Below are 124318 nucleotides of genomic sequence, written 5' to 3' on the forward strand. Positions count from 1 at the left end.
TCGTATGGTTGGTCAGATGGTCATAACTCAACTTGTGAAGGAAGCCTTGGATCTCTTGTCACCATGCTGGGCATACAATGGTTTGGATAGAGTTAAAGGGGGAAAAATTCTCAAAGCATAAGAGCTGGAGAATTTGACTCTCATGTAGGGATGGGTTTGAGAAGTGTGACTGGTTAGCCTATGATATGCAAGATGGCAAAAGAGTCACAGACACCATCCCAGAGATGGTGAGCACTGGGACAGAAATGGGGTAGGAGGGCAGGCTGCCATCAGAGAGGAATCTGCCACAAACGAAGCCCACCAGACTCTACTCTCAGTGAGAAATGGGAAACTTGAGTCTCTTGAGGCAGAGCTGCCATGCTTCCTCCCAGCCACAGGGGTTGCTGTAGGAAAATCTCACTCCACTATCCCCTGCGGGGCCAGGCGGGACCCTCACAAGAACACAGCCTCTGCCATGAGCCCCTTCCAGGCTCCCAATGCCTTGGCTCTTGGTTCCAGGTTTTTTTAGGCATTCATGCAGCCCTTCCCATTCCAAGAGGGATGTGGCTTGAGCAGCTGCCTCTCATTGCAAAGCAACCCTGCCCCACCTTCCGGTCCCTGAGAACCACCCCCAGGGCCTGCTTTTCCAACTCCAGCTCTCCCAAAGGATTTGTTCAGTCATTTCCTCCGTATTAGAGGTCTGTAGGGAGGAGCACAGATCTCAAAAACCTACAGGCTTATTTGCCCACAGCCCCACCCCAAAAGGAATAGGGACCCCTCACACTACATAACAAAAAGATAAAACATAAGTTCTCAGTGATATACCTGGAAGCCTTGCAGTTCAGGTAAAAGGTTCTGGACTTCAGAGTCCAACATGTATATGTCACAAGGGGGTCTCCATACTACCAGCAAGCAATTCTCCAATACCAGCTGGGTGCCTTACAGATGGACTCAGTTCTGACCTTATCTACTCAGAGTCTACAGGTAAAGGGCTGTCCTATAAGACCACCCTCCACTGCAGATGCCAATCACAAGTCCAGATTGTTACCTGTACTTCTGACTGACTGACTCTGGTGTAGAGGTTCTCAAGACCTTCTCCCTGGGTTCCATTTGCTTGCTAGAGCAGGTCACAGCACTCAGGAGTGAACCCGGTTACCGCTAGGTTATTGATTTATTACAATGGATATTAAAAGATATGAGTCAACAGCCAGATGAAGAAATACTTAGAGTGAGGTCCCAAACAAAGGAGCTTCTGTCCCTGTGGAGTTAGGGGTCTAGCATGGTTGCCCATGGAAGCATTCTGATTCCTCAACCTGGAAGTTCTCTGAATCCCCTCATTTTGGGTTTTTAGGGAGGCTTCATTAGCTACCATGATGGAGTAAATCATTGGCCACTGGCGATTGAACTCAACCTGCAGCCCTTATGCCCTCCCCAGAGATTGGAGAATGGAACCATAAGTTCCAACTCTCTAATGACATGGTTGGCTCCCCTGGAAACCAGCCCCCACCCTTAGGTGCTTCCCAAAGTCACCTCATTAACACACACAAAAGATACTTTGACTTCTTTCATTTCTTAGGAAATTCCAATGATTTTAGAAGCTTTGTGCCAGAACCATGGAGGAAGACCAAATATATGTTTCATATTATAAATCACAATAGCACACTAGGATACCAAGTTTAAGTGTAATTTAATTATTTTTTTCTTCTACATGTGAGAAGTCTTTGGGGGCTTTTTCCTTCAGATTATAAAAATTACTTGTACTCACATAGAACACTTGAAAACGATAAGTATAAAGACAAATGGTGGGGAAAGATTCTATAATCTCACTACCCAGAGGCAAATTATCAATATTTTGATATATTTCGTTCCTATTTTTGCTCTCTGCCTTTTTAAATTTCACTTGAAATCACACCAGGGGCACCTGGGTGGCTCAGTCGGTTAAAGGTCTGCCTTCGGCTCAGGTCACGATCCCAGGGTCCTGGGAGTGAGCCCCGCATCGGGCTCCCTGCTCCACGGGGAGCCTGCTTCTCCCTCTCCCTCTGCCTGCCGCTCTGCCTGCTTGTGCTCTCGCTCTCTCTCTCTGTCAAATAAATAAATAAAATCTTTAAAGGAAAAAAAGAAATCATACAAAATGCATAATTTTGATCAAGGTATTTTTCCATGATGTTAATAATACTTTGCAAATATATTCATGGCTGCACAAATGTCCATAATTTTCCTAATGCCTTAATTTGCCTGATCAATTCCCTGCTCTTGGACATCTAAGTCGCTTCTATTGTTTTGCTGATTTAAGTGATCTGGTTCATATTTCTGCATAAATCCTTGTCCATCAGGTTCATTTCCGAAGGAAGTATTCCTGGAAATGAAATTAGAAGGTCAGCGTCTCAAAGGCGATGAACATTTGCAGGGCCTTCTTGCATATTGTCAAATGGTTGTTTTGGAAGGTTTTACTCACCAGCTGAGTAAACGGCAGTCTCTGCAAGACCTAAGTCTAAGCCCCACCAGGTATTAAGGCCAAAGCCACACCAGCAAGGAGTGACTGCGGCACAGCTCAGCTTGGGGAGCAAGAACAGGCAGAACTCTCAAGGTCGAGGCTCACAGAGATCCCCGAAGCCTGCACTTTTAAGACATGAATTCTGGAGGATAAAGCACACAAATAGGAAGAGAGAAGTCCTTTGGACCCCAGGGCTGAAAGGAAAGTGGAGACCGTACTGAGGTCCAAGAAAAAGCAGTTACAAGGAAAGGTGTTTAGGGGCTCCGGTGTTGTGGCTCCTTCAGATTGGGCATGATGGGCACCAGAGGTAAGTCTGGAGGAGGTCAAGGAATTGATTTTCTTAAAAAGCCATTTGGGAATGGACTCCGGCCGGTGGTTGGTTCTCAGGCTGGCAAGAAGAGAACGGGGTCATTTCCGAAGATGTTGGATCGTAAGATGGGCATGCATACGTCAAAGGAGCGATCTAAGGCTGGCCCGTGTCACCTTTATTGATTTCTACTGCTTTCTGGATGAGTCACTTTGATTGGAGAATAATTTCCTTTTAATTTTTTTATCTTGTTCATTTGATTATGTCAATCACAATGCTTCTTGATAGAACATGGGATCCCATAAATAAAATCTTTAAAAAAAAAAAAAAAAGGAGGCGCCTGGGTGGCTCAGTCGTTAAGCGTCTGCCTTTGGCTCAGGTCATGATCCCAGGGTCCTGGGATCGAGCCCCGCATCGGGCTCCCAGCTCCGCGGGAAGCCTGCTTCTCCCTCTTCCGCTCCCCCTGCTGTGTTCCCTCTCTTGCTCTCTCTCTGTCAAATAAATAAATAAAATCTTTAAAAAAATAAAAAAAAGAACATGGGATCCCTTTCTTTTTAAAGATTTATGTATGTATGTATGTATGTGTATATGTATGTATGTATTTATTGAGAGCAAGTGGGGGTGGGGGCAGAGGGAGAGAATCTTCAGGCAGACTCCCCACTGAGCACAGAGCCTGACTCGGGGCTTGATCTCCCGACCCTGAGATCATGACCTGAGCTGAAATCAAGAGTCAGATGCCTAACTGACTGCGCCACCCAGACATCACCCCCCCCTTTTCTTTTTAAATCAAGTATATTTTTTGCTGATTACACAGTAAAACTCACTCATAGCCAAAAACTGTAATATATAGAAAAACATGAAGTATAAGGAAGAAAATAAAGATCATTTGTAACCTGAACACCAAACACCAAAATATAACGACTGTGGACATGTTGATATAAATCCTGCCAGATTTTTTCCTGTACATTCTCTCTCTCTGTCCCTCACACACACAGAGGGAAGGAGGAAGGAAATCATATTATGCATATAGCTGTTTTTTATTGTGGCAAAATAGACAAAACAGAAAATTGACGATTTTGACCATTTTAAATGTACAGTTCAGTGACCTTAAACACATTTACACTGTGGTGCAACCACCACCGTCATCCACCTCCAGAACTTTTTCATCTTCCCAAACTGAAGCTCCGTCCCCATGAAACACTAACTCCCCGGTCCTCTCTTGGTGATGAACAATCTTTACAGATTTTTGTTGAGAGATATATCATATATGAGAGGATATAATGGATATATAAAGTTTGAAGGATAATAATAAAACGGACACCTCTGTACCCCCACTGCCTGCTTAAAAAATAGAACATTATCAGAACCATAGGAGCCCCCTGGAGGCCCTGCCCCATCTTACTGGTCTCTCAACCCCCAGTGGTTCCACTATCCTGAAGTTTGTGTTCACCATTCCCATGCTTTTCTCCATAATTTTATCATATGAGCATATATCCTCTGCCTCAAAAGACTAGATTCTAATATGCACTTACAGGATAAAAGAACAAGAGTGCTATGGGCATCTTGGTTCCCGGCCTTCCTTTCCAGACTTAAAATATCTAATTCTTGGGGCACCTGGCTCACTCAGTTGATAGGATATGCAACTATTGATCTCGGAGTCGTGAGTTCGAGCCACATGTTGAGTGTAGAGTTTACTAAAAAATGTACGTATAATTCTTTCTATCTGAAGAGAACCTCTCCTCCATCATCGGTGTGATTTTCCACCTCCTTCAAGGAAGCCCCCCCCCCAACTAGGTTGGTTTCACCTTAGAATCCCTCCACCTTCCACCCCCATTCCCGTTAGGGCAAATCCATAGGAACAATAATTTCCCAGAGTATATTTTCCTGAGATCTGAATGATGGGTCTAGAACAACACTGTGCTGGAGGGCTTCAGCAGAATTGGCCAGGGTGGACTCTGGCATCCCCTAACTCATCACTTTGGAGACCCCTCCTCTTGGGTAGGACAGCCCTCCTCCTTCCTGCTGAGGTCCTCCTGATTCTTTTCCTGACAACCTGTAGATAACTCTAGGGTAAAATGAATACACAAACACTCCTAAGAATAGTATCCCAGACACTATATTTTTTAATGCACATTGAGGAGATATTTAATTAAAAACAACACAACATGGGGCACCTGGGGAGCTCTGTCGGTTAAGCATCTGCCTTCGGCTCAGGTCATGATCTCAGGGTCCTAGGATCGAGTCCCACATCGGGCTCCCTGCTCAGCAGGGATTCTGCTGCTCCCTCTCCCTCTCCCTCTGTGCTCTCTCTCCCTCTCTCATTCTCTCCCAAGTAAATAAATAAAATCTTAAAAAAAAAACCCAAAACACAACAGCTTACAATTTCTGCTATCCCAAATGAATATAGGCTTTTTCATGATTATTCAGATAAGTTTTAGGTCCCCCCTTTATCTCACTCTCCTGTCCAGACTATAGTTTTCGTTATCCTCAGACATCTGCAAATCCCTTCTTTCTTGCTTCTGTCCTATTGTAAGACCCTGTGAAAAAGGAAAGCTTCCTTGGTGATCACAGAGAATGGAGTCTGGGCTAGCATGCTAGTGTTAGCTACTAGCTAATTAGTTAGAACACAGTCATGCGGGCGCCTGGGTGGCTCAGTTGGTTAAGCGACTGCCTTCGGCTCAGGTCATGATCCTGGAGTCCCAGGATCGAGTCCCGCATCGGGCTCCGGAGTCTGCTTCTCCCTCTGACCCTCTTCCCTCTCGTGCTCTCCATCTCTCATTGTCTCTCTCTCAAATAAATAAATAAAATCTTCAAAAAAAAAAAAAATAGAACGTGGTCATGCTGGCCATGTTCCTGGCAGTTTACACAGATTATCTGAAAACTGCATTTCACTAGTTTTTGCATTTAAGGAACCTCAGGTTCAGTCATGCATCCAAAGACGCTGGCTGGTGGGTGATCAGTTTGGAATTCGGATCTGGTCGTGTGTAACCACTATGCTCTATGTTCTTTCTTTGGGAAGGGTTAAAGTCATGCAACAGCCAACATTTTCCCCCCTGGGTGTTATTAGTTAACAACAGCTGCTGTAACAAAGTACCAAAAACCTGGCGGCTTACAACAACAGAATTTTATTCTCCCACAGTCCTGGCAGCTGAACTCCAGGTTTGGGCAGGATTGGTCCCCTCCGAGGGCTGTGAGGGACAATCTCTTCCCCACCTCCTAACTTCTAGCAGTTGCTGGCCATCCTTAGTGTTGCTCACAGTGCATCACTCCAACCCCCGCCTCTGTCGTCCCAGGGCCTGTTTCCCTATGCCTCCCTGTGTCTCTCTATCTAAAATTTCCTTTCCTTTCTCGTTTTTTTAAGTTTTTTTTTTTTTTTTTTTTTTTTAGTAATCTCCACACCCAACACACCTGTCATTGGATCGAGGGTCCACCCTAACCCAGTGTGATCTCATCTTAACTTGATTGTATCTACAAAGACCCTACTTCCAAATAAAGTAGGGTTGAGTATCTGAACATATCTTTTTGGAGGACACAATACTTTTTTTTTTTTAAAGATTTTATTTATTTATTTATTTGTTTGTTTGTTTGAGAGAGAGCGTGCACACGAGCAGGGGGAGGGGCAGAGGGACAAGCAGACTCCCCTCTGAGCAGGGAGCTCCATGCGGGGCTCAATCCCAGAACCCTCAGATCATGACCTGAGCCTGAGGCCGACACTTAACCGACTGGGCCACCCAGGCGCCCTCCTCTGGGCATTCTTCTCAGCAAGACATCCTGCTGCCCTATATCCTTTCCAGGGGGTGCCAGACCCCTTTCCGGAGCCAAATCCACAACAGGAGTGCTGGATACACACATGTGCTGAGCCACTGAGTGAGACCTCTCTGTTGCAGTCCAAGAGAGCCAGCAGGCCAGCAGAGAGACTGAGCAAAACCCGGGGTGAAGTGTTTCCCCCTGGTGTCCGCAGCCGAGCTCCTGAGGATGCGGTGATGGTGACACGCCCGACTGTGGTAGTCATCCCTCCTCCAGATGCCTTGGCCTCCGGGAAATGCGGCTGGGCCCCTGTGAGGTCACAGGACTCAGGGAGTTTGGGCTCTGAATAATAAAGAGGCCAAAGTTCTTGAGAGTCACAACTCTTCCCCCTCCGGATTCTGGAGGGCCAAGGAGGGAGGTTTGTTTTGCTTTGTTTTATTAGAGAAGTCTGTTTTGTTAGCCCAGCAGGCGACTCGAGGGGGGGTGAGGCGGGAGGAGTGAAGGGGGCTCCCACGCCAGGGACACCCGGTGCTTCACGGGTTTGTAGGTGATGGAGAACTCACCTAGGTCGTGGCCCCCTGGCTCTCAGGGTCCAGACCACCAAGGTAAGCCAAACCACCCGTGGCTCCCTGGGCTCTGCACTCTGGGTGACCTGCAATTGTTTGGTGAATGAATTAATTTGTAAATGAGTAAGCAAGGGAGTGCCAGAATCGCAGTTCAGGGCAACTCTCTGGTCACATCTACTAAATAAGCTTCCACCTCCTTCACCACAGAATAAGGGAGAATTTCCTTCTCAAAGACCCTGGCCCTAGACTTCGTGGTCTGTTTTGTCTTCTTCCCCTGCAGGGCATTCTGTGGGCAGCCTGGCGCCTTACATACACAAACTCACTTTAGGAGGGCCCAGGGAGAGATATTTATAGTATGGAATTGAAACAGTTTTCAAAATGTGTGTGCGTGTTTTAGCTGTGTCAATTATCAATGGCTCCATGACAAACTGTCTCAAAACTTAGTGGCATAAAACAACCATTTTATTGTGCATTCTGCATGTCAGCAGTTAAGACGGGGCCTAGCAGAGGTGGCTTGGCTCCCTGTCTGGGGGAGTCTGGGGGCTCCGCTGGGAAGACTGGAAGGATGGAGGGTGTCTCAGTGGTTGGGGCCGGAGTCACCTGGAGGTGTCTTCAACTCACATGTCGGCCATTTGATGCTGGCTGTTGGCGGGAACCTCAGCTGGGCTGTCAGCCAGAGAACACCTACGCGTGGTCTCTCCATATGGGCTAGTTTGGGCTTCCTCGAACTAGCCGGTCATTGGATCCAAGAGAAAGTGTCCAGGAAAGCAAAGCAGAAGTGCATGGCATTTTCATGATCTGGTTTCAGGAGGCACAGAGCATCACTCCTGCCATAGTGTATTGATGGAGGCAGTCATATAGTTGCCCAGGGCCAAGGCGTGGGAGAGTGGCAAGTTTCTAAAAGCACACGTCGTCGACAGGAGTTACTGTGTCCATCTTTTGGCAAACACAATCTGCCGTGCTTTTGCTTTCTTTTTCTTTAGGTTGTATAATTCACACACAAAGGAGAAAATATAACAGGAATAGTTTAGAACTCTATAATTTTACGTCTCCCTGACCCCCAACCAAAAGCAAGCACTCCCCTAAATTTTGCGTTAATCATGCTCTTGTTTTCTTTATAATTTTGCCACCCCAGGTTTATTCCTAAATAATATACTCTTCGGCTTTGCCTGTTTGCAAACTTGGCAAAAACAGAATCATACAGAGGTATTCTTGGGTGATATTGCTCATTTGCTTTTGTACCTGGCAGGATGGGCTTAGTTATGCTTATGGTTACAAACATCACCAGCATCTCAGCGGCTTTACATCTACAAGCACTTACTTCTCACTCATACTACATATTTGGTATGGAGTGGCAGCTATTCTGCGCTGGGATCCAGGCTGAAGGAGCAAGCTCTGTCTGGAACATGGCTAATCTCAGGGCAGAAGGAAAAGAGAAGATGGTGGGCCAGGTGCTGGCTCTTCAAACTCTGGCTCAGAAGTGACCTGTGTCAGTTCTACTTACATTCTGTTGGCTGAAGCAAGTCACACGGCTAAGCCTAAAGTCAGTGGGGTTGCAAATATAATCCTCATATAGGTAGGGATCCCAAAGGAAGTAGCCCTGGAGAAGCAACAAACATTTTGGATAATAACACAATCTACCCTAGTATTCCCCATTGTTTGCAAATATTTGTGTCCCTCTTTTCTGGAAAATAAACTCACTCCTCTCGGGAGACAACTTAAATTCTCATCTAAACATGGCACCAGACTTTGAGCCCAGCATTTCATGATACATCAGGTCTGGATGTGGTTCCTCTAGATCTGGAGATCTAGAACTAAAACGACGTCATCCATTCCTTTCGATGAACAAAGGAACAACAGGGATGGACTAATCCCAATCCATTTAGAAAGGAAAGAATGGGGAACATAGTAGTCACTGATCTATGGAAATCTTGAAATTCCCCGGGCTGTCACCGATCCTGCGTGTGAGGAGTGTTTCTTGATTAGGTCTTAGTCCTGCTCCCAGGGAGAGGGGAGATCCTTAGGCTGTTGTCCTTCATGGCCCTTGGCTCTGACATCTTGGAGGTCCTTCCTGTTCTATATTCTTCCTAAAGAGGGGACTGTGAAGTTTCCCCAACCTGCTTTTTGGTGGAAGATTGTATTAGTACTAAAAACATTAATTGCCCCTCTCTGTGGGTCCCTCACTACTGGAGGCTTTTAAGTGCTTGTCCCATCGATGACAAAGTTGGTGATGTGACTCTCTTGGCCAATGGACTGTGAGCACAAGTGACCAGAGTCACTTCCAAGTAGAAGCTTTATTAGGATAGCTAACCATCTTGACCTGCCCAGGACTACTCTAGTTTTAGCGCTGATGTCTTAGGTCCCAGGAACCCCTTAGTCCTGGACAAAATGGGACATTTGGTCATCCTAGCTTTAAGAATCATTCTTAAAGAATGATGAGACAAAGATAAGAATCAACCATTCTCTTTTATCCTTTTCCATGAGGCCAGAAACGTTCTGGGTTAGGAGCCTCCCATGAGCCTTAGTCACAGAATGAAGAGGAGATGCAGCTGACCTTTACGGACATGTAATGTGAGCAAGAAGTAACCCTTTGGGGTTGTGAGCCACTGAGATGTCGGAGTCATTTTTCTGCAGCCTTAGGCGTAACTTAGCTGAAGCCGACTGAGATAGCACGACGCAGTGTTCTTTGTAGTCACCCATCCATCCATCCATTCCTTGTTGAGGTCCTGGCAAGCTCTGCCTCATCTTCCCTTCCCTAAGTTTATGCCGAATTTCTCCTTGAAATTCCGGGACTGTTGTGAGTAGGGTTGCCAGAAAAAATTCAGAACACCCAGTTCAATTTGAACTTAAATTGAATTTAAATAATAAGCAATATTTTTTAGCAATTTTTACCAAATTTAAATTGACCAAATTTACTAAATTTTGTGTTTTTTTACCAGCAAATACTCTAAATTTAAAATTTTTACTCCTTAAAATAATTCTAACTAGTATATTCCAAGCAATATTTGGGATATTCTTACACAAAAAATTTATTTCCTGTTTATCTGAGATTCAAATTGTACTGGATGTTCTGTATTTTCACTTGTCAAATCTGGCCAACTTAGGCAACCTTCCGAGGTGACTTGGAAAAGAATACTCAGAAAATTCCTTCTACAGAGAGGCAACATTATGGAGTGGAATAGCCCCTAAAATTAACTGATCATCAGATTTACCAGGGGGTTTCACTTTTTTTTTTAATTTTTTGAAAAAAATTTTAAAGATTTTATTTATTCATTTCAGAGAGAGAGAGAGAGAGAGAGAGAAAGAGAAAGATAGTGAGAGAGAGCACAAGCAGGGGGAGAGGGAGAGGTAGGGTCCCCCCCCCAGCAGGGAGCCTGACACAGGGCTCCATCCCAGGACCCCAGACCCATGACCACCCAGGGGCCCCTACTGGGGGTTTTTAAAGAAGGAACTAAGCATGACCTTAAGCCTAATGAATTTGAAACCTTGGTAGGATACCTAGAGAATTTGTACTTTGTGTGTGTGGTTTTGTTTTTTTTTTAATTTATTTAATTATTTATTTTTAAAGATTTTATTTTTTTTAAACTAATTTCTACACCCAATGTGGGGCTTGAACTCATGACCCCAAGATCAAGAGTTACATGCTCTACCGACTGAGCCAGCCAGGCGCCCCCCCCTTTTTTTAAGAGGCTTTAATTCACTTGAATTTTTCTTGGATAAAACTGTGTGGTGGCCACAGGTGGAGCCTGGGTCCTCTGCACGGAGACTCCAGTGTGGCTCTTTACAAGATGTCGGTGAATTCCTGATAGGGAGACTTTGTGAACATTGTCTCTTTCCAGAGGTCAGGGGCGAGAGAGCTGTAGGTCTGGGGAGTGGCACCAGAAGGGGCCTTGGCAAAGCTACCCAGCGTGGCAGGGCAGCCCGTGGCTGAGGGGTAGCCATCGTCAATACTGGCCATCATCAGTAGCTTCTTGGGCACAGAGACAATGCCAGTGCCCCTGGTGTCAGGGATGAGGCACACCAGCACAGAGCCACAGCGGCTGGTCACCTTGCATGAGCCACTGTGGGCCTTGCCCATCTTGTTCCCCCAGGAGCCTTGCCCACCACACAGGGATGATGACAAGCTTGGCCACGACGATGACAGCAGCTACCTCCTTGGAGCACTGAACACCCAGACCGACATAATCTCCAATGGCAACAAACGCCTTGAACCTGGGTTGCTGACCAGCACAGGTCTACTTCTGCACAGGTAGAGTCTTCGAGACCTCATCCCTGAGGGATGTCCCCAGGAAAGAGTCAGTGATCTCAGATTCCTTGATGGGCAGGAAGAGATCAATCTCCTCCCGGGACCTGATCTTGTCCTTCTCGTCGTTGACCCAGCTTGCTGATGGGCATCCGCTCCTGGTCCTCAGCCTTGCCTCTCCCAGCTCTGGGCCGAGCTCCACCCCCCAGCCAGGGCGTCCCCTGCCAGGGCCCAACCACAGCACCAGCGCCATTGGCCATTTGGTATTTTCTCGGAGGCAAAGCCGGAATCTGTACCTTTTTTTTTTTTTTTAAAGTAAGCTCTACACCCAATGTGGGGCTTGAACTCATGACCCCAAGACCAAGAGTTGCACGCTCTTCCGACTGAGCCAGGCGCCTTGAGTGTTTGTACTTCAAAACCAAAAGCTCCAGAGTTAATGCTATCTGTCTGCCACATTTGGGAACTAGTGGTTTAAGGCAGTGCTTCTCAAACTCTAATGCGCGGGTGAAGCACACAGGGGTCTTGCCAAACACAGATTCTGATTCAGGAGGTGTGGGGTGAGGCCTGAGGTTCTGCATTTCTAACAGGCTCCCAGCTGATGCTGATGCTGCATGCCAGTGGAGCCAGGCTTCTGGGCAGGGGTTCTCAAACTTGAGTGCGCATCAGAGCTACGTGCAGGGCTTGTCCAACCAGATTGCTGGGCTCCACCCAGAGTTGCTGATTTAGTAAGTTCACAGGTAAGTGGGTCTCTGCTTGCTAGAAACGGTCCAGAGACCATACCTTGAGAAGCACAGCTCTAGGGGGAGATGTGTAGGCTTCAGAATCAGGCCCACAGGAGTTAAATTCCATCCCAGCAAGTGGGCTGACAGATTCCTTATGTTTGCTCTACCTCTGACTGTATAATAGAATCACCAGAAGGACTTTAAAAATTCAGATGCCCGTGATCAGATTAAACCAGAAAAGCTGGGAGACCCAGAACCACATTTTTACAAGTTCCTCAGGCGATTCCGATGTGTAGCCAGGGTGGAGAGTCACTGACACGCTTTGAACCATCTCCTCATTCCAACACGAACACTGTGAGAATTAAGTAAAATAAAGATGTAGGGATGCCTGGCTGGCTCGGGTGGAGGAGCACGTCACTCTTGATCTCAGGGTTATGAGTTTGAGTCCCACGTTGGGTGTAGAGATCACTTAAAAATACATAAAAATAAACAACAACCAAAAAACAAGATGCAAAGGATCTGGCCTGATAGAGCCACTCCAGGGGGCTGTGACGACTACTCCCCCTTTCTATCGCTGCTCTCTCTGGGCCTGTCCCAGGCCCACCCTCCCATCCCACCACCACCAAAAATGGCAAACCTATCTTCTTTGTCATTTTGCTTCTGGATGGTTGCCTCCTCTCACTAGCATCTTTTTTTTTTTAACCTTGTTTTTAAGTAATCTCTACACCCAACATGGGGCTCGAACTCACGATCCCAAGATCAAGAGTCACAGGCTCCACCCACTGAGCCAGCCAAGTGCCCCTCACTAGCATCTGAAGTCTGTTTCCTACTGGCTCTTCCCAATGCCTTTTAAAATACTCTGAACACGCCCATCACTCAATCTTGCTGCCATCATGTTTCCACGGGGGAGAGGGCTTATTCTGTCTACCCTTGATCCTGAACTTTACCACATGGACACCCAAAGATAATCAAGAGTGTTTGAATAGTCAAACCCAAAGGGCTTTTCTCAGTGACTGTTCTCCTTTAGTTCAACCGAGCAAACATCTTTAATGCCTACTATCACTGGGGTATAAAGATGAGTAAGTCACTATCTTTGACCTCAAGAGGTGGGGTGTAGGGGTGGCAGTGGCTAGTGCCTATTATATAAGTAAGTCAATCCTATTGGTGAGATAAGAGCCATGACATCAAGTGTGAGCTACATGGGTTCTTGACCTCAGCACCCATAACCTTAGCACAGGGCCCTGAGGATAAATATTTTTTGAATGAATTAATGAATGATTGACTGAATGAATGAACTCCACAGGAAGATGAGGAAAGGCTTTACCCATGAAATGACCCTGTAGCAGAGTCCCAAAGGATGAGTCGAGTTTTCCAGGTGAGGTAGTCTATAGGTAGGTATTCCAGATGGAGTCAAAGGTATGGGAGCAAGAAATAGCATGGCACATTCCAGAAGTGTCAGTGATGTAACTGGTGGACATGGAAGGTGTGAAGCCGAATGGGAGGCGGAAGGCTGGGAGGTAGTTGGAAAGGAGGTAGAGGAGCAGAGAGATGCTGAAAGCCCTCCTGTGCCTCTACGAAGAGTTAGAACGTGGTCACTGGGGAATGGGAAGCCGCTCCTGGGTTTTAGTGAGGGAATCAGGTGAGCAAAGTAGCATTTCAGAAAGACAGCCTGGCAGCAACTGAAGCTACTAGGAGGGGTTGAAACCACTTGGGAGGAGTGTACGGGGGAGAAGAGTAGAGGCCTGAGGACAGAACGCATGGCTGAGTCAGCTGCGGGAAGAAGGGTCTGTAGTGCAGCCTGACGGGGAGGCAGGGGAAAGCAGGGGTGCCTGCCACTAGTCCCAGGCTACCCAGAAGTCAAGTAGGGGGGCTGGAAACCAACTGCTAGGTGTGGCAGTGACTGGGGGTCATGGTGACCTGGGCCAGAACTGTGACAGTGGTGCAGTGGGGGGAGAAGCAGAACCTCAGCCATGGGCACCACAAGAACATTCCCTCCTCCCTTGGTATCCAGGACCATGCACCTGAGCTCTCCTCTCTCCATCTTAGTGCAAATACAAACTTAAAAATATGGAGCCATGGACATCAATTACTTTACGGGCACACTGAATGTAAGTTTTCTTCTTTTTAAAAAAAAAAATTCTTATTTACAGAGTGCCTGGGCGGCTCAGTCGGTGAAGCGTCTGCCTTTGGCTCAGGTCATGATCTTGGGGCCCTGGGATCAAGCCCTGCGTCAGACTCCCTGCTCGGGGGGGGGCCTGCTTCTCCCCTCTCCCTCTGCCTGCCTCTCCCCCTGCTTGTGCTCTCTCTCTCTCTCTCTGTCAAATAGGTGAATAAAATCTTTATTTAAAAAAATGTTCAAACATATACCCAAGTAGAGAGAATAATACAGTGACACCCGGGTAACCACCTCCCACCTTCAACAGTGATCAACTTCTGGCCAGTCTGGTTTCATCTCTACACTCACACCCACATTATTTTGAAGCAAATCCCAAATGTCACGTCATTTCACTCATAAACATGTCAATATGTACCTCTGAAATATACAGCCATTTAAAAATCATCACAATACAATTAATATGCCTAAAATCAACAATACCTTAATGTCATCTGAGATGCAATGTGTTCAAAGTCTCTGATGGTTTCATTTTTATTTTTTGAGCAGTCTGTCTTAATAAGGATGCTAACAAGTCCCATATGTTGCATTTGGTCAATTTGCCTCTTAAATTTCTTTTAAATGTATAATTTTATGGAATCCCCTCTGCATTTTTCTCTGCATTTTACTCGTTGAAGAAGAAAAGTGCAGCTGCTATCTTGACAGTTCTGTGGTTAAAAGGGTATGTCCTCAAATCATATGGCCTCATTTCCTTCTGCTTTCTTTTGTCTTAGACCTTAATGTCATCTGAGATGCAATGTGTTCAAAGTCTCTGATGGTTTCATTTTTATTTTTTGAGCAGTCTGTCTTAATAAGGATGCTAACAAGTCCCATATGTTGCATTTGGTCAATTTGCCTCTTAAATTTCTTTTAAATGTATAATTTTATGGAATCCCCTCTGCATTTTTCTCTGCATTTTACTCGTTGAAGAAGAAAAGTGCAGCTGCTATCTTGACAGTTCTGTGGTTAAAAGGGTATGTCCTCAAATCATATGGCCTCATTTCCTTCTGCTTTCTTTTGTCTTAGACCTTGTAGTGAAGTATTACCTATCCACAGAAAAGTACATGATCTGTAAGTGTGCGGCTTGGTGAGATTTCATAAGTGAACACACTTGTGTAACCACCACCCAGATCAGGAAACAGAACATTACTGGACCCCCTCCTCATGCCCTCTCCCAGTCTCTACTGTCCCACAGAGGTGACCTGACTTATTCACACTATAGATTCGTTTTGCCTCAATAGAAGTAGAATCATGCAACACGGTCTCTGTTGTGACTGGCTTCTTTTGCCCAACATTATGTCCGTGTTGCTGCTTCTAGCAATGGGTTTTTCGTTTTCACCGTCGTAAAATATTCCACTGAATATGAAGATGCCACAATTTGTGTATCCGTTCTAGTGTTAATGGACATGAGGGCTATTTACAGTCTTAGGCGATTACCACGAACCACCACCACCACGAACATTGCCATATGCACGTTTCTTCGGGTGCACACTTGGGAATGAATGTTATGTATGTCCATGACTGCTTAGGTTTTAATCTGGGCTCTATTGCATACCACCTGTGTGAGCCCCTTGGTTCAACTCTCTGGTCTCAGTTTTCTGATCTGTAAAATGAGGGTAATTATCATTAACACTGTGGTGTTACTTCGAGGATTAAAAATAAGAAAACATACAAAGTTTTTAAAACCGGGCTCGGCTTTTAGTCAGGGTTAATAGGCATTAGGTCTCATGAGTTCTACCTTTCCAGCGGTAACTTCTCAATCTCCCTCACTCCTGCCTGCTAAGAGTTCTGTTCTCCCACATTTAAGGTGACCTGGTCTGTTTTTCTCTCTCTCTGGAACTTATCTATTCTCATGACTTCTGCTAGCTTGTGTGTGGGCACCATTGCCAAGTGTTACACGAAATGTGTGATGGCAAAATTCCTTGTCTACAAATACAAAGCTCGACCTTTCGCCTGCTCTCCAATCCTACTTTCTTGGTCACAATGCACTATTTGCCCTTTCCCTCAAATAGATCTGCTACTGCTGTCTCAAGAGAGCACATCCTCTTACATAATAGAATCACCTTGGAGTCCTCTCTGACCCTTCCCTCCCCTCCAGGCACCCCAGATTTAATCTGCAGGGAGATCTTGATGAATCTGGCTGTACCCACACCCGCTCTTGTCCTTTTTACTCTGTCACATTCAGATCTTTATCACTTTACGTCTGAGCCCGTGCAGTGCCCGCCACTTCTTCCACCTGGCGTCAGTCTCTCCTACGTCTATATTACCCTGAACACTACCTCCAGACTAATTAGAGTACTGCCTCATGATAAATCATCACAACAGGGCGCCTGACTTCTGGAATGGTGGCATGAGTTGCTCCATGAACCCTCTCCATAGGGAAACAACAGTAACCGGTGAAAATTAAAAAAAAAAATCAAAACCCAAACCATAACAATTCACAGTCTCTGAAAACCATCTTCAGAGCACAGAGCAAATTAAGAAATTTTATTCAAGAAAATTCACTAAATCTCGGTGAGAACAGTGAGAGTCAGCGACATTTGAGCCTCAAACCTCTTCTTGCCTCTCTCCTGTCCCAGCTTGGCGTGGTGGAAGCTCCACTCTGGGCAGGTGAAGCCAAGAACACAGAGCTCCCTCCTCCCTCGGCTCTCAGTAGTGTCCCCCAGAGGGGGCAGGCTGCCAGCGTTTCTCATCCCCTCCAGCTTCATGTTGCAAAAGCTCTATTCCAAGCAAGACTGGGGGAGAGGACTGGTGCTCATCGCCTCTACCTTGCTCCCACTCTTAGGGCATAATCTCTACCCCAGGCATCACAGGCTGAAAATACTGGGGCCTCAATCACCTTTCGCCCCAGCTTGCTCACAGGGTAGATATTCGGTGGTGGGGCAGGGAGGCAAGCCGACAACCGTAGAGCCTATCGCCCTTGTCCAGCACTCTGTTCATAAAGCATTGTTGTCACTCCAAGAGAAGAAGGCCATTGTCCCTGCCCACGCTCCCCATGTTCTGGAGCAGTGGTTTTGCCTAGGAGGAGAAGCAGGCCATAAGAACGGAGAGCTCCAAAGCTCACCCCAAGGAAACTGAATTTATTTGGAATACAGTGTGGGGAACTTCAAGCATGGGGTAGTCTCAAAAACAATGGAAATGTTGTTGCTAAACAGCTAAGAGGAGTCTGGGAGCTCCGTTTGAGCAAGAGGTTAAACTGTCGACTAGCTAGATGTATACTAGAGAGAACCAGGGAAAGAGACAGTTATGGAGAGCCCTCTTGGCTGGAATTAGCCTCGAAGACTACCCCCGGAAAGGGGCTCAGATTTAGCTGGACAAGATTGTGAAGGAGTTTATGCCCCAGGACAATTTTAAACCCAGTAGAGCAACCAGCCAGCATCTGGGGAAGCTAACAGCTGGATGTGATACCACAGGAGGCAGATGGCTTAACAGAGAAATCAGGTAAAGAGACAAAGTCTTGTTGGGTTTTGTTTTTTTTTAGATTTTATTTATTTGTTTGAGAGAGAAAGAGCACAAGCAGGGGGCGGGGCAAAAGAAGGAGAAGCAGGCTCCCCACTGAGCTGGGCACCTGACATGGGGATTGATCCCAGGACCCTGAGATCATGACCCAAGCCAAAGTTGGACACTTAACCGGCTGAGCCACCCAGGCACCCCAAGAGACAAAGTCTTGTTAAGACCACTGTCATCCCAGAGACTGGGCACATATCCAAGGCTGTGCCTTCTGAGGAGTGACATCAGAGTGCACCTTATGAGGGAACTGATTTCACTAGTCAAGCCAAGTCACTGAACAAGTAAGCAAACAAACAACAACAACAAGCCCCAGAGTAGGGAGGAATCTTTATCCAAAGTTACTTAAAATATCCAGTTTTCAAAGAATGCTATGATACATGCCAGGACACAGGAATGTATGACCTATATACAAGAAAAAAATCAGGTATCAGAAACTGCCTTTGTGAGGGTTCGGATGTCAGACTTAGCAGACGAAGACTTCAAAGCAATTGTTATAAATATGGTCAAAGAAATAGAGGAAACCATGTTCAAAGAAGTAAAGAAAGCTCTAATGACAGTGTCTCATTAAGGAGAGAATCTCAGTAGAGAATTTATAAAAGAACCAATGGAAATTCTGGAGTCAGAAAGTTCAATAACTGAAATGAAAAATTCTTTAGAGGACCCAAAGGGGCAACACAACCTTGAAAAAAAAGAGAACAAAATTGGAGGACTCACACTTACCAATTTTTAAAATCTTACCACAAAAGCTACAGCAATCATGACAGTGTAATACTGACCTAACGAGAGACATATAGATCAGAGAACTAGAACTGAGAGCCCAGAAGCAAACCCATACATCTCTGGCCAACTGATTTTTGACAAGTGTGACATTCAATAGGAAAAGAAGTGTTTTTCAGTAAATGGTGCTGGACAACTGGACACTCGCATGCACAAGAATGAAGTTGGGTGTCTTTCTCACATGACACAAAAATTAAGTCAAAATAGGTCATAGACCTAAACGTAAGAGCTAAAACTAGAAAACCCTTAGAAGAAAATATAGGAGTAAATCCTCATGGATCTTGGATTAGGACAAGCTTTCTTCAATATGACAACAGAAGCACAAAGAGAAATAGGTAAACTGAACTTCATCAAAATTAAAAACTTCAGTGTTTCCAAGGATACCATTAAGAATATGAAAAGACACCACACAGAATGGGAGCAAGTATCTGCAAATCATGTATCTGATAAAGGACTTGTACCTAGAAGATATAGAGAACACTTACAACTCAATTAAAAAGAAAGGAATAAAATATGGATACATGTTACAATCTGGATGAACCTTGAAAACATTATTTTAAGGGAAAGGAGCCAGTCATAAAAAGACCACATACTGTATGAGTCCATCTACATGACATGTCCAGAATAGGCAAGCCCATCAAGACAGAAAGTAGATGACTGAGTTGTCTAGAGCTGGAGGGGTTGTGTTTGGGGGAAATGGGGAGTGACTTCTAGTGGACAAGGGGACTCTTTTTGGGGTGATAAAAATGTTCTAAAATCGATTGTGGTGATAGTTGCACACTCTGTAAATATATGAAAACCTGTTGAATTGTATACTTTAAATAGGTAAATTGTATACTTTAAATAGGTAAATAATATGTGAACTATATCCCAATAAAACTGTTAAAAAATAATAATGATAATAGCAATAGTCATCACTCATAGAGTACAAACAATATACTGGATACTGTAATTAAGCATTTCATGCACATTACGTCATGTTCCAACATTATGAGATGGGCATTATTTTCTTTATACTATAAATGAAGAAATCGAGACTCATAAAGTCTTAGTTCACTTCCTTGAGAGAACACAACCAATAAATGCCACAGGCTGAATTTAAATTCGGATATTTCCACTTCTAAAGCACAGGTTCTTCAACTCCTTCTTATGGCTTAGAAGAAGATAAATCTAACTCCTTTCCATTTCATTCAACAAATGTTACCATCTACTGTGAGCTAGGCCTCATGTTTTTCAAAGCAGGTTGAGATATATCACAGGTGGTCTTGAGAAAAAGCTTAACGTTTCTTATTGTGGTAGAATATACAAAATATAAAGTTGACCCTCTCACCCACTTTTAAATGTACAATCAGTGATACTAAGCACATTCATATCATTGTGTAGCCATCAGCACTCTCCAACGCCAGAACTTTTTCATCCTGCAAAACAGAAACTCTGTACCCTTTACATAACGACCCATTACCCCCCGTCCAGTCCCTGGTAGCCACTATTCTATTTTCTGTCCCCATGAATGTGACTCCCCTACGTTCCTCCTATAAGTGGAATCATGCAACATTTGTCCTTTTGTGACTGGCTTATTTCACTTAGCGTAATGTCTTCAAGGTTCACTCATGGTAGAGCATGGGTCAGAATTTTCTTCCTTTTGAAGGTTGGACAATATTCCATAGTATGCATATGTTACATTTTGTTTATCCATTCATCCGTCAAAGGACAGTTGGGTTGTTTGCACATTTTGGCTATTGTGGATAGTGCTGCAGTGAATGTGGGTGTACAAATATCTGTTTGAATCAAGTAGCACAGGGAAGAACATTTTAAAGTTTAATAGTTGTGACATTATTTCCATGTAAAGTAGAACCAAATATAACCAGCACATCAAGCCTGTAATATCACAGACATTATTGCTCAGGTGTGCAGGGTTTCTCACCTCAGCGCTACTGGCATTTGGGGCCAGATGATTCTTCATTGTGGGGGCTGTCCTGTCCAGCAACACCCCTGGCCTCTACCCACTAAATGCTAACAGCACTCTCTTCAGTTGTGACAACCAAAAAACAACTCCAGATATTGTCAATGTCCCGGGTTGGGGTGAACTTGCCCCCAGTTGAGAACCACTGATTTAGTATGAGGCGGAAGAAGGTATTTAATTTATTTTTTTAAAGATTTTATTTATTTATTTGAGAGAGAATGAGAGATAGAGAGCATGAGAGGGAAGAGGGTCAGAGGGAGAAGCAGACTCCCTGCCCGGATGTGGGACTCGATCCCGGGACTCCAGGATCATGACCTGAGCCGAAGGCAGTCGCTTAACCAACTGAGCCACCCAGGCGCCCGAAGGTATTTAATTTAAAAAGTGGGTGAGTTTAATGAAACTATTAATAATAACCAGGTAATAAAGAGATAAGTTCAAAATTATGAAGGTGAGATGCAGATGCCTGGAGCATGCTATAGACCGTGCTAGGAAGTCCAAATACTCAGGCAGCTGAGATGAAGCCATGAACTCAGATGGAGGCATTAACTGCCATCTATCACGAGCCCTATCTACTTTTTCATCTTCTCTCCTGCTGATTCTCCACTTGGACTCTTCTCCAGACAAAACAACTTGTATTTTTCCACTTAGAGGCCTCTGTTTCTGTTGTCCTCACCTGCTGGGAATGCCATCTCATCCCCACCCCAATTTCAAGGTCCAGTTCAAATCTCTAAGAATCTAAATCAGAAGAAGTTGTTCCCTCCTCTGCATAATTGTTCACAATGTTGATTATGCTCTATTGCTTACCGCTCAGTCTTTTTGGTATCTCTTCAAGTATTTGTCCTATATTGAGATAGGACTTTGGCTTACTGTTTTGTCTATCTCATTCATATTCTATGTCCTTTGCAGTAAAAATATTTACTCTCTTGTTAATTAATTCCATATATGGAAAAATAAAATAGGGATCTCTGGTAGGATGTAAACAGTTTTAAAATAGCTCAGTAACATGAAATTATGCAGGAAAGAGTGTGTGATGCACTTATTTAATGCGCAAGTTTTATTGACTCCTTTTGAGTTGATAGCATGAGGAACTCAATTTTTATTACTGTAATTAAGGATGACGTCAAGAAGAGGAATGCATGGTGACGAAGAAGTCATCTTTAGCCAAACACCTGTCTGATACTCTGTATCTGATTATAAGGCTGGAACAGCTTTTCACCTGTGTGTGTGTGTGAGTGCGTTTTATGAGCATTTTCAGTGCTAGGTCCTATGTATGTAAGTACTACCGTATCATTTATCATCTAAACTGAGACCATTTGAGATGAAAGGGGGGCACTATTAAAAATTTTCCAGGGCAAGAGGGATAACCCAAGACTCTCCTGGGCATAAAATCACCCTATGCATTTTTTATAGACAACTTCACATGTAGGTTTAAAGAAGCAGCCTAAAACATAAACTTGCTATTCATCACTGTTTTAAATAGCCAGTGGGAAGCTTTTTCCAATAACAAAACAAGCCAAACCCTTGAATTTCATCATAGTTTGTCCTCATGCAATTATTGCATACTGGGACTTAGAACTTCCAAACAAATTTCATCTCCATTATCAATGAGTAGCTAGCCAGGAAGTCTGGCCAGGGAGAACTCTGACCTCCCTTCCTAGACTTTACATAGGCAGCACTGGGTGTGACAAGAATGTAGCAATCTTTGACTCCTGAGAGCGGGTGCTCTCAGGCCCTCTGAAAAATTTCATGAGCGTCCAGGTTAGCACTGTTTTTTCAGCCACATCCTTTCGACTTCCCTCTCACTGATTATGGTGATGAGGTCTAGTCTCAAAAACCTTAACTCAGTCCTGGGAACCCTCTTTTAGTAAGGATATTCTAAAGGAAAAGTTTCACCAGCTGGTAGATATTGCTAGTAAGAAAATCCTGCCTGTGGGGCATCTGGGTGGCTCAGTTGGTTGAGCGTCTGACTCTCGGTTTTGGCTCAGGTCATGATCTTGGGGTTGTGGGATTGAGCCCCATATCTGCTCCACACTCAACGGGGAGTCTGCTTGAGATTCTCTCTCTCCCTCCCTCTCCCCCCACTTGTACGTGCATGCTCACACACTCTCAAATAAGTAAATAAATCTTTAAAAAATAATAATCCTGGGCACCTGGGTGGTTCAGTCGGTTGAGCATCTGACTCTTGATTTCAGCTCAGGTCATGATCTCAGGGTTGTGAGATCGAGCCCCACCTTGGGCTCTGTGTTCAGCTCAGAGTCTGTTAGAGATTCTGTCATTTTCCTTCTGTCCTTCTTCCCACTCACGTGCTCGCTCTCTCTGACATAAATAAAACCTTAAAAAAAAATAATCCTGCCTGTGTTGGGTGGATGGATAAATGGGAACTTTCTGTACTTTCTACCCAATTTTTGCTGTGAATCTGAAACTATTTATTTATTTGTTTATTTATTTAATTTTATTTACTTAATCTCTATACCCAATGTGGGGCTCGAACACACAACCCCAAGATCAAGAATTGCATGCTCTTCCAACTGAGCCAGCCAGGCGCCCCGAATCTAAAACTATTTAAAAAATAAAGTGTATATGAAAACAAACCCTGAATTCTGTGATCTCCACTTCTGAGGGACTTAAAAAACTATCACCTTAGAGAAAGGTTCTTAAGTGGGCTCATTCTGTGCATTTTTGTTTTTTAGACGGGGGCGCATAGGGAGACCAAGAGAGAATTTTAAGCAGGCTCCATGCCCAGCCCAGAGCCAGACCTCATGACCCTGAGATCATGACCTGAGCCGAAATCAGGAATCCGAAGCTTAACTGACTGAGCCGCCCAGGTGCCCCCCACCCGCCTGTGCATCGCCCAAGTACTGTACACACACGCAACTGGCAACAGGTCTAAAGCTCTTTTCTGGTAGCCCAAGCTGTGTTAATGCAAGAGCCAGAACCCTGGGGGTCCTACTGAAGCCTGGGTTTTTCTTTTCCAAGCTGGAAGACAATATAGAGGAATAAATTAGTACTGACGTGTGACTTTTTTTTTTTTTTTTTTTAGGTAAGGTGGCAACTGACTGAAAAATACAGCATTGGCAAAGGATTCTTTCTTCTCCTTCACCCTGGAACACCGTGGGTGTGGGTTCTCTCAAAGGCAGACCCAAAGGGTCTGAGGCTAAATTCAGGCCAAAGAGGCTAGCTCTGTGCACACTCTAGGACTTCCATGCCTTCAGAATGGGGACTGGACTTCAGGAGTCCCTGAAAGATTTTATGCAGTGGTTTCTGCCTCAGTGCTGATCACCCTTCTATGGGCTATTTGGTCATCCTCCATGAAACTTGAGCCACTGGACACTTGGAAGGCTGAAGAGGAGGAGGAAAGTTCCATTTTTCCTTGTCATAGTCCTGACATGTTCTGGAAAAAATGTAACATTGCTACAAATACCACTTCCCTTCTCTCACTTAAAGGCTCCTCTCCCACCTCATCCCCTGCTCTCTCTCTTCCAGCCCTACGGTGCTCTGGCAGGGTGGCCTCGTCCACCCTTAAAAGGGGTTGCATTTCAAGCCATCAAGTGTTCTATTCTTGGTAAAGCACATGCCACTGCAAAAGCAGTTTCAGGCTCATAGAATAGAATTTTAGAACTGGGCCAAGTTCCACGGACTCATGGAGGTGAATGGGTGGGGAACCGGTCTTGATTACATGCCTGCTGAGTGCTTACCAGGTTTATTTAAATCTCCTTGTCAACTACTATTCTTCCCAGTTGCCAAAGAAATCAGGGTGCATGCAGAAAGCTTAAGTGACTTCCTCAGACCACGCAACCAGTCTTGAGTCAACAGGTCTGACTCTAAAGGCTCCTTTCCTCCAGCTGCCTCCCACGGGGCTAGGGTCATCTTGAGAGCTGGAAGGGCAGTGGGACAGTGACAGGTGGTCCACACTGCCCGGCATGTCCCCATCACCCTAACCCAGCTGGAAGGATACAGAGGCTGCTGTCTCCACATCCTTTCCTCTCCAGGCGGCTCGGTGACTCACTATCCCCCCCTCCTCTCTCCCGGTCACGACCGGTGTTGTGCGCTGTATTCTGGGCTACGGGTGTTAGTGGGTCGCCCTGGAGCCGGCAGCCTCCGCAGCTGAGCTACCTAATCGGCCTCCCTTCTCTCAACTTCACAAGACACCTGACCTTACCCAGCCCCCAAAACAAGCTCGCAGTCACAATTGCCTCCCTCTCCGCACCCCGCCCCCATCAACATCAAACACGACCCAACCTTTAGCCCCCCTCCCTTTTCCCCGCCCCCTCCGGGCCGGCCTTATCCAATAGCGTCTCAGCCCACGGGCTAAAGACGTCAAAGCTAACCAATTGTGGAGGGCTTCTTCGCCGACGGTTCCGCCTCCACTCTGAGGAGCAGCTCCACTGACCAATGAGCAACCAGCCGGGTGCAACGAGCTCGCGGGGCTCGTAGAGCAACGGCTGGGCCGCCCAATGAGCGGGCGGGTTCCGTGTCAGGGGCGTGGCAGAAACGGTCGTCAGGGGCGTGGCGGCAGTTGCTTGGGCGGGGCCGGTAGCGGCGGGAGCTGCACTGGCCAGGGGTTCCGGCTGCATTTCCATGAGCGCCGCCGGCAGCCGCGGAGCTGCAGGAACCGGGCTGGGGGCAAAGCCGGGCCGCGGTAGTCAACCACGCGCAGGTAAAGCCACGGCCGAGCGAACTCCGCTAAGCCGGGATCGCGCCCGGTATCCGTCGGGCCAAACCCCTGAGCCCCGAGGTCCCCGTGGTGGCTCGGCCCATCGCGCCGCCTGCCTGCGCCTCTGATCCTCCCGGGCCTGTCACCTGGCGCCGCAGGGGTCCCCAGGGCCGGCTCGCCCAGTGGCGGGGAGGGAGGCAGCCTGGACCGCAGCGGGTGGGGTACGCCTTTCTGAAAGCCCTTTGTCCCCTCCTACCTCGGGTACCGAGGATGGGGACATCCCTGACTGCGGCCTCCCTGCCGGCCATCCCTCCATCGGTGCTCACTCTTGGGACCTCTGGGGTCTGGGGAGGGGGTCTGCCGACCCAGGCCTGGTGATAGAGGTCTGGGATCCGCACCTGGAAGGAGAGGGCCGAGGGGCCTGATTACAGCTCCAGGTATCCGGGGGGCCTACGCGTTTCAGGGCTCCAGGGGAGCACCAAGGACCCATAGGTTCAAGTTGTAAAGGAGGCAGCTTTTGACCCAGTCGGAGGCGCACTTATTCAGCTTGGCCCCCCGCCAAAGACTGTTCTAGGCGCTTCGTGGGCTTTACCCACAGAGAGCTGTCCAGCAGTGCAAGCCGCTGCCTGCCCAGCGAGGCAGCCGGTGCCTCGACCTTGGAAGTGTCCAGGCAGAGGCCAGATGACAGCCACCTGTCAGGGATGCTTAGAAAAGACTCTCAAAAGGAGGGCTGCATGACCCACCTGTAAGGCCCTTCTCCACTCAGATGCACTCTGGGTGACCTTTAATGCCTAGCTTGAGAAGGATATTTCTGGGCGTCTGTTAGTTGGGAACTGGGTGTTGAATTCACCATAATGGATTTTGTGGTCTCAAAATTTTGTGGTCTCAACTCTGAAGAGTGGGTGTCAGCAAAGAGAATGGAGTATACCAAGAAGATAAGGTTTATTTAGCCATCATGAAACTCTGTAATTAGAACAAGCCTGGACTGCATTTCTTGATCTCCCCCCACTTCCTCTCTTTTGGTTCCCCCCCTCCTCCAGTGGGTCAGTTTCACCTGCATTCCAGTAACCACATCCAAGGGCAGGTTCCAAGAACAGGCTCAAGAGAGGGGGCCTTGGAGACTGTAGGTTTGGCACAGTTAATGTGCTCTGCGCCCAGAACTTTTCCAGGGCCGTTTCGTTACAACCGCGTTAAGTCGAGTCCAAAGGAGAAATCATACAGTACCCCTTTCATTACTCCCTGTCATTTGCCTGAATGGAGAGGACATAGTAATCTTCTGAAGGTCAGGAGGCAGAGAAAGAACCTGAACATAACTTGCGGCTTGTTTCAGGATGAATTAATCTTTGAATAACCAGTTAGAAAGCAGACCAGGTCATAGACTGTGGATGGTCAGCACGTGGACTTGGGGGCGTTTTAGAGCTGACGATCCCTTAGTTAGAGCTCACCTAATCTGTCTTTTCAATGCACAGGTGAGGAAACTAAAGCCCACAGAGGTCACAGGGCTGACTGGTCATTGCAGAGCCATGACTAAAGGATGGTCTGTTGACCCTGGAGTTAGCCAGTGCATGACTTGTGTTTTACTTGCACTCTCGGTCTATAAATTCTAGAGGGGTCCAGACAGTTTAGGAGCACAGATTTTGGTGTGAGTGCCCGGATTGGAATCCTAGCCTTACTTCTTACAAGCTGTAACCTTTGGCAAGTTAGCTAACCTCTCCATGCATCTGTTTGCTCATCTATCAAACAGGAATAATGACGGTACTTAGATTGGAAGGTTGTTTTGAGGATTACATGAGTTACTATATCTGAAGCATTTAGAACAGTGCCTGGCACATAGTAACCACTATCGATTTGCGAAATACGATGTTCTGTTGCCTTTTTATGCCTTTTTTTTTTCCCCATATCTACCACGCAGTATTTTCTATCAGGAACTAATTTTTTTTTTCCTGTCTCCTGCCCCCAATTCATTAACCATATTCCAGATTTCATTGTCGCATAAATGTCTGTGGGGTTTTCTAAGTCACCCTGCATTTTAAAAAAGTCGTATCATTCATTTTCTCTGTTAGTCCGCTCCTTCTAATTACACTGCTTTTAGGTGACAAATCTCTCTTATTCTCTTTAAAAAGATGGAAAGAAATCCTTCAAAGTGATAAACAGAGTCCCTGATAATACAATTCTTCACAGCATCCTTCCGAATATCAGTTCCCTCTGTTTGGCCCTCCTGCCCATTTGTCAGTGTGATGCAGCTTGATTATAAATGGATGAACATTTTTAGATTAAGATTTCATGAGCCACTGTATTAAGTGCTTTTTGGAAGTTCAAGGATCGTGTGTCAAATGCATTTAAGCAAGTTACTTAGTCATTCAAGCAGGGGGAGCACCAGCAGCGCTGCGTTGCCTGGCAGGAACACAAGTGTGTGACTGATTTCTGCTGGTAATGTAGCTTCACCGGTTTTTCTGTTCTCTTCTCGAGCTTGAAATAAACGGGATGGCAAGTACAATGGAACAGTTTTTCCTCTCCCTGTAGTTAGAAAAGTTCCCTTTCTTCTCTTTTTTCCGTTCAGCGTCATTTCCTTTATTGTCTTCATGGTTTTGATAAACTTTCTCTTGGTTTGCCAGCCAGTTCCCTTTGAATTGGAAGATACCTGTCACCTTTATTTGCCGGCAGGAATCCGGTCACCTTTGGTTTTCCCGTCTCTGTTTTTATGAGTTTTCTAGGATGTACCAAAGATTATCAGATTCATTGATTGGAATCTTTTTAAGAGTTGATTCTGAGTTTTGGGGTTTTGTTTCCGGACATTCTATAGAGCTCGGCCATCTTAGAATAATTGTTTTAGTTTCTTTGTGTGTTAATATGGGCCCCTTTCTCTCTACCTCGCTTTCTTCTCCATAACATCTTGGCGAAAGGCTTCTCGTTTGCTGGTATTCCTTAATTCTTCCACTTAAACCTTTCTCCTGGTCATCTCCAACAGAGCCCACAAAGAGTCTAGTGGTTCCCCTCTGCCCAGAACACAAGATAGTCTTCTTTGGTCCTATGGGAGACAGGGGTGGAATCTGTCTTATTTTTTGCCTAAATCCCGATTCTTTGAAAAACCCTAGCAGGGAGACTTCCAAAGTAATAGAATTTCGTGTGGCAGAATTTCTGCTATGATCTTCTGCTAGCAGTATTCTGGTGTTTATTGCAGTGTGGGTTTTGAGTACTCCTTGACCAATTCGAGAGTGTGGATGACTCGAGCATGGGGTGTTGAAGCCTTCCTGTTCCATTTTGGACTAAACTGTCCCCAGGAACAGAGCCCTAGGGGTTCAGGCTGCCTCTGGATGTGGTCTGGCTTGAGAATTTTATGTAGCAGCTTTCCGTGTTCCAATCTCTTTGTCCATGCATGGACATTTTTAACCCTTGTGCTGCTATTTTTGTGTCGACACTGTGTGCATGCTGACATCATCTCCCCGAAGGATCATTTTTCATATCTGCATATTTATTTTTGTTGTCTTGGTTCTAAGGCATCATGTTTTTGGGATTAAACATTTTCTTTTTATAAAATGGCTGGTGTGGACAGGTGATCAGGCCTGTCGTTATCCATGAAGCTTGGGCGCTGGACCCCATTTGCAAGGCCTCCTCTTCCCATCGTTTTTTTTTTTAAGATTTTATTTATTTATTCATGAGAGACAGACAGAGAGAGAGAGAGAGAGAGAGGCAAAGGGAGAAGCAGGCTCCCAAGGAGCAGGGAGCCCAATGCGGGACCCAATCCCAGGACTCTGGGATCATGACCTGAGCTGAAGGCAGGCGTTTAACCATCTGAGCCACCCAGGCGCTCCCATCTTTTGTAACAGTGAAGTAGCAGACAGGTGAAGAGCCTACTAGAGAACTGGAACATCGATACCTTGGGTTTGCCCTGTTTCTGATTTTCTTTTGTTGCCTTTAAGTAGAGGTTCATTAAGTTCAACAAACAGAGCATCTGGTTTGCACTAGGAAAACAGCTGTGCGTTCCGTTTGCTGCATAAGGACTGTTTTGTTTTTCCTTTACATTGAACACATTTTTAATATTTTTACTTAAATTTTTAAAAATGGGTAATGCATTTATACAATGAACGAAAACGTTCGAAAGGCACAAAAGGCGAGACGGTAAACACATCTCCATCCACCCCTGACTCCTGCTACCTACTTCTGTTTCCTTAAGAGACGATCAGCGATACTGATTTCTTCTCCTCCAGGGGTGTTCCATGCACAGCCAGGACATTGTATACAGCCATTAGCAAATTCATCACAATTATCCCCTTCCCTTTCACACACATGGTAGCATACTATCCATGCTATTTGGAACCTTGCTTTTTTTTCACTTAATATTTCTTGGCAGTATGGAAAGAGAGCTCCAGTGTCATTTTTTATGAAGGTGGTCTATTTTAGATGTCTCCTTTCCGTTTCTAAGGATGGTAAGAACCAGTCTTACTTAGGCAGCAGCCTCCCGTGGAGATTCTAAGGCATTTTGTGGATATTTATGGGCAACTATGTTTCTTCTCTACATCCCATCGCTCTAAGCCTGAGAAGAGGCCAGGTGAGGTGGAGCGCTTCTCTTAAAGGTCATCCTAGGGAGGGAGAATGGGAGCGTTGGAGAATGAGGAGCAGTGGACCTTGTGCCCTTCACCTTGCCCTCTGCGCAGAATGTGCTGGAATTTCCAGGGAAAGCTTGCTGTGTTTTCTCTGGTCTCCAGAAGGCTTCTGGCCTTCCTGATACACATTTCAGCACCCCTGTCACATCCAACCCTGGCTCCTGTACCACGGCACTGGCTCTGGTGGTCCTCACCCCGGAGCATCCAGAAGGAACCCCACACCTCACCACTGGCCTTCCTGTTTGGGTAGCTTTGTTCAGTGCCCCACCTCTTTTCTCCAGGAAAGACCAGCTCTCCCGCCTGCACCTCTGTGAAGTATCTTTCCTAAACGAGCATTTGGGAATGTAATTTTGGTTGTTCTTAGGAGTGTTTCCCAAATTCTCTAAACCACTTTATCATTTCCAAGGTGTGAACCTGATATGGCCTGGCCAAACTTTCTCTGACGGTGACTTGAAGAAGAGAGTTTTGGGGTTCTTCATACTTGGATTTTCTATGACTGCACTTATGTGTTTTATAACTGCACAGAATTAAACACGGCCTGTGGTCTTCTGTGGCTCCCAGATCTTGCCTGGTGTTCTGTTGCCCTCTTTTCTTCAAATGTGCCTTAATCTTCATCATGCTTTCATTTACCCCCGAGTCTAATTTAGAGTCACCTTGAAATTGAACTGAACCACTAAGGTCTTAGTCCACCAGTCTAATCAGGAGTCATTGCTTTCTGATCTTTGCTCAGTACTGGGCGTCCACATTATCAACCAGTTGCACCGTAGATACTGTGCTATGTGATAGGAGAGGGAGGTGGCCTTATCAGTTATGCCTTTTCCAGTCTCCCGGGGGTAAAAGAGAGAAGCTTTGAAAATCGCCCCATTTGTGCACAATCAGTCCAAACATCTATTCATGTACCGTTCCCTTAGTCATGTCAGAGCATAAAAAACAAGGCAGGAAGTCCAACATAGGATCGCCAAATTTTCATCTTTTCAGAGAAGGAAATAAAAAAGCCCTGTCATCTCCTGTGTTGCCATCTTTTTATTTATCTGTTTGTTTGTTTTTATAAGATCTTATTTATTTTAGAGAGAGAGGAGCAAGAGAGGAGGGACAAGCAGACTCTGTGCTGAGCACGGAGCCCGACGCAGGGCTGGATCTCACAACCCAGAGATCATGGCCTGAGCTGAAATCAAGTCAGATGCTTAGCTGACTGAGCCACCCAGGCGCCCCTTGTTTGTTTATTTTTAAGTAAGTCCTGGGCCCAATGTGGAGCTTGAACTCACGACCTCGAGATCCAGAGTCACACGCTCCACTGACTGAGCTAGCCAGCCGCCCCTGTTGTTGTCATCTGTCGAGAAAAGATATTTTAACACCAAAAATGTGGGAAGGTCAATGTCCCAGGATAAAGAGCAACCTTGTAAACAGAACAGATTTAGATCAATCAAAAGGTTGAGCTGGTGGAGATGGAATCATGGCGTTGTGGGGCGGGGGCGGGGGCGGGGGCGGGGGGCGGGGTGCTGAAGAAGAGGATTCTGTTCAAGAAGGTTTCTACTTGTCCGGGTTCCTTAAGCAGTGCCGGCTGGTCTCTCGCTGGGACCCCAGGCCATTCATGCGGCCCAGCTGGCCTACTTGCAGCATGGTCTGCTGTGGGTTTGTGTCCAGTGTTTTCAGGTGATATGGACCACACAGTGTTGATCCGCAGTTGTAGCACCTTAGAGTGATATGAGCCAATGCACCGGGGGTCTTGATTTGTTCATGTCCAAGGCGTCATGCTGTGGTTCTTAAGGACAAGGAGAGGGGGAGGCTGGGATGGGACCCCAGCCACTCATTGGAATTGAGACCCTCCGGTGTACTTACACGTCGGTATTTTGAAGCATATGCTTAAACTTATTAAATTCTCAATTTACTATGTCAGGTGGTGCCTCATATTATTTCTGAGATAGACTGTGACTTCTCATCTGCATCCCCATGGCACTGTTTGCTCTACTCCAGTAGCACCGTGCCATTCCATCCCAAGTCAAGGATATTTCCTAGAGATCCCTTGGGTTCTCCTTAAATTAAGGACATTCAGACTTTTTGGTTTTCATGTTAACAATAGTTGGAAATATTTTCAAAAGCCTGTCCTAGATCATTGGGATAACCTCATTATATCTGGGTCCAGCCACACAGCCTCCATGCCCCCCAGTTGTGTATGAATTTCTCCTGAGTTGGAGCCAGGTAAACTGCTACAGAGAAAAGTACAGGAGGACTTAGCGTGGAGAAGATGAGTAGCATCAGGGGCGGCCAAGGGATAGCGCAGAGCCCTGTGCCGCTGAAGGGTGCAGCGGGCCTCCCAGCAGAGAGGAAAGGACCCGAGGATGCAGTCGTCACGTGGTGCCTGGTGCTCAGCCACAGGACCTGCCCAGGACGGGGAAGGAACACGGTGCTGTGGTCGCGGGATTTCAGGTCTGAAAAATGGCGTCAGGGTTCCCTGGCTGGTTCAGTGGAAGAGCTTGCACCTCTCGATCTCGGAGTCGTGAGTTTGAGCCCCACATGGGGTGTAGAGATTACTTAAAAATAAAGAAACAAGGGCGCCTGCGTGGCTCAGTCGTTAAGCGTCTGCCTTCGGCTCAGGTCATGATCCCAGGGTCCTGGGATCGAGGCCCACATTGGGTTCCCTGCTCAGCAGGGAGCCTGCTTCTCCCTCTGCCTCTCCCCCTGCTTATGTTCCTTCTCTCGCTGTGTCTCTCTCTGTCAAATAAATAAATAAAATCTTAAAAAATAAATTAAAAAAATAAAGAAACAAAAAGTTTTTAAAAAATGGCATCAGCCTCCTTATATTAATGTAGTTAATCTGACCTTTACTGTTTGAATAATATTATTTGTATTTATTCGTACATTTGTCTTGGTCCCCATCATTGTAAAAGTGCGGAACGAAATTTATACCGAGTTTTATGTTTGTACATTTTAAGAAATAGTATGATAAATCATAATTGAATAGAAGTAACTCAACTTAAATTTAAGAATTGTATAAAAAGCCCTCAGGGGATCTGGAAGGACTATTTTTTTTTCCCCCTCAGAGGGGGCCATCTAGCACCTGAGTTTAAAAAAACCCAGTGTAGGAACCCTACGCTCTGTGGAGCAGAGGTTTCCAGTCAGATTTGTGTCGTGAGCAGCTCCTGTGTGCTGAGCACTTTGGAAATACTGAGTTGAAATGAAGAGTTAGTTTGCGTCATTGGTGTCCTGCCTTAATAAGAGCCTGTTTGTACATGCAGCTGACACTAAGTGTCTACGCTAATAGAAGGGAGCCCTCCAGAAGTAATTTCTTTCATTCTTTTGGCTTGTTTAATTTTGGAGTTAACTTTGGAGTTCATTTTCTATTGAGATTTGCATGACCTGCACGCTGTAGTGGGAGCAACCTGCGACTATTTGCCATGAGTGACTGTTATTTACCATAATCGTCCCAAGGACAAAGGAGTCTTGACTATTGCTGAAGTTGGGTGTGCACTTGAACCTCAGTGACTATGGGAGACTCTCTGTAATGTAGCTAAATAATCATTCATTCATTCATTAGCTTTGGTTATGGGAATTTGAAAGATATACAGAAATAGAATCATATAGTGAACGCCCATGTACCCATCACCTGTTTCAACAGTGATCAGCTCATGACCCCTCCTGACTCCTCTGTTCTCCTAGCCACTCCCTAGCCCACATTAATTTGGAAGTAGATCCCAAACGTCATGTTGTATCTATAAATATTTCCATGATACCACCTAAAAATAAGGATCCCTTTATTAAACATGATTATAATACTATTCTTACACTTTAAAAAGTAACAGTGATTCTTTACTATAACTATCTAATCAAATTTGAACTAGCTGTTCAAATTTCCGATTGTTTTAAAATGTCAGAAATGCTTTTCTTCTTTTTTTAAAGGTTATATTATCATTATTGTTATTATTATTACTTTGAGAGAGAGAGTGCTAGCAGGCAGGGAAGGGGCAGAGGGAGAGAGAGAGAATCCCAAACAGGCTCCACACCCGATGAGAGGCTCGATCTTATGACCCTGAGATCATGACCTGAGCCAAAATCGGGAGTCGGACACTCAACCGACTGAGCCACCCAGGCGCTCCTCTTTCTTTTTTATATGACTGGCAGCATTTTGTGCATGTTGTCTTCATCCTTGCTTTGTTCACTTACTGTGGAGTGATGTGTTTTAGCAAATTTCCACATACGTTGTGCTTCATCCTATTAACACTCTCAGGTATCTAATTATGACATTATTCTCACTAAAAATTGAGGGAAACATAGTTTTCTTAGGAGCGTGTGATTGTACCAGAGGCTTTCATTTGTACAGCAAACATTTATCAAGCCCTCCCTCTGCTGGGCCTCTGCCGTCCAGCCCTTCCGTGGGGACTGCACACCCTCTTCCCCACCACTGGCCCATGCTTGGCCCCGAGGCCACTATCCATCAATGCCTGCTGAGCTTCCAGGTCCTCACAGCTAGCTCCCTGTGTGGCCTGAACTGTGTTCCCACCATGGACTTTAGCTTCTCAGCCTCCAGATAACTTGGCTGCGATGCTCTTCTCTATTCTGATCATGTAAATAAAGCAGTCACCCTCTCTTGTCAATGACATTGAAAAATGTGCCCTTCTAAATAGTAAGATTATGGGAAATGCCACATAGCTTATAGTGAAGGATATTTTCCCCAATTTGGAAAACACAGCCCCTTTCTCAGGTCTATCATTAATATCACTCATCAGTCTTTTTATTGACTCTACATAGAAAGCTGGATGTTGCCAGAGAAATCTTATCTTTGCCACCAAGGAGCTTCTAAGAGGAATGCAGATTTTTTTTTTTAAAGGCTCTCTTTGAATGGGAGAGGCCTCAGAGAGCATCCATCGATGGGGCTGGGTAGTCAGGATCCACCCAGCTCCACGAAGGGCTTCTGAGATGGGTAGGTGCCTCGCCTCTCTCTTTGTATTCCTAGAGCCTTACCCACGGACTGGCACCCACCCTGGGCCTCAGTTTCCTTACATGCATTAATAACTCACAGAACTATTGCGAATACTAAACGAGGTAATGTCTGAGGATGCGCTTTGTAAACAATCGTCTCTACTGTCAACTTCAGGGCATTTCGTGACATGTTTGAGGAATAACTGAGGTAATGTAGTTAAATGACAAGCATTTGATAAACTGTAGGGTTACACAAATAGGCATTTTTCCTATCACCTTGTTCTGCCCCTTCATTTTCAAGATACAGTGACTTAATAGCACCAGCCGGAGCTACTAGTAGGTCCCGAGATGAAGGTCTTCAAATCCTAACCTATGGTTTGCAGATTTAATCTTTTCTCTGGGTGGCTGATGAGAAGCTCATGGTCTGGAATGGGGACAGGAGTGTGTACACGTGGCACTCACTTGTCCCCCCAGAGGAGATGGTTAGATTGGATCGGTCGTGATCACTCACAGGCAAGTCTGGGAGCTGGACTAACCAGGTTGGACGCCCCGAACCTGTGGCTCTGGACTGCAATTCTCCAGCCTTGTTGGATAAAGCCAGCCCCTTCTCTGCCTTCTCTGGTGAGGACACCACTGCCAAGTTATCACTGTGTTTGCGTTTTTAATTTTTATTGTAATAGCAAGACATTCTTGTTACCCCCATTTCATGGGTAAGGAAACTGAGGTGCAGAGAGATTAAGAGGCTTGCCCAAAGTCACACCATCAGTAAATGGGACAGTTGCCCTTCCGGCCAGGTCCGTCTGTCCCCAAAGCCTGTGACTCTCTCTACCCTGTTGTGAGTGGCCTCACTACCCTGACATCATGCACACCCAGAGAAAGCATCTTGATGAAGTAGAAATCTTTGCAACAACATTTGTTCTGACCTATTTACATAGACTTGTTTCAGATACCATAGATATTTGAGGAGGGATTTTTCCATTTTCCTTAGATGCCAGAAAGGATCCCTATGTTACAATTCCACCAACATTTCAGGGCGCCTGGGTGGCTCAGTGGGTTAAGCATCTGCCTTCGGCTCAGGTCATCATCCCACGGTCCTGGGATCGAGTCCCGCATCGAGCTTTCTGCTCAGTGGAGAGACTGCTTCTCTCTCCCTCTTTTGCTCCCCCTGCTTGTGCTCTCTCTCTCTCTCTCGCAAATAAATAAATAAAATCTTAAAAAAAAATTCCACCAACATTTCAATCTAGGTTAACCTAGGATTAATTGTATTCAAATTTATATTTTCTGGATTATGTCATAAGCTCATGTGTGTTGGAAAATACCATAGACACTTTTGTTGCATTGGTTGTTTTGGAGGAAGTTAGCAGAAATTTGAGTCTTCTAGTGGTATTTCAGTATTTAGCTGATTGCCAACAATCAACGGGTAGCTTTCTGTCTACCTTTTCTTTGGGTGCCTTTCCTTCCTTCTGCTACCTAAAACAGCCTGTTTGGGCTTTGAATTCTCTTTCTTTATGTGTGAGCAGTTTTTGAAGTAGATTAATGTATAGCTCTTTGGACCTGCTAAGATATGCTTTAGACAAACAAGGGGAAATGGTAAAAGAAATATGGTATCACACAGTAGCTTCTCTGAGTGATGGAAAGGAGGAAACTTTGATTTAGATGGCTAATTATTTGCCTGAACTCCAAGATGTTCTTTAAAATATCCCAAAGCTGCTGACAGCCCAGGTCGCTTTGAGCTTTTTCTTTTGCTCCACAGTAGTGTGGCAGGTACTCACAAAGACCTGTACCTTTCAGCCTAATGTAATAATCTCCTCGTGAGAAAATTCTGCTCAAGAAATCAGAATGGTGATGCGTTAAGCCTTCCCACGGACTTGGCCAATAAATATGTACAGAGCGCCCCACTGTGTGCTCAACACCATTACATTTAAACTTGTGTAGAATTTACACGAGGATTGAATGAGAAGGGCATGGACCAGAATTCCCAACAGAGACAAAAGGAATATGAATCATTACTTTTATGGAGAGATGAGGCTAGTTATGAAATTTTTTAGTTATGAAAGTGTGTTTGCAAAATGCAAAGATGGGAAATGGTATGATTTTTAGGGCCTTAAGGGGATGGACCCCCAAAATGAAGATTCCTATACAGTTCAGCAGGTCGTACAAAACTATTTGCCTGGTAACATTTTGTGTTAACTATATTTAAAAAAAAAAAGAAAGAAAAACGATTTGGATGCCACTGAGGGCTTGCAGTGATATTCACACGGCAAATGACAACGCTCGTCCAACGTCCCATGGATTGGGTTACAAATAAAGGCTTCTCACACCTCCTGCCACGTGCACGCAGACCCTCAGTGTGCCTGCGCCACACGCACAGCCAGGGCCATATAGGTGTGGTGCTATCTTCTCATCGTAAGTAAAGCCCTAAAGCTTCATTCCACAATGACTCACTCCCTCTGCTCCCAAACCCGTCCCTCCTGCCCTGTCTGCCTGTCTCCTGACTGTCCAGCATTCTTGGGCCTCAGCTAGCTCAGCCTGGGAGCCCAGCCTGATGTCTGCACCCCAGCCCTGCTTCTTACCTTCTCTCGTGTCCCGTCTCTTCCCGTGGCTCCCTAGCTATCTGAGCCCACCTCCTTCCTTCTGCTTCCTTTGTTTGAATTCCTCTAGTATTTGTAGTTGGCACTGTAGGATTCTGTACTTACAATATGCGTGGAGTTGCACTATTTCCCAATTATTTCATAGATACCATGTATTATACTTACTTCATAGTCCTCACTGAGCTTAGAATGAAGCTAATGCTTTTGGTACCCTTGGGGAGCAAGGTGGAAGGTCAGTAGAGGGGTGTGGATTTGCATAACATCCTCCTCAGCCCTGTGGTATTGACACACTTTTTGGGGGAGAGGGGACAGTTCTGTCCTCTTTACTTAAACCGCTTTATCCGAGTGTGCTTCCAATTTATTCAGGTAAATCAATTTTTGAGAAATGGGATCACTCTCTTTCCCAATTATGGAGAAGCAGTTCCCTCATTTCTGATGAAAGAATCTTACTTGATGGCTAGTTCCTCCTCTCAGGAGACATGTGTGCATGGGGGAAGCCCAGGAGAGGAGGAACCCCCCATAAAGTGAGCCAGTGGCTGAGACACACCGGCCTTGTGGTACGCAGTATTGTACAGATTTCTCCTGTGGCGTTGGGTGGAGGTAGACTGAGGTGGACTCCAAGCAGATGCGTGGCTGATACAGGTAAAATACAGGCTGATGCAGACAAAAACCAGAGGGGGAGACCGCTGGGGTAAGGGGTAGCAGTTGGGACTTGCCTTTGGGCCTTAAAAAAGGCTGAGAAAGCTTGCTTCCCAAGAAGGAGGCAAGACTGGGGGAGGCCGGGAACAACAGCGAGATGTTTGTGTTGGATGAACGAGGAGACAGAATATGTGAGGGTGTGAGCCCACTTCTGTCTGTTTACTTCAAAAAGCAATCTATTTAGCAGAGACCTCAAGATATATCAACCCTTTCTGTCTTAGAGCTTTTGAAATTAACTTTTCTAGCTATTTCAGTGTCATCAGTGAAGGATCTGATAAAGCCAAACTCAAGACAGCCTGGGGGACCAATTCCAGCTCTTCATGTGTTTAAAGTCCCTAGCTATTGCTTTAAAACAAACATTTTTATAATCTTGAAATATTTAATAAGGCAGCTTCCCTCTAAAAAGCTCAAGGCATTTTACAAACTTCATCTTGAGTATATCTGTGGGTATTTCATAACCATAAAGCTTTTTTTTTAACCTACATAATTTCATTAATTACTTCCCCTTAATAACCTGTAATTTTGTAAACCCTCACCCCCCTCCCATTTCATGGAAGAAAAAGCAAACTTTCATAAAGCTTAGATAATTCACCTAGGGTCGCCCAAAGTCATTTGGCAGAATCTGAACTCAAACCCAGGTCCTCCGATTCTAAAACCTGTTGTTTGGTTATAGCACATGGGCTCCTAGGGTAAACTCCAAAATCCCGAGAAAGGGCAAGTGATCTGCCCAGAGTTGCACAGCGCAGCGTGTTTAGAGGAGAGAATAACTCCAGATGCCCCTGGAAGCCACTGGTGTGGAGACACAAATGGGATCCCTTCCCCCTTCTCACAGCCGGAATGGTGGTGGTGACCCAGAGGCTGGGGACGAGGCTCCGTTGAGTGCCCGGAAAGAGCAGGACTGATGGCCGGTGCTAGGTAGGGCCTCCATGGAGGCCCAGTGTTGGGGCTGCCTTATTTAGTACCCCCAGGTGGTGATTATCTCACAATATCCTTTCTTTCATTTTTAGCCCAAGGGAAGGGCCTGAGTGTGGTCCTTCATATTAGCATTTAACCAGTGGAGTTTATCTTCTGAGACCTGGGCATTTGTCACGTGGACTCCATGTGACCTTTAAGCCTGCTGCCCTAAGCTGGCAGGAGGTCCTGTTTCTACTCGCAGAGTCCGAGGTACTTATAAGACAGAAAAAAGTAAAGCATGCCTTAAAATGCCATGCACATTGTGTACCCTTGCCTCCCGAACCTTCGTGGTCTTGGAAGGGCAAAGAGCCCAGAACCTTTCCTGCTTTCTAGGCCTGGGTTGAAGGGTCTGGTGGCTGAGCCCGGAGAGGAGCTCTTGCCCCCACAACTGACAGAATTCATCATCAGAGAGCCCCAGATCCCAGAGGAGCTGGAGGGCTGGCGAGCTAGCCCGGCGGGCCAAGTCTCTCTCCCTTGGGGAGGGGCAGAGGCCTTGACCTGCTGGTCTGGTCTTCTCACACGTCTACTTCTTGACACTTGCGTGGTGAAGGGCACATGCCAGAGGTACCGTGGGCTGCATGTGTGATGCTTTCATCGTGGGGTGTGCCCTCTGGATGTCTTAGCCACACAGCCATGCTCTGCTCTGGCCCTGGGGGCCTTAGGAAACCAGACTGGTCAGAAATAGGGATTCCCAGTTACTTTCGTTTTCTCTCTGAGGGTAGCTTGTAAGTGTCCTGTTTTAGCTCTGGGTGAAACTTCCCTCTTCAGCATCAAGGGCTGTGCCAGGCACGAACTAGGTCTTGCCCTCCCGCCATTTCCTCCAGTCTCCTGGTAGTTTGTTTGCAGACCTAGAAGACTGGGCGGGAGCCGTACTGTTCCCAGGACATGCCCAGGAAATTTCTTTTGTGCAGTAAATCTGGAGAGGCTCTTCTCTTCAATTGTACCCTTCTCTTAAAAATTCCAGGAAACTGGGCGCTTAGGTTTCTTGGGTTCTGGCAAACTGAGATTTGCTTTTGATATTACAGAATTTACTTACAGTGTTGTAAGTTTTGTTTTCTTTTGTTTTTTAACTCATGACCCTCAGATCAAGACCTGAGCTGAGATCTAGAGTCAGACACTTAACCCACCAAGCCACCTAGGCGCCCTACAGTATAGGCGTTTTAACACAATGTGTACAGCGATCAAATATCTTCATTAAAGTGCCTGTCCTTTTAGAAAATTCTAGGCTCTCCATAAAGGAAACACCCGGCTTACGATTTTTTTGTTTGTTCTCAGGTAAGGATTGAATGGTTTCTCTGTGGTAGAGAAAACAATTTTGCTGGTGATTTTCCTAAGTGCTTTATTAACCCCTTTGTGTCCAGTGGGAAGCACAGCACTGTTCCAGCAGGGCTGCTCACTAAGGGCAGAGGCCAGCCTCCTTTCTGTGTCTGAGTCAGGGCCTGTAAAAGTGCTAAGTTAAATGTACGTGCTTAACTGTGACTCAATCTCCAGCTATTTTTAGGTTAGTGATTTTCTTTTGGGAAAACTCGTGGGTTAGTAGCCATTCCTGACATTTAAATGTGAGGTCTCCATTTGCTCGCATAGGGTAACTTTCCTCTTACTAGGAACCTGTAGGACATTTTCCGAAATTTCAGCAGGTTGAGTATGCGACCCTATGATTTGGTGGAAGACTATGGTTAAATTAAACAGCTAACACACGAGTGAGCTCCCCCAAAGAGGCGATCTCAAGGCCTGAATTGTGGCCGCAACTGAGAACAAAGTGAGCATACATGTATTTAGTTATCTGTAGATTCCTCCCCTTCTCTTTATCAAATTGTGTGTGACTTCGGACAGTCCCTTCATTTTGTAGCACCTGATTTGTAAGAGCTGTTGTGCCAGATCACCAAGGCGCCTTCTCGCCTCCCTCCCCTCGGCCACTTGCCCGGTGCCATCAGACCGCATGCCGGCGGCCACCCAGTCTGATTTGCTGAAGGAGATCTAGTCGAGGTCCGTAGTGCTCGATATTCAGAAATAAATAAACTTCTCGTGGTGTCTGTTGGAAACAGGATTGGCCGTGTCATTGCCAGGGCCCTCCATCACTTCGGGCTTGAGGCGGTCACCCTGGGGACTCCTCCAACAGAACCCTCCTGGGGAGAACAGGCAGGCCTGGCACAGCCTGCACATGCCGAGGTGGTTCTGTGAGCTGCCAGCAGAAGGGCTCACCCAGGGCACTGAAAGCTCACTGTGAGCGAGAACAGGGCCTGAGGCGGCCCAGCTGTCAGAAGGGCACGGTTCTGGGTAGCCCGGGATGTCCCTTGGCGCCTTCCGGCCATGCCTCTGACGCGTCCCTGCCCTGTGGCAGTGAGGGGTTGGCTGGGCTTTCTCCTAGCATCTGCTCTGCGCTTGTTTCTCTCCTGCTAGGGAGTTGCTTTTCATTTTTATTTTATTTTTTCTTCTCTAACTGCTGTGACTTCTTTAGTGAAATGGCAGATAAAGTGGGGGGAGAGACTGGCCCTCTTCCTCCCGGCTTTCTCCTCAAAGATGTCATGTTGCCTCCATCTAGGGTCAACGGCGTTTTTTTCCTAAGCTGCCACCAACAAAGCTCACGGATTGGGGTGAGGTGAGGTTTTCATCGGCAGTGTGCTGTGGCCTTCCGCTGTCCTTCTGACACTACTCACGGGGCCGTTGGGAGGAGCGGAGCCTGTCCGAGGCTTCCGGTGCTGGCCTAGGGTCTTATTTCAGGGCACTGAAGAGGTGTGTCAGCAGATCCAAGCCAGGCAAGAGTAGGTTTACCTGTTTCAAAAAAAAAAAAAAAAAAAAGAGTAGGTTTACCTGCAGGAAGGGGGTAGGGGTGAGGGGACAGCCCTTTGGTGGGAAAGGACGGACCCCCCCCCGCCGGCAGGAGAGAGAGGGCTCTGGGCTGTGCACTGCTGGAACCCCTTTTAGCACAGAAACAAGAACACGTCTTGGAACTGTTAACAGAACTTGGTGAAGAACACTTACTATCCAGTGATTCACTAAGTTCAACATCGTTCCCCATTAGAAGAATCAGGAAGAGTGTGTTCTGGGGGTAATTGCAGGCTTGTTAGAGGAGGCCCACCCAGTCAGCCAGCCAGTTACTTGTTGTTGGTGAAGTAACCCCTCACAGTACCTCTGTGTCTGGTAGGAAAGAATGTCTTTTGGGGTAACTTCTGCCAGATGGAGGAGTTTACTAAGGAAAACTGGAGGAGAGCTTAGTAGTGGTGATGGTACAGCTAGTATTTGGGGGCACTCACCGTACCTGAGGAGTGTTATAAAATCCCATCTCTGTATCAACACATTCGGATGAGGCCCAAGGACAAGCTCCGTAACTGGTGGGGCCAGGATCTGATACTGGGCCAACTCAGTGCAGGACCTGGACCTAAACGAAATCCCCATCCACACCAGAGTGGAATAGGAAGAGAGAAATTCTTTAGGAGTTTGGTTCGGTTTGGTTTTCCTTAATAGGTATTTACCGTGGGACCCACAGAAGTACTGGAGCTCATTCGTCAGGTCCTCTTGGGTTGCAAGGGAAGGAGACACCCCCTCCCCAGATGTCTCTGTCTCGGGGTTTCCATAAGTCACTGGTACTAGGAGAGGAAAGGGTGGTCTGACAGCTAAATCACAGAGGCAAAGAAGCCAAGCCGATAAATATTTGTGCACAGAATCCCATTTGTATTGTGTTAATAAGTAGCCCGTGAGTGTTCATGTCAGTTAGCTGCTTTGGATCTAAATTGGCTGGAGCTTGTCTGGGTAACAAGGAACCTTCCAAGAGGACATGGCAGAGGGTCTCTTCAGCCTGGAAGGACAGAGGTGGGAAATTACTGAGTCCTGAGAGGCAATTGGGGCGTATTCTCTCACAGCTCTGAGCAAGCCTGAAATCAAGGTGTCGTCAAGGTGGGTTCCTTCCCGAGGGCTTGGAGGGACAGTCTGTTCCGGGCCTTTGTTCCTAATTTCACTTGGTTGCTGGCAATGTTTGGCATTCCTTGTCCCGGCGATGCTCCACTCCAGTCTCCACTTCTACCTTTAAAAGGTCTTCCCTGCATGTCTGTGTCTCTGTGTCTAAACTTCCCGGCCCTTACAAGGACACCAGTCCTGGGGTTAGGGCTGACTCTAAACAGTGTGACCCCATCTTAACTTAATTACATCTGCCAAGGACTGATTTCCAAAGGAGGTCACATTCACAGATCCCAGGCGGACGTGAAGGGCGGGGGGAGGGGGGACACTATGCATCCCACTACACCATGTAATGAATTTTCCATGTTTGAGGTCTCTGCTTGGTTTTTTCTTTCTTTCCTCACTTTAAGTTTTGTGTTGTCAGTGAACACTAATATTCTGAGGCTGAAACGATCGCTCACCCATGCAGGTGGAAGGAATATGACAGAATCATGGGCATAAATGGCACAGCTGAAAATGTATAACTGTTTAACTTACTTGAAGGAAGAACAAAGGTCATGAGGGGTGTCCTTCTTGGGAGTTTTGTTGTTAATGGTCCACAGAGTAAGCTGGGAGGCGGGGGCTGTCTCTTGTTACAGAGCACAGAGAGATTTTCCTGTGCTATTTAGCCAAGGACTGCAATTCTATCCCTAGAATCTCAGAAATTTCAAGCCGTAGGAGACCTTTGGCATCATCTGCTTCTAACCTAATCCTCTCATTTTACGGATGAGGTGCTTAGGGTTAAGTGACTTATTCAAGGTCACTGGCTAGGAAGGAGCAGAGCGGGCGCTAGGACCCAGGTCTCAGAACCCCAAGGTTGGAGCTTCTCCCAGCCCAGGGGCCCCCATCTCTCCCTGCATCTGTGTGTCCATCTCAAAATAACACCCTTAGCCATGGGAGAGCGGTGAGAAGCCTGGGCCCTCGCGGTGGTGGAAAGACTAGTCAAGGGCATCCTAGAGACTGAGGCACTACTGAAAGATCCTACACGGGTGGGCATTTTGTGGCCCCTTGCACCTTAGGTTGCCTTGTTAATGTAGAGCCGACACACAGAATTTTAACTATCAATTACAGCATTTTATGAGTAAATGCACTCATAAAATGCCCGGGGGGAGAAGGGGAGGTGTGTGGCTCTCTGGTGTGCAGTGAGCCCAACCCTAGCCCTTCCTTTCAAGGAGGTGGAAGTGGGGTGGGGGTTGGGCGATGCTGCCTTTCTGTCTTGCACACACCCAGCCCTCCGGCTATTCTGTGTGCCTTCTTTTCCCCACCTGGGCTGCCTGATGTTCCTATTCACCGGATTTTGCCTGCCCAGAAAAGGGTGAGGGGGCACACAAAATAGTACAATGGCAGCTTACTTTGTTATGTCTGGAAGAAGTTCAGAATATTAATATTTTGTGGCAGGTCAAACTTGGAAAGAGAGAACCCCATAAAATCAAATGCTGCAAGATAAATTAAAATGAATGTCAAGGGTTTTGTTCTGAAATTGCCAATTCACTAATGCCTGGTTTTATACACACACACGCGCACACACACACACACACACGTATATATATGGATTTAATATGTGTATTAAATATGTATTTATATATAATTGATATAAACGGTAAGTGCACATGCACATGCACTCTCACACTTACACGTGCTTCTTCTAAATCCTATACTCAAGTCCCAGTTGTAGATCTAGCTTCTCCATGAGTCTTTCCCTGCTTAATTTTTTCCTAGACGAATTTATTCTTGTCCCCAAGTTTCTAAAGTATAGAGAGCCTTAAGATAAACTTCTTTTCGAACCCTCATGCACTATTGGTGGGAATGCAAACTGGTGGAGCCACTATGGAAAACAGTATGGAGGTTCCACAAAAAGTTAAGAATGGAACTACCCTACAATCCAGTAATCGCACTACTGAGTATTTACCCCCAAAATACAAAAATACTAATTCAAAGGGATACATGCACCCCTTTGTTTACTGCAGCATTATTTATAATAGCCAAGATACGGAAACAGCCCAAATGTCCATCAGTAGATGAATGGATAAAGAACCTGTGGTATACACACACACACACACACACACACACACACACACACACACACACACACAATGAAATATTACTCAGCCATCAAAAAGAATGAACTCTGGCCACTTGCAACAACATGGAGGGAGCTAGAGAGTATTATGCTAAGTGAAAGGTCAGTCAGAGAAACACAAATAACATTTGACTTCGCTCATGTGGAATTTAAGAAACAAAACAAATGAACAAAGGAGAAAAAAAGAGAGAGACAAACCAAGAAACAGATTCTTAACTGTAGAGCCCACACTGATGGTGACCAGCAGGGAGGTGGGCGGCTGGATGGGTGAAATAGGGGATGGGGACGAAGGAGGGCACTTGTCGTGATGAGCACCGGGTGTTGTGTGGAAGTGTTGAATCACTATATTGTACACCTGAAACTAATATTACACTGTCTGTTAACTATACTGAAATTAAAATAAAAATTTTTAAAAAGGTCAACTTCTTTTCTCCCTAGGTAGAATGAGAATTCTATTTCATTGTGGTCCAGCGCAATGTTTAGCATAGTGCTAGGCACACAGTAGGTTGCCGGGTCCTTGAGCCACTGAGGTTCAAGGGAGGTAGCCCTGGGGACATGTGGTAGAACTGCCCTGCTTCTTGGGACTTTGGGATCAAGGGTGCATCTTTGGACCATAATAATTACAAATCTCTCATAGGATTGCCTTCACTGAGCTGAATTCCATTCAAAACTCTTGGCATTTTTTGAGGGTTGAGGAAATTAATTTTCTACTGCATTTGCTATTAAAAACGTTGTAGGAGGACCTTGCCTATCACATCACTCAAGGTCCCCTTATATAAAGTCCCACAAGGTTCTTGTTTTTATTTTTGTTTTTTTAGTGATTCTGTGTCAGAAAAGCCCTGCTTCCCCTTCTTATCTGTCTCGCTTTGTGGGATAAGAGCACAGTACACAGTACCTTTCTTTCCACTTTGGAGAACCAGGGGTTTGACTGGGGTTCCCCTCTTTGCTCTTGTAGTCAGAAAGCTCAGGTCCGTTCTAGGCTTACTCACATCCATAATTCTTGTGTGTGTTGACAGAGGTATTTTTCTTGTCTAGATGTTCGTAATACCTTCTTAGATTTTTTTTTTTAAAGATTTTATTTTTTTATTTGACAGAGAGAGAGCGAGAGCACAAGCAGGGGGAGCAGGAGAGGGAGAAGCAGGCTCCCCCCTGAGCAGGGAACCCGATGCGGGGCTCGATCCCAGGACCCTGGGATCATGACCTGAGCCAAAGGCAGCCACTTAACCGACTGAGCCACCCAGGCACCCCCCTTCTTAGATTTTATTAATTGCTATCTTAAGGCTTTTCTCTGAGAATATTATTATTATGAATTTTGGAAAAGAAAAAAAAAAGAAAAATTACCTATACTCTAATGACCCAGTGATTGTAGCATCCAGAAAGATTTGAGTATATAGTATTTGCTTCTGTATTTTTAGAAATTGCAGACGAGGGGCGCCTGGGTGGCTCAGTCAGTTAAGCATCCATCTCTTGGTTTCAGCTTGGGTTGTGATCTCGGGTCAAGCCCCACATTGGGCTCCACACTCAGTGCGGAGTCTGCTTGTCCCTCTTCCTCTGCTCCTCTCCCCACTTGCACGCTCTCTCTCTCTCAAATAAATAAATATCTTTTTAAAAAATTGCAGACTAGAAAAGTCTAGAAGTAACAATGGCTTAAACATGCGAGGGATTATTCTCTCCCATAAAAGAAGCCCAGAGGTAGGCAGTCTAGGTCTGACATGGTGGCCCCATGAAATCATCAGGGACCCCAGGGTTCTGTCTTTCTACTCTGCCGTCCTCTTAAATGTGGCTCCTAGAGCAACCTTAAGGTCACTTCATGGCCCAAGATGGCTGCTGGGGTTGCAGTCACATCGTTTGCATTCCTGGGATACATGAAGGGAAAAGGGTGGAAGAAGAGTTAACCTCCTGCCTTTTAAGGAGGCTTCAGAGAAATCAGACCAGCACCTTCAGAATTGGTTAGAATTTAGTCACATGGACTCACCTGCCTGCAAGGGCAGCTGGGATCTACAGTTTTTTCCAGCAAGGCAGGCTCATTTTACTGGTCTCTGTTACTAGGGAAAAGGAGAGACCTTTGGGAAGCAAAAAAGAAGCCCTCTGCCACATATCTCGGTTGTTCTACATGCATTTCCATTCAGCATTTTGTTGAAACCTCCTCAAATAGTTTGTGGAAAAAGTCAAGATAGATAAACATCCGTGTGAATAACAACAAAATGCATCACTTCTTATGTATCACTCTGTCGTTCCATAAGTTTTTCTGTGAATTTATTATTTATACATATTCCGATGAGTGTACGTTTTGAATATTCAGTGACTTATCCAGGGCCAGAGGGATCTTAACACAGGTTTCTCCAAGGGTCCTGTATTTGGATGGCCACAGGAACCACTCCAGCACCATGGGGGGTGGGGAGGGTGTCAGTGTTGGGGGCCATGATAGGGAGTGGTGGGGACTGTGGCAGTGCGGAGATCGCAGGCCCTGTCTGGAGGGGGCGGCCCCCTCTCAGCTCCATCCCTTGTTCTCAAGTGGGAACACAAGCTCAGTATTGCCATATCTTCTAGTTTTGTTTTTGTTTTGTTTTTTTTTCAAGAGAAACCAGAAATTCAGATTTTTATCTGAAGTCCCCTGGTGTTTATAACTTGGTGGCTAATGAACTTAATTTTTTAAAATGCTAGTCAAACACAATACAATCCCTTGGGCTGCTGATTTAGGATCTTTGGTCTGTTCCATCCGTGTTTTCCCGTTGGCAGCCGAGCCCGGGAAAGGTCAAGTGCCTTGTGATGTGGCTGGAGACTTTGCTTTTTGGTCCCCACCTCAACAAAGCCTGGTCTTCTGTGGCTAATTTGTCTCAGAATATGAAGAAATAATAAAAATTTGAGGTTGAGCAAGACTCCACTGAAGGTTAATTGAGTCTCCCCTTCAACTGGCTTTCATTTCCTTTTGAAGTCATTTTGATGTGATGGAATCAGAGAGCACTGGGCTCGGATCCCAGCTCCGCTCTCACCGCTGTGTGACTTTGGGCAAGCTGCTGGTGTCTCCTCTGTGTCTTCTGTCCTTTCGGTTTTCTTTCTTGCCTGCTTTTGTCTCTTTCTCTCTCTCTCTTTACTTTTCCTCCTTACAAATAGCACAGCGTGGTGGTGAAGGGGAGGGCTTCCGGAGCCAGATAGGAATCCTGGTTTCTCTACCTACTAGCTGGGTGGCCTTGGGCAAGTCACTCAAATTTCCTATGCCTCAGTTTCCTCGTCTGTGAAATGGGAATAGTACCAGTACCAGCTCCACAGGGTGCAGTAAGGATGGCAGAGGTAAAGTAGCACAGACAGGCCTTGGTGCACATAGGTAGCACTATATAAACAACCACTGTCCCCTCCACCCCCACCCCTTTCTGTTTTCTGCTTTGGAAGCCATGCATTTGCAGCACAGTGGGCCCAGCTCTGGGTCCCCACTCACAGAGAGCACTTTCAGTTCCTGCCACCCCCGCCCCCCGCCACCGCCAGCCCCTAGCCCCCAGCCCCCAGCCCCGACCCAGACCCCTGGCAGGTGGTGTGACTTCCCACTCCGTGCCTTCAGCGTCCTTCTGCTCCCAGTGCTGGGCTTCCAAGCCCGTCCATGCTCACAGCCTTCTCTTTCTCAGCTCATATTTTGTCTGTCACTACTCGATGTTTGGGAGACAAGGGATGCATCAACCCACTGCTGTCTTGACCTCAGGCCTTGCTAATAAGAGATGTCCTCGGTCGCCCAGATGATAACTCTCAGGCATTGGTGAAGATGACTTTCTAAGATAAAGCATGAAAGTCGTATGGGTTTGCTTTAGCCAGCGTTCTGAAGGCAGCAGATAACTCGTCCTGGAAACCAGAGAGCCTGTCAATTTGTGGCTCCACAAAGACGTCCCCCAGCAGGTTTGTTCAAACGGCCAAGCGGCCAAGAGTGTGGCACTTGTGTTAATGAAAGAAATGGTCTCTCTCCCCAAAGACTTGAAATGAAGAGCGACTTATACCGTACTTTTAGTTTAATTAAATTGCTTCTTTCTCATCCAATGGAATGTGACCATCCAGTCTTTTCAGCTTTTAGGTTAATTTGAATAGGAGATCTGACCCAAGCGGCCCAGCTTTACAACTCTTCAAGGACAGTCAATATTTGCAGTAGAGAGGAAGAAGGGACATAGGTATGTATGGCCCAGACTTTTGTTTGTTTCTCCTTTTCACTTCCCCTTATGTTAGGAAGTAATGAGAGGAAGTGGGCATGGTGGGAGGAACTTCTTTATTTAATTCCATAAAATTTCAATTCTTGACCAGCAAGGAAACCGGTAAAGCCACCTGCTGCTTTTCTCGGTGTCTTTCCAACAAAGGGGATGGGAAAGAGCGTGTTACCAGCTTCGTGTCAGAAAGACTTTGGAACTCCTTCTGGACCTTGTTTGGGGCCTTGAACATCCATATTAATGAACAGCAGCGTCCTGGGTATTTGTCTGCCTCCGGTTTGACTGGCTTAGGTGGCAGGGCACCCGAGAGGTGGGGGACCAGAGCTGCAGGGGAAACCTGTGGAGCACTTTGGGAGCTGTGTACGTTTTTAGGCCACATGCCCCTTGGAGAACCTGATCAAATCTGCAGGTCGTCGATCTCAGGGTCGTGAGATCGAGCCCCGCGTCGGGCTCTGTGCTCAGCGAGGAGTCTGCTTGAGATTCTCTCTCTTCCTCTGCCCCTCCCCAGAGCACATGCTCTCGTGCGCTCTGTCTCTCAAATAAATAAATCTTGAAATCTGCAGATTCTTGCCACAGAAAACCACACACATACAAACCTTTACATCTAATTTCAGGGGGTACCTGGACCCTGGAATCCTGTAGGGAACCCACAGACCCCAAGTGAAGAATCCTGTTTTAAGGGTTTATAAATAGCCAGCCTTTCGGGGACGTGGCCCCAGGAGCGAGGTGACACGTCTCCAGAAGTTAGGTTTTAAGGCAACTTTCAGATCGTAAAGGTTCAAAGGTTGATACAGCTGAAAGTATATTTTGATTCAAAATCATGTAGGATCCATATTTTAAAATTATTTTCTTGCCCCCATGGTGGAAGGCTAGTTGAGCCCTGATCTTTCATTGCCCTTCCTCACTGAACTGGGACCTCTGCCAGAGGTCATCGGCAGTGTGTTCAGTCCTGTATTTGCCAACGTCACCTTGACCTCAGGAAAGGGTTTCTCGGACCCCTTTGGCTTCATTGCAGGTCTGTAGAGAGTTCATTTGGTCATGCCCCGCACACGTTTTTGGGAGATTGTTTTGTCTTGCCCATTCTGGCTGCACTGTGGGCCACCAGAGTTCTTATGCTGACTGTTTTTAGCAGAGGCTACTTGATACCGTTCGAGGGAAGCTGTTGCCATAGCTACCTTGGCTGTGAGTTACCATTTTCTCCTTTTCGTTAAGCTCGTGGTTTCCCTGATTTTTAAGGTAACAGCTAATGTTCTGCTTTTCTCCTGAGCAGCAAGGAAAAGACTGGATTTTTGTTGCTGTTACTTTTGTTGTTGTTGATGTTTGGAAGGGGTGTGTGTGTGTGTGTGTGTGTGTGTGTGTGTGTGTGTGTGTGTTATAAAAGGTAAAGCTACCTCAAAACATAAAATATCAGGAGAGCTCGGGGGCAAAGCCAGACCTGCATACACGTTTTCTGCACTCCCAATTTTTAATTTTGGTCTGGATTTTGGACTAATGGCTGTCGTCGTCAGGTACCTTCAGTGGGGAAAGAAATTGGCGGAGTTCCATTTCACACTGCCTGAAACCCAGGCTCAAGGATCGCTGCCCCCTCCCCCCAACCCCGGGCCGAGTCTGCACTTGACTCCAGCCCTGGGGCTGCCCCCTCCCCGCCCCCAACCAGGAGCAGATAGGACTGAGTCAGACCCAGCTTGCTTTGTTTCCTCCTGCTCTGGCAGTGGGGGGGTCGGGAGGGGGGCGGTGAGCAGTACCATCACACCTGTGGGCAGTAGTGGTCCCTCCCACATCTCTGTCCTGGGCTGTAAACATGATGCTTCACACACACCTGGTGCAGAGCCACTCAAGGCTACCAGCCCATGGAAATCAGTGGGCCACCTCTAGTCCAGCTGGAGCCTCTTTGGTGGGACTTCTTTCTCCCGCTCCCCAAAGAATGCTATTCTCAACATTTTCTAATTTGCTTCTCTTAGAAGAGCTCATTCGATTTAAAACAAAAAAAACCCTACCCAGTGTATCAGTGCACAAGCCTGTTTGTGATTTGGGTTGTTGCCTGCCCACTGGCGGCCTGAAGGTGCTGATGGCCATCGCCCTGGGTGGCCCGATGGACATATCCGGATTGTGACTTGTCATCAGCTCTGCCTCTTAGTGCGGTGGGCTCCGCCCCTCCTCACTGTGCTTCTAACCCTAGCTGTGTGCTTCTGCTCCCCAGGTCAAGATGAATGCCATGCTAGAGACCCCCGAGCTCCCGGCCGTGTTTGACGGGGTAAAGCTGGCTGCCGTGGCTGCCGTGTTGTATGTGATCGTCCGCTGCTTGAATCTGAAGAGCCCCACAGCCCCGCCTGACCTCTACTTCCAGGACTCGGGGCTCTCACGCTTTCTGCTTAAGTCCTGCCCTCTTCTGACCAAAGAGTGAGTAGACCCCACACCCACCGTATGCCCACCTGCTGGTCTGTTTGGCTGGTGCAGTGTGCAGAGAATCTCTTCACATTGTGTCCTTAAGGCATCCAGGTAAAGTTGTGTCATTGGTGTTAAAATAGCCACAGTCTCAGTGCCAGTCTGGTGTTTGAATCCTGGAAGGTAGGGGACAGGGTGAGCTCTTTGTTGCCTGGAAACATCCCTTCCTCCACACGGTGGTGTCAGCATCCATGACAAGGGCCTTGCAAAAAGCAGTAGTCATTTTTAGGTAGATACAGAAAACTTGGACAGTGTTCTAGCCCTTTATCAAGTGCACTGTTGCCAGTCCTAGGACAGAGGAACCATCCTTACCTAAAATAATTAATAAGCCAAAAAAAGCACAGATTTACCGGTTGGGTACTCTCCATCTGCGTTACTGAAAAATGTATTGAACATCGGCTCAGAGAGTACTTGAATTGTGAGGGCCCCGGGTTTCCCTGTGAAGCCCCAGGACCGTATTTTGGAGGTAGCAAGGGTGAGCACTGCTTCTGAGACAGGAAACGTAGTGGTGAAGTAATGGCAATCTGCATTCCCTGTCACCCCTGTTTTCTAGAGGTGCGTGGCTAAATTTTTCCCTGTTGATGTCCTCCGAATAAATCTGTCTTCTCTCAGGGCTCAGGCCAAGCCTGGGGCATGAAGCATTTCCTGCTCTCCTGGGTCTGAATTCCTTCCACCTTGCTGATTATTGCTGCTTCACTGTTTGTGCCTCTTCAAATGGATGCTGTTCTGCCCGGCGTGCCTTAAGATGGGAGCTCCTTCTAGAACTGTCTTACTAAACAGTGTCCCCTCAGCATGAGGACTAAACTCAGTGGAGTTTCTCATACTCAGTGGCTAGTAGTAGGGGCTTTCCCCCTCTCCTGATATAACTTTTCATCCCCTCTAGGGGGTTGGTGACATTGGGTAAATGATTCTCTTCTAAGAGTGGACAAGTGGGCAGCAGACGCATCTGAGAGGTTGGGTTCTTGCTTTGTCTTGTGCGATTGTCTAGTTGATATTTATGTGCTCTTAGCTAAGGCCAAAGAGCTGCCATCATGGGCTTTGGGTGTTTAGGGTGTTGTGTGGAGTTTTCTTACTTTTAACAGTGGTATCAGGACCCAGAAGCTACTATGAAGTTGAGAGTGACTCATAAGTCACTCATGTTGCCTAATATTTGTGGGGAGTGCTACGTGTGGTATGTGTCATCATGTTGATTTTGGAACTGCCCCTACTGGGGGGGGCGCTTTATATCACCGCGGGGATAGAGTAGCCCCACAACCGGGCATTAGACCAGGCATTCTTATTCAGCAGGGTATGCACTGAAGAAGCTCCTCACCTAATCGGGGTGCACAGAATCTGTATGCTTTCCACTTCGGCTGGCATTTTTCTTCATTACTTAGAGAATTCACTAGTCCTGACTGGCAAGTGACATTTGCACCCATTCTCATATTGAGTGGGACCCAGCTGGACCCAAGTTCCTGGGCTATCTCATTTTTAGAGAAAAAAATGAAAGTATTGGGTCAATATGTAAGTTAATAACGTAGATGAGTGCAAAGTTCTACCCAGCATGGGTTCCTGAGTAGCTAGGGGAAGCCACGGAAAAGCTGCTGATGTCCGGGCTCAGGAAAAACATCATGAATGGTTGATCCCATACTAATTGTTCAAAGTAAAAAAAAAAAAAAAAAGTTGATTATGGCAAGTTTTTACCTCTTCTCATGTTTTCCTTTTAAAAAACAACCCAGAAACATTAAATCCAACAGTTCTCTTTGCTCTCTTTTCCTCCCTGGCACACTCTCTTCCTGAACCTAAGATGCTGGTAGGGCGCCACATGACACTGTTGAGATGGCTGCACCCACTCTCCTGGTGTGGAAGTGTGTCCCTGGCCACCGACCTCCTTGAACCTTGTGGCGGTGTCCACCGCGGCACCACCCCTGTCGTTAACCAGTCACCTGCTCCCTCCTGGTAAAACCCAAATTAGGGAAGGGTAGAGATCAGCCTTAGTTACTTAGCTATGGTTTGAGGGTAGGTGCAAAGGGACAAGTTGCCCGGAAACTGTTCCCTTCCAAGACCCATCCCTTTGAGAATAGGACCAGCCTCCTCTGAGCACGTTGGAACATTACTTAAACAGCTAAATTCTAAACATCCAAGCTCTCTTACTTGAACATGACAAATGATCAGAGGACCAAAGGATCCACTTTTTCCCCTCCATCTTTTAACTAACCTCTTATTTTATTTATTTATTTGTTTAAGTAGCCTCCACGCTGGAGCCCAACACGGGGCTCAAACTCACAACCCCGAGCTCAAGACCTGAGCTGAGGTCGAGTTGGATGCTCAACCAACTGAGCCACCCAGATGCCCCAATTAACCTTTTATTTTTTATTTAGGTTCTAATTTTAGGAATAACTATATCCTCCACTCAGGTAGCTTCTCAGCAGAATATTTTCACGTTACCCTCTTTTGTCCTTCTTCCTGCATTTTAAATTTGTTGCGTATCTCTCGTAGACATTATGCATTTAATCTTAATGACTTTTGAGGTTGGACTGATTTTTCCTCTCATTTTGAGGAAACTTCCCAGGAGCAGAGAGGATAACTGAAACCAGCATTGGTTCCCCCTCTTTTTCTTTTTTTTTTTTTTTTTGTTTTTATTGTTTTTATTTTTTATTGTTATGTTAATCACCATACATTACATCATTAGTTTTGGATGTAGTGTTCCGTGATTCATTGTTTGTGCATAACACCCAGTGCTCCACGCAGAATGTGCCCTCTTTAATACCCATCACCAGGCTAACGCATCCCCCCACCCCCCTCCCCGGTCCCCCCCTTATCCATGGGGAGGTGGACAGACTCCTTAGGGTACGGAGGAGAGAAGTAAGGGGCCAGCCCGAGATGAGAGTCTTCAGCAGGACTGGCCCCAGAGTGGCCTTCTAATTCCCACGTGACCCTCTTTCTATTTTAATCACTCTGTCGGAAGCCACTGTCCTTGATGTTCTTTCTCTGTGTCACATTTCTGAAACAGCCTCCCATATATCTGAAGCTGAGGGCAGGAAACATGTCTGTTATGTGTAAAAGTGCTTCTCCTGAGACTTTGAAGATTTTTTTTCCTAGAGGAAGCCTGTCTGCAGCCTTTGCAAACAATTTTCTGGGCTAGAAAGTTCAGTTAACTGATTTACCGCAAGCTAATGGTGTTACTCAATAACCCTGACTGAAGGCAGCCGGTTATTATGACTTATGTGTGGAATCAGAGCATATCCCCCTGCTGTTCTGGTATAGAAAAAAAAAAAAAGCTGATGAAAGGTGAAGATTGAAAACATGAGAATAAAGTTTTTTCTTCCTCCCTTTCAGCATTAAAGTTAGTTTTTGAATCTGTTTTATGATTATCTATCCAAAGATACATTAGAAATGCATCTTTTAATGTCCAGAGGAAAACTTTGCTTACGTGGGATGATGTTTCTCTTGTTCACTTAGCAACAGATCAATATTTACCTAGTGATTCACTTTTTTTGTTCTCAAGAAATGTTTGCTTTCAGTGGAACAGGCAGACTAAAGCTTGGTTCAGAAATTATGAGAAGATCTAGATGATGCTACAAATCTCCACTTTTTTCTGAATTAAAAATTTAATGTGTATTCATTTTCTAAAACTGAAAAATGAAGCACATGAAAACCATCTATAATTCTCCTACTCGGAGATATATCCCATTATTACCTAGGTGATCATCCCTTTGGGTCTTTTTCTTCTGCAGACTCCCCCTCACCCGCCCAAATCAGGGGTCTGTATAGTGTTGGGTGGCCTGCTTTATGCCATGGACATTTGCCCACAGTGCTGTGTATGTTCTAATATTTGACTTTTAACAGCTGCAAAACTCTGTCAACAATTCAAATTTCCTAATGGCTGTTGGGCAGCAGTGGTGTAGAGAAAAAGCCTTGAATTGAAATTTGGACTAGAATGGAAACCTAGGTCTTCTACTTCTAAACTAGCCACAGAAACCTGGACCAAGTGACCACCCTCCTAGCCCTTGGTTTCCTCCTGTGTGACTTGAAACAGGCAGCACTCCTGTGATGCCCTTTAGCACTAGTAACCTGAGTCTAGTACCTCTGTTGTCACCAAGCATCAGATAAGTCCACTTAGATGAAGGACCCTGGGGGTGGGGGTTGTGGCTACAGAATGAGGACAAGAACCCAAAAATAAGGTTTTCTTGTGTATCTGCCCTCTTCTGTTTCCACCCCCCGTGTTCTAGGAAGGGCTGTCACTAGCCCCCCTGGACTTTTGTTTTTTTAAGGACTTCTTTTCCCCCCAGTCTTTTTTTGTGCATAAAGGTTTATTATTTAACAAAATTGATTGATACTTACACAAACTGTTGGGCAACTTGAAAATTTCAATTAGAAACATATTGTATAAAAAATTCCATTGATAAATTTAATGCCATTTCATTGTATAAAGCATCATAACATATTTAACCAGTTTCCTGTTTTACTGGGCATTTTTTTCCATTTTTACATCTTTGTAATTATAACCATTGCTGTGGTGGATGCATATATAGATCTGATTGCTCCCTAGAGTAAATTCTAGGAAGTTAATACTTAATACACATATATTTGTTAATATATTTGCTATATAAAAAGATGTGCTCAGTTTAAGGAATTTTACATATATTGCCAGACTGTTTTCCAGAGGGATTTTTACAGGTTGTAATCTAAGCAGCATAGTTGGTTTCTCTTTTCTTCATATTTTAGCCTCTGTTTTCTCATCTGCAAAACAGGAATAATGATAGTAATACAGTTCTTTCCCACTTCCTAGGCTCGTTGGGAAAACAGATTGCAATAGTATGTGAAAATGGTTTATATCAAGAATTAGAAGCTTGAAGTTCCAAGGTCCTGGTGGAGTTTTTTCCAATAACCTGCCATTCTGTGTCTTCCTGTGGCTTCCTTCAGCCACTCCTGGGGTTGCCCCCTCCACCATTGGCTTCTTATGTGTTTGACATCGAGCCAATCACTTTACATTCAGTACAAATAAGAGATAGAGTCTGAAAAGGTGATATTGTGACCCACTTAACAAGTCAGCTTATGCAATCACGTCTCTTATTTGTCTACTTTATCCTTAAAGCTCCACATGCCTTATTAGGTTGAAATAACATCTCCCCTCCCAGATTTTCCAGCCTGCTCTGTGTAAGGCCCAGAAAAACCCAAGGGGTTATGTAATCTAAAGGAGGGGGCTGGGTCATTCCCTCTCTTTCTGTGCTCTAAATACAAAGGGTATTTTGAGCTATCGTGTACAAATAGTACAATGCACAAACCTTAAGTGTACAGTTGAGGACCTTTTGCATATGTATTCACTTGTGTGACTACCACTTCCTTGGGCTTTTACAGGAGTGTCCTGAGTCACCTCCTTGCCCCTGCACCACCCCTGTGTCGCAATACCACTTGAATCGACTTCCTCAAGCAGGCCAGCACCTAACACGCTGCAGGGTGACCCCAACCTACCTGTGGCATTCTCCCATTGTCCACTGAGTGTCTGCCTCCTGAGCTCCTGCCCCGGGCTAGTCCCAAATCCCCTCCTTTCTCTCTCTCTACCAAAGTGCCTCTTCTCCTGTAAGAAAACCTTAGCGTCTATTCTGAGAAACTTTTCCTGATTTCTTCCCTGCTCCCCCCTTCAGTCAGAATGAGCCTTTCTTCCTTCTCCCTACCTGTCTGTTTCCCCAGCTTGTACCTTCTGTGTCCATGTAGCACATCCTACCTTGTCTTGGAGGAATTCGTATCTATCTCTTCATCGTCAGTAAAGTAGGTGTATCCCAAATGCAGAGCCACACTCTTGTTGAGACAGAACAAGATCCCTGGCGCTCCCAGATCTTAAGTATAATGCCATTCTGTCTCTTGTTTTCCATCGACAGGCGTAGGTGTGGGATGTTCCCCTTTTGGTGAGTGCCTTGGGTGGCTGGGCAGGAGAAACCACACTGCTGTCTCCTACTCATGCAGCCGGCACCGCCCAGGGGTGCAAGCGCTCCAGGAAATCAGGTGTGCCTTTAGCTCTGATGGAATTTTATTTTGGGGGAAGTCACTTACCCTGTTTCTGAAAGAAGATGGATTGTTGTCTCAGTCTTAAATTAAAGCAGGGCAACCCCAGATAAGCATAAAGGCAGTTTGCAGCCTCCATCCTTCCCTGGGGCCTCGTTGAAGTTTCCATCACCAGGCCCTGGTTAGGAAGTGAAGATAGGAAGCAGGTGCCCCATCGCTGGAAGCCTGCTGTTGAAATTTATAGATTCCCTGTGGGAATCCAGGCTTCTGGTTTTTCACTCATGAGCAAGCCTGTCGGTGTGGGTCGTGGTCTGGCTAAAGATGAAGGCATTCAGGAGGAGCGCGGTAGAGGGCTTGGCTAATAGACCAGCCAAGAAACAGATAGTTGAGGTGCTTTCACTGGGCACAAGAGACATCCAAGAGCCGCTGCAGGGTCTGGACAAGGGAAGCAGTGTGATCAAAACCACAGCCACATGTCTGTGGGCCCTTTCTTTCCTGGAGACTAAAACGTACTAGCTTTCTGCTGCAACCAGCTGCCACCTGTATTCGGAAGAGCTGGGTGTTAATTGTCCTCTGTGGGGGTGAAAGTACCTGAGATGTGGGGATGAGGGCCCTACCCATTCCAAACCGAGCTGAGAGTTGAACATCGTAGCTGCCTCCGCATGCATGGTGCCCTCCCTGCACATTTCCTCTTTGAGGCTGCTTTAGATACTTGGAAGAGAATGGCAGAAACATCATGACCTTTTTCATAGACAGTTCATGGATTTGTGTTCTGTGCTTTTCCCAGTTTCTTCTCACTCACCAGAGTGCAAACTCCAAACAAGAATCCTATTGAACTATTCTGTTCATTATAATTAGTCCCCATGTTTGGTTTCCTGCCCTGAGTCTTGGTTAACCAATGTCTGAGGATCTACTCCTCTGATTCCATTGTTGGTGGTGTTAAAGAAGGATGTGTGGGGTTTTTTGGGTTTTTTGTTTGTTTGTTTGTTTGTTTGTTTTAGAGAGGGTGGAGAGGGGTAGAGGGAGAGAGAGAATCCTAAGCAGGCTCCACGCCCAGTGTGGAGCCCAACACAGGGCTCGATTTCACAACCCTGAGATCATGAGCTGAGCCAAAATCAAGAGTCAGAGGCTTAACCAACTTAGCCACCCAGGTGCCCCAAGGAGGATCATTTTTAAAAATTTTTCACTGTAGAAACTTTCCAGAGGCACTTTTTTTTTTTTACTTGGTTTCTGCACCACTATGCTTCCTAATTATTTCTGAGACAGCAGAGCAGATCAGCTTTTGATTTTTCTCTCAGTATCAATTCCATCCTTATTGCTTCATACGTCTTCTACTTCCTAACAGTAAATATTCATTTTTCTTTTATCTACCCCCAATAAAAGCCTGATTCTGTATATAAAGACACTGTATTTGTCACAGATGTGCAAGATACACGATTTTAATGTACCAAGGACGTATTAAATAATTAGAGGGGAGCCTGGGTGGCTCAGTCGGTTAAGAGTCCAACTCTTGATTTCAATTCAGGTCATGATCTTAGGGTCATGAGACAGAGCCTCGAGTGGGGTTCTGTACTCAGCTGGGAGTCTGCTTGAGATTCTGTCTCTCACTCCAACCCTCCCCCTGCTCGTGCACATTCTCTCTCTCTAAAATAGATAGATAGATAGATAGATAGATAGATAGATAGATAGATAGATAGATAGATAGATAGAAGTACACTCCAGAGAAAAGTACTAATTCGGATGGCTCTGATAGTGTAATATATGGAGTTATTAGAGACCCGCCAGTCCTTGCATTTTCCTTCCTTGCCTCCTCTGATAAGGCTATTTGCAGCGGTGGTCCGGGGAGACGTTAGGGCGAGGGGCTTGGGTACGGACGTCTGACGTTTGCAGTCTTCCATAAAACACTGTGTAAACGCAGCTTCGCACATTCCCTTCCAGTCAGATTGTCGCCCCTAGGCCCCCTCCTGGGTGGAAATTCTGGAGACAGTGCAGCTTACTTACAGTGAGTTCAAGTTGAAAAGAATTTCATTATTTTGGGCTTAAATTCTTCTTAATTCCCTCTTGTTCACAGAGACATTCCAGATTGGATTTAGATCTTTTCCTCCTTGGCCGAACACTAAAGCTTTGTGCTTTTTATAGGATAAACTCCTAATTGCCAAGTGACTTAATTCCATTGACCTGACGTTACCCATTTTAAGAACTGTGCAAATATTTCCTTAGTTGCTTGTGGTGAACCATTAACAATTGATAAGTCGATCTGTAGTGCTCCCGGTGCGCTCTTTCTGTAGGCACCAGACCTTCAGAGCACATTTACAATCTACATTGTAAAAGAGCACCTGAAAGATGAAAGACTGCAAATCATCTTTACCGCGACCGATTATTGACGGTCAGCATCAGTGAGGTCACGTTTTCGGGTGACTTCATCTTAAAATTGCTTGTGTTTCTAATGAAAGGACCCCAACCCAAACTGTCAAGATGAGAATCGCTAAGCCCGGGATACCATCTTCTGTGCCTATGCTGACCGAACATCCCAGTTTTCCCAGAACTGATGGTTTTCCCAGAACATGGGGCTTTCAGTGCTAAAACCAGGGAAGTACCGAACAGGGATGAGTTGGTCCCTCTCCCTGTTACTCACTGTCTTCTGCCATCAGATATTGTGGTTTTGATAAGTGGGTAGGCATTTGGGAGCAGGTGGTTAGTTCACCAGTGGCCAGGTTTAATTTAACTCTTAGGTATTGCCCACCTGCACTGTCTCTGCCCTAGCAGGTCACCTATCCAGGGGGCCAGGAGGAAAGTGCTGTCATCCTGGAGGCTACTTGTATTGAATTAAGATGACCAAGCTAAGGCTATGGAGAAATTCATTCATTTTCTCTAACCTAGGTAGAGACTGCAGCTGCTGCTGCTGCTTTTTTTAAGTAGGCTCCAAACCCAGTGTGGAGCCCAATGTGGGGTTTGAACTCATGACCTGGAGATCAAGACCTGAGCTGAGATCAAGAGTCAGATGTTTACCCGATTGAGTCACCCAGGCGCCCCAAGATTGTAGCTTCTTGTTAGAGACTGTGCCTTCATGCACGAATTGCTAAAAGATCTAAAAGATTCAGAATCCAAACTATTCAAGACTCCCTTGATTTAATTCAGTTGGAAAGAGGCTCATCTTCCATGTGCCTTGCCCTCCTTAAAGCAATCGCTTCCAGTTTCCAAAAATTTATGACCAACCCATTGCCCTATTGTCGGCCGGGGTTTATTCTTCAGGGCTCTATGTCTTTTAAAAAGCAAAAGAGGCATGTGCTACCAACTGATGCCATCACACAGAGTTAGACCCAGCACCTACAGATGGGCAGATGGGCCTCTGCTCCGAGCAAACCTGTCTCATTGCTGAGTCATCCCCCCTTCCAGTCTTTCCCAGACTAGGATCCAGAGTCCATATTTGTCCACCAATCATCCTTAACTTTACTCAAACTACAAAACCAAATTTACTTTATAGGACTTGCCAGGGATCAGATCCATTTTGTGGTCCTTCTCACTTGGGCTGAAAATTGGCCCAGTATCCAGGAGCAGGAAATGAACCTTATTTTCTAGGGGAAAGTCTAACATTTCTAAGAGTGGCCACCTTTTATCAGCTTCTGATGTTCTGTTGACCCGGTAAATTCAGTGGTTATCAATTTTGATCTCAAACTGTTCTTTTTCTCTGCCCGCTGCCTGGCACATCTCCCTTCATTATGACAGATAGTGTACTTCATACTATAGAACAGTTATCTGCTTTTTTTTTTTTAATTTTCTTAAGTGGGCTCTGCGTGGAGCCCAGTGCAAGTTTGAACTCATGATCCCGAGATCAAGACCTAAGCCCAAATCAAGAGTCGGATGCTCAACCGACTGAGCCACCCAGACAGCCCAGAACAGTATCTACTTTATTGGTAAAGTATAATTAAGACAGTAACGTGGACAGTGCTTTCTAGAGGGTGAGCGAGTGTGATCACTGCTTCCATGCAGCGCTGCGGGGCTACCAACTGACTGCAGTTTGCACTTCATCCTCGTCTGAAGCACAAATGCAGGAAGTCCAGTCCTCCTCAACAGCCTGGAGAATAACTTCCCTGCAGATGGATTCTGTGGGGGGCACGGGGCCTTGGGATCACAATCTACCAGGTGGCAGAATATTTACTCAAGGAAGGAATTTTCCAAGGTTTCTAAAGGAGATCTGCCCCTCCACAGGGTCCTAGGACACGAAGCTTTTACTGCTGCAGAAAGCTGTAATCCTTGACGGATTGATGTTTGGTGTGACTGGGTGTGATGCCCCCTGTGGTCACCCCACATGACTGTCCACCAGGGCTATGCGCCCCTCAGAGCTGTTCCGCTGCGCAAGGTGGCTGCCTGCGGTGCAGTGTCACCATGAGCCACGGAAGTGAGTCAGCCCTTGCGGCAGCTTTTGAACTACCCTAAATCTCTGCCCATGCCAGTTTCTAATCATGAAGGGAGGGCTCTCAGTCAGCATGGGTGCACGGCATCAAGCCAGACAGCTTCCCTTCTGAGGCAGCCATTAAAAGAGGCCGTCCCCCAGAGCATTTGGGAAACCATCTCGCCTGGAGGTCAGTGGTTGATCCAGAACCATCTGCGGCCTCCTGGGAGGGGAGAGATCCATGAGAAGCAGCAGGTCACATATTCTCCTCCTTTCCGCTGACTGCTAATGCCACTGCCACAACCAACCTGACATTTCTGTGACTTGTAGCACCAGATTCTCCTGCTGGCAAGACCCTTGAACTGGTGTTTTCGGTCAGATCACAAAAGTTTGAACACTAATTCCTTACTAATAGGAACTGAGAAACTGTATATGTTTCTTTTTAATTTGAAATCTGCCAAGCCATAACAGTTGGGACTTTTCGTTCCTTGGCATTTCAATAAAGGAAGATTCCTCTCAGTGAATAAATAGACATATGTATTTTTTGAGCTTGTCAGTTACTCGTTAGTAACCTGCTCTTCCAGTCTGTTCACCGTGTGGCACTCACACTCGTTCCCTCTCTCACACACATAATGCTTTTTCTCATATTTCCACCTTACGTGTCCATCAAAATCCTGTCCGTGCCTCAAGGCCGCCTCACATGCCGGCTCTTGCGGAACTCTCTAGCCCTTACCCTGTGCCATCCCTGTGGCTCCCACCTGACGACAGGAAGGTAAATGATATCTTTCCATGTGTGTATCTCTCTACAACTCTACTCTGAAAGGCTTAAGGAGAGCAACTATCTTCAAATTTTCTGAATTCTCTATGGCCGTTATGTCGCACACATTGAGCGCACGCTAGTGTTTGGAGATAGTTTTGGTAGGAACCCATGTGAGGAAGTGTCAGAACGAGCAATTCAGTTAAATGCTAAAGGAGCTTAGAGAAAGAGGGAGAGAGTACTGGGGAGGCTTGGGTGTTGAGGTTTTGAGTGACCCTGTGAGATGAGTTGATCTGGAGGAGTGGGGCAATAGGAGAGAAGGCAGAGAGGTCAGCGTGAGCAGGAACCAGCTGAGTTGATCATTTAAGCGAGCACTTCTGGTCAAAAACGGACTTGGCTCTCCAGGCCAGCACTCCTCATCTACCCACTTTCCTTTCTTTGTCCTGTCGGCCTTCCAGCCAGCCTGCTTGGGTGATGATTTAGCACATTTCCCCCTTGTCACTGGTTTGCCCTGACCCCACAGCCACTCTGCTCCTCCCCCACTGCCCCCAGATCCATGGATCATTTGGCTGGACTCGGACCATCTCTCTTGTGATTCCTAAAGATCTTTTTGGTGCTCTTTGTGTGGCCTGTGGACCTGCCACTCTCTCTGCCCTTTGCTTACTGTGCCTTGATTCTGTTTGCTTAGGTGCTCTTGCCCCATCACCAGTTTGGTCTCCGCAGCTGCTTCCTGGCCAGCTCCATGCCAAGTCCCTGTGTCATGGTGTGGCGTGCCAAGAGCTGTCTGATTATAGCTGAGAGCCCCAGGTCTTTGGGGGAGAAAGAGGTCAGATCACATGGGATCTCACATTTCCAGAAAGGAGAAGTTTGGGTTTGAGCCCATGAGCACTTGTGGCATTAGGAAAGAATGGGAATCACTAGGTGTGGTGGGTAATGGAACATCCTTGGGTGTTGGCAGAGAGGGCTGACTCACAGAGAATGTTAAGATTACTGAGCAGCTGAGAGAAGAATAGATTGGGGAACAGAAATAGAGAAGTCACAGGGAAGCTGCCTTCTGAGGGAAAGTGCTTTAGTTTCGGGCGCTCTGTGGGACGTGCAGGCGGGCAGGCGTGAATGTGAGAGCAGAGCTCAGGTGTGAGCTGACGGCCAGACGTGCAGGTCCCAGATCAGCCGCCAGCCCGGGAAGGCAGAGAGTGGAGCAAGACTGAGGATTGGTGGCTACAGCAGGTTAGGCTGAGAGGAAGAGCTGGCGAGGGAGCCAGAAACAGGCAGGAAGACAGGTTCAGAGGGCAGCCAGGAACCTTGGGTGTCACAGAAGCCAGAGAAGGAAGGCATCAAGTGCAAAAAGTCAGGAAGGGCGAGGGCGGACCAGAGGCCTTTGCGCTGGGCCAGAATGATGAAGGGATTTTGAGGCTGACTGTTCCAAAGTAGGGTGAGGAGAGAAGTCAGCTCAGAGCCACCAAAGAAATGGGTGTGGGAACAAAAGCTGAGGAAGGAAGGAGAAAGACAGTCAACTGATTGGCTGAGAAGAAAACCAGACTGGCTGAAGTTGGCACCATGATCACGAAGGGGCGGGCGAGGTGCCAGGGGGAAGTTAGCCACCCAGAACCCCAGCTCTGCCCCCCACTGGCCAGGCCACCCCACCCCGCTGAGTCTCTACTTCTTCACTTGTAAAATGGAGGTCATAGTACTTCATAGGTTTGGTATGAGGATAAGGAGAGACAGCAGGTGAAATGATTTCTAGGATGCTTAGCATGCGTAAGACTTCTGTAAGCGTAGCTATTATCAGAGCTATTTTTATTTACTTTTTAAAGGCTTATTTATTTTAGAGAGAGAGAGTGTGTGAGCATGAACGGGGGGAGGGGCAGAGGGAGAGAGAGAATCTCAAGCAGACTTCCCCCACCCCCGAGCCAGGGAACCCCAGCGCGGAGCTCAATCCCAGGACCCTGATGAGATCTTGACCGGAGCCAAAATCAAGAGTCAGACGCTTAACCAACTGAGCCACCCAGGCACTCCTGGAGCTATTTTTATACTAAGAGTATTAGCTTGAACATTGGTGAGACCGCCATGGATAAGCGGGTACAGGATATGCCTAGGTACTTTTCACAAGAGGAAATACTAGGCGGGTGGGGCGACATGGCAGCAAAAGTCACCACCTCCTAAGCTGAACCTCCTCAGTCTGCCTTTCCTCCCCATTCCATTGCTTCTGCCTCCATCCCTCGTCTGGAATGACGCCATAGCCGCATCTCTGTTCGCTGCCCCTTCTAGTTCACCTCACAGGCCACTAAGCTACCCTTTGATGCACAAATGTGATGGTGTCATAGCCCTGCGTTAAGCTGCCTGTAGGGTGAGGTCCAGCATGGGCCTGGCTTCTTCTCCTCACGCCTTGTGTTCTAAACACATCAGGTCTCCCTACATTTCTCTCCTGGGTCTCACACTCGCCGAGCCTTCCACATGGGATCCTTCCACACCTTTGCACAGCCTCCTTATTTGAGAGCGCACAGATGGCACCTCTTGGACGAAGCCTCCCTGGACATCGTCCTCCACACCCAGAGTGTGTGCTGCTTCTCTCTGTTGCCTTACAGCATCTGGGACTTCCATCACAGAAGCACATTCGTTTGCATTAAGGTTTTCTATTAGTCTGTATCCCATGAGTTGTTGTGAAGTAAGTTACTGTTCACAACAACAAAAATAGCAAATACTGTCATGACTTGGGTGGCTATTATCCTTTAGTCGTGAAGTTCAGGGCGTGAAGTTCAGGGATCTCAGTATGTTTCCTTTCATCTTCAGATTAAACAATGGATGAACGGCTGTCGTTATTCCTCATCCCACCTCCACGCTCCGGTTTTTAACTAATAAGTAAATGTGACTCAACAGAGTGAATTGACTTGCCCAGAGTTGCAAAGTGTCAGAATTGAGACTGGACCCTGGTCTCCCGGACCCTGTCGTCTCTGTTCTTTTCCCTGTACCTTGTGTCCTCACTGCCCAGTGTAGGATCTGGCACATAGCAGGTGCTCCAAAAATGTTTATTGAGTGCATAAATGAATACACAGATCCTAAATAAAGGAGTAAAAATGTTGATTCCATTACTATGAATTTAACCCAAAGGAATCATTTAAACACAGGGAAAGCTAGAAGTCTTGATGAAAAGTGGTAGATCGAACACATGTTGATTTTCACCACTTCCTGAATCCCCACCAAAGTGATACTAAAGGGTAAAAAGGCACAAATTCTCAAGAACATAGAGAACAGGAGAGGAGACAGGAGCAGATGGGTGGAAAGCAGATGAACGAGCAGAAACTAACTTAGAAGGCCAGAGAAAGCAGAAACCCAGACCTGCAGAACGAGAACCCTACAAGAATTGGGCTGAGTTGAAGGCTCAGGAACCAGAAGCTCCAGGTGCCTCTGCGGATGGGGTGTGAAACACATCTGAAAATGTGCAGATTGGAGGAAAGTCCCCTGGTCTCCTCCCCTCTCACACAGCTAGGTGATGACAGGTTAAGAGTGAGAGTGAAGCACCAGGCCATAGAGTCTGAGCGTGGAAGGCCCCAGCCATGACCAGGTTCCCCCAGGAGATGAGAGGCTTCCCCTCTGGGGAAACTGACCGGCCTAGGAGAAAAGTCCCAGAGATACTATTATTTGAGGGTCCTCTAACGGAGAGGCTGGAACCCACAGGTGGACAGGTCTGCCCATGTAGTCAGCGCGCTGTGCATCTGCTTTTTGGCACCTCACCCTGCAGTAGGAGCAGACAACCAGGAGTCGCTGGACAGAGGAGGAAAGCCTTGAACATGAAAGACAGATCGAAAGCAAGCAGAAGAACGGAAGTGGAGGAAACGCAGTGAAATGAGCCAAAGTAAAGAAAACCTGTAATGGGCATACTTGCCATCCGTGTGGCAAGAAGAGACTAAAATTGGAACATTCTGAGAACAGGAAGAGCTTTTGGAGCACAAATGAAGAAGGCCAGTAGAGGGATTCAAAGATAAAATTGAGGATCTCTTCCAGAAAGTAGAATAAATAGACAAAGGATGGAAAGTGAAAGAGAAATCAGAGGATCAGTCCTAAGAAATCTAATATCCAAATAATAGTAGTTCCAGAAAGAGGCTAGAGAAAGTGGAAGGGAAGAAATTATCAAAGAAGCATCCCCTTGCTGGCCCATGAGTGTAGGGCTTGAAACTCCAGATTGAAAGAGCTTCTGAAATCCAGAGAATGAGAAAGACCCAGTAGAGGCACTTGATGACATTTTGGAACCCTGGCAACAAAGCAAGATCGCAAAACTTGCGGAAGGTAGAGGTAGATGGCACATGAGGATCAGGTGTCAGAATGACCCCAGATGTCAATAGCAGACCAGAAACTGGATGACAGTGGAGCAAGGCCTTCAAAATCCTGAGGTAAAAATGGATTCTAACTTAAAATTCTATACCAGCCAGACTCACCCTAGTGTGAGGGTAAAATAAAGGCATTTTCAGACATGGAGAGCTGTTCTCAAAAAAAGGCCTCCCCCCCCCCCCAATTCATTTTTTTCTCAAGAGGCTAGTGAAAGTCAGCCAGCCTCCACCAAAGAAAGGAAGGAAGAGTGGCCATGGGGCCCAAGATGCAGGAAGGAGACGAGGGGCCTCACAGGATGGAGGGAGGGCTCCCCAGATTGATTGCCTCATGCCTTTGTGCAGAAACGCGGTGTCGCTCAGAGTTTGGAAATAAGCTGGTGGTTGGTGCGCTCAGCTAATGAGGGGATGCCAAAAGTGAAAACCTGGGGGAAATAAAGAGCTTCACGAAAAAAAGGATACAATACATGACTTAGTTGTGACTAATATTTACATAATCATATGAACCCTGAAAATTGCTATAACAAGGTTGAAAAGAGCAGAGGAAGAGACACTGTGTGTTCCGGGCGGTGGAAGGGAGCCGACAGCCTCCGCAGCGGCAGATGCAGGAGGTGACCCAGAAACTGGCGTGGAAGAGCCAGCGGGCCAAGCCTGGCCTCCAGAAATACAGAGACAAGGATGGGGTGACAAGGACCCTAAAAGACTTGAAAATAGTTGTCTCTCAGAAGCAGGAATTGGGAGTGCAGAAAGGTGAGGAGGCATCCTGTTGGACTCTGGATGCGGATGTTGGCAGAAATGAAAAAAAAAAAATCTAGAAAGAGAAAAACGAAATATGGGAAGATACCCCTCCCGGCATTGTTTCAGGTCAGGCACACCATGGGGTTCAAAGGCAGGGCCTACTACTTACTAGATCTTTGGACACTCGGTTTCCTAGTCCATAAATGAAGGGGGGGGTGGTTCCCAACGGTAAGATTGCTGTAAGGGGTAAGTCAGATGATGTAATGCACCCATGGAAGGTGCTGCATAGATGTCTGCTCCCTAAACTGTAGCTGATAAGCAGAATAGAATTGTGTGTGGTCATCTAGAACGTAGGGTGATGACCATGTGTATGAGGAAACAGACAAAGGGGGTCCAAGCATAAGACAAAATTACATATCTGTGTATTATTTTTTTTTTAAGATTTATTTATTTATTTATTTGACAGAGAGACACAGCGAGACAGGGACCACAAGCAGGGGGAGTGGGAGAGGGAGAAGCGGGCTTCCCGCCGAGCAGGGAGCCTGATGCGGGGCTCGATCCCAGGACCCCGGGACCATGACCGGAGCTGAAGGCAGACGCTTAACGACTGAGCCCCCCAGGCGCCCCTGTACATTATTATTAAAACTACACTAAATCCTCTGTATTCAAATAGACACGGGTAAAAAGGAAACAAAAAATAGTTTCATAAAGGTTGTGAGGATTTGGGTGAATTTTAATTTTTTTATTTCTTCTAGCTGTTTCAAACTGATACGAAATAAAATCAAGAGGCCTCTGAACATACGTTTCATCTTTCACGGTTTTTGAAAGTCCCGTACAGTTCGTTGCCGGTTATAAGTATAAGCAGTGACATCAGCTGCTTGCTGCCTTTCACGTTTGTCCTTCACGTGCAAAGAGAGATAGACTTTGCTTTAGCAGAACGTTCTAGAACATGCTTATTTGTATGGTCTTGTGGCGCCCCATCTTGTCATGTAGACAAGAATGAAGTTTTGGTGCCTGAGCTGTGGCGAGTCTTCACAAGGGTGGAGTTGTTGACTGTTTGAGGAGATATTTTTCTGCGTTCTCATGCCGTGGGAGAGGGCGGCCATTTTAACCAACAGTGGCTTCTTTCAGCTTCTTTGGAACTGTGTTCTCATTGAAAGCTCCAGAGCAGCTGCACCATTTCCTTCTTTTTACTTTCAGCTCAGGGCTCACCTAGCTCAAAAAGCAGTGGCTGTTTCCCAGAAGTTCCCCAAGCAGCAGAGCTTGTGACCTTGTTCTCTCCTGAGTGGTGTCCTTGCCGTCTGTGGGCTCCCATGCTTATCAGAGGAACTTTATAATCAGCCCGCGTATGCCTTCAACCAGTGTTCCCAGTTTTGTGATTATTCCACGCAAAAACAGCACTCATGTGTACAATACACACATATTTCTTTTCCTTTTATTGCACAGAGTAGCATACCATATACATACTCTTGTGCACCTTGCTTTTCTTCATGAAATATCACCGCAGGACTCTTCCACATGAGTGTATGAAGCATGTCCGCCATGTACGTCTAGGCTGCTTGGTATTCCATAGTGGGGAGCCCTTTGTTTCATCCGTCTGCTGACAGAGGTTTCACTGGTCTCTAGCCTTTTACTTTCACAATGCTGTAACATAATTTTGCATTCATGTTATGACGCACATGTGTCCATATAGGATACAGTAGAAGCATTTCTTTCCCCCCATACCTTGCCAACAGAAGGGGTTCTCCTACTTTTTTCTATTTGCCAATCTGGTAGGTAAAAAATATTTCCCTGCCATTTGTATTTCCTCTTATGAAAGAGGCTGTGCATCTTATTTACATTTAAGAACTATTTTTATTTCCATTTCTATGAATTGCCTATTGGGAGCCACCACCCATTTTCCTGATGGTCATTGGTCTTTTTCCCCATCACCTGGGAGAGTTCTTTATGTGCTGAGGAAATTAGCCTTTTGTGGTATGAGTTGCAAATATCTGTTCTCAATTTGTTCTCTGTCTTTTGATTTTGCCATGCAGATTAAATATATATATATATTTGCATAGTCAAATCTTTTGATTGTTTCTTTTGGCTTCGGGGGTTTCTGTTTTTCTCAGAAAGGACTTCATTGTACGATTTTTTTTTTAATTCCACACTTTTTTCTAGCACATGTATGGTACTATAGTCTCTGTTTTGAAATGCTCGTTCTCTCTGGAACGTATCCTGGCACGAAGTGTGGCTCCAACTTAATTTTTCATCAGTGGCTACCCTTTACCCAACAGCCTTTATTGAACAGTCCAACTTTACCCCATTTGCTGCAATGCCACCTTTTTCTCCTACTACATTTCTTGGATGTATTTAGGCACATTTCCAGTCTGTTCCATTCTGTTGATAATCCTGAATATATACCATTCGCAGATTTGTAGTTTTTAAATATGTTTTACTATAGGCAGTGCGGGTGCTGCTAATCCCCCCTCGCTACTCTGCTTTTTCAGGATTTCCTTGGCAGTTATAGCCCGTTCAATTTTCCATATGAACTTTAGAATGCTTGTTTGATTCCAAATACGATTTTTTTTTTTTTTTTACTGTGTATCTGTTAGACTTATAGATAATTTAGGGAGAATTAACATGTTTGTAGTGCTGGGTTTTCCAGTGCTAGTTGATTTGTTGCAATCTCTCCAGAGCCTGAAGGAGCCTTACACAATTTCCTTCTTAACTTCTCGTGATTGTGAACTCCCTGGGAACAGGGATGGAGTCAGGTTTTGAATGTGGGTTTTTAGTAATGATATCAATAATTACTGACCAAAGAAGCATTTTTTTTAATCTTTTAAGAACCCCTCTTTTTTCTAATGTCACGGCTTGCCATTTTGTGAATTATTTTCTGCACGTGAAAGAAAGCAAGACACGTGCTTGATGTTGCATGCCAACATTTTAACTCTTAGATGCCATCTCTTGATTCAAGGGTTTCTAAAGATTTTTTTTTTTTTTTTTTTTTTTTTTGACAGAGAGAGACACAGCGAGAGAGGGAACACAAGCAGGGGGAGAGGGAGAGGGAGAAGCAGGCTCCCTGTGGAGCAGAGAGCCCGATGCAGGGCTTGATCCCAGGACTCTGGGATCATGACCTGAGCCGAAGGCAGACGCTTAACGACTGAGCCACCCAGGCGCCCCTTGATTCAAGGGTTTCTGAAGGACATCTCAGGTGGATCTTCCAGGAACTTCACATTTAGAGAGTCTGGGTTTCCCCCACTGGGAATAGTAGCAAACGCAGTGGGACTTTTTGGCTTCCATCTTCCATCCTGCCCAGGCTGGGCACAGATTTTGAGGTGGCCTTGGGCTGAGAAGCGGACAAAAGACAATCGTGGATTGGGCAAAGAGCAGATGGTTGACATCTGTGTGGGTGACAGGAGAGGGGTCCCTGCGGGGGAGACGTGGACAAAACAGAGGTGTGCAGTGGGCCGTGCGTCAGCACACGTCCTGTTCAGTCAGCAGGAGCAGGTTTTCCAAATCCATAATTTAGCAACAGGAAGGGTGAGACCAGGAAGGATCGGGTTCTGGGCAAAGTGTGGGTGAGCCCAGCGAGTTTGCACTACAGTCTCCTACTGGCTCTTGGCGGGACTAGCTCTCTCATGGATGGCATTTGTCAGGTGGAACCCTGGATGGAACCTCTTAATAAGCTCCCAGCCTATTGAAAGCAGTGTCAAGACCAGGTTGAGATAGACAGGAAAGAGGATCGTGCTTTCATCTCGAGGGGTGTGGCCAGTCCTAAGAGCTGTTTATTTAGCAGAAAGATAATGGGATCAGATGCATATAACATGGGAATACAATTCTGAGGATTTCTGACTGGTTTTCACTGAGTTTATTTTTTCCTTGAAACAAAAGAGTGTGGTTTCTTTTTAAGCGGCTTTATTGTAACTCCTGTGCCTGTCCTAACATTCACGTTTTATAGCTCGCACAGGATACAGGATGGGCCATAGGTGTGCCCCCGCAGCCTGGTGGCCTCCGTCCCATGTTTAGAAGCCAGTTCCAGGAACAGAAGATGATTTCTCTCTTGTTTCCTCAGGCCACTTTTGGTCATTTTGGGCAGAAACAAAACATCTCTGCCTTGGAATTTTCCTGTGCATCATCCTGCAATTCAGGAATAGAACATCTAGCAATGACAGTGAAAATGTAATGTGTGACATCTGTGAAGATGTATTTGCCTCCAGTGGGGGAAAATGCTGTGTGCAAAGCAGATTTCTGATGAGCCTATTAATGGGTGTTTGGGAAGCTGAATATGCCACTTGCCACTTCAAGATGAAAGGCTCGAAGCAAATGATGAAGTCCTTTCCCTGCCTCCCCAGCAGGACTGGGGTGGTGTGTGCACGGTCTGCTCCACATCTGGAGAAGGCTGAGGCCCAGTGGGGTGGACTCACACAGACCTGCGGGCTTCCGGTCAGCCAGGCTGGATGAGGGCAGAGAGGCCACAAAGGGAACCATAGGGGTCCTTGGTGGGGGCAGCAGGAGGTCCTGGGCTCAAGGCCTGTGGAGAGGAAGCTCTGGAAGGTCAGGATCCAGGATAAGTATCTATAAAATGTCCTCCTGACCTCAAAAGGTTTCTACACCTTCCCTGTTTCCTTACCTCCCCTGTGTGCACACAAGCATGTACGGACACACACACACACACACACACACACACACACACACGAAGGCCTGGAGCTCAGTTTTCTGACTTCTGAAGCTGCCACAAAGCTTTGCTTCCTGTGTGCACACCCTCCACCTCCCCCCCTCACTGATGCTCGTCCTAATTAATTTATTCTCCCTCATTAATGTAGGATAAAAAATGCTTCCCCAAATCAGACACCTCTCGCCTTCCCACAGCACCTCCCATCCTCTCTCCTGGGTCTCATTACCTTTGGGGAATATTCAGTATGAGTTTATTAACATTCTGGCCTGTCTTAGAAATAATCAAACGTGAATATTCAAATTAGTTACCCTCCAGATGGATCTCCGGCATGAAAAAACTTCACTAACATTAGGGAGTCAGTTACAATTGTGAAAAACACGCAAAATCAAAGATGGTTTTTTGTTTAATGTGTGTGAAGAAAACCTAAGAGAAGTTCCAACAAATTCAATTCTCGATTGGGAGGAACATGATTTAATATAACGGTCAGACAAATGATCAGATAGGAAAAACCAGGCGCAAAGATGTTTGTTACTTTAGCCTCTGGTTGAGGGAGTTTTTGTGTCTTGACTGGGGCGCGGTGAGAAAGGCTCTGAACTGAAGCTAGACACATGTCCTCCAATCCTGACCTTGCAACCCAAAGCAAGTCAAGGCTCTGTTTTCCTCATCTGTACACTGGGGGCGATGTCCTCACTCAGAGCTGTAGTGCGGACTCGGTGAGAGACCGGACTAGTTCAGTACTTGACACAGAGATTGGATGCTCAGCAACGTCTCTGCTCTCTGAGGACCCTAGACTCCCTGTCTTAAGCGAGACTGCTATAACAGAATGCCATAAAATTGGTGACTTAAACAACACATACTTATTTTTAACTGTTGTCGGAGGCTGGAAGGTCCAAGAGGAGGTGCCAGCAGATTCGGTCCCTGGTGAGAGTCGTCTTTCTGGCTTGCAGTTAGCTGCCTTCATGCTGTGGCCTCACATGGCAGAGAGGGAGAGCTCTAGTGTCTCCCCCTCCTCTTATAGGGACACCAGTCTCATCTTGGGGCTCCACTCTCATGACCTCGTCTACACCTGCTGACCTCCCCGAGGTCCCACCTCCACATTCCATCACATTGCACAGCAGGGCGTCAGCACATGAAAGTTGAAGGGCACATTCAGTCCTCAACACTCCCCATTATGCACTGAGTTAAACAGGTACTTCTCAGCTGCGTGACTAAACCTCCCCATCAGATCACCCCATTCTGCCTTTCTGACCCCAGTGCCCACTCCTCTCTGTGACAGTGGTTGTCTGTGTATTTCTGACGTGCTTCCACCCCCAGACTGTGAACCCTACAAGGGCAAGCACTGTGTCTTGTTAATCTCTGAATTTGCTTGACTCAATTTCAAAGAGCCAAAAGAACATATAGGCCGAGGCAGGCCATCCCGATAACAGGTCTTTGGGTTTGGTCCCGGATGCCAGCCTAGAGGCCTTTCTGGTCCATGTTGTCGCTCTCAAAACAAATTTCTTGGTCAGAGTTCTTTCTGTTCAGTGGACACTTTTCTTGAAATGGAAAATTTGTCTATCTGTGTGTGGGCTCTGAGCAGAGCGGAGGGCCTTTTGAGATGGGCATTCTCTGTGGCAACTGAGGAAGGGGCCTGAGCTCATGTCTCCTGAACAGTCCCAGCACCTGCCTTGCTCCCTGGCCGGTGCTTGGCACAAAGCCAGCCAAGGACACTATCAGCCGCCTGAAAGCAAGGTTCCCAGGATAGTGTAACTCCTCTGCTTTTTGCCCGGTCACTGAAGTATCCCTTTGGTCTGGGCTTGCAAAAGGAGAGGGAAGCATGAGGAGCAGAGTATAAAATGGCGGACCCGTGTCTGTGGAGTGAGCAGCCTGCATAGGGAACAAAGTCAAGGCCTGTGAACATGTGAGGCTTCCAGTCAAGTGCTGTGTTCACAAATGCTAACATTTTAAAGACACAAACGCTTGAGAAAAGGGCCGTTTTCTTGGGTGACCTTCTAAACCTCAACGAAGTTCTAGATGAATAGCCAAGGTGGCTGTGGATGCCCCATGGAATCCTGCAGATAGATTGCTCTGCATTGAGAGTTCCTTCTTCTGCCCAATGCCTTTGAATTTTGGCAGGGTGTAAATTAAAGAGGAACTCCTTACTACTTTTTTTTTTTTTTTTTTTTAGTATTACAGTGTTACCCTGGTATTCTTTCTAGTATATAGTGGAGCTGTAGTAAGATTCCAGCAGCTTTGGCCTTCGCCTGTATCTCATTGTTGCCGATAATTAGAGCATGGTAACTCTTCCCTTGCATTCCCTTTGTCTCCATGAAACCATGAGCCCTCTAATTTCCTTCTTAATAGAGTAAAAGCAAGACTACTCAGGTGACCTCCCTGGAGTTCCTGAGCAAGTGGCCTGCCCAGCCACCCCTGCACAGACCCCGAGTGGCCCCTGCATTATAGACTTTCTCCCCTATCCAGCTCCTTACTCTCCAGTTCATATCGTCTTCTTTGTTGGTCCCAAGTCTCTTGCCTTGGCTGGCCCGGGAAGGGGGAACATGCAGCAAGAGAGTGTGAGCTGAGTTCCAACTACCTGTACCCGCATCGGGAAAAGTCAGGAGGGGCTGAACCCAAGGATATTTAAAAAACAAATATTTTCATCAAAGTTAGGCTAACATTAAATCATTTCAGAGAATATTTTCTGGAGCAAATTCTACTGAGACAGTTTGATTCCGTGATGATTTTTTTAATATGATACAGTTAAATTTTATCTTCATCAGGCTTGTTTTCCATTTAAATTTTTCTACAAAGCTGGAATTGGTTTTTTGTCCGTATTATAAGCTACCGACTATAACTTCTGCTGTAGCAAGTTCTCTCATGGCTGTTATTCCCAAGTCCCATTCTCTAGGTTAAATTTTGCAAGTCTAAATGCTTTTATGAAAACTGGATTATAATATTTTTTTGAAGACTGGATTCTTTTGTCAATTTTGAGACAGTACTAAATTATACCACATGCAGATTTGACTACTGCCAATTTCATTCCGATTCAATCCTTTCTACTGCTAATAGCCATTGTGAAGTGAACAAGACTGGTTATGTGTATTTATTTATCAACAAATTCATTTTTAAAATTGTGATAAATATTAAAAGTAGAGATGGAAGTAAAGACAGAGTGGAAGGAAATGGCCTCGAGTCAAAATAGTAGGGATGTTCAATATCGCTAGGATGGTTGTAACAATTAAAAAAAAAAAAAACAGAAAAATAACAAAGGTTGGTGAGGATGTGGGAAGACTGGAACCCTTACGTATTGCTGGTGGGAATGTAAAATTGTGCAGGCACTATGGAAAAAATTTGGAGGTTTCGCAAAAAGTTAAGCATAGAATGACCATATGACCCAGAAATTCTGCTCCTAGATATACCCTAAAGAACTGAAAACAGGTATTCAAACAAAAACTTGTATACAAATGTGCACAGCAGCACTGTTCACAATAGCCAACAGGTGGAAACAACCCAATGTCCATCAGCTACTGAATGGATACAGAAAAAGTGGTTGCTATATGCATACGATGAAATATTATTCAGCCGTAGAAAGGAATGAAGTACTGGTCCATGTTAGGACATGGATGAACCTCAAAAACTTTATGCTAAGTGAAAACTCACGAGACAAAAGTCACATATTCAATGATTCCATTTATGTAAAATATCCAGAATATGTAATTCCATAAAACAGGAAGCAGATGAGCGGTTGCCAGGGGCAGTAGGGAGGGGAGAATGAGGAGTGACTGCTTAACATATATGAGGTCTCCTTTGGGAGTGAAGAAATGTTCTGCAACCGGACAGAGGCGGTGATTGTGCAGTATTGTGAATGTACCAAATGCCAGGGAATTGGAAGCTTTAAAATGGTTAATTTCATGTTTTGTGAACTTTACCTCCAAAAAATAGTGGGGCAAAGTGATGGGTCACACAAAATGTGCTACTTTAAGACAGCAAAGATCATTGACCAGGAGTCATAAAAACTCTACTTTTCTAGATTTCTCCTTTAAAGAAAACAGCACAAACTCTTGTATGTGATAAAGTTTGCTTTCAGAAAGATGGGTGTGTGAGAGAAAAGACCACTTGAACAAGTAAGGTGCCCATTTCTGATCTACACTGTGTTATAGGGGAAGCAGATGCTTCAGAGTAAATACATTTAGGAATTATGGGAAATGCTGAGTTGGGACCAACGTTGGGAACAAGGATAGAAAGAAGAGACTTTGGAGGAATTAGATGGGAACATGATGGTTTGAAGAGGGCTATGGGATATCAGGGGCATGAAAGCAGCCTCTTGAAGCAAAGACAAGTCTAGCCCAAAACCCTGTGGGAAGCATGTGTCACTTTCTGGCTGCCCAGCGTCCATTCTTCCTCTCCAAGGGCACACAAATTTCCTCTTGGGGAAGTCCTTCTCTCCCATTGCATGCAGGTAATAAATCAAGGTGCCCCGCCCCCCCCAAATTCCCTTCTGAGACACCCCACTCCTGGAGCATGCCTCCTGGGGGTGCTGCTGACTGTGAAAACAGCACATTCATACAGCAGCCCCAGTTTCTTTCCTAGAGCCTACCCGCTTCAAGCCTGGTCCTCCAGCCTCTTGTCCATTTGGTGAGCACCCCAGCATAGTTCCTTCTTAAGTTAGTTGGGGTCGGATTGTGTTACTTTAACCCTAATATCTTGTCTGAAACAAACATAAGATTTTAGCCAAGGAGTAGCTGCTGCTGAGCATCTGGTTCTCGGAAAGGGACCTGCATGCGGGGAGTGGGGGTGGGGGGCACAGTCTCAGATGACATATGTGTGCCAGCCCTCTGCCAGTTTGCTAGAGGGCTGCTGGAGAGAATCAGAGGGAATGACAGCTAAGTCTGGATCTGATTGCTATAAAGTAGTTTGATGTCAACCAAAGAACCCAGGTCCCATAGGAAAGAATTGATTGGTCACTCACAGATTGAGGGCAAAGATAAGCAGTAGTCAACTTTTTTTTCCCAGCTCTTTTGTAAACAGCCCAGCAACCATCTGTCCTTGCTGATGTGAACTCCATCTGCCCGAACGCCGTGTGTGTGTGTATATGGAGGGACATGGGTGGGAGGGGGGTTCCTGATTTTCCCTTGTGGGCTTTCCCATTGGGCAATTCTGTTAGTATAGCCAGGTGTTGCCTACAGATAGGTTCAGAAGATCAGGACATGCCGGCCTCTAGATTTTGTTGTGGTCTAGCTTCTTTCTTAGTAACATTCGTTTATTTATAATAAGCATTTATTAATCACTGGCCACAGCACAACACTGGACAGACTAGCATATGTGTTAGTACAGAAGACATCGCCTCTGCTTTCAGGGAGCTAGGAGTAAAACATGCCCAGATGCTAACTCTAAGAATAGCTTTTTTTAAAAATGTAGAAATGCATGCAAATTAGTATAGTAAAAACAGTATTGCAATGTGAAGCAAGCTATAAAGTTTTACTGTAGGACATAAATGCCTGAATAATAGAGAGATACAGCATGTCTTTTAATGGGACAAGTAAAAACCGTAAAGATGTCAATTTTCCCCAAGGTAATATATAAGTTTGGTGTGTTAACAATTAGAAATCCTGAAATTTTCATGGAACAAGCTAATCCTGTAATTCATCTGGAAAATAAAATGCCGAAAATCTGCCAAAAAATTTTTGAAAAGGAAAAGTACAGGCCTGTACTGTCAATACTCGAAATAGTCCATAAAGTTGTATTAATTAAGCCAGAGTCATATTGGCACAAGAATAGACAAATAGATCAATGAATCAGGAAAGAAAATATAGAAAAATATCTAAATGTTTAATTGGGAACTTGGTATATATTAAAGATGACAGTTAAAATCAGTAGGGAAAGGATGAACCATTTATGGTAGAGTTAATTAGCTAACTGTCAGGAAAAAATGAACTATCTTTACTTTGCATCATTTACAAAAATAAGCAGATTTAAGGGTAATACATTTTTTTAAAACTATAGCATAATAGAAGGAAATACTGGGGAATATATTTAAAAAGGGGTGCTAGAATAGCTCTTTTTAAAGCAAAATGTAAAACACAAAGGTTTTAACAGAAAAACCTAACAAATTTGGGGCACCAGCCTGGTTCAGTTGGAGGAGCATGTGACTTGATCTCAGGGTCGTGAGTCTGAGCGCCTTACTGGGTAGAGAGATTACTTTAAAAAAAAAAATCTTGAAAAAAAAACTAACAACTTTAACCACAAAATATGAAAGTTATATAATATAAAATTAAAATATACGATAAACTGGGAGAAAGTCTTTGCAACATATAATAGAAAATGACATGGTGTAGGGGTGATAAGAACAGTACCTATGAATCAATTGGAAAAAGATAAAAAATATAACAGGAAAATGGACAAAGGGTACAAACAGTTTACATAAGAAAAATAGGAATGCCTGGTAAACATATGAATCAGGAAGATGCAAATTTTGCATCTTATTTATTTGCAGGAAGATGCAAATTCAAATAAGAAACTTGTTTTCCACAGATTGGGTCCATCTTAAGAAACACAAATTGAAGTTAGATGCCCATTTTTTTGCCCATCAAGATGGCCAAAATGTAAAAGATTGACAGTGCTAATTACTGATGAAGGTGAGGAAGACAGGTACTTCCATGCAAAACTGTTGCAAATGTAAATTGCTCCATCCGTTTTGGAAGACAAGTTTGATGGTGCTCGGAATTTAAAACACACACAGCGCTCAGTTCTGTGTCTCTAGCCCCCTAGGGGATGCCTCACGTCACTGGGTAGTCAAGCCCTGGCTCCTTTAGAGCATGGAGCCAGGTTCCCAAGGAGGTAAAGGCAGAAGCTGCTAGGCTTCTCTCTGAAGGGCCAGACCCAGAGTAAAGCTGATGCCTCCATGTACACTTCCCAGCATCTCTTAAGTGCTTATATGTTTCTACAAATTACAAAATATTCTATTGTTTTGGTCCATATTTCCTCCTTGACCCAAACCATGTAACCAGTTATACCCATTCTGGTTTTTCGTTTTTTAATTTTTTCATGTGACCTATGGATAACTTATATAAACAAATGAAAACACACAGCAGAACTTCGCCACAGTAAATGCTGTCTAAAAATTCAATTTGGTAAACTCTGGTGTCGTGTTATTGTGACGTTCGCTGAAAATGGCGTTTTATCAGTAGGTGGTATCGTCATAAAATTAAAGATTGTGAAACGCCCACTGTGCACAACTGACCTCACACTGAAGTGAGAAAGTCCCCAAGTGATCCTGAGGCAGTCACGTATTCTCACGCACACATGTGCACACACACACGGACACACGTGCACGTACACACGCACACCCTCAGGATTTTCTCTGAGAATGGTGCTGGGTGGCCTGGAAAGAGGACAGTAACCAAACACCAATCATGCTATAGCCCAACTCATATTATTAGGGTGCATGTTATTTTTTCTGATCTGATTTTCTCAGATCTACTATGTGGGTCTGCTCTCTGTTCATCCAGCCATCCTCCCTTCGTGCTCAGTGTGTGGAGCGCCCCGGGGATAGACGCAAAGATGGACAAGCCTGGCTCCTGCAGGTGGTGGGGAGAAATGTGCTTGAAAAGAGCCCTCATATCAATCAAGCCCTCTGGATGCCAGGACGGAGCTCTGCACAGAGTGCTTTGCCGGGGGACACAGCAAAGGGGCAGCTCCCCCAGCAGCCTGATTGGAAGGGAGTCTTAAAAGACAGATAGTAGCTGGGGAGCAGAAAAATTGGGTGTGCAAGGAGAAAAAGAGTATTCCAGGCAGAAGCAACAGCTTGAGCAAAGGCTCTTGGGATAAAAATAGCGCAGCAGGAGGCTGCGTGCCTCTTTGGAGTGGAGACGGGCCAGTGGCTCAGGTTTATCGGAACTTACACAGAAAGATGTAAGCAGGAAGGGCATGGCGGGCCTCCTAGGCCAACTTAGGACCCGTGCGGTGGAGGGGGATGGCCGGGCTCACGTGTTTTGTTTTCCCTCCATGGGCAGGCAGAGGCCGGAGGGTAGAGGCTGGAGGCCACCTCAGAGAAGTGACATGACCCCAAAGCACAGGGGCAGCATCAGGATGACCACACGTGTCATCATTACATTGGAAATCTGGGACTAGCCAAGAGAAGATTTTATTTTATTCTTTTGTTATTTTCTGACATTATATTGTATTCTAAACAAGATCAGAAGATACATATATGAAATTTAATTCATTTTTCTTCTGTCCTGTTTAACCTCAGCACATTTCTATTTTTAATTTATATTATAAACACAATTATCTTTGAATTTTCCTCCAGGAGCAACCAGGAATTTGGTTTCTTGGATCACTTCTCTCCCCCTATGCATAATTTATTGTCTGAAACCCTTTATAAATGATGTAGCTAATCTTGTGTAATACTGAGTTGTCCAATTGATGTTATTTTTATAGGCTTGCTTTTTGTTGCTGTCATAATCCACTCATCTCTTATAAACTCTTCTATCTGCTTCCCAAATGCCGTGGCCTCGGCACTAAGATTTGCACCTGTGGTGTCATGCTGGCAAGTGGCTTCATGTCCTAAGGTCTTAAAATAATCTTTCCTCTCCTCCCCACCCTCACCAAGGAAGTTTGCCTGGGAATTGGCTAGCTTAAGGTGATAGCTTCACTTCTCTTAAATTTGTGGAGACTTACTGAATTAGTAAAAAAAAAAAAAGCAAATCTGGTTTAATTTAAGGAGGGTTTTTAGGATCAACTGATATGATAGAAATGATAGGCATGAATTGGGAAATAGGTTAAGGTAAACCCTTATGCTCACCACGGGGCACCTGGGTGGCTCAGTCACTTAAGCCTCTGACTCTTGGTTTCGGCTCAGGTCACGATCTCAGGGTCCTGGGATCGAGCCCCACGTCGGGCTCCCCACTCGGCAGGGAGTCCGCTTCTCCCTCTCCCTCTGCCCCTCCCCCTGCTCTCTCTCTCTCTCTCTAAAAATAAATGTTTAAAAAATGCTCACCACTGTGCTAGAATACAGAGATGAAGGATGGATGTCATTACCATATTTTATGTTCTATGACTCTAGTTTACGTAGAACACAGATCCTGGCCAACCACCAGGCCTGGGCTCAAAGCTGGGCAAGAGAAAACAGTGGCAGTTTCAGGAAATGGGATCATCCTGCACTGTGGTTGTGAACTATAATCATTTCTTAGTTGTAACAGAGTACCTTGTTTTCCCAGTAATTAACTAGTTTGGGATTTTTGCATTGACTCCTGGGGACCAGAGTCTCTCTGTGTTTTCACGAAAGATGGTTGTTAGGGTGGCGTCATGACTTGCTTAGGCTAACAAGCCTTTACCCTTCATTTAGCCCAACAAATATTTACACTGCTCTGCCCTTCCAGCACGTTCTCCAGAGCGTGCAGTGCACCCCACAACACCCACACAAGACACTTACAGGCTCTTGGGAGAGCAGCACGTTTGGTTAACAGGGTAACCACTGTAGCTGGGGCCAGTCTTGTCGGAGAAGGCAAAGAAGTGAGCATTTACTGAGTGTAGGCAGTGTGCTAACTATTTTATATACATTAGCTCATTTGATAATGAGGCTAACTCTGTCACATAGCATGTGTTCAAAATGTATTAGTTGCTTTCTTTTCATCTACATTACAGAAATAACTCATATTGAATTACTTAACACTGTAAATTTGAAATCCTGTCTGTATAAGCATGTTCCGGTGATTTCTAAAGCTAATCTGATACAGGCTGTATTAGTAAATGGGGAAAGGAGGCCATGCATGTAAGGTAAAGAAAATCCCATATCTAAGCTTCGCATACAGAACTTGTCAGGAAAAGAACTCAAATAGGTTGAAAGACGTTTGCTCAAAAATGTTTCCATGTATTGTTCAAGGAGGGTGGTGGAAATTGAGCTCTCCTCTCTTGCTTTCTTAGATACATTCCACCATTGATCTGGGGGAAAAGTGGACACATCCAAACCGCCTTGTATGGGAAGATGGGAAGGGTGAGGTCGCCACACCCCTACGGGCACCGCAAGTTCATCACCATGTCCGACGGAGCCACTTCGACCTTCGACCTCTTTGAGCCCTTGGCTGAGCACTGTGTTGGAGGTGAGCTAGTGCAGGAATACGATGGGGCCATCACCTGGAAGGGGGACACTGGGCAGTGAGGGAACATGGTGTACGCGCTCATGCCACCGACTCCACGTCACACCCAGGGGCTGGGAGGAAGCCCGCCGCGGTACCTGTCTCAGGGGCAGCCCGCGAGGATTCGCGCTGTCACGTGCTTGCCAGTCACCACGTTGGGCCCCTCAGACAGCAATGCTGGACACAACTGTTAGTCCTCTCGGAAATACAGAAGCCCGGTGTGAGGGGACGAGGGAGAACGTGTGGAGCCCAGGCCCCTCAGGACCAGGCCTCTGGTTTGATGACAGCAATAGAAGCCAGACTCGTCTAAGAACTTTATAGATACTGTTACCTCAGTTAAGCCTTCCAGCACCCCTGAGAGGTCGGGACCTCATTGTCCCGACTCTACCGATGAAGAAACTAAAGCTCAGAGATACGGGAGAGGGTGGTCTTGTCTGTTGGGCAAAAGCAGATAGCGGAGGCTCTCAGGCACCCTCTGCGTAGGTTGCCGTGGACAAAAAGACACATTCAGGTCCATTTATGCAGGGCTCTGGGATACCTGTCTGTCAGAAACCACTGTGATCGCTGCCACTGCTGGAACTCGGCCTTGCTGTGTCCAGCCTACATAGTAAGCAGGCGTGATAAAGAGCTTCGCAGTGAGGACTCACGAGCGAGTGGACTTAGGCTGGCACCTGCCTCTGACTGCCACTCCTAGCAGAGGAGGACGTGTCTGCTCCGTTCTGTAGTATGCAAGGCACCTAGGTTGGGGGGGGGGGCGGTGTGTGCTTTTTTTTGGTAAAGATTTTATCTATTCAGAGAGAGAGCATGCATGCACAAGGGGTGGGGGAGGGGCAGAGGAAGAGAGAGAATCCTGAGCAGACTCCCCGCTGAGCGTGGAGCCCGATGAGGGGCTCGATCTCACGACCCTGAGATCATGACTGGAGCCAAAATCAAGAGCCAGACGCCCAACCAACTGAGCCACCCAGGCACCCCAAGGCACCTTGGTTTTTATAGGAGCTCGGTAACTACTTGGGAGGAGGTTCCAGTAAACCTGTTGTACCTTCCAGTTCTTTACAGTGACCAGCACTGCTGACGAGCTGGTGACAAAGGTTTAGTTGACGTTCCCTTTGTCTGGAACACTCATCCCCACACCCCTGCATGGCTGCCTCCTCCTTGTCATTCGGGTCTCAACTCAGATGTCACCTCCTCAGAGGGATGGCCCCTGCCTCCCCTCGCTAGTGCTCCTTTCCCAATAAATCCATCACACCTTCCTGTGTTAGTCCTTCAGAGTACCTGCCACTCCCTCAGTAGGTAATTCATGGTCATGATAAAAAATTCAAAAGGTACCTTTAAGACAATACAGAGAAGGGGCACCTGGGTGGCTCAGTCGTTAAGCGTCTGCCTTCAGCTCAGGTCATGGTCCCAGGGTCCTGGGATCGAGTCCCACACTGGGCTCCCCTGCTCCACAGAAAGCCTGCTTCTCCCTCTCCCACTCCCCCTGCTTGTGTTCCCTCTCTCGCTGTGTCTCTCTCTGTCAAATAAATAAAATAAAATCTTTTTAAAAAAAAAGATAATACAGAGAAAGTATAAGTCTCTCTTCCACTCCTACTCCCCACCCATGCTCTTCCCCAGTGGTACCCACTGTTAGGTTTCTCGTGTATGTTTCCAGAGCTAGTGGATGCGTTTCTAAACATAGATGTCTTTTTTCCCTCCGTGCAAATGGCAGCATATCATAACCCTTTTCGGCACCTTGCTTTTTTTCCACTTAATACATGTTGGAGAGCTCATCCTATCAGTACATGTAAAGATGTCTCTCATTATTTTTAAGGGCTACATAACATTTCATCACTTGGATGTGCAATAATTTATTTAGCCAGACCTCTGTTTCTGGGCATTTAGCTTGTGTTCATTCTTTTGCCATTATCACCTCTACTGTACATATCTTGTTCTGCTTATGTACAGGTGTATCTGTAGACAAATACCTGGAAGTAAAATTGCTTGATCAAAGAAGTCTGTGCAAACACTAGTTTTTATTTTTCTGCTCATGCGTCCTGTCATTCATACAGAAATTAAAAGTAAGGTTTGGAAACTTGTACAGCAGTGTGGCCGAGTAATTTTGTATCTGCTGAATCTAGTAATAAAAAATTGAGATTTAAATTGTTTTCATTTCATCTTTCTAGTAATTAATTTTTATCGCATTTTTCAAAATTATCTGTCCATGATCGGAAATTTTAACAACTGACCCTTCACCATAAATAGTTTGAGAGGCACTGATCAGGACAACTCCAGCTAGAAGGGAAAGATGCTTCTTCCCAGAGACTTGAGTAAAAAGATGTATGTCAGGTTCCCTCCTACTGTTTTCTAAGCCAATGACGTGTCATCGTGGCCATATATCGTCACTACTCATCAGCTATGTTGGGATGTCTTTCTTCACCCTGTAGATGACGTTACCATGGTCATCTGCCCTGGAATTGCCAATCACAGCGAGAAGCAGTACATCCGCACCTTCGTTGACTACGCCCAGAAAAATGGCTACCGGTGCGCCGTGCTCAACCACCTGGGTGCCTTGCCCAACATTGAGCTGACCTCACCGCGCATGTTCACCTACGGTACGTACCGGCACGGCCAAGTGGAATCCCGCTTACTGTTCTCACCACAAGTGTGCTGCTTTACCCTCAGGGAAATGCCCATCTGGAGAGGCAGTGGGGCACGTGGTTATACCGGCAGCCGGGGTGTTCTGGGCATTTATGATGCCATACTTCACATCAGCCTTTCAGATGGGCCCCGGAGCTACCCCCAGCTCATCCTGCCTCCTGGAGACAGAGAGTGAAAATCACAGGGGCTGGGCTCCCCCTAGGCCCCCTGCTGGTAGACAGGTGTCAGAGCAGGGCCAGGAGCCCCATAGCCCATGCCCTGCACCACTGAGCCATCCTGACGCCCATTCCTCAGGACTCCTGTGACTGGCGGGCAAGGGTTGTGATGAGGCACATGTGTGGCTGTGGGAAGGGAGTCTGGCACATCAACAACTCATTGAATTCCAAGTTCCTTGAAGAGAGGAACTGGATCTCATCTTGAGACAGATGCTTCTTGCCTTTAATTGAAGTCCCGCATTGGCTAAGGCTCTGTCTTCCAGATTGCCCATTCTTGATTCTTATTTAAATCTCCCTTCATATTATAGATGCACACATAAATAATAAACACATAAAATATGTGTTTGAATACGCACAAACACTGGGGTTGCTTATAACCAAATAAATTACTGTGTATTTTAATGGGAAACAACTGAAAATTGCACCTACAATCTCACCATAACTATAATTTCCTATTTGTTTATCTTCCCATTCCTTCATCTGTGTGTACATAGTTTTTATTTAGATGCAGTCAGAGTGTGTATATCTACGGTGACTTAATTTAAATAATCTTATATTCACTAACATAAAGGTGCGTAGTCACTACATTTAATCTTTTTAAGGGCCACGTGGCTGTTAGTACTCTGTTATTTATCTAACCATTCCTCTTTGTAGTCCATTTAGCTTATTTAGAGTTTCTCAGCATTTTAAATAGTGATGCTATAAATATCTTTCGCCTAGAATTTGTTTTTCTCTTTAATGACTACCTTGGGCTGAATTTCCAGGACTAGAATTTCAGAGTCGACATTTTGTATGCCTATTTGTCCATATTGTCAGATTGTCCTCCAGCAAGGTTGTTCTGGTTTATGCTGCTACTGGTGATGTGTGGGGTGCGGGTAGGGGAGCGTGAGTGGGGGCACCTGCTCTGTGCCAGGCAGGCTGTCCTGCACCCTACTGCTTCTCCACACTCATTCCCACGACTGAAGACACCATGTTACAGACTCTTCTGTTCAACAGTGTGGTTGGTGGCCGGAAGATCCAGATGTACAGATAACTCAGGAACAGGAGAAGAGTGAGCATGTGGGAGACGGATCGGATCCAAAAGGCGGAAACAGGCAGAATCTTACAAAAATGAAAACAATGGGGAATGATTATAAGGTCCTGCACTTGGATATAAAAATCCGTCTGCACAAGTTGAGGATAGGGAGGCATGGCTTGGCCTCACTCAGGACCCCAGACAGAGACAGACTTGGGAGTGCTATCTAACTGCACGATCTGCCAAAAACAAGACAAGAAGTGCCACCGAGGGCACTTAACGTGTGCCCGACCCAGTGCTGATGTCTCACACAGACGTAATCCCTTTAATCTGCACAGCAACCAGCGGGACACTTCGTGAAATTGTGTTGAAAGGCACACAGAGGCACAGAGAGGTTAAGTAATTGGGGCAAGATATAGGGCCAGTAAGCAGGAGAGCTAAGAGAAGGGCCTGGATCTGGCTGCTCCAGGGTCCAGGATCATCTCAGAGCTCGTAGAAGCGCTGGGTGTGTGTGGTCCAGGTCCCCTGCCTCCGGGAGTGCCGTGCTAGGGGCCGTGGGGGAGGGGCACTAGATTGGGAGACATTCACACACAAGCCGGGGGATTGGCTAAAGGAGCAGAGAAGAGTAGGCTCGGTGTGGCACAGAGACGGTCCCCACCCCTGCCCTGCCGCCGACTTAACCTCAGTTCCAGATTCTTCAACAGCCCCAAATGGGGGTTACAACTGTACAATTAAACGTGGGTTACTAAGGACTCAGTAGGTAGCTGAGCACCTCACATATAGTAGCCATTCATTAAACGTTCAGTTTATTCTTCAAATACTGGAAGATTGTTCATGCAAGCAAGGGATTAGCTGTGCTCTCTGTGGCCCAGATGAATAAGATACGTTCCATCAGTAAATCATCACACCACAGGGTGATGGGTGAGGCCGCAGCAGAGAGAAACCAGCCTGTCTCTGTAGGCAAGCGGTGGTGTTGCGGAAGGAAGGATTCTTCCAGGAACGGCATTTGAACTGGGTCCTCAGGGTCCCACGGGTTGGAGCTCCTAAACCGAAGGGAGCGGGCTCCGGGGGGGATGGCACGCACAGCTTCCTCTTAAGAGTGTGGTATGTCAGGGCTGGTGAGCTGAATCCCAACAAGGAGAATCCACAGGGCGAAGTCAGCCCGTCCAGGGAGAGCTCAGCCCCCCAAGGTTTTCAAAGTCAATTAACTCTTTCCTTTCATTTGTTGTTACAGTTTGTTTCGTCGGAATTTTAGAAGTAAATTCCTATAGTTTGTTGTACTCCGGTAGTTTTCCAGAAAGGCGGATGACCTAGAAGATACGTTTCCTCTTCAGTTTTTAAAAAAACCTTTCTGTTAGAGAAATGTTCCAAATATACAAAAGTAGAGAGAATAGTAAAATGAGCCTCTGTGTGCGCACCATTCAGCCTCAATTTGGTTACTCAATTTATGGCCAATCTCATTTTATCCACAATCCCCTTCCTGCCCTTTCCTTCCCTTTCGAAGATTATTTTGGAGCTTGTCCCGGAGAGCCCTTCCTTCCATCTGTGACTATTTTAGTGTATGATGCTAAGCTACGCAGACTCTTTGTAAACTGTTTTAGTTCGCTAGGACTGCCCTCACAAAATACCACCATCTGGGTGGCCCAAACTACAGACATTTATCTTCTCACAGTTCCAGAGGCTGGGAGTTCAAGTTCAAGGTGTGGGCAGGCTTCGTTTCTTCTGAGCTTTTCTCCCAGGCTTATAGGTGACTGTCTTCTTGTCTTGTGCATCCGTGTGTGTGCGCGTGTGTGTGTGTGTCCCTCTGTGTCCTACTCTCCCTACAAAGACACCAGTCAGGTTGGATTAGGGCTCAACCCTAATGACCCTGTTTTAACTCAATTATTTCTCTAAAGGCCCTTTCTCCAGATACATTCATATTCTGAGGGAGCGGGGGCTAGGACTTCAACATATGAATTGGGGAGGACGTGGTTCAGCTCATAAAAGAACATAAGCACAATGCCATCATCACACCTAAGACACCAGCGTTCCTTAATAGCAGTTCATTTTCCCCAACTGACTTCTTTCTTTGTACTGGATTCGGGATCCAAATCAGTTCCGTACATTGCAGTTGGGGGATAGGTTTCTTAAGCCTCTTTTATTTTATCATTTTTAGTATTACTGTCCCTCCCTCTTTCTTCCCTTCCTCTATTTTTCAGTGGAAAAGGTAAAAGAAAGCAGAGCCATCTTAAGCCTCTTCTGAATCTCCTTCCCTTCACTTTTCATAGACCCCCAGCCATGTCGGCCTTGTCCGTGTGGGAGGACCGGATGCGACATTAAGGGGGCTCTGGTTCCCAGGACATGCAGCACATCCGCCAACACCAGGCACCGGTCTGAGGGCTGCCGATCACAGGTCTGCCCCAGCTCTGTCTGGACGGCCCTTCTCTGGTCTTGACTTAGCTTCTTCTTGTCGTTCGGGTCTCAGCTAAGATGTCACCTTCTTGGAGGGTCCTTGTCCCCTGCCCTCACCCTCCAATCATTCTCTAATCTCCGGTCTCCCCGAGTCCGTTCCATGGGAGCCAGTGGTGTTTGTGCCCAGAAAACTGCTCGGCCCCTAGAAGGTACCCGCTGCATCGGGGCTCACTGGGGACCAAGGTGAGGGCCATGAAATGACTGTCTGTAAGGTGATCTTGGCAAACCAGGTCTCAAACCCATGCCCCTCGTGGTCATAAGAGCCTTCCCTTGTGCAAGCCACGCTGCTCTTGAGCAGATGGTGGACCATTGAGTCACCGCGGACACCTCTTTATGGCCATTGGAGACTGATCTTGACCAGAGGAAAAACTACAGAGAGTGTTAACAGGAAGCCTTCCATTCTTCTTTTCCTGTTACACAACTCCCCTCAGATCTCTCCGAGAACATCCTAGAGGACCTTTCCCCACATATCAGACTGACTGTTCCAGACCACATAAACACCAGTCCCTTGCCACTGGACGTCTTGGCTGATGTGATTAGAAACTGTGAAAAACAGATCTCTCACAAACAGAAGAATTTCACATTCTCGTGACTTAGAGTCCTTCATGCTGCCTTTGAAGGATGAAGTCATTAAGGAAAATCCTGCATGACAGCAGTTCCCATGTAGCTCACACTGACTGATGAGGGCCAGGGCACGTCGAGCATGCACATGAGCCACTTTGCCTGAACCCCGCTGACAGCCGGAGGTGGGTGCTAGTGTCCCCACTCCACAGGCTTGCCCGGGGTCCCACCACGCGTAAGTGGCAGAACCAGCCTTCAGACTGTGTGGTTCTCAACCCCAGTCAGCAGCAGCTCTGGGGTGGTGCACGTTTCCTATGCCGGATATTGTTCATGAGGACTAGACAGGAGCAAGGAGGCAGCTGAGCATTTCAAAAGACTTTTCCCCCACTTTGGTGGCAGTGGTCATTACTGTTTATATGAATAACATTTGTTGTGGGGCGGGCACTGTTCTGAGTACTTGATAGGATGTATTAAGTGAGCCGCCCCCTTTTACAGACGAGGAACCCAAGGCCCAGCGAGGTTGCACAACCTGCTCTAGATCACAAAGCTGATGAGCAGGTGGCCCAGGTTTCCCACCCAGACAGTCAAGTCCTGAAGCTCGTGCTCTTGAACAACGGGCTACATCGCCTCTCTATATGACAGACCGAATCCTGCTGATACTTCTCAGGAGCAAGGAGAGAGTTCCCACTCAGACACATTTTAGGTTGAAGGCAAAAGTGCATCCGGGAGCTTCTCAGAGCCATAGCAGTGGGCCTGGTGGGTTCGGGCTCCGCTCTTTTGTTCATCTGGCATCCGAGAGACATTCGTGGGGCCAGCCCCTGTGAGGAGAACACAGGGGGCGTGCAGAGTACCTGCCGCCTTGATGCTCCCAGGCTGCTGAGGAGCTTCTCACCATGGGATGGGGAGGTGGGGAGCACAGTCAGAATCAGTGTGAGCTTGGCTGCGTTTGTCTAAAAAGAACGTTGACCAGACCTTGTCCTTTTCAAGAACAGGGACCAGATTTTGGTTTTCAATTTTTATGTGATTTTTTTACATTCATCTCCTGCAGGTGGTATATCACTTAGAGATGCTCAGGAAATGCCCACATAAGGAAAGAGCCTGTGTTTTAGAGTCCAGCAGATGGGGGTTTGCACACCTAGTTCCCACAGGTTGTTGAGAAAGTTAGCATTAATATAAAAGTGTGTAGCACAGAGTCCAGCAAATAGCGTAAATAGCAATGACTTTTTCTGTTTTCCGCTCTTTGTTTTCCGGGAACCAACTTAGAGGAGAAAAGGCGGACGTTGACTTGAACAGCCAAATGATCTTGCCTCTGCCTCAACCTCACGCAGTTGAGCGCATGTGAACTTTTGCAAGGACCTGTTGAGAAGCTGTGCTTGCCAAGCAGAGAATTCTGTCTTGAGTATGCTCTAAGTTATGACTCTGTACAGAGACAACCAGGCCCTGGCGGTGACCTTGAAGGATGCAGTTCGTGCTTTCTGACTGCCTTGACCCCTGGGGCTGGGGCTGGGGCTGGGGCTGGGGTTGGGGTCACCCGCCTCCAACTCAGACAGTCACTATGGGGGAGTTGTTTGTATTGTAGCACATGCTCTTTTCGCTGTATTTCAGCCTTCTACAAATTCGTTTCATTCATAAAAATTTTTTTTCACCACTTGCTGCAGTATAGTTTTATATATATATATATATATATATATATATTTTTTTTTTTTTTGAGAGAGAGAGCAAGGGGAAGGCACAGAAGGAGTGGGAGAAAGAGAGAATCTTAATCAGGCTCCACACCCAGCATCAGCCCAATGCAGGGCTCCATCCCAGGCCCCTGGGGTCATGACCTGAGCTGAAGGCAAACGCTTAACTGACTGAGCCGCCCAGGTGCCCCTATAGTTCATATGTTTTTTAAGCTAGAAAATATTAAATATTTCTTTTGTGATGAATTAAATTGGATTAAATGAAATAACATTAGCTGATCTGACCATAAATAAAATGTGAAACCGTTAGGATGACAAGAGTGGAACCCACAAGAGGAAATTTATCAGTCTTTTAAATTTCTTATTGAGCTTGGGTACTGTGCCGGATCAGACCAAGTACACAGCCCTATCACGTGGATGAGAAATGACACTTAAGGGGCGCCTGGGTGGCTCAGACGGTTAAGCATCTGCCTTCGGCTCAGGTCGTGATCCCGGGGTCCTGGGGTCGAGCCCTGCATCAGGCTCCCTGCTCGGCGGAAAGCCTGCTTCTCCCTCTCCCACTCCCCTTGCTTGTGTTCTCTCTCTGTCTGCCTCTCTCTCTGTCAAATAAATAAAATCTTTAAAAAAAATAAAATAAATAAATAACACTTAAAAATGACAGAAGATGTAGAAGTCTTGAAGATTTTTTTGAAGTGTACTTATTCTACAGAGCCTAATCTTTAATTGAAACACTATAGCAGTGGACGTGTTGGCTGACTCTTTATTGACTGAATTGCTTTTCTAGCCCAGACACTGAATATAAGTATTTTTGTCAGTGGTAATGCAGGAGACAAGTAAATTAAGGAAGCATTCTGTTTCATCTTTCTGTCTTTGGCTAAATGCCTTATCCTAATCGGCCAGGATTCATGTTCAGAGTAGAGTACAACTGCATCCAGTCCACCAGCCAAGGAAAGAACTGAAAACCAGCATCATCCAGCTGTGGTTATTCTGACCTCCGTTTCAAAGATTGCTCTTGAAATTGAGCAAGGTGACAAAGAGACCATGAATCTGATCTTGAGGATAAGAGAGAAAATTGAGGATTTTTAAAGTCACTTCTGTATCAGGTGAAAGGAATAAAAACGGCCTGGCATTGGCCCCAACAAGGTGACCAAGTCCTGAGGATCACAAGCCTCCTGAGAACTTAGTACCCATCTCTGACCGAACACCGAGCCTGCGGCATTGTGACATTGAACATGGTCTCAAAGATTTAAATTGCCTTCCCTAGGGGTTTATACACAGAAGTGGGCCCTTCCCTTTTTCTTTTTTTTCTTTTTTTTTTTTTTTTAAAGATTTTATTTATTTGACAGAGAGAGACACAGCGAGAGAGGGAACACAAGCAGGGGGAGTGGGAGAGGGAGAAGCAGGCTTCCCGCCGAGCAGGGAGCCCGATGTGGGGCTCGATCCCAGGACCCCGGGATCATGACCTGAGCCGAAGGCAGATGCTTAACGACTGAGCCACCCAGGCGCCCCCCCTTCCCTTTTTCTAAACACTTGAATTTCTGGCATCGGACGTCAAGCTGAGAAGAGGTGTCTGAAATCCCAGCACTGTCTTCTGTGGCTTGGAGGAGGAGTTCTGTAATGTCCAGCTGAGTTTAACACTGGAAATTTTTTGTTTTGTAAACTCTCTTTTGGAACCACAAGGGAAGGCCAGAAAACTTTGCCTTGCTCAGAAGGCAGCATGTCAGTCTTAGAAGGGAGGGAGTTCCTGTACCTGGGGCGACCCCATAATTTAACATCCCAAACTGCATTACTTTTGAGAGTGAAAGAGAACCTTACTAATGACTGCATCAGAATGACAAACCCCAGGACTCTCCTAGGCAAACTAGGACGTACAGCCACCCTACTTAGTTAGCATGCTCACCCAGGATCACCCAGGATCCAAGACATCTTGCCGTAAGGAGGTGCAAACAGCGATTTTTTAAGGAACTTCTATTTTGTTTTTATACTGCTCAATCGATCTGAAGATCTTTGATGAGATCATGAACATCGATGTTTTGATAAGCTTCTCCTATCTACCATTTTAATTGATGCAGACTCAATTTTGAGTCATATTCATGATTCCAGATTGACAGCCACAAGTTGCATGGCCTCTACAACAGTTGAGTGTTGTGATGGCAGAAGGACATGGTGGGAAGAGGAGGAAGGAGGAGATAGGTGAAGAGAGAGAGAACGTGACAGTGAAGATGGTGAATTTGCAGAAGCTCAAGCATCTTGGTAAACCATCTGGCGGGATCATATGCTGGGAGTCACTGCGCATCGAAATGGTGCCAAGGAGCCAACGTTAGGAAATGTGAGGGGGCGGGGGCAGTTAAATACCCAGAGTAGAACTGTGGAGAAGCCAGCTTCTGGCTTCCAGCATCAGATCTGGATACTTAACCCGAAGAGGGCAGGGTTAGGTAATTCCGTACGTGCGCACATGAAGCTAAAAGCGCTCGTTTGTGAAGATCCGTTTCAGAGATAAGGACGGGCCCAGCTCATCTACCGCACAAAGAGGGCTCTCGCTTTATTCCTGCCGCTGTTTTCCTCCTGAGTGACTCAGCTGTGCGGTGGCTTTCACAGCTCCGAGAAACGACAGGGCCTGCTGGCCCGCAGATGCCCGCCGGGAGCCACCTCGTTAGCCTGTCCAAATCATTCCCTTGGCTTACACTTAGTGGGAAAGATATTGAGCTACTTCTTTCCTGTCCACAGCACAGTCACCACACTCAGACTGGCCAGTGTCGGGTGCTTCCGTGCCACGGGATTCAAACCTCCTCCTACGCTAACGTGTGACACACCCACCACGGTCCCGGCCCGGGCCTGGCACGGGGAACACAGAGATGACTCAGAGTCTCCATCCACAAGGAGCACCAAGTCTGCATCCCTGTATTTGAGCCCACTTAGTCACGTTAGCACCACTGGGAAATGGCTTTCGTGAAAGTAGCTTTCGGGTAGCTTTAGCCTTATTTTTCTCGAGGGGTGTGAGGCTGAAGAAAAGGTCTTTCCTGTTCTCAGCAGGTTGCCTTTCCAAGATGGCCCTGTGGTACGCATCTCTCCAAAGCCAGGTTAGTGTCTCATGTTTCGTCTTGCCTTTAAAAGCTGCCGCAAGATTAGATACCCAAATCTTGTTACCGGTGCTAATCCTGTAAGGATTAAGTACCCAGAGCCCCCATTAAAATCCTCCTCGTATGAAAGAACAGATCTTGGTAGCTTTTAGTAGAACAGTCCAGGGAGAGGCTCCCAGCCACTGAGAGTGTCTGGTAAACTCTCATCAGGTGGAAATCCCAGGAGGACCCGGTGCCTAGCAGAAGGCAGATCCCAGCGCTGGGCAAACCCTGTACCCTTTCCTGGGAGAGATAGCAGCTCTTCACACAACACCCAACAGCTTATCCAGCGTTAGGCAGAGCTGGCGTTTTACCCAGATCAGGTATATTTGGAGTTAATTAAATTGAGGCTCCCCAGGTACCTACACGATTAGCTATAATTGCTCCCCGGTAGCATAGCAAATCTGAGTTTTGTAACTGCCCCACTGACATCTGAACATCTGCTCTAGGCCTCAAATAATTAGTCTCAAACCTGAGTAAAGACAGACAGGTCCAGGAGCACCTGGCTGGCTCATTCAGTGGAGCACATGACTCTTGATCTTGGGGTTGTGAGTTTGAGCCCCACACTGGGTGTAGAGAAATCACAGAAATAAATCAAACTTAAAAAAAAATTTTTTTAAATACTATTTTGAAAAAAAGACCGGTCTAAAAGGAATCAGGTGATGAGAAAGCAAAGACTTAATAATGAAAAAGTAAATCCCTGCAGTACTATTACTTGTGTCGGTTTGTGTTATGAGGCAAAGGACTTGGGTTTGGGGTTAGATGTGGATCCAAAGTCCTGCGCTCCCACCTGCTCACTGTGTGAGGTCTGGCAAGTCATTTCATCCCTTTGGATCTGCTTCCTCCGCTGTGTTTATGTTCCCAGGACAGGGCTTGGGACGCAGTGCACCCAGGTTTTCGTCCCTTCATTTAGGTGGTACTGACCCAGGGGCCACCCAGCACCGGGCCCCACAGATGCAGTGGGGAACAAGACCGAGCATGTCTTTATTGTACAGAGCACATCACCTAGTAGAGATTCCTTCCATATTAGAACAAAACATAGAGTTGTAAATAGCCAAGGGATGAATGAAATTAGGCAGAACCCCAAGGAAATGGTGGAAAAGTGAAGATTTTAGTAACAATTTAAAATAAGTCCCTTGATACCATTTCTCATGCAAGCAAATGATGTTCCCATCATAAGCTGCACAAACCTCTTCTCCAGCATGAGGGACACGCTGCGTGTCTGGAGCCTAGCTGAAACTGGCCTAAAGGGACTTAAACATATTTTTTTTATTCTTTATTTGCGCCGGGTTTTTTAACTAGCTGGAATTTTATTGAAAAACTGGTGTAGGTACATAATAAAACCATTCCCGGGGGGCGTTTGGTGGACCTGGAGGAGGTGTCTGGTTGTGTAGAAACCTGGCTTTGAGGAGATACCAGGCCAACAGCCCTGCTGAGGAAACTTCCAAAAGTGGAGTAGCGCCTCCCTGTGGGAAGGTCGCTTACTGCAGGCGGACAGGAAAGGAGGTCTGTGAAGGGATGGCCCGCAGGCAGAGTGAGAGTAGCTCCAGAAACACCTTTCCCAGATTTGTCGGAGCCAGAGCGGTCCCTGTTCCTACATCAGTGGTTCTCATGCCTGGCTGCACTTCGGAGGCACCTGGAGATCTGGTAAAAGACCAGGCCCCACGCCCAGACATTTCGGATTTAATGGGCGGGCGGGGGGGGGGGGGGGCGGGGCGGCGCAGGCATTAGTGTTGGTGTTTTACAAGATCCCCGGGTGATTTTATGGGTGTCAGATCAAAGCAATCGGATCAAAGAACACTGCTTTGGAGAAAAATCTAGAAACCTAGATTAGCCTTTTTGATTGTTAGGCTACAATGACTTGTTTCAAGTAATTTAAACCATGGTTTACATGGTTTGGGCAGTGTTTACGTGGGTGTAAGCGTGTACAAATTCATCGTGCACTTTCCTGAGTGTTATGTTATGCCTCGTCAAATAAAAATAAAAAAGAACAGGGCAGGGGCGCCTGGCCGGCTCCGTCGGTGGAGCGTGCGATACTTGATCTCAGGGTCATGAGTTCGAGCCCCATGTTGAGGGTAGAGATGACTTAAAAAAAAAAAAGAATAGGGCAGATTTCTGTGTATTGTTACACAGTGGCTTTCAAGACATATTGTTAAAAAAAGAAAAAGTAAACAAGGTACTAAATCTGTGTGCTACCACTGACATTTTTTCTAAGAATATGAGAAAGTACCGGTTACCACATCTCTAATGTTATTTGAATTTTGTGCCATATGCATGTTTTACCTATTCAAAAAATATAGGTTCCTGGGCCTGGCCTCATCTTACTAAATCAGCTTGTCTGGGGGTGAAGCCCAGGGCTGCCCATGTCCAATGTCCTCCCAGGTGATCCTGTATCCACTCTAGTTTGAGAACCACCCCCCCAACCTGGGGTTGTGCTGGCCTGCCTGAGGCTGTGTCCCTCTATGAAAGGAAGCTGTAAGAGGCTGCTCAAAAGGCAGCATCCCCCATGGCCTCCCGGTTAGGGAAGAAGCTGTTCAACTCCCATGAGGGATGGCCAGACCTCTGAGCAGGTGCCGAGGTCCACAGCCTGTTCCCACTGTAAACCCACAGTCTCCTCATTGCCGGTCTGTCATATGCACGTGTCTTGCCATCATCCGTTAACTTTCCCTGTTAGGTTTTATTTTAAGTTGGCTCCCCGAGGAGGCTGGGGTCGGGTCTCAGAAGGATGTGACAAATCCCTTCACCCATGGATGGCACTAACCTCCTCCTCTTAGCAAAGCTGCGGAGAGAACATGGCTCTGCAGGCTTCCCAGGGGGACCAGCTGAGATCGTGCCTCCCGGACAAACAAGACCCTCTCTGCACAGAGGTCTCCTCTGTGTGTTTCTCAGTGAGCCTGCCTGCCTCGGCACTCTGTCCTCACGTCCCCAAGGACATTTTATCTTAATCCTATGGAGCATCCTGGCCATCCCTCCGGACTGAAGTTTGTCTTTCCTTCCTTCCCCCACGCTGACAAGAAAGTCCCATAAATAACATCCACTTGGTTCTTTTCTTGACACCATGAGTCATTGTACACATGGGTATAGCATCCTGTTTTGTAGCCGAAGAAGCTGATCCCAAAGGTTTTTGTTGTTGCTTCTGTGTGTATCCGTGTGCGAACTCCTGTTCACATGACACCCTGTATATCTGTTTTGATTTCCATGTACCTCTAGACAGGTTTTTCCACAACCCACCTTCAGAGAGCATTGCACATCTGTGTGATACATGGTACCTCCCCTCATGGGCACCACTAAGGTTGGGTCTCCTCTATACAGAGGATTATCTGGAAACTTCTCTCCAGGTAGCCAAAGAGAAGTGTCTCTGTGTATATGCCTCCCTCCCTGCCTCTCTCTCCACACACACACACTCCTCTCTCGGTTAGCATCTTCGCACTCAGGAACCCTCCAGCTCTCTCTCCAGGGCAATCATGTTGTTGCACCTAAAATGATTGAGTGGTCTTACCTCTCTGCCCACAGGTTGCACCTGGGAATTTGGAGCCATGGTCAACTACATCAAGAAGACATATCCCCAGACCCAGCTGGTCGTCGTGGGCTTCAGCCTGGGTGGTAACATCGTGTGTAAATACTTGGGGGAGACTCAGGCAAACCAAGAGAAAGTCCTGTGCTGCGTCAGCGTGTGCCAGGGCTACAGCGCTCTGAGGTGAGTGACGCCCGCGCCCCCCACCTCTCCCCTCCTCGGGTGTTGGTTGAGATGCCCCGGGACGCCGGCACACATCTGTGAAGACCAGAGGGAATGCGGTGGCGGACTGAGCAGAAGTGTGTGGGTCCTGGAGTCACCCTATCTCGCTTTTACGTCATACACTGGAGCTGTCTTACCAGACTCCTTAAGCCCGATCTGCAGCTATATTTGGGGATCAGATCTGTAACTGAATAAGCCAAAGTCCCCCATAACATCTGCGGTTTCCCTATGGAGTCTCTGTGAGGTGACTTAATCTGTTCATGCTCCAAAAGTCTTGTAGGACCGTGGGTTTATGGAAGAACTCAAGAGCCAGAGTCTGAGAGCAGAGCCCTCCTGCCTACAGGAGCGTTGAGTCGCAGATGGCATGGGGAAGGGGTCTCTCGGAACCACTTAATCTGTGCCCTCACCTTAAGTGCCCACCTCTCATAGACATCCCAGACATCACCACAAAGGAGATGACCTGGCGGATAAAGGTTTACCTCGCCCCTTAGTCTCCTGCCAACAGAGCCCCACGGGATGAGCCCTAGGAGGGCATTATCTGCTCTGCCTCCTCATCGAGAGCAGTGTTGTCCCAGATCTCTCGAGAGTCACCAAGCACACACACACACACACACACACACACACACCTTCATTCACACACCTCTCCAGACTCTTCAAATGCATTCACATTTTTCCCCATACTCCCTCTTCACGATAATGTCTTCTATATTTCAAATGGGTATGACCAGTTATTAAAGATTTCTTGAAGAAATCCAGAATTGCATAAGAAAGTAAAGAAAGTCTCCCTTATTGATCCAACCTAATGCCAAACAGTCCTTATAGTTAATAAGTGATTCCTGCCTTTTTGCCTCACCTCTTCTCTCTCTCTCTATAGTTTCAACCTGTTTGAGCATTTTCTGAGAGAGAGAGGCTGCCTGTTAGTTCCAGAAATATATATTACTGGAATTTGAAGACAGCACATCCAAAGGGCAAATGCGGGCCCAGAATTCAGGCTCTGCCCGTGAGGCATCAAGTTGGCCCAAAGGGAGGATTTAAATGTACCCAAAAGAAGACTTAAAACACATCCCCGATGGAGCCTTTCCTGAGTTCAAGGGCCGAGGCTTGGGCTCCAGTTTTCCTCACCTGCATGATGGGGATGACAGTAATGCTAAGTAGTACCCACCTCATAGCACCATGGTGAGCGTCCAAGCAGTGAATGCATATGCAGGAGAGGCATGTAGAAAGTAAGTCGGTAACCGGTACTTATCCTCAGTCTCTGTGAGACAAGAAGTGTAGGTTAGGCCAGTGGGTCACAAAGACCAGTCTGGGGAACTGGTGACTGTTTCGCTTCATTAAGAATCACTTGGGGGATCATCTTAGAAATAAATTCAGTTTCTTGGGCCCCAGCCCTGGAGATTCGGACTCAAGAATCTGGGGCATGGGCCCAGGAATCTGCATTTGGATACACATCACAGGTCACTTCTGTTATGTAGCCACATTTAACAGCCAGTGGGCCTGGGGACCTCAGTGGCCCCTCCAGCGCTGCTGTCACCGGACGAGGTTGGTCCCCTCATCCTCCTGCTGGGAATCCTCCCTTTCAGTCCCCTCTGTGCTCTGGAGAGCCAGCTGAAAGCACTCGTCCCTTTATCTTGGCTTGACTAGAAATATCCAGTTCCCAATCCGTAGCCATTATGTAACCGGAGTTAGCAGAAGTCCCACCGCACCCAGTCGCTGGGATAGTAAAGGGCCTACCTCAGGATTCAGGGGAGCAGGGCCTGGCATGAGGACCCTGCCTGCTCTCACCTGACGAATGGCCCAGTTTTCAGCAAGCCTGCTATCACCTGTAAAATTGGAATCGCTCGGGTCCCTTCCTAAACCCAGTGGTGTGAAATCACTGTGAGCACGGACTTTGTGTTCAGAGATCACAGCATTTGATAAGTAGGAGGATTCGGGACCAGTTTGTTTTCTCCCCCCGACCCCACCAAAGCCCAAAATCTTAAGTGACAGCAGCTGCATTTCATTTTGCTGCACGAGCGCCACCTGCCGTTGGCAAGAGCACGTGAAATGCGTGTTTGGTGAACTCTGGAGGGGGAAACTCAAGATTCTAGAGTCTGTGAGGCGCTGTCCCCACCACCCCTCTTTGAGACCTCCGAGATCTTCGGACTCCTGATTACCTACTGTCACATCAGCCTCATCCACTGAGGAGAGAAAGAGGCAGCCTCGTCCCCTGGAGCACAGAGAAGTAATATCCTGTGGCCCGACATACTGGAAGGGGTGGGCCCTGGGTATGTGGGCGCTGCCCAGGGCTCAGGTGCCCTCAACAGCGTAACCAGACCTACTCACCGAAGGACAGTGCCTTACTTTAAACCAGTGTCACCTTTTTTTCCTGCCAAGGCTTGAGGGCGATGAGCCTTTTCAGCACTGGGACGTGGCAGCCATGCTTCGTTTACGCCGAAGCGGAGCAGGGAGGGCTCGCCTGCCTCTGCAGGGGCCGCACGGGAGTCCATGCCGCTGGTAAATCTCGCCTAGTTGAGTCCCGGGAACCGCTTGTCAGTGACCCGTCCCCTCCCGCTGGCTTCTCACCCCAGAGCCGACCCGAGGCCCAGAAGCCAGCGCCCGCTTGCCGTAGTTAGCAAAGCCTCGCTGCCGCTAGAGAAACCCATGTTTGTGATGTGCTGAGCCACTGAAAGGGGGGTACAGGTCCCCCAGACTTAGCCTCCTTCCCTCAGCACAAACCGCTGCCCGCTAGACCTGGAAGTGCGTGTGGTCAGACTCAGTCTAGCTCTGGGTGAATTCATCATTTGAAACTTTGTTATGAAGACTCTTGCTTATAAATTCGTCCAGTGAGTGGTGACCAGACAGGAGTGTGAGAGGGAAAAGAAGTGGTACCAGAAGATGACCTGCAGATAAGTCATCCCTTGACTCATTTGGTTTATTCAGCTAGACACCCTTCTGGGTAATGGGGACACAGCCCCTCGTGGGACTTAAAGAAAAGTGAAGGGAAGCTTTTTTTGGACCAGTTTCAGGTAAAATCAATTCTTCATTCCTAAGGAAGCCCTCAACAATCTTGCATTGCAGAATCTGCCGGCTATAGGAGATAGTCTGCATCGGAGGACCTCACAGCACTTCCCGACTATAGAATGCTTGCAAAGCAGCAAACCAAGTACATGTCACTAATAGATTACACTCTAGGCGGGGTGCCTGTGGGGCTCAGTCTGTTGAGCATTTGACTCTCGATCTCAGCTCAGGTCCTGATCTCAGGGTCATGGGGTCGAGCCCCACATCTAGCTCCACACACAGTGTGGAGTCTACTTGGGATTCTCCCTCTTCCTCTCCGTCTGCCACTCCCCTTCGCTCTCTAATAAATAAATAAATAAAATCTTTAAGTAAAATAAAATATTACACGCTAGGCATATGGTGCTGAGGAAGTCCTCAGTCCAGTGGGGAGGGATTTGGGAAGGAGGTGAGGGTAGAGAGGTCAGTGGGGTAGGACCCAGGCGGGGTTGGGGGGGGGGCCCTTCGAGGGTAATGGAGAAGTTACCAGATCTCCCTACGTCTAGTCCTTCTCCTGGCTGAGTGGGTGTGTGAACACTGCTGGGTCTTAGCATGGTGTTTTTAAGCAGGCTTTCCTGCTGCAGAGAAGGCCAGGTCCCACGTTTCTGGCCAAATGGTGTGTATATTCTTTGTTTTGCTCTGAATGGGTGACTCCAGGCTGTGGATGCATTTATGACAGGAGCAAGGGGCAAGGGCTGCCATTCATAAAGTCCTTCTATCCAGTTACCCCTTCATCAAACCTGTTCACAGTGGAAGAGCTGTATGACAGTTTTAGCAATCAGTAATTTTGTATCAGAGCCAAGCGAAGGGGGAGAATCCTCTGAGTGTAGACAAAACTCTGTGGGCAGAACTCCAACCTAGGACACAGCTTGGCTTTTCCACCAGTGGGTTGTGAAGCTGACCAAATGGCTTGCCTGTGGCATCTTGGGGATTTTTGCTTATTGTGTTTATTGCTAATTTTTTTCTATCAGAAAAACAAGAGTGTGTGACAGACCCTTTCACTTAGTAATCACATTCCTATAAAAGTACATCCTAAGGGAAAATATCCTTATCAGGCAGAGAGCAGGTTAGTGGGTGGCCATCCCTACCTTTGTCTGAGCTCCAAGCCCCATCCTGCCCCAAAGCTTGGCTGCAGTGAAGGATTCTGGGCCCAGTCCCCAGTACAGAGATGGTTTTCTTTTGCCTGCACTCTCAAGCTGACCTCTCTGCCCCAGAGCTCCCTAGCCTGGGTCTCTTGGGTCCAGAAGCTCCACTCTCCTTCCTCCCAAAAGCCACACTGTTCAAGGCTGGTCTTGGTTTTGCCCCCACTACGGTATAACTCTCTAGTAGGGCCAAGCTAGAGATAACCAGCACAGGTCCAGCATGAGAGAGAATTGTAACTTATGATCCACAAAGTACAGTGGCAAACAAGGAAGATTTTATATTTTAAAAAATCAAGAAAATATGTAGCATGACTGAATGTATATATATATAAAAAGTAGTGAGGGGGGCGCCTGGGTGGCTCAGTCGGTTAAGCGTCTGACTCTTGATCTCAACTCAGGTCTTGATCTCAGGGTCGTGAGTTCAAGCCCTGCATTGGGCTCCATGCTGGGCATGAAGCCTACTTAAAAATAATGATAATAAAATAATAAAATGGGGAAAAATGTAGTGAGGAAGGCAACCATGTAAAAGTATGATAGTAGGGTGGAGGAAATGGGAAGTCCTACTTTAATGGATATAGACCTTCAGATTTGCAAGATGGAAAAGTTCCGGAGATCTGTTACACAACAATGTGAATATAGTTAACACTACTGAACTGCATACTTAAAAATGGTTAAGAAGGTAAATCTTAAGTGTTTTTTACCACCATGATTAAAAATTAAAAAGGAAAAAAAGATTGTAGATGGGCAAAGCCTGGAAGAGAAACTCCCCTCCCCAAATAAAAACAGTTTTCTTACATTGGTGTGGTAGCATTTCAGGAAAATACTTAAGGTACCGTGATTTTGCAGTTTTGTTAGCATATTACCTTCAAGGTGTGTTTTAACATTGCCTACATCCACACCCTGTAAATTCATCACCCGCCTTAATTTGCAGCATGCCTGCCTTCTCGTCCCTTTCTGGACTCTTAGAGTCATAGACACCTAGTCTCACAGAAACTCTCTCCCACTGTCACCCTCCGTGTCTTCTCGAAGACTCCAGAAAAGCGGTTTGGCCACTCTCACAGCCTCTCAGCACTCTGAGATCTTACTTGAGTCAGGAGATTTGAATTCTTTCCCCAGCTCATTCTCTTCTGACTTCAGTTCCTTTTAGTCAGTGCTTGGTCCACTCACTGTGCAAAATATGAGTTGGGAAGTTGAGCTTTCTCTGAGCAGCCCCCCAGCGGCATGAAGCAGTTGGCTCAGCCCTAGTGGATTGCCCTGGACGTGACTACAGATGCCCGTTTCATTTGAACCCTCTTCTAAATGATTTAAAAATCCATCTCCTGGGGCGCCTGGGTCGCTCAGGCGGTTGAGGGTCCAACTCTTGGTTTCGGCTCAGGTCATGATCTCAGGGTCATGAGATTGAGCCCCGCGTGGGGCTCCACACTCAGTGGGGAGTCTGCTTGGGATTCTCGCTCTGTTCCCTTTACACCTCATGCACACCCCCTTTCCCAGAACCTGAGTTATTTTTTTTTTTTAGATTTTATTTATTTAGGTGACAGAGCGAGCGAGCGCACAAGCAGGGGGAGCGGCAGGCAGAGGGAGAGGGAGAAGCAGGCTCCCGATGCGGGGCTTGATCCCAGGACCCTGAGATCGTGACCTGAGCCAAAGGCAGACGCTTAACAATCTGAGCCACCCAGGCGCCCTGAAACTGAATTATTTTAAAGCAAATCCCAGGCATCATATCATTTCATCTGAAAGTACGTCATTAGTTTGCACTAAAAGACTCTAAGGACTTTTTCTTAAATATAACCACAATACCATTATCATACTGAGAAATGAATGATTCCCTAATATCCCATTTCTACTCAGGGTTCAGATTTTCTTGATTGTTTCACAGAAGTTTTTTAACGGTTGGCTTATTTGAATCAGGATCCACGTAATGCCTATGCATTGCATTTGTTGATCTGTCTTGGAGGTTTCTTTGAGTCTCTAGATTCCCTTCTGTGATTGCCTTCCATATGTTGTTGTTGGTGGTGGTCTTGAAGAAATCAGGCCTTTTAAAAAATATATGGAATGAATGTATTTATAACACATTACTCTTGATTAGGTTTTATAAAGCCAATATAAAATTAAGTTTCAGTTCTGTAATTTTATACCCAAAGGTGGTGAAAGCCCCTACGTATGCTGAGTGGTAGAGCCAGAGATGCTAGGAATCCGTGTCAGCCAGGACTGAGCGGGATAATGGTTGCAGCAGCCTCATCCTGGGCCTCCTTGAGCCCTGAGCCACTAGGGGTCCCCAGAGCCTTTCAGGGAGTGGCTCCTGTGGTGGTCGTCAATCTCAAGATCCTCTGCAGTGCTGGAGCTGCTTTCATGTCTTACGTGTATGACCAGCCCCCCTCCCCCTGCTTCCTTCCCTCTGCTTCCTTCCCTCTGCATCCCCTCCATACGCAGGACATACTAACCAAAACAGGAAGTCAGCAAAGGCAGAAACAGCCCAGGGCCAAAGAAAGCTGAGACAATGAGACTGTCAGCTCTCTGAGGAAGGGGAGCCTGGGTCCAAGGTCAGAGGACGGGGTGCTGGCAGGGGAAGCAGGTTTTGGTTCATGGATCGGGTGACTTCGGGTGACTTCCCTCCTCCCTCCTTGCTCAGACCAGGGTCCAGATCCCTGCCTTAGTCGGGCTCCTGCTTCTAGTGATCTGGCCCATCCTTTCTGTTTCTGCAGTGTTTGGGGAGCCCCTTGTGCATTTATAGAATGGACTTTTGACCTTTGAAGGCAGTCTTAGTCTTCCCTTTGAGCCTTAGCCCATGGCGTAGGAGCATGTCACAGACCATGAAAGCCACAAACCCTTTCACTTTTAACATCCCATTAGCTCTTATTTTTTAACCACAATATTACAGGAAATGTTTGCCATTCCAAAACTGAAATGTGGCAGCCTTGGGGAAATGACTTTATAAACTCCCTGGATTTTTCGAAAATAGCTGTGAACCACCCAGTCCCCTCCTTGGCCGTCTGGGATATGAAACCAATGGATGATGTGTGGGAATGGTGAAACCCAGATTCATTCCCAGGGCTGGAGCAGGCCTTGAGACTCAGCGCAGAGTGGGGGTTAGCATGGACTCCGTGGCACCTGTGGGTTCACATGCAGGGAAGAGAACACTGGGAAGGGCTGATCCAGGGTCGGCGGGGAGGTAGCACATTGCCATTTGCTCACCTGCCATGTGGCCAAGGAAATCTGCTGTGCCGGCACATAGAGAAGGTTGCACCTTACTGCCCTAGTGTGACCTGCAGCCAGTCTCTTGACCTCTCTGAGTCCATGGTAGTCTCCTAATCTGGAGTGGGGAGAATATTACCTGTCTAGTGCCGCTGCTGGGGTGTCAGGCGATGACCCTCATGTCAGGTAGGCCGAGTCATGCCGACTGCACACACTAGCTCTACTTCTTCCGTTTCCTTGCCCCTTGAATATTCTAAGGCTAATCAAAAGAGAGCTCAAATGGGGTGCCTGGGTGGCTCAGTCAGTTTAGCGACTGCCTTTGGCTCAGGTCATGATCCCGGGGTTCTGGGATCGAGTCCCGCACGCATCGGGCTCCCCTGCTCAGCAGGGGAGTCTGCCTCTCCCCCTCCCCCTGCTCATGCTCTCTTTCGCTTACTCTCTTTCAAATAAATAAGTAAAAATCTTAAAAAAAAAAAAAAAACAGGTTTCCCTTTGCTTCTCAAACAGCAACAAAAGAAGTTCTTTTAGGTTTTTCCCTGCACGGTACCTCTCCATACCCACCCTCCCCTTACACACTCCGTTATTAAGCCAGAAAAACCTTCCTGCAGAGTAGGAAGCCGAATAGAGGTGTTCAAACACCAGTACTGGCAGGTTCTGTGACAAAGAGAAGGCCGCCGTGCTGGACGAGGGTGTCGGGACTGTCACCCCGCAAAGGCTGTGCCCCTAGAGAACTTTCTCACTGGGGCCTCACGTTCAGCGAGGCTGTTTTGGTGTCTCCATCAGTCTCTCTACGGAGAGTTTGAGTCCACGCGCAGAGACCTGTGTTTCGGGGTCGGGAGCCGGCGCCGCCGGCTCCGTGGTAGAAGTGCTTCGAGCACCTTCTCCAGGGTGGGGGCGCCAGTGTGTCCCTCCCGGCGTGGTCTCTCACTCTGGTCTGCCGTTCTTTCAGGGCCCAGGAGACCTTCATGCAGTGGGATCAGTGCCGACGCTTCTACAACTTCCTCATGGCTGACAACATGAAGAAGATCATCCTCTCACACAGGTACCAGGCCTCCCATGTTCTCCCAGGAGACGGTTCCTTTCTGAGCTTATTTTCGAGTCACTAAAAGCCAGAACTCTGGTGTTTCCAGAAAAATATAATGAAGGCAGGGGTGCTTCCGCTTCTCTGCCGGCTGCGTTGTGACTTGCTTAGGAACAAACTTGTCCCGAGCTGCCAAATCCACCAGATCGCGTCCTGCCTTCATGATTCCCGATATATCCAAGACGAGAAACCCTTCTACACCAATCTTTCCCTAGTTGGAGCAATCCTGACGGTGGCTTGTCATGGGCTACTCTTTGGGCTACTCTTGTGCTGAAGGATCAAGCATCGTCATCCTCTGTGGGCTCGTGGGGCTCTGACCAGCAGCTGCAGGACAGGAGTCTAGCTGCTGGGCACCACATAGTGTCCACACTGCCCGGTTCCCACCTCTGCATGTTCCCCATGCTCATCTTGCTTCAGTCCTGCTCAGAATCCTTCGGTGGGGTAGCTTCTGACCACCACTTAGAGAAGTCAATAAATATTAGCGATGGTTTTATTGTTATGATTGTTATTATGGATACCGTCCCTCCCGCTTCCCCCGCACCTGCCTTCCCTCTAGCTGGACTGGGCCACATGGAGGCTCACATGCCCTCTGGCCCCTCCCACACCACTGGGGCCTTGCCCAGAATGCCCCTCCCATCATGTTTGCCCACACTCTAGGTCCATCTCAGGTCTCCTCCATGAAGCCAACTCCTCCACCCCCAAGTTGTGTTTCTGTCACTTCCCCGGTGTGAATCCTATGTCTTGAACTAAACTGTAAAGCACTGGAGGGCCTGGGCTGGTTTTGATTTCCCCCAGAGCCTGGCACATCATGGGCGCTCAAACAATACAATTTTAGGTAGGGGGTTGATGTCATCCTGGGAAGGGCAATCTGACTGAATGATCAGCTGCTTATTCTTTTTATTTCAGTGGTTGAAAGAAAATAGGGTACTGCCCATCCCAGCCAAGCACCCCAGACTGGGCTTCCTGTGGGCGGTGTTCACGGGGAGTCTGGGCAAGGCTGGTGCTCGCAGGCTCCTCAGGCTGCCAAGCTGCTGGGTCCTTGTGACGGGTGGGTGGAGGACAGGAAGAGACTTCTGTTCCCTGGGCTGACTGGATGTAAACTGTCTTCTCTCAGCTCATGGTGTTTGAGCCCTGAGTCAGGCGTGGCTCAGCTGAGGTTCAGATGGGACTGGGGGTTTGCTGAGGTTCCAGAAGGGACCAAGCCAAACCTCTGACACCAAGTGCCTCTGTCAGCCTCTCCACACCTCTGGAATGGGAAGCAGTTTCCTCCCAGAGAACGTTTGTTTTGCTACAGGGCCCAGTCTTGCCACTAATTAATTAGTCCAGAAGGTCCAACATGTAATTCTTAACAAACTGAGAGAGTCCTCTGAACGTATTCTAGGTGTATTTACATTTTTAAAATTTACTACAGACAGCCAAATATTTAGAAATTTTTTTTTAAAGATTTTTATTTATTTTTTGACAGAGAGAGAGACAGCGAGAGAGGGAACACAAGCCGGGGGAGTGGGAGCGGGAGAAGCAGACTTCCTGTGGGGCAGGGAGCCCGATGCGGGGCTCGATCCCAGGACCCTGGGAGCATGACCTGAGCCGAAGGCAGACACTTAATGACTGAGCCACCCAGGCGCCCCAAATATTTAGAAATTTTAGGGCCACTTTAAACTGTGAATTCTAAACTCTGGGTATATAATCTTCCCAGTAATCTTTGGGGGGAAAAATGCTAAGGACATGTGTTCCTCTTTGAGAGAGGTTGTGAGTAGATACCAGAACATTTAGTTTCCATGACGACCTTTCTCACCGTAGGGCCAGGCCGCAAACTCAGTCCTCCATCAACTGTGTGCCTGAGACCTTGCAGGGAATGAAAAGTCTAAATGTGCACTTTTTGATCCCTACCCTTATTATCATCCTCTCAAGATGGATCTTTTTCTTAAGAGAAATGACGACTCTTCTGAGTATACATCAGCTTTTGAGCTGACATGTTGGAGAGCCATTGACTAGCCCCAACGCTAGATGGGTTTACTGCTGTCTTCCTTGTTAAGTGACAAAAACAGCTCCTCAAGAGAAAGGGGCAGTGTCAGCTCCATTGTAAAGACAGGCCCCCACAACCGTAGATGAAGGCCCCCACACAGTTTGGCTGACCACCTCCCACTCACCACAGAGCCCATCCTAAAACCTCCCCTGCAGCGAAGGATTTGTAATACAGTCGACCCTTGAACAAGGCGGGTTTGAACTGTGTGGGTCCACCTATACATGGATTTTTCTCAGGCCAGTGCCATAAAAGTATTATCTCTTCCTTATGATTTTTTCAATAACGTTTTCTTTTCTCTAGCTTTCTTTATTGTAGGAATACAGAGTATCATACATGTAACATACAAAATATGTGTTAATCGACTATGTTATGGGCAAGGCTTTAGGTCAACAGTAGGATATTAGTAGTTAGGTTTGGGGGGAGTCAGAAGCTCTATATGGATTTTTGACTGTGCCACAAGTTGGTGCCCCTACCCCTATATTGTTCAAGGGTCAGCTGTATTCACCTAGGCTCAAACCCGATCTCTGCCTAGCTGCCCCTGAAAAGGAAAAGAAGATCTTGACAATCATCTTTCTGCAGTTATTCAAAAGTCAACATTACCAGCTTATCCTCTGGGACATGCTGAAAGCTGAAGGGATCTATTTCTAACTTGCCCCCATATGCCTTCCCAAAGACTCTCCTGGCTTGCCTCTGGGCCAGGAAGTGGGCTTTGCTGTCGGTGTTTATCATCCGTTCTTTAAAATATTTTTCAGCTTTATTGAGGTATAATTGACAAAATTGTCAGATGTTTCAAGTGTACAACATGATGATTTGGTTTATCGTCTGCTTTTTATTGTCTACTGTTATGTCTCATTCTAGGCAAGCTCTTTTTGGAGACCATGTTAAGAAACCCCAGAGCCTGGAGGACACAGACTTGAGCCGCCTCTACACAGCCACATCCCTGATGCAGATCGATGACAACGTGATGAGGTGTGCACATGCTCGGGGACGGGACTGCTGGGCAGGAGGCTGCAGGCCAGCACTGCCCAGCACGAGGGCTTTCTTCGCCCACTTTAGTGTTAAGGGGTTTTTTTGTTTTGTTTTTTTTTGTTTCTAAAGACTTATTTATTGAGAGAGAGAGAGAGAGAGCACACGGGGGGAGGAGCAGAGGGAGAGGGAAAGAGAAACTCACGCAGACTCCTTGCTGAGCGTGGAGCCCAGTGTGGGGCTTGATCCCACGAACCACAAGATCATGACCTGAGCCAAAACCAAGAGTCAGTCGCTTAACCGACTGTGCCACCCAGGGGCCCCAGGGCTTTTTTTATTCTTTGAATAAATGTCTGATGTTTAAAAACTGAAGATCGCACAGAAAAATCCAGATTTCTAGTTGCTCTTAGAAAACAAGGGGAGGATCTCACCGCTCATTCTGCACTCTTGTGCGGCATAACTGAGCTGGAACTGGGGAGCTGGGGTGCGTACACCCTCCTGTTCATAGTCCTTACCCTGCCTGCTGTGCTCTGACCCTGGGGCAGGGATCAGTTGCCACATAATTTGCATTGGCAGGAAAGGGAAGTATTTCTTGTACCTGCCCATGTCTCTATCAAAAGTAAAACAAAACAAAACAAAACAAAAAATAGACCAAGAGGGCTGTCTGTTGCAAGAAAACAGAGCCTCTTTCTTTGGGGACAAGAAGTCTCTCCTCTGAGTGTCCTATGCAAACCCCGCCCACTTTGTTCCTTTACCCTTCACCTGTCCGCCCCCTTCAGGCACCTGAGGCTGAGACCCTGACAATGTCCTCTTCCCTGGTACATGTAATTTCTGATTGAGCTTATTGAGCTTAGCCTTAGCTGGAACCTCAACTGTTGATCTCTGACCTCACTGTTCTCTTTAAAAACCTCATCCTTGGGGCACCTGGGTGACTCAGTCGGTTAAGCGTCTGCCTTCAGTTAAGCGTCTGCCTTTGGCTCAAGTCATGATCCCGGGGTCCTGGGATCAAGTCCCGCATCGGGCTCCCTGCTCAGCGGGGAGCCTGCTTCTCCCTCTCCCTCTGCCTGCTGCTCCCCCTGCTTGTGTGCTCTCCTCTCTCTGTCAAATAAATAAATAAATCTTAAAAAAAAAAAAAAAACCTCATTCTTTTGACTTAGTGACCATTTGATACCTTCAGGCGTGGTCTAAAGCAAGCTAGGGTTCATCCAATAGATAGGCGGATATTGACCTGAGGGTACTTATCTTCCTTATGGCATTTTAGTAGCTTTCTTACACCAGGCAACCTTGAAATTTGCCCACAGTTAGGCAAAGAAAACAAACGAGAAAATCGCTAGTACGTTGAGAAGGTGAGAATGGATTCCGCCCAACCTCACTGGATCGTGTGACTTTATTGTGGTATCTAATGAGACAGAACCCAAACATTTAAACTCCCACCCATCTCCTGAATTGGTGTAAGCCCCAAAGAGAATGTTCTTCAACTCTCCCTAAAGCTCTCCCTTTTGAATTGTGCTGGCTTGTCGCAGTTTCCATGAACATGACGGGCTGGGCAGCCTCCTCATCAGCCCGTCACCAGGAACACTGGAGGACTGGCGTGCTTCCCAGCCCGCTGAGACCGCAGACGGACAGCTTTCATGAGGACAGGTGCCCCAGAGATGATAGCTGCCCTTGGCCACTCCCCGTCAAGTGGGCCCTCACAGTGCAGCCTGCACTCCCTGGGTCCTTCTGGGAAGGACATCCACAGCTTCCGGGGAGGCATGGTCTCGTGAAGAAGACCCCAGTCAGAATAGAACAAAACCACCAGTCAGAAACCAGAGGCCCTAAGGTGTGTCAGAAAGAGGTTTCCAGAGATCCTTCGGCCTGGGCCTGAGTCGGCCTGCTGGTGTCAGAGCTCCAGGCTGAACAGAGCATAGGGCAGAGCCGAGCTGCTGGACTTCAGGGCGGGAACAGGGAAGGTTCTGTTAAGCCTCTCTGACTGCTGCTCCATGGGTTTGCAGAATTGGCAACTTTGAATCTGTCTCGCATCCGTTACCTGAGACATGTTTCTTTCCAGTTCCCAGGGGCTGGGGTTCCTCTGCCAGGAAGAATTCTGTTGAGAAAGTTCTCATAAATGCCTTTGAAATGTCAGTTTCCTAGTGTCCACAGTGACCTCTGGTTTTATCCTGACTCGAAGGGTGTTAACATCTGCTCATAAATACTGTGGATGGCACTTTCTGAGTAATGACTCTGGGCCAGGCACGGTGCTGGCATGCACTTTAATGCCATTCAGGAAGGTACCGCCTTTAGCTCCATTTTACAGAGGGAGAAGCTCAGAGAGGTTAAAGAGTTTGCCTCAGGTCACAGAGCCTGGAGGTGGCAGAGTCAGCTCAGCATCCCGTCTTGTGACAAGTACTGCTTTGTCCTTCTCCTTTGCATGTGTGTGTGTCGCAGGAAGTTCCACGGCTATACCTCCCTGAAGGAATATTACGAGGAGGAAAGCTGCATGCGGTACCTGCACAGGGTGAGCATGAACTCGGAGCGAGCAGCCTCTCCCAGTCAGTGGCCCGTCGTCCTCCAGCGAGCACACGTGCAGCGAGCACGCTCCCCAGCGCCCTTGGTGGAAGAATCGGGCTCGGACCCCTGCAGCTGTTGGCTTGGGTTTTGTTTCTGAATCAAACCCTGTCCCTCTGTGACCTCCGTATATTAATCCCAGAGCCGCCCCTCGGTGCAGAGCGGGACCAGTCTGCTCCCATGGCTGTGAAAAAGCCCTGGAAATTGCCGCAACACCCATTTGTCCCTCAGTCTCCCTTTAGCATGAAATCTTGCCCCCTTCCTGCCATGGCTCCTCATAGACCTGTGTAGATTTCCTGCAATCTTGGACCCTTGTTTTGGCCCCTGTGCATTTTGTTAGTGTGGTGGCTAGGACTAAACTCAACGTTCCTGCCATGATCTGGTGAGCGCAGAGGAGAATAGATGTATTTCTGTATCCAAACGAGGAGAAACAGGTCTGTTGACAAGGTAGTCTGGCTTATATGAACGCAGTGTTCAGCAGCTGCAACCAGTTCGGAGTGGATTCGGTGAAGGCTGTGGCCAACCACAAACTCCCTATGTTTTTCACCTGCACCACCACCAAACCAGTCTCTCATCATTCTTTGTACAGGTGCTCCTTTTACTCAAACACAGGACTTCCCATTTATCCCCGTCAGTGTCCACCTGCTGGTTTGGCCCACTGCTCGCCCAGTGGAAGCAGGTGATTTGTGAATTGCAGTTCTGCCATCTGCCATATTGGCCACCCCCTCCCCCCACCCTCAGTTAGCATCCTCCCCCAGGCTTTGGGCATCTTCCTTTAAGCCACTACAGCCGTTGAGCGGCCTAGAGCCGGTGTTAGAGGCCTCCGGCTCAGCACAACCAGCCTCTGTTGTGGGCCTCGCTGTTCAGGAGCGTCTGAGTGCCCCCACCAGCCTGTCTGCACTAAAAGGAAAAAGCCTGTCTTACAAAAATGGATGTTGACTGCTTCCCAATATCCACCAGCCTCCTTCAGTTTCTCACCTTCAGATTCCTCTAGAAAGTCTCCCTTGTCTGGAGAGGAGCATACTCCCCTTTTTCCTCCCCCACAGTATAAACGGAATGAATAGGTGCATAACTCTTCGTAAGGTCATTTTCCTGAAAGGTAGGCTAACCTGAGATACTGTGAGGATCATCAGAAATATTTTGCCAGGGAGCCCCACTGAGCCCTGCCCTCACTCCCTCAGAGCACGTGGGTCACCTAGAACCCCAGGAGCTTTGCTCCTGCACCCCCCTGCCAGGCAGTCACAAGAGCACATGGTTAGGATTCATGCTGCTGCCCGGGAAGACGGGGCACCCTCAGTCCACCCATGCGGCAAACTGAGTAGCGACCCTCTTCCCTTTGCTTCAAAGACGTGGCTGGTAGTGAATTTGAGCCTTGAATCAGTGGAGTCTAAAACAGGGGATCGATCGTTTATTTCTGCCTTATTTTCTTGTTGCAGATCTATGTGCCTCTCATGCTGGTTAATGCAGCTGATGACCCCTTGGTGCACGAAAGCCTCCTAACCATTCCAAAATCTCTTTCAGGTAAGTGTTCCTTCCTGCTGCTCCCTCGGCCACTCAGCACATTGCCCTGGTAAATTCTGTGACCTTCACCCTGCTGTCACCTCCTGAAGGCCAGCTTCTATGGGGAAGGACATCCCATGGCAGAGTTCTCATTCAGCCTGGCCTTATAGTCCTGCGGCTGTGATGGGGCCTGGGCAGAGCCCTCTCCTGTCCTATCCTGGTGCCGGAGATGACCATCATTTATATCCACAGCCAAGAGGGATTTGGGGGAGTCCCCTGGTGTTCTCTGAAATCATCGTGTCAGGCCTAGGGTTCCATTAAGTCTGAGAGTTGGACTTAGATATTTCGGCTTAAAACCTGACATGAAACGCAAAACAGAAAAGCCAGTTCTGCTACCTCTTCGGACAGACAGCCTCTCCATCTGCTTTGAGGATTAAAAATATAAGCAACTGAGAAAGTAAAGAACGTTGCTCATGGGAATGTCGCTGTGCTTCAGGCGGGCCGGGTCTCGCTGCATGCTGGAGAGGAGCTGAGGGAGGAACGAGAGGGGGGCAGCTGAGGGAAACACTTGGGAATTCCTGCAAGGACACCTTGCGCTGTGATTCAGATCCCCACCCTCTGTAGCCCTCTGTGGTTACGTCTCCCCTGTTAATATCCTGTGCATTCACCAGAGCAGGGGGCACTCCTGGTTCCCCCCAACCCCAAGCTAGAGGAGTACATAATACGACGGGCAGAGCTCAGGGCCCTGCTTCGAGGGGGTGTTGCATGTGATGCAGGTGTGTTGGGTGCTAAAAGCCAGCTCTCGTCAACCTGCTAGCAAACCGTAGGCTCCCTGCGCAAAAGGGACCCGCTCAGCCGCGTGTGGCCGTGAGAAAAAGCAGCCGCGCGGTTTCCTTCTGATGTCCAAAGCAACACCCGTAGCTCTCATGCTGTCACGCAGAGTTTATGAAATAATAAAGAATAAGGGGGAGCAGACAAGAAAAGGGCCCTGCAGAGCCAGAACCGTGCGTGCCAGGCGGTGCCTCCAAGACCTGGAGCAGCCTGACCCCTGTCAGTCCATCCCGTGGGAAGACAGATGTGTCCTGCGCTCCCCAGTGACACGCAGCTGCCCACTTGGCCACATCTCCAGTAATGGTCTTTCCTAGCGTTTGGGGGACTAACCCACATGTGGACTCCTGAAGTCAGGCCCCAGGGTAGCCACGCTCGGCATGGCCAGTTTGTATATGGCGAGCATCTTCAATACAACGTGCAGCTTTAAGTTCTGGTTTAGTCTTAAAAGATAAGTATAAGGAAAAAACATGGACTCCACTGAGTTGACCTGGTTCTCTAGTAAATAATAGCATAAATGCTAGGAATCCCTACTCAAAGCCTGGCCCCCACCCGTAGCACCTAACATGGGCATCATCTGGGAGCTTGTTAGAAATGCAAAATCTCAGCTCCTCCTCCGGGCCTATTAAAGCAGAATCTGCATTTTAAGGTGCTATCCCAGCAATTTGGAGGCACGGTGAAATTTGGGAAACATCTGGCTATATCACTGAAATCACCTGGTCAGCTTTAGCAATACCAGTGCCTGGACTCACTCGCGTGCTGTCTCTATAATCTACGTCCAAGTTTGAGAACCACTTAGATTTCGAAGTGTTTCTTAAGCTGGTGCCCATTCTGTGCCAGAGCCAAGCTGCTGCTCCCATACTTGCTAGATCCCACCGCTCTGCCCAGCCCACCTAATCTCCCTCCCGCTCTGGTGAACGAGGCCAAGTGGGTAGGAGTCAGATGCCCTCTTGCTGACCTGCACCTGTGGGGAAAGCCTGGGCCACCCCGGCCCTGGAGCTAACCGGTCACTGACTCACTCCGCTGCCTTCCCCCCCGCAGAGAAACGGGAGAACGTCATGTTTGTGCTGCCTCTGCACGGGGGCCACCTGGGCTTCTTTGAGGGTTCCGTGCTGTTCCCCGAGCCGCTGACGTGGATGGATAAGCTGGTGGTGGAGTACGCCAACGCCATTTGCCAGTGGGAACGTAATAAGTCCCAGTGCTCTGACACTGAGCAGGTGGAGGCCGAGCTGGAGTGAGGCCTCCCGGACTCTGGCGCGGCCCAGCCACCTCCCCTGGAACCCGCGTCCCCCAGCGGCTGTTTCAGGTCCCCCATCTCCCTCGGTGACCTGGATCTGACCTCATGCCATCAGCGGGGACAACCCACCAGGCATACCTGTGCCGGAGTAGGCCTCCGTCCCTGGGAGCTCCAGGCTATTTTTTGTGCTTAGTTACTGGTTTTCTCCATTGCATTGTTATCCATGGTGACAAGCGACAGGGTTCTCACCCTCCTGTCCACTTTCAGCGTTTGATTGCTTTTAAGCCAATTACATCTAGTTTCCCTATTAAAAATGTGTCTGAACAGCAGTTTTGCTTTGCCAATCAAAAAGGCTTGTCCCCAAGAGCAGTGAAGGATGTATGCTATTCTGTTGTGGTCGTGTGTGTCCTTACGGAGACCCTGGTGAGCCCTCGCCCATCTAGGCCGATGCTGAAGAGGCAGGTCAGCTTGGGAGTGAAGCACCTGGGCCTCCCACGCTGCCGTGTGGCTCCTCACGTGGCCAAGAAAGTTCCCTGGAGTCACGAGCCAGGTTCCTCCCTTACAGTCTCCTAAGACAGTCTCCCCACACCTTTGCCAACGATGAGAGTTACCTGGGGCACTTGTTAAAAATTCAGCCTCCCAGGTCCCTCCCCTGGGAGAGGCCAATACAGTGGGTCTGGGAAGGGGTCTGGAGATTTTAATTTTTGACAAGTGCCCCCGGTGATCCTCATCACAGGGCAAATTTGGGAAACACTGTTCTACTGCAGGGCCTTTCAACGAGAAACATCTCGGTAGCTCATTTTATGGAAATGTATGGGTAGACGTGTCCCTTAGCTCCCAGGGGTCTCCAAAGCAGCAGCCCCTGTCCTGTCCAGCTGCCCTGGCATGGCCACAGTGTGATGTCTCGGGAGAGGGCCTGGTGGGGAGGGAAGGGTCTCGGTGACACCGGACTCTGCCTTTCCCTGGCTGTATGACCCTGGACAAGTCCCTCTGAACTTTCGTTTCTTCACCGATAAAACGGGGAACTTGGACCAGGCGGATGGCCGAGACCGCTGCCAGTTCGAATGATCCATGACAAACTCAGCTCGCTGAGGTTTGAGAGAACATCCCTCCAGGGAAGCCTGGGAGTTACTCTCCTCGTCTACACCTGTGGATGTCATCATTTGCCTTTTTTTCCTGTCCCTCATTTTCATAGAAAGAGGTGTTTGGGGTTTTGGGGGTTTTTTTAGACATTCAATGGTAATTTTACTTTTTTAACCCAAGTCTTTCTAGCTCTGGCTTTTGATAACCAAACAATTCGAAAGCTGGATCTGAGTTTGGAGAAAGATCTTTCCAACCGAAAAGGGTGTTATTTTGAAACCAGATTTTTAATTTAATGGCCTATATTTATAGTCTGTTGGATAGATTTTTCCAAAATGTGTCTTTTCAAATGAAAATGTTATTCGAGGTTTCAAGTACTCCTTTTCTCCAGTCCTGTGGTACTTGAATATCTAAAAACCCTGCACTTTGAAAAATCAGCAGTTGCTATCTGGAACTAAATGGAACTATGAGTGAAATTGCCTGGATACACTTTTTTTTTTTTTTTTTTTTTTTTTTTTAGTGTCCTTGCTTCATCTCCTTTGCTCCAGGACAGATAGGATTATAAATAGTGGGTCTGTGTGGATGTTTCAGGGCTAAAGGGAGCCACCCGAGGGCCTGGATGTGTCCCTCACGGGTGCAGGTGGATGTGGTTTGGGTGTCGGTCCAAGTGACTATGACGGTCTGCAACCTGAAGTTGTTTTCTGACAATCACCAGATCATCCTAATCAATACCATCGAGAACAGCCAGTGTCTCAAAAGATTGAGACTTCCGTGGTCCCCACGATTGCTTTGTTGTAATCACTTACACCAAATTCGTCATTGTGACTCCCCCCCCACCCCCCAACTGTTATTTTTCTGGTACATTTCCTTTCCATGTTCTTTTAGCACAAATTGGCACTTTATCATCTACCCCCTCCATTTGGAAGCTGGTCCCCTCCCCTCCATTGCTTTTCCCCCCCTCCAGCTCTGATCTAGAAGATTCATAGTCCTGTTTCCTACAGACCCTTTGTGAAAGTAGGTAAACAAAGCAGTAACTGAATGGGGCGGAAACACCATCCCAGGAAGCGAGAGGTGCCTTTGCCTTTGCCTTAGGTCACATCTCTTGATCTGTTTTGACAGAGTAGTGGCCAGGTACCAGCTCCATTCAGGAAGAGAAAAGACAGTCCTGTTGTCGCACCCCGGGGGGCTTGGGGGCTTGGCCAGGGACCAGAAGTCCCTGGGGCCTGGTGAAGGAGAGGCAGGGCCTGGGGCCTGGCCTTTGTCACCACACGACCGGAATTTACCCCACAGGACTGTGGGGGCCGCTTCCCAGCTGAAATCTTTCTAGTGTGTGACTCTGAATGGCACTCACATTCCATTTTGGCTCACATGAAATTAACTGAAGTCCTTTGTTCGGGCTTCAGGCTCTCAGGCATGGAAATGAGAATGTGACCGTGGCGGTCTTACAGGAAAATTCTTGTTTGTCCGTGAATGAGAGCACAGAGGCATTGAATTTACAGAGATGCAAACCTGCCTAATAAACAAGGGAGCGGCATTTTATATGTAGGTCAGCTTTTTCCTTCCTCCAGCTTTCTTTGCTTTTCTTCCTGAAGTCATTCATTCCTGATGATAATGGGAGCGCTCTTCTTGCTATGAAGGTCCTCTTTGGCCTAACACAGGGCCGAATTTTCAAAAAGTGTTCGAATATTTTAAAAATCAGAATAAAGATAGAAGTTGCATGGACCTAGACAATCCTGTCGCAGGGGTAACACATTAAAAACCAAGGAGGAAAAGCACCCACATTTCTTCTGGCCGTACTCCCTGCCTCTCAAACAATTTGAAGACCACTAATGAGTAACGGATCCTGGCCAAATTAAGATTATCTAGAAAATGATGTCACGTCCCCTTGATACATTTTGTTAGGAGGAAGTTTAATAGACTTCAGGAAAAGCCCTTCTCTTCCCTGCTGTGATTCCAGAGCAGAATGAAAGCAGGGAGTTGTTTGGTGTCACTAGATTCTTTTAACCTCTGTGCAGCATTATGCACTTGCAGGGAACCCTGTGACATACCCTAAGAGGGGAAATATGCCTTGAAAGAGGAGCCTTCCTTTCTTGACCCGGTGTTAGGGAGCCAGGGTCCAAGAGACCTGGGTTCTCATCCCAACGGTCTCTAATTCACATTGGATTGAGGGCAGTCACTTCACCTCGCTGAGCCCCAGTGCCCTCACCTTAGACCACTTGAAGACCAGTCATCTATTTACACATCATTTGCCTGAGCGTTCCCACCTGCCTTCCATGGCCCTTGCAAGTGGCAGTGGCTCTGCCGAGGCTCCAGCCTCATCTTGGGGGGAGGGGGGACTTGGAGAGAGGGAGCTTCTGCATTAAGCCTTTGCCGGTGAAGACCCTTGATATGACCCAAAGCCCTGTGTCTTTGAGTGGCTTCTCTTCAGAATCTCTGTTGCCATCTCAATACCCTTGCTGTCCCAAGGGTGGTCTTGTGACCAGGACAGGTGCTGACCATCGGAATAAGGCGAATGTCCCCAACCTTCCGTGGGACTCAGGCAGAGCTTTGAGATTCACAGTCCTGTTTCCCAGGGCAGAAATCCTTCCCGCTCAGGCTTTCATTCTGAAACCACAGCCTTCCTTAAAGCCGAGCCTTCTGGATAGCTGAGCTCCGATGCCTGACATCTGAATGAGGGCTCCCTTTGTAACTGTGTGACTTGAGATCGCCTTTGCCAGCTCCAGAGAAACAATGTGTGGGTTCTTGTTTGTGTTTGCCAGGCAAGCAGATGTCTGAGATGTGGGGGGCTTTTCTTTTCCTGTGCCATCGATTCTTAGAGCCCAAGATCCCTGGAACGTCGTATGGAGTCCAAAGAACTCAGGGCTTTGTCCTCCAGGCATTTCTCACCACAGCATGCCACCCCCCCCCCCCAGCATCATCTGGCATAGGATGCCCACCATCATCACCCAGCGCATTGTTCTCTGTGCCCAGAAAGCCTCACCTTGCCCCTAGAGGATTCCCTGGTGTTCCAACGATACTGTGGCACTGGAATTCAAATTCTCTTGCTGTGGCAGTTTGAAGCAAAGCCACAGCAAAGCCAGAGAATCTCTTCATGTGGCCTGTGTGCTCCTCGTTATGCCAGGCACCCCCCCCCCGACAGTACTCATGATTCAGAACTGGCTAAATGTCTTGTCCCCCCACCCCACCCGCAACGCCTTTCTAATGAACAGGCTGGAGTCCGTTTCGAACCAGGGGGTAAGTCTTCTACCTTGACTCCAGTCAGTTAGTAATGAAATCTAGAACCTACCTTCTCCCCATTCTGGTCCCCACTAGCCAAGAAATCTATTGCCATAAACTGGGCACAGTCCACTTCTGGCACCTCCAGAGAGACCCTTCATCTCAGAGGCCTGCTCCTTCCCGACCACCCACATTGAGGAGTCCCCAGTCACTGAGAATAATTGCTGACCCCCTCGGTCCCAGCACCGGCCGCTTCTCTCCCAGACCGTTCCCGGGGACCTGGTCCATCCTGGGGGTAGGACTTAGGTTTTGTCTGGCTTTTGTTTTGGCCTCTTCCATTTTCCTAAAGCACAAGTCCACGTAGAGTCCTGTCACCTCTCCATACCAGTTCCAGAGATGATGTGGGTCTCTCCCACTGCCTCAGGAAGACCTTCACTGTACCTGAGCTTCTGACTTCTGCTGTTGCAGCTGCCTTAGCAACACCAGGGCGGGGGGGCGGCAGGGGGTGCCAGTTTCATCTCTCCTTTCCCTGGTTGGACTCGCTCAACCACGTTCTTCGGTTGGCAGCTCTGCCTCCAGGTTGATTTTTGAGAACCATCACGCTCACATTCCTAATTTTTGGTTTGGTTTGATTTTCTGAAACATCCGATGCTGCCCTGAAAATCATGTGTTTTTGAGTTTGTGTTCTGAAAGCCTCCATGCTGCCGGATTTTGGGGGATCCTCCAGCACAGGGGCATATAAGATTTGCAACTAGCAATGCAATTTTTTCTAAATATGAGGATATTTACCTTTATTAAGAAATGATACTAAACAACGGTGTCCTTGGTCATTTTATGTTCTCATATTACTTTTGGCTCTATTTTGATTCTGTGTGGTGGTAAACAAAGATCATTACAAACAAAAACTGTAATTTTGTTATCTTTGATTCAATGGAATTTCTTTACTTAAATAAAAGGCTAAAAATGTGGCGTGGCTGTGTGTCCTTTGTACAGGGGGAGTTTCTGTCTAAAAGGATTCTTCCTGTGCCTTCACCGAACGTGAGCTTGAAGGAGGCGGGCAAAACCACCAAGTTCTTCTCACAAGTGATTTTATCCCAGCCTTACAAGCAATTACCAAAGAAATGACCAGCCCGCAGGTGTCTTCACATACTTAACCTCTCCTGGCCAGAAAGACAGGGCGTGAGAATCACCTGCTCTCCAAAGTGAACCTTGTAGATGAAATGCAAGGGGAGATGGAAATGGTAGTTGCCATGCCTGAAAGAATGTTCTTTGAAAAGACTGAGTGAACATCACCTAAATTAAGATTATATTGGGTTGTGGGCGCCTGGGTGGCTTAGTTGGTGAAGCGTCTGCCTTCGGCTCAGGTCATGATCTCGGGGTCCTAGGATCGAGCCCCGTGTTGGGCTCCCTGCTCAGCAGGGAGCCTGCTTCTCCCTCTGCCTCTGTCCCTCCCCCCGACTCGTGCTCACTCTCGCGCGCGCATGTTCTCTCTCTCTCTCTCAAGCACATAATAAAAATATATTGGGTTGGAAAAAAATATATATTGGGTTGATGGTGGTGATTTTTTTCTCCTTCGTATCTGTCTGAATCCAAGCTAAGGGTCTTCCAGGGCCAGGGACTGGCCCCACCGGGAGAGTTATACTCGTCCATGCTCTCCCACCCAAGAGCTTTGCACTCAGTTTTCTTCCCTCCTCGGCTGTGCAAAACCTCTGACAAGTTGGCGGGGGAGGGGGGTAGGGAGTGTTGGTTTTGGAGGATGTGCATTAACATGACCTAAGAATGCCCACTATCCAATTTCACAGCGCATCCCATTCTAGTAAGCAAGCTTCCCCTACTTCCTTTCCCCCGCAAAACAGCCAGATTCTTTTGATCCAAGAAAACCAACTTGTAAAGAATCCTACCTATGAAAAGTACCATATGGAAGAGATCTCAGGTGCAGGGTCTTGGGTTGGTTGATGCCAGCAGCTTGCCAAGGTGGTCAGCACATTAGCTGAGCCTCTCCCAAGGCAACCCTATAGATCTGTGATCAATGACATTTACCTACAGTCACTCGCCATCCCAGCGGTGCTATATTTTACTCTACCTTTCATCAAGAGGCCACTCTGCTCTAGCCCTATGGCAGAGGACTTTCCCATGGTAAGGACCAAACACCTAACTGGATGGCTGTGCACATGTATAACAGCCTTTCTCCTCATTTCTCTCTCGGGTGTCCCCCTTTGAGGGGGTTACCTGTATCTGTGTGGTTGGGAAGACATTACAGGCAGTTTGGCCTTGAGCTGCGGAATGTCTCCCCCAAAGGGGTTAAGGTAAACCCCCCTCCTTGTGACTGTGCACACCCAGAAACTTCCTTTTGATTCCTGCTCTCTACCCCATTTAGAAATGCCCAGTATCTCTACCGAAGACAGTTTGGTCTCCTCTTAAAGTGACTTCCTCCTTTATCTGATGATGGTTGATGAAATGGACTGGAATAAATGAAGTTCTGATTTCATTGTGCCTCTCCCCCTTACTACCCACACCACCCCTAGCCCCAGAAATAAACATCCGACGCAAAGCACGAGGAGTGATAGGGGCCAAACGGATTTGGAGCCAGAGTTGCTGGTCAAGGTCCCATCCTAGTCACTTCCCGGCTCTCTGATCCTGAGCAAGTTTAACCTCAGGGTTTTTTCGGGGGGGGGGGGGCGGGGTTGTTTTTTACCTGTAAGATGGGAATAATTATAAGAAGAATGCCTATCTCTGAATACTGAGAGGATCAAATACAAGAATATTTTTCAAAGTGAGAGTGTTATTTTGGGCAGTGGTTTTTGGCTTCATCCGCTTGGTTCCCACTCAAATCACTTCCGGGGACAGTGTAGAAACCAGAAGACAAGAATGTGCGGCCCCAGCTGGGCTGTCTCAACTGCTGGGTCCAAGGGGAAAGCTGAGCTGGGCCCGGATATGGTTCTCCAAAACATTCCTGGGCTTGGGCGCCCGGGTGGCTCCGTTGGTTCAGCGACTGCCTTCGGCTCAGGTCATGATCCTGGAGTCCCGGGATCGAGTCCCGCGTCGGGCTCCCTGCTCGGCGGGGAGTCTGCTTCTCCCTCTGACCCTCCCCCCTCTCATGTGCTCTCTGTCTCTCATTCTCTATCTCAAATAAATAAAATCTAAAAAAAAAAAAAAAAAATTCCTGGGCTTGGCAGTGCTGACCAGCCACGCGGATGCATCATCAAACCCCGAGCCCAATCTTTTCCTTCCTTAATATGGTCACCTTCAGAAATCAAGTGTACCCGCCAACACATTTCCTACCTGAAGGCAGGGCAGCTTCTGGGCACAGCCCCCAGGGAAGATTCTGGGACAGAGAGCCAGCATCGACTGCTGCCTCCTCCCCACAAGGGCTTTTGCAGCCCTATTCCTCTGCCCTCTCGGCTCAGGAGAAAAGCCAAGTGCAAAGTTTGCTTTTAAATCCTTAGATAATAAAAGCAGCCTGAGTGGCTTCCTCCATATCCTCGCTTCCTCCATATGTCAACACACAGGACTTGCAGCAGTGCATATCTGGACCACCTGGGGAGCTGGGAAAGCTCTTGATGCCCAGGCCTCACTGTTTTAAAGCTCCCCAGGGAATTCCAGCCCACAGGGATCTCGTTAAACTGAAGATTTGAATTTAGCGGATCTGAGGTGGGGCCTAAGATTCTGCACTGCTAGCAAGCTCCCAAGAGGGACAGACACCGCCGTCCTGGGACCCACTGTTAGTAGCGAGGTTCCTGGGGATCCTGTGAGCTTCTTTCTCAACCCTGCGCTGCCGAGTTTGCTCAACACCAGAGCCACACCCACACCATGGGAAGTGGGATTAAAAGATGGTCCAGTTCACCCCTCAGGTGACTCTTCAGCCCTTTTCCTGGCTGGCTTAAGACCCGGCCTTCCCTCTTCCAGGAAGCTCTGCAGACCCCCAGGTAGCATTAGACTCCTCCAGCATCCCTTAGGGTAGACAAGAGAGACTGAGCAGTGTGGCCAGTCTCGTTCAAGGCTCTCTGAAGCTGGTGGCCTGTTTCCCTACTGAGACCTCCACCCACACCTTCACAAATTGCCTCCATCTGCTGACAACATTCCCCAAAAGTCCACGTGAGGCCGGCAGAAATGGATCATTGTGACTTCGCAAACCCTCACTTTGTTCAAATTACTTCTATGTGGCAGAATCCCAGCCTCATCCCAGATGTCTCCAGAAAGAAAGCCGTTCTGGGCAGCAAACGGCTGTCATAAAATTCATGTTTCGTTGTCCCCCTTCCCATACTTGGTGGCTTTCAAAAGAGTATTTTATTGTCCCTCTTCCTCTCTCATGAACATGGCAGTGGTGGTCACATAAAGGAATCCAGCATGTAGGCAGCTGGGATTTTGTGAGGCTGAGCATGGCTGATTTTAACGTTAACATTTATGGTCTTCAAACACGTTCTCCCAAAGGGGGCACCACTCTTTCTGGACAGATAGCTGGCCCATCCCCCCACCTCTCTGTCGAGCCCGGCTTGTCTCTGCGCCTGGAGGGGCAGTACCAGGGCAAGACCGGCAGGGGGCGATGCCAGCCCACAGTCGGAGCTGACT

General features: G+C 47.1%; 1 protein-coding gene and 1 pseudogene across 2 annotated transcripts; one reads left to right on the forward strand and one right to left on the reverse strand.

Moving 5' to 3' along the window:
- Positions 1 to 10785: 10785 nt before the first annotated feature.
- LOC113909157 lies at positions 10786 to 11596 on the reverse strand (annotated as a pseudogene).
- Positions 11597 to 24964: 13368 nt separating this feature from the next.
- ABHD2 (abhydrolase domain containing 2, acylglycerol lipase) lies at positions 24965 to 120715 on the forward strand. Of its 2 annotated transcripts, XM_027570095.2 has the most exons (11): positions 24965 to 25117; positions 48943 to 49043; positions 51277 to 51476; positions 82277 to 82452; positions 84909 to 85076; positions 97679 to 97862; positions 106218 to 106310; positions 109234 to 109344; positions 111769 to 111838; positions 113325 to 113409; positions 115258 to 120715. In XM_027570095.2, exons 3-11 carry the CDS (start codon positions 51283 to 51285, stop codon positions 115452 to 115454), a joined length of 1278 nt encoding a protein of 425 aa, XP_027425896.1. In that variant the 5' UTR covers positions 24965 to 25117; positions 48943 to 49043; positions 51277 to 51282; the 3' UTR covers positions 115455 to 120715. The 2 variants fall into 2 exon arrangements, with proteins under 2 accessions (XP_027425896.1, XP_027425897.1); XM_027570096.2 differs by lacking the exon at positions 48943 to 49043 and having other exon boundaries at positions 24973 to 25117.
- Positions 120716 to 124318: the final 3603 nt, after the last annotated feature.

Source organism: Zalophus californianus, chromosome 6 (assembly GCF_009762305.2).
Source record: "Zalophus californianus isolate mZalCal1 chromosome 6, mZalCal1.pri.v2, whole genome shotgun sequence".
NCBI classification, from domain to species: domain Eukaryota; kingdom Metazoa; phylum Chordata; class Mammalia; order Carnivora; family Otariidae; genus Zalophus; species Zalophus californianus.

Coding starts and splice junctions, on each gene's coding strand:
- ABHD2 (XM_027570095.2), top strand. CDS start 51,283: ATGAATGCCATGCTAGAGACCCCCGAGCTCCCGGCCGTGTTTGACGGG. Junction 51,477..82,276: donor TGCCCTCTTCTGACCAAAGA/GTGAGTAGACCC, acceptor TTGCTTTCTTAG/ATACATTCCACCATTGATCT. Junction 106,311..109,233: donor AAGATCATCCTCTCACACAG/GTACCAGGCCTC, acceptor GTCTCATTCTAG/GCAAGCTCTTTTTGGAGACC.